Genomic DNA, 140,572 nt, shown 5'->3' with positions numbered 1-140,572 from the left:
TTTCATGGGGACTCCAGGGCATAGATACAGCTTTAGAAGGAGCAGCAGACAATCCTGTCCCACGCCGCTCACATACCAGTAGTCCTACAATAAATTTTAACCACTTCACGCTTTAATGTTCAAACTTACCATGTTAGCCTAGATTCAAACTACAGTATTACCAAAACACTGCATCATCTTACAACAGGCTTCAGCTAACTCAGCGGGGAGGGAAGTGGCCAATAAGAGAAAAATTTCACTTCAGGGGCACAAATGACAGGGAGATTCCAGGCCCATAAAAAGGAGGAGGATGTCCCCAGGACTCCTATGGGTGTGGGTGGGGTTGGTATTTCCTGCAAGCAGTGATGGTCCATTCTGATGGTCAGGGGCCACCTCCAGCACCAAGACACCCACATTGCATGGACTGTGGCTGGCTCAGGACCCCACCTCTTTTCCTTTTTTCAAGTACACACTTTTGTGTGATCAGAGAGGTGGAACTTGCACACCAAGAGTCAGATGATCTAAAAAACAAGGGGCACCTGGGTGGCTCAGTAGGTTAAGCATCCAACTCTTGATTTTGGCTCAGGTGATGATCCCAGGATTGTGGGATCAAGCCTCGAATTGGGCTCCACACTGGGCATAGAGCCTGCTTAGGATTCTCTCTCTCTCTCTCTCTCTCTCTCTCTCTCTCTCTCTCTCTCCCCCTGCTTCTCTGCCATGCACACTCTCTCTCCCCTGTTCTCAAACACACACACACACACACACACACACACACACACAAAGAAGAAGAAAATGAAATCACTCACAGTCCTCAAATTTGTAATCAACATCAACAATTGCTGTGTTTCCTTCCAGACTGTCATTCCCTCTCAAGCGCATCTGTATTTTTGGTTGCAAATATGCAGTATATGCTATCTTGCTTTCTTCTTCTGCTTCATGTAGCTTATCAATCCCTTTATCCCATAAGTTTGTTGTCAATTTTTTAATGTTTATTTATTTTTGAGAAAGAGAGAGTGAGTGGAGGAGGGGCAGAGAGAGAGAGGGAGACAGAATCCTAAGCAGGCTCCAGGCTCCAAACTGTAACCACGAGCCCGACGCGGGGCTCAGACTCGTGGACCTTGAGATCATGACCTGAGCTGAAGTCGGACACTCGATTGACTGAGTCACCCAGGCGCCCCTCAGTTGTCTTGAATGTTATTCAAAAGTATGTACCGAACAACTACCATGTACTAGGCTCCATATTGGGCACTTGGGATACATCACTCAACACAATGATTCCTGCCTTCTTGTAGGTGAGTCAGGATGACACAATAAACAATGAAAATAAACTGTATAGTGTCTTAGGGGGTAATAAGTGCTATGGAGAAAAAAAGTCAAGCAAGGTAGAGGGGATTGGTAGCAGGGGTAGAGGCTCCATTTTAATTTCCATTGCATAATGGGCGTTTTTGTTTTGTTTCCTGCCCCACCCCTTCCTGTTAAGGGATTGCAGATTGGGTGTGGAAGCCTGTGGTGGCCAAAGCCCACACTCTAGTGATTAGGCCAGACAGCACCTCCCAGGGAGATCTAGATGGAGAGGAAGGGAGATTCCATCTGCCCAGATATACATTTCCACCCTGAAAGGACTCCACTTTCTCCCTCTCTCTCACTACAAATGAATTAGGAATTTTGTAATTTGCCCCCATCCCCAGGCTAAGATCATCTCAGCACCTGCCTTACCAGCGTGACCACCAGAAGTGCCTGCCCAACAGGGCAGCAACTGGGATGTAGGCTAAGAATTTTCCAAAGGATTTGTTAGTCTGGGTAGAGAGATGGTAGGTGCATCCTAATTTATTTATTTTTAATGTTTACTTACTTATTTTGAGAGAGAGAGAGAGAGAAAGAGGTAGAGTGAGAGAGAGTGCGCAAGCAGGGAAGCAACAGAGAGAGGGAGAGAGAGAATCCCAAGTAAGCTCCACACTCAACACAGAGCCCAACTTGGAACTCAATCCCATGAACCATGAGATCATGACCTGAGCCAAAATCAAGAGTCAGACCCTTAACCAGCTGAGCCACCCAGTCATCCCCAGTCCTAATTTAAAACAAACAATGAAACCTACCCTCTGCTTTTTTATTTATTTTTTTAAACATTTATTCATTTCTGACAGTGAGACAGAGCACAAGTGGGGGAGGGGCAGAGAGAGAGAGGGAGACACAGAATCAGAAGCAGGCTCCAGGCTCTGAGCTGTCAGCACAAAGCCTGACTCGGGGCTTGAACTCATGTGAGATTATGACATGAGATGAAGTTGGATGCTTAACCGACTGAGCCAAACAGCACCCCCCACCCTCTGCTCTTTAAGGAAATTATAAACTTTGACATTTCACTGTAAAATACAAAAGAAAATTAATTATGAGCAAACATCTGTAACACTGAAGAAATGAAAAAAATATCACTCCTTTTCCTACACCTTTTCTCTAGAAATAATAACAGTTAATGTCTGAGTTTACTTTGACTTCATTTGTGGTCTCATGGTATATGTGTGGTCACTTACATTGATCTGGAATAGCATCTATTTTGTTTAGTATAAAAGTGACATATACTCATTGAAGATTTAGAAAATGCAAAAAAAATGTAAAATGTAAATAAAATAGTTTAAATCATCTGAATTTTTAACTCCAAGAGAAACAGCCATAAGCTCTAGATGGAGGTCATGGCGGCAAACAGTATTTACCATTGGGTTCATCAGTTTTTTCCTTACTAAGAATAAAAAGAAATGGAATCCGCTTGATGGCTGATTTACTGAAATAATCTTTTTAAAAAAATGTTTATTTATTTTGAGAGAGAGATAGTGAACAGGGGAGGGCCAGAGAGAGAGAGGGAGGGAGAGAAAGAATCCCAAGCAGGCTCCACGCTGTCAGCATGGAGACTGACGCTGGGCTTAATCTCACAATTGTGACATCATGACTGGAGCTGAAATCAAGAGTTAGATGCTTAACTGAGTGAGCCACCCAGGCGCCCCTACGTAAATAATCTTGATGGCTATTTCCTTGATGTACTCATTGTAAAGAAAAGAGCATGGAATAAAAGGTGGACTTCCCTTCCCTCTCTCCCCTCTCATAGCCTTTCCAGAGCAGCCCTGTCTAGGACAATACTGCTTGGGGGTGGGGGAAAGGTGCTATTCTCGGCAAGGATTTTAAAGATGCAGAAAATCATCATTAACTCAATAAAATGGCTGTTGTTTTGCCATATGGAACTTTGCTTTTCTGCCAGGCGAATGAAAGCCTTTGGGTTTGCTAATGCACCCAAAATAACATTCTAACCTTGTAAACAGATGAATCCTTGTTAAGAAACACGGGAGAGAAACCTACCAGGTGCTTTTCTAAGCGGACATAAATTGTGGTAGGAGATTCCACCTGGCTGTGGAAGGCATTCTAGAAGTAAGGACAAGAATGAGTTGGGAAAACTCAGGGACCAGTGTGCCCCATGGTTGTTTGAAATATGTAGCCAAATAGGGTTTGAGGTTAAAAATAATTTAGGAAAATGCTCCTGTCTTTTTATATTGCCACAGTCTTCCCTTAGGTGTCCAGAGTATACCTTCAGGTAATATGTTTTTTTTAACAATGTGGTGTTAAAGATTCTACCCAGATCCCTTCAGGATTGAGGTGCTCACTCCCTAGCTTCTGATGGTCACAGTTTGAAGCCCCTCTCACAACTGCTCTAAGTGAAAGGAGGCTGCCTGGACCAGGGCCACTTTTCTGCTGGGGGCAGCCTCTCATCTCTGTAGGTGGAGGAGGCCCCCCCCTTGGCTCAATTCGAGATAATTCTAAAGGGCTTCCTCAGCTCCAGAGCTCCATATGGAATTGGCCAAAATGTATTGCAGCTCAGCTCTTCTGGCTGCCCTGGTCTGCTTACCTCACCCCTCCCCCTGCCCACCACTTCGGCAGGTGTGCTTCTGGAACACACTTCCCAGTCAACCTCCTGCAGGCCAGGTATGCAGTTCCCATCCCAGGGGACCTGACCAAAGACATGGAGCATTTGCTTTTGTTGGAAGGGTGATTTGGCTGGATTTACCTTTCTTGGGTCACCATCCTTTCTTGCAAAACATTATGGCTGTGGCAATTAATTCATGGTCTTCCAGGGTTTCAGAGGGAAAACCTCTGGCATAAGCCTGATCGATATTCCTTTGTACCTTTCTTTTTTTCTCCTGCCTTCGTGCATATAGGGCTTTAAAATGTATTCTTGGAATTCAAAAATTTCACCGGAATGTGCCTTGATGCGGGTTTCATTATTTAACAGGCCTGAAATGTTGTGGCCACATTCAGTCTGCATATCACTTCTTTCTCGGCTCTGGAAGGTACTCTTCTAGTACAGGAACAGAGTCTAGTGTAGCCATTCCAACTGTTTTGATTACTTTAAGGAAACACTGAAGGTTTGGATCACCTTTCCAGTGTTTTATCTTCATGGCCACCATCTTTTTCTCAGCATGTTTCTTCTAGTCCTGATCCTCCATATTTCAGAAGCATGCCCTTCCTGGAGTACCATGTTATTTTTTGCCTCCTCCCCTCAGAAGCAACCCACCTATAATCTCAAACATATTATTCTAGCAGTTTCCAAGCTCTCACTTGTATGATCCTTCATGGATAATCTGGGAGAGGTGAAGATGTCTCCTCATCCCCCCATACCCTACTCTTCTGAATTTCCTGTTCTACTGATGGCCAGACCTTTACCTGCTGCATGTATTTTCCAAGATATGCTCCTTGCTAGTAAATGAAGAGGTTGGACTGGACAAGCACTAACATCCATTCACATCCATGTGTTGACATGTACAGTTCTACAGGATCACCATGGTACGGCAAACATGAAGAGCATAGTCAGTCTTATCTTCCGTGTTACCATTCTACTCGCCTTTCACAACCCAAGCCCTGGCCATCTGTGTCTTGGATAACCTAACCCAATTCAGCCCAGGGAAGAGTTTCTTGGAATTTCTACTCTTGTCCCAACCCACAGTAGTATCCGTTCTGCTCAGCCACAGCAGAGGGCGCCAGAGAGCAGAACCCACCCTTGAAGGCTTAGCCGCAAGTTCTGGAAGACAGAGCAGATGTTTCTTCAGAATGCAGCCCTATTTACACATCTGGCTAACCTCTTGCTCCCCTTCCCTGTTCTGTACAGCAGGAAATGGCAGTGCCCCAAGAACCAGACCCCTTCCAAACCAGGCTAGAAGACAGATGCCTCACCAGGACTCACAGGCAGTTGAACCCACTTATTCTTCTGCACTTCCCATGGCACATGCAGCTTTATCTGCAGAAAGGAAGTGCAAGGTGAAAGCCAGATGGGAATTCAAAAAGACAGCTCTACATATGAGTTCAGGAACCTTCATGCTTTATTGCCCCACCTTTGTCTCACTTCCTGTCTGTCTAACAGAGTAAGGAGCTGAGGACTGAGGCTTCCAAGCCAAGATGTCTTCCTCAATTAGGGGAATGAAGCCATAGGCCCTAAGGGAAGGAGGCAGACTTTTGACAAGGGTCCCACATAATAACCTGCTCCTAGTTTTCTCCCAGCATGATGGACTCTGGTTGGCCTGCATCTAATTCTTCAGAGAGCATGTGTCAACTTCTATCAAGAACCACATCTGCTTGGTCTGAGTGAAGCTGCTAGTTGAGAAACAGATGAGGCCCCTAAAATAGGCCTCTTCCACCCTTTTCTATGGGCCTCATTCCTACTACACTCAGAAACTTTTCTCAGTGTCTGCCTTAACCCTTTAAATTTTCTCAACTGCCTCACCTCTGACTTCACTGTACTCCACCTGTCTCTTTTGATCACTCAGTATCTTTTCACAGAGCAAGGTTTTCCTTCTTTATCTGTCTTCTCAATGGTTCCACCTCCTTCCAGAAAGCTCCCTGAAGCTCCTCTCTGCGTCGATGTGTAGCATATGTAGAGCACTTTTCAATATCGTTATGTTAAAAGTAGTGTGATTAACATTGGGCAGATCCTGGTTTTGTGGGCCCAGAAGCTTCTACAATTTTAGGGATCCTCTTCAAGAAAACATACTCAAAATTATAAAATAAAATCAGGTACAAAAGTGAATATTTAACATGAAAAGAAAAGTTCCAAAATACAAATTTTAGTCTAAACCAGAAACATGACAAAATCTATGACAAATGGTTTTATTTTGTATTAATGAACTGACTTGCTTGCCTTTATATTACAGTACTGCTCCCTCAACATCTTTAGTCATGTGCTTTTTGATTGCTTTTCATAACAAGGTTTTCAATTAGGAAAGAGAAAGTTAATTCACTCTTTCCCCTAGCAAAGTCAATCAACATTTGCTTTTGCTTTTTTTTTTTTTAGACAGATCCTGCCACACACAGGTGTATTTGTACCAATGGGACAGGAGGACACCAACCCCTGCAGATAGAAGCCAAGGGGTCATGCCAGTCCCTCTGTCCTCACGCTGGCAGACAGAAGCCTCTATGCTGGAGCCTTTGGTGGCGGAGGGGCAGCGGAGGTGGGGGTGGTCCTGTGCACCTTTGGGAGCCTGAGCCACAGCAGGAGCTGGAGCCAGAGCTGTCTTGGTTTGAGCCTTGGCCTTAGACTTTGGGCCACAGAGCCTGAGACCCTTGGCAATGCAGGCATGACCACGTTTCCCCAGCATGGGATGAGCGATATAGGCAAACTTGTGGTTCCTCCCTTTGGGATCTTGGGCTTGACCTCTTTGGTCTTGTTGCGGGCCTTGATAGCCTCGACACATGCACTCTTGGCCTTGGCATTGTTGTCCTGAACCTTCTTCAGGCCCTTCTTGTGCTTCTTGGCAAAGTGCACATTCCTCAAGAACTCAGGGCTTACCCGTCAAGAGATTAATATCTTTCTAAGTGGGGTTTCTTAATGCCATTCCTGTGCCATTTTTGTGACTGGTTGTGAGTGGTGTGGTTCTTGGACTTGGCATATCTGCATGGAAGCCTATGGCCCTTAAAGTGCCTCGGACCATGCTTTTTATTTCTGATAGAAAATAAGAACCTAGAAAGTTGTTTTCAGTTCCACAGCTTATTGGTGATTTCATCTGAATGTTAAGACTATTGCCAAATTTGGGAACGCTTCTCTCAAGTTTCTTTCATATATAAGCTCTAAGATATGAAACACTTTTCCATACATTTCAGAAGTCTTTCCATAGATCCTGGGCTCCCTTGGAAGGAATCTCACTCTAAAGTTGCCTCTTATCACTGGCCTCTGAAACTGAAGCTATGGGGGCTTTAATCCTGGGGTTCAAACTCCAGCCTGTGTTTCTTCGGCATCATGACACCTCCCTCAGAAGTCCATTGGCCCCGGGTGCTCTGCCTGAGGCCCGTGGAGTCACATAATCATAGTGACAGTACTCATAGTGACAGTAATGATAATCACCACCCAAGGAGCATTCACTAGGAGCCAGTCGTGATAAGAACTGTACACTCATCACCTTGCTTAATCTTTACAACCTCCTTCAAAGTGTTTTTATTCCCCATCTTACACTTAACCAGGTGAGTCACACTGCCACACTCAGTTGCATGTCTCTGTTTTCCCCATTAATCACTTGAGTGCCCACATAATTTTTAATAAAGCTAGAATGAGAGACCATCGATATCTCCTTCCTGAGGCCACTTACCTTTGATTCCTCCAAGTTCCCAGAGCATACTCCACCCCAAGGGGGCTTTCAGGGACCCCTTAAAGGGATGACAGAGGTGTATTCTCTCCTCTTTGGCTAACGTGCACAAAGGGCGCCATTGGAGAATTTGCCCCTCAACATGGGCACCCTTGCTGAACAGATTTCTGATCATAACAAAGTCATGGCCTACACTTGCTACAAGGTATGGCCTCACTGTGCCACAGGGGGCTGGATCCCCAAGGGCTTTCAGCCTCATCACATATGTACCAGGCTCGGCCCTTCCCCAGGAATGGCTGGATCTTGGCATTAAGTCAAGTTCACCACCGAGAACACCACTTCCACACAGGGACATCCCGTCTAAGGCCCTGGGGTCTTTCTTGCCACACTGATCCACTCTGATAAATGCCAATTTGGGATTTTCAGTTGGGGGTCTTGGAGGGTTGAAAAATCTTGCCTCTAGCCCAAGCTGAATCTAAGGGTTTGCCTCTCTAAGGCTACAGAAGCTTCTAGTTTCCTTCCACTCTGTGGAATCCCTTGTCACACAGAAGGAAATCTTTGTGTCAGCCTTCACTGAATCTAGAGCCTCTAATCTTACCTGGCAGAGATGGTATGTGGGGTCACGGCAGGGGATTCTGGCACTCTGTCACACACAGATGCAGAATTCAAGGCTCAAAGAAGTGTTGCCTCTGCTAGAGAGTACAAAAGTGAGGAAGTGGCCAAGCTGGAATGAATTGCAGTCTGCCACCCCTCCAAACCACTCATTGGTGAGAAGCAAGAAGGCACATTTCTCAGTTGTCTGTGTTTGGGTAAAGCCTTTTGGGGGACAGAGACTCATATGATGCTGAGACAATGTACTCTAATGGAAAATGCACTCTGTTTTGGAGCCAGACTTGGTTCTAGAGCCCACTCTCTTAGTGGGGCGAACTCCAACTTCTCTGAGCTCTTTCTCCATCTGGAGCATAGAAATGATACCTGCCCTGCATCCTTCTCAGGACTGCAGATCATGAGATTTATATCAAGGAGTGATATTGTAACAAACACCTACATTTCTAAGAAGAAAAACATCATCATCAATGGCTAAGACAAATATATGCCCAGTATAAAACCCATTGGTAAAGACTATTGTGGCCAACAATAAACCTAATGTCCAGGTTCCAAGAGGGTGGCACAGATGCCAGGAAATGGAGTATTTGCGTGCTGGGATGATCTCTGCAGAGTACCCGGCACTGGCTGGTTAGCATTCTTGACATCAGCACGTTTGCTAAACTCCATTCCAGGCTGGGTTTCCAGATGAGTAAACTATTGAGGGAGACCTCAAATGCAATGTCACTAGCCAGGATGCACTAAAGAATTATTGTCTTTATTCCCCACTCCTGTTAATGTGCCTTGGCTTTTAAAACAAATGCCTTGCTTTGACGTCGAATAAGTATGTCGTGGTTTTCTGAAAACATTGCACCAACTCCATTAGAAACATATCAAGTGATACCCAAGTATAAGCTTCAGTCGCTAGGCCATGATTTTCAGAAAATGCATTAATCTAAACTAATTTTTCATGGTTTTTGTGGTTTCCTTGAGTGGTTCCTTATAAACGTCTACCAAAGAAAAGAGAGTTTATTGTGGGAGCAGGGTAGACTTCTGGATTGAAATGCTTCATCATCAAGACTGAAATCCCCTCAGAAGAAAACTGGCTTTTCTACTGATCTTTGGATGATTACTTCATAGCATCACGGCACATCTAGAATCCAACATGGTGACTCTCGTTACACTATCTCCTGTTCAGGATGCCACATGGAGGCAATTATTTTCCAGGATCACGAAATCAGAAAATCCCAAAGGACCTTCAGAGAACTGGCAACCAAGAATGGGCTTTCTGAAAAGTGTCTACCGTCTATCAGTGCAAGTCTGCATTCTTGAATCTATTTTCAGTAAGGTCAGAAATGAAGAATCAGATGCACATTGAAGAGTGCTCACTCACATCAGAGTTTATATTGGAAAGATATTATGTAGCCATTTCTCTGCCCCTTATAGGCGAGGCATGTGGGCAGTGGCATGCCATTTGGAAAGCAAGGGATCAGATAAAAGCATGTCTCACTGGTAAAGAGATTTTTAAAAAGAGAAGATATGTCTATTTCTTTATAGATTACCCACTCTGAAGAGAGATTTGAAGCTGTTATTATATACAAAAGGGGATTAAAGTAGGGAGGGTGAGAGGGGTGAGAAAGTACATGCAGGGGGTGTCAGGTAATGGACAACACGAGGATTATCAATTCATTCAACTACTACAACAACAGAGGCTGCAAAGCTTCACTGAGTATCTAACTGGACTCCTCAAGTTACGTGATCCGTACTGTTTGAGCAGGAACAATGGTCAGACAGGCTGTGGCTCCCAGCTGCCTGACCCTCCACATGCCCCATGATTCTATGGGGTGCCCAGACAGGGCCTGACCTTTCTCTTCACCTATGCCATTCTCACCAGGCTGAGCTCTCTGCCCTTCCCTCAGTTCTCATGCCCAGGGATCCTCCTGCAAGCTTACATCAACCTCATCCCTCGTCCCTGGGCATGCCCTTCCATGACACTTCTTAGGACAGGTCAGGAGACTCCTGGCCCACCATGGTCGTGGCCACCTGGCCCAGGCTTACCATTCCACCACCTCCCTCCACAAACACTTTACAATTACCTCCTTTACTCTGCAAGGGGGATTACGTACACATGGTGGGTCTGGGATCCAAAGGGGTTTAGGGAAAGTGAGGGGGATGGATATGCACATATGGAACAACCACTCATTAAGACTATTTTGGACCGGGCACATTGGAGTCATTATTTGTAATCCTCACAAAGACCCATAACAATGATCCCATTAATGGATAAAAAACCTGGTGCCCTAAGACACTCTCTAATTAACTTAAGGACACCTAGCTAATACATTCATGAGCCACAAGTAAACCCAGGTCTTTTTTTTTTTAATGTTTGTTTATTTTTGAAAGAGAGATAGCATGAACAAGGGAGGGGAAGAGAGAGAAAGGGACAGAAGATCCAAAGCGGGCTCCATGCTGACAGCAGCGAGCCCAATGTGGGTTGAACTCACTAACTGTGAGTTCATGACCTGAGCAGAACTCAACTGGCTAAGCCACCCAGGTGCCAACCAGGTGTCTCTTAAAGACTATGCTATTTCTTCTGCCATGCTGCCATTAGGTTTTTTCTCCAGCCTTCCCCCCACCCCCCACCCATTATTTAATTATATAAACTTTCTACTTTTGCCAAACCAATCTGTTGTGGTCTCTTATATATTCCCATGTTCTTTTCCTAGGCTTTTGCTACATCTGGAATGCTCATTTCTGGTGTGCTGCCAGAAAACCCATGGTTTTACACCTGACCTTTGGTTCCCATTCAAGGGTGCACACACCAAAGGGTCAGCTTTTTCTCTACACTGTTTTTCAGACAGACCTCTCTCCAGTCCCCAACTCCTCACTCTTCTGTCACAAAACCACTACAAATGTGCTTGTGCAGCAGTGGGCCTGGTGTTAGGATAGGTACAACTCACCCGTGGGCTTGACTTCCCTGAAGGAAAAAGGGCACATGTTAATATCTCTAGGATCCAAAGCCTTGCACAGTCTCTGGACACATAGTCTGCACTCAGTGAAGGTTGGTTGCTGTAAGGAAGGAGGGTGGCAGGTAAGAAGCAATGTGGGACTGGAGTAGGTATTTAGAAGGTGGTCAGCAAGGAGGATTTCATTGGAAAGCAACAATAACCCACCACTTCCCTTCCCTTTCCATGTCTCATTGCTGCACTCTCCACAGCCACATTGCAGAGGAGCAGAGCCCATACTTCACTGACACACAAGCAAGTCCAGACTGAGGACTAAAATATTCATATAATTTTCTACGAGATTATAAATAGCCTCTGCCTGCTCCTGACCCAAAGTCCCCCAAGGGTACCTCCAGGCCACCTCAGCTACTCCCTGGAGGCCTCCTGGTCCTCCCTATGATCCTGGAAGTAAATAAAGGAGCGATGCTTGTCACGCCAAGGGACTTCAGCACTCTGTAGTTGTCCAGACTGTTCCAAGTATAAAATGTTTGAATATCTCTGCAAAGAAGTACCAATTCCTGGGTGTCTAGTCCTGGAAGTCTCCTCACTTTCCATTTGCCCTCCACCCCACCCCACCCCACCCCACCCCACCCAGAAACTTCCTTCCAGAAGCTTAAGATCACTGGAATTTGCTCAGATACTCTGAGTGGAGGTTGCCCTCTCTTGCCTCTAGGCTCTTAAGTCCCTGCAGACAGCCAACATAAACAAACCCTGAGGAATTTGCCTGAGTTCATTCCAAAGGAAACAAGCGGGTAGCTGCCTACCTTTGCCTTCGCTCCAGAACGTAAGTGAAATCCAAGACGGGAAAACCTTTGGCGTCTATCAAGTTGGCTTCTCTGTGGAAATCTTATCAAGAAACATTGGACCTTCCAGATTTCCTGAAGAGACTGTAGTGAAGTCAAGGTTTTTTATGTCTCCAATTCTTCGTGTCCCTCCTGTGCCTCCCCAAATCCTAGTCTCTTCCTAAAGGAAGAGTTAATTATCATTTCTAATCCAATCTCAGGACGTGTATTAATCACAGCTGGCCCTGCATCACATCCCCAAAGCCCTGAAGAGTCTCTGCCTTTATTATATCCTGGTGAATGTACTCTGAGTCAGTTGGCATCCTTTCCAAGGGCGACTTGAGTGGCTAAGATGCATTTGCATTGAAAGCAACTTGTGTTTTCTCAACACCAGATAATAGATTTAAACACAAAGAAACCTAGTTTAATGAACACCTGCTATCTTCTCCGTGCAATAAATCTTTTGCAGGAGAGGACAGTGCTCACACAATTCTCCCTGCCTACACTTAATTCATTTCCTTCCCTTCTCTCCCTCCTGCTGAGAAAGAACTCTCAAATGCTAAAATGGGCCAAACTCTGGCCTAGTTGGTGGTGACATGACTCAGACACACACTGATAATTCCTGTGGCTTGTGGATTCCTCTGGAGGTCACCTCCTTCATCCCCCTGCCTCCAGGCCAGGAACCATATCAAACTCATCCCAGACGGGTATGTCAAAGACCAAATGGGCAAAAGAGCCCAGGGCCTGGAAGAAATTAGTCCAAGAAAAGGAAACCATGTTCCAAGAATGAGAATGGCAACTGGAACAGATAATACAGACCAGCCTTCTGGTGCCATATTGCCCATGGCCAGAGGTGGCCAACCACAAGCTGGTGTCATTACAGCCTTGGTAAATGTGAGAATGGTGTACAGAACATTTGAAAGGGGGCAAAAGACTAATTTATGTAGAACTTAAATTCAGAATTTACCTGACTCAAATTGTTTTTAGGAGATGGAATTACACAGCTGCCATGAGGTACACCCTGGTGGCACAGACTGGCTTTCATGGGTTCTGAGGTGAACGTTGTGGTGCCACTTTCCAGAGAGTCAGGTCCCACAGCTTCATGAAACACATGAGTCTTTTCTCACCTAAAGCCTCTGTACTTGAGGTTCCTGTGCCTGAGGTTCTCACATTCCTTGTCCCCTTACTTTATTCAAGTCACTGTTCAATCATTACTTCCTCAGAGAGGCCTTCTTGACCACCATACATCCAGACACTTAGGGGTGCCAACACTGGTGACATATTCCATGCTTGGGAGGACAGACCCACAGAAGAGGACACATTGTCCTGGGAGTGGGCTTGGGATGATTTAGTCTGAAAATTCTGGGGTCTTGAATATTAGCAAAGTGGTCCAGAAGAGGACATTCCTTGTTGCAAGGGGAGGGGCATGGCTGGCAGATGGCCAGAACAAACACAAGGCTTCCTTTGCAGGATCCAGAGGACTCATGCAGGCTTCTCTCCTCAAGGTCATCTCAGAGCTGCAATGGCCTCTGTTCCAGCCATCACTGTATCCTAAGTAAAAAAGGATTAAAAGGGCTTACTTTTCTTAGGAGCTTTCTGGAAGCCCCACTCTATAACTTAGGTTTACAGCTTGTTGTCCAGGGCTTAGTCAGTTTCCAGCAATTGATCTGAGTGTTTAGGAATGAAACATAGGTCATCTAGAAAATGAGAAGGTAGTTCTAGAAGAAGGTGGCTAGCCCAACTTTACAAGTTCCTTCCAGTGTTTGTAATCTGTGGCTCCAGGATGCTGAGGTCTTGGGAGAGTTGATTATAATACTCTGGGATATTTGTTTGGAATATACTTATTGGTTATACCTAGTGTAAAGCCCTTTGTTGGCAAGTTTGATCACTGGATCATGGAAGCTGCCTTTCCATGCCTCTGTGGATCTGATGGTGGCAGAAAGTTATCATGTCCATTTCACAGATGAAGTGTAAGGGCCTACCTCATTACAGTAAGTAGAGAGCTGGCCTCCTTGACCACCATATCCACTGTTTCCTCTCCCAAAGCACATTGCCTCATGGTTTTAGCCAGGAAACTATATGACCCAACCCTGCCTAGATAAGAAGACCCCTGGGGAGAGGATCTGATGTGTGCTCTTTGCCTTCTCCCCAACCTCAGAGACAACTGATCCTGGGGCCAGCTGATTCCCTCTGACACTCAGCAGACTGGGTGTGGAAGGCACTTTCCCTAGGATTCTGCCTTTTTCCCTACCACAACATTTACACACACTTAAGCTCATGCCACAGGGATCATATATTCCTTTCTTCCAAATTTTCTCTCTGCTCAGATGTTTTTTTGTGAGTTTCACTTGTGATGACAAGGAGGAGATAAGGGGAGTGAGGTAGAGGTGAAGCTGCATTCTAATATTGCTGCCTGCACTGCCTGACTGTGTAAAAGAGTTCAGCTTTTATTGAGTTATGTGCTGATACAGGCAGGTACAAGGCAGTTGGTCCAGGGGATATTTTGGGGGAGTGTGAGAATCTCATCTTGTTGACCCACTAGTTGGCAAGCTTACACTGAGAATTTTCTCCTTGCCTGTTTCAGAACAAAGTGTTAAGAGGGATTCAGAGGCATGGAAATACTAGAATTTAGAAGGGCAATTTGTTAGATGCACTTGAGAGCACAACATTCTCAAGAAGCAGTGTCAAGTGCTAAATTTGTGAACAAAAAACTTTTGGTAGACGGGGAAGGATTAGCTGTTGAGGCACCATTTGAACTGAGTCAAGGAGAATGATTGTTTTTCTACAGATAGAAAAAGGGGTGGGGAGGTTATGGTTGTTCAGGAAGTAGGAGGTGTAAGTAGACAACAAACAAAATAAGAATTAGGGCTTGGTCCTTTGTAAAACTCTAGAAGGGGCTAAAAGCAACCAATCATTCATCAGTTACAGAGTTCCTCCAGTATGCTCAGGGGGCTGGTGGCTCAGAAAAGTATCAGACATGATCTGGGCCCTGATACTAAAACATAGAATAGAGAAAAGGACATTTGACATAATGAAGTGGATCTGCATAAATCAGACAAAAGCTATGAGTTTGTCCCAGAGATGGCCACGATAGACCAGATGTCCATGTTTCCTATTGCATTCTGGTGTGGCTAGATAACCAATTCTCACTAGTGGATGAATGTGAATGACCTGAAAGTCTTTTACAAGAAAGAGTGTGCCTTCTCCACTGCTATCTCCATCCACATGTTGGATGCAGAGCCACAAACAGAAGGAGTCTGAGTCCCTGAGCTGGAATCTTTCTAATCAGGACACTTACACTGGACTGTTATGGGAGGCAGAAGTATACCTTATTGTGTCAAGCTACTGACATGTTGGGATTTACTTATTACAGCAGCTGGTGCTTTCTTAGCTCTTCTATCCTGTAAGGAAATCAGTCAGATAATCCCTGAATAGCATTTTCTGGGACTCCATTCTAGAGCCAAGGACATACAACGGGATTTACACGGAGATCTACAGAGTTGGAGCTTAAGTTGAAATGATTGAATTTGTTCCTTAAGGTATTCTGACTCTCTCTGTTTCCTTCATGTGCCAATCTCCTGCTCCTTCCCACTCTCTTTTCCCTTCGGACTCACAATAACCTAGAGAGATCATGTGCTCACCCGACTTGCTCTCCTACAGACCTACTCATGGGAGATCCTGGCCTGTCACTGAAGGAGATTCTATAATCTTTGATTTTTTGCCAGATCCTTGATTACAAAAAATTTAATACAGCTTCATAATTTAAGACACTATTTGCATTATGCAGCTTTCCAAAAAACATTTGAGCCATCCCCGCCCCCCCCCCGCCCCTCCAAAAGGCATAACATTGGTAATGAATCAGAGTGGATCATAAGGAGAAGGGATATAAAGCACACGAGTGGGTGAGAGGGTAATGGGGGTGCGGTGAGTGTGCTAGGGCTCCATGTCCTTGGATGCTGCAGGCCCTCCAGACCCAGAAGAGGGTCTGCTTGCTTCTGTACAGGGCCAGCCTTGGCCGATCATGACAGCTTCACTCTAATGCCCTCTCACTTCCCCATCCCAACCACAGCTGATCCTGAGCTTCTCCCCACTGTCACCCAGAACCATCAATATTCTATTCCTGGTCCCAGGTAAGCATGTATACGATGTTCACTTCCCAGACTTAAATCGTTTCTCTTCTTAAGAAGAAACAAAAGGAAGGGCACCTGGGTGGCTCAGTCAGTTAAGTGTCCAACTTTGGCTCTGGTCATGATCTCACGGTTCATCAGTTCAAGCCCCACGTCAGACTCTGTGCTGACAGCTTGGAGCCTGGAGCCTGCTTCTGATTCTGTGTCTCCCTTTTTCTCTGCCCCTCCCCTGTTCGTGCTCTGCCTCTCTCTCTCTCTCATAAATAAATAAACATTAAAAAAAAGAAATAAAAGGGATCTAAGAAGGAGCTTCTAAAGACTGGAAAAATATCTAAGGCTCAAGAGAAGGAATTACTGTAGCTGTATAACCCAAATTGGTGTAACTACTTTGGGAAATTGTGTGCTGTTTGAAAGCTAACACACACATTCCCAAGGACCCACCAGGGTCCACACCTACAAATATAACTGGCAGATATGCATATACTTGTGAAAATAAAAAGACTATAAAAGAATGCTCATAACATTATTTGTAATAGCCCCAAACTGGAAACAAATTTCATGCCCATCAATAGTACATGGACTATAAATAGACTGTGATAAATTCACATACAATGGATACAATGCAGCAGAGAAAAAATACAAACTCTACTATAAGCAACAACACGAATCTTGCAGACATAATATTGAGCAAAAAAAGCCATATGTAAAAAATATTCAAAGTATGAATCCATTTATACAGGGTTCGAAAACAGGCAAAAAAAATTTATAAAAAACAAGAGTATGGGTTATTTTGGAAGTCACTGACTGGGAGAGCAAGAGATAAGCTTCTGAGGCCAGGAAGGAGTCTTCTCAGTGCCTGGAATGTTCTATGCCTTTGACTTGAGTGGTGGTTTCATGTGCTTCAGATTTATGTACCTTCTTGAAGGTGTGCTTTATTATAATCATAAAATGTTCAGATAAAAAGGAAGCTTTAAATCAGGGTTGCAGACACTGGCAATTGGTGGCTGTGGTACTTTAGGACAGGGGGTCATCAACCATCAGCAGCAGCAGTGAGTGCTGCTCTACATTGTGCCCTCAGCCTGTGGAGGTGCTAGAGGCACGGCCTGTCCTTGTCTTCAAGGAGCTCTGGACACCACCTGGGAAGCTCTCTGCTTCACCCTCCGTTCTTTCTGTATGAGACTCAAATGGTCTCCTCAAAGAAACTGGAAACGGAATGGTTCAGTCCTCCCAAGCCTATGGAGGGTGGCAATGCTGCTTGCTGCTTGGTGACATCTTCTCCCAGGCCATTCACTCTCCCGCTTTGCTGGGTAACTATTTCATTGTCTCTTTTCTCCCTGCAGATCGTCAGTGGATCCCTCCTCACCCTCTCTCTCTCACTGAGAAGGTAGGAGCCATTAGAGGCGGACCTCTGCCCTCCAGCCTGCTGGCCTTGAGCTTGCACATCTGCCCTCCAGCACTCTCCTGTCCGGGCCCCTCCTGCACCTATTTCTCTGGGATCATTCCCATCAGCACAAACAAGCTATAATATCTCCCATATTAAGACAAAAACAGAAAAACGTCTCCCTCCAATTACTGTTCCATTTACCTGCTCTCCTTTAGAGCAAAATTCCTCAAAAGACTTTTAAATCTCAGTGGTCTCCACTGGGAGGAATGTTCTCCTATTCCCCCTTGAGCCCTCACCATCTGGCTTTTGTTGCCACTTCCAAACACCTCCATGCTGCGCCATCCAGAGATATTCTCAGTCTTTATCTTGTTGAGAACCCACAGCACCTGCTACAGATGGTTACATTCTCCTTGATGCTGTTCCTCACGGGGCTACAGGGCACCCCTCCCTCTGGATCTTCCCCCTGCTTCACTGTTTCTTTCCTTGGTTTTGTTTTGTTTGTTTTACATCTGTCCCAGAGTTTACTCCTTGGATCTTTCTTTTCCCTTTCCCTACCCTTACATCATTATTTCTTATGTAGTGTTGGGTTTTAAATGCAAATTGCAAACATCGATCTCTAACTGCATATTGGATTATATGAATATCTAATATTATCTCACACTTACTATCTCCCAAACCAGATTCCTCTTGCAGGATTTCCATCCCAGTATATAGAGATTCTGCTTTCCAATTGCTCAGGTTAAAAACCTTTCGTGGTCTCAACCCCCTGGTGTCTTAGTCCAAAGAGTCAGTCTTTCATCCGAGTGCCACCCACAGTCTCGCTCATCTCTGGTGATGGAAACTCCATTCTTCCAGCTGCTCAGATCAAAACCTTTGGCATCATCCTTACCCCCTCTCCCTCTTTCATGACCCACATTTGTCAGATCTTTAAAACTATGTCTGGAATCAGACCACTTCTTGCCAGCTGCACCACACCAAACCATTGCCACCTCTGCAGGATTGTGACCATAGTCTCCTGGGCTCCCTGCCTCAGGCCTTGCTTTCTTAACAATCTGTTTTCAGCATTCTCCACCTTGCAGTCAGGTCAGGTATTTAAACCTGTCAACTGCCCATGCCTTTCCTCTGCTCAGAACTACAAAGGGGGCTCCCTTCCCATCCAAAGTAAATAAAGTCTTAACTACCTGATCTGGACCCTGCTCTTTCTTCAACTTTGTGTCACAGGGTGATATTCAGACTATTAAATGGCACAAAAGGGTGCCCATGTGGGCACTGACCAGTCTGAGCTGGTGCCCACCACAGGACTGGAGGAAGGGCCTGATGATTCCCTGCTCTGCCAGGCATTATCCCCTAGTTGCTGGATTCGAGGAGTTCCAAGAGGGAGGGCAGGTCTATGGGGCTAGAGTAACGCTGAGGTGGTACTTGAGAGTTTGGAAGTGAGGTTGTTTACCAACCAGGTTAGAAGGTTTTCAGTATCTTCATCATCAGTACTGCCATATCGGTATATGTTAGCTGAACATCAGCAACGCTCCTGCCACATTTTCTTCCTGTTCACTCCACTCCTGCCATGCTAAGCTCTACTGATGTGTGCCAGGCATTCCAGTGTGGATGCTCCCCTGCATGTGAGTCGTCACCTTACTCTTGGGACTAACCTTGGCTGGAATTTCCTTTCCTCCGAGGAGCCCATCGTGATCACCTGTATCTCCCGTGTCATTCTCCAGAGTTCTCTCAATAATCTGATATACCTGATATTTACTTATTTTGATAGCTTTTCTCTTTACTGGAATGTGAATTTCAAGAGGGAAAGGATTTGTTTTTCTTTCTGCTGCATCTCTAGTGCCTACAACTGGTAGGAACTCAATGACATTGTTAAATGAATGAATAAATGAACAGTCTGTCATTAAATAAAATTAATAATTAGTACCAACCAACCCTCAGACTAAAGCTCAGTATAAGGAAAAACTATGTGGGATCAGAGTTACCCATGGGAGAAATGAACTATTTCAAAGAGATGGTGTGATCTCAATCTGGGGACTCTGTGCATTATGTTGGGAAATGAGGCTTCCACCAATCTGGGCCTCAAATGATGCAACTCAACCTCTCAGGGTCTCTGTGTTCTCATCTGCAAGATGGGGTAATATCACCCATGTCACAGGGCTGTGTTGACAGGGTATGTATGCAAAGTGCTTGCCATACTGCCCCACACACATTAGGCTTACTGACTTGGTTCCCTCCCCCTTTTTTTTCTCATGTCACTTCAGGGGTGTGGTGGTCTTCAGATGGACATGCAGCTTCAAGGATGCATGAGTAGGTGGGGCACATAGATTCGGGCATGGGCTGGAGAAAGGGGTGAGGGCAGGAATTGGTGCCATTGCTCTTGCTGAGATGGCTCCAGGCTGCTGAGTTGGAGGGCACAGAGCAGGCCCCATCTGTGCCACTAGGCCTTCTGTGATGATCTGGGAGAAGTGACAAGCACTACCCCAGATTATGCATATTCAAAGCCCAGTCTGGTTCCCTGGCACAATGGGGCAGAACAACAAAGCAGGTACACAGCTTGCTTCTTTGAGTCAAACACCGAGTAACTGGGTCATTTAGATCTGAATCGACAGGGCAGGATGGGATCCCAAGAAGATGCTACATCTCTTTCTTTTAAGTCAGTGGCCTATCTCTGAAAGAAGGGTTCTTATCCAAGATTCAGTGACTTCCAAGATATGTTTGGATAGAATTCACCCAAGAGCTTGGATGGGAAAAAAATATATGTTTATTTTACTAACCTCTAACTGAATTGTAGCACATCCATCTATTTTGAGTATAGGTGCCAAATCACATTACTAATAGTGGTTCTAGTGACTTTGTCACCAACAGAATGCATAGTTTCATATCATGTCCTAGTTGTTACAGATGTCATGAAATAACATCGTACTCATTACTGCTTTGGAATAATGGTAGTTTTTGGAATTACTGCAGTATGTTGTTATTTATTGCATTACTAAAGGCATTTCATCATGTTTTTGTCATATTTTGATATCTGTGTTTCAATACCATTGGTTTAATTTGTAATAGTATGTGTTTTATGGTATTCTAAGTTTTTAAAAAACATTATTCTGAGAAGTGGCTATGGGCTTAACAGACTGCCAGAGTGATCCATGGCTCCAGACCCTTCTCTATACCACCTCACTCAAAACTCTTCTCTAAACCATTTGGAAGAGACAGATATATGTTGTGTTGGGTCTTGCGTGTGTGTGTGTATATATACACAAGCACGCATAAATGTGTTTATGTTCCTGACCCAGCAGTAAACTATCAATATTAATTTCAGGAACACTTTCTTCCATGTCAAACTCTGATCCTTTGTTCCTGCCATAAAACTGGGTTACCTGGTGTCAGTAGGAAGGGAGACTAGCTACCTATCATCTGAAACTAGTCTTCCCCACACCACAGTGAAGTCACCTGGAGCTGTCTCCTCTCACAGGTGATTGGTTGGGTCAATGGGCTCCTTATTCCTACACCTAATCTCCCAGCCCTGGCATCCTCCCTCCACCTGGGACCACACTGGCACGGATTACCTTCCTGAACTTTCTCATCTTTCCCCATCTGTTATTCACAGAAGATTTGAGCTTCTTTTTTATCTCCAAAAACTTCACTCTACTAAGAAAAACAAAATAAAGTACCATCAGCTGAAAATTAGTAAATTGTCAGGTCCCCACATAAAGAGATAGGAGCTTCAGAGTAGCCCATAAAACTTTGTTAATTCTCTAGCCACATTGGCAAGACTCCTTGGTCTAAAAACACCTGGAGAGCCACTTTGCTGTTCTTTCATTTTAATGAGATAGGTTAGGTCAGAGGACATAAAACAGATGGCAGAGTGGAGTGTTAAGAATTGATCAAGATTCTTATACACTAACAATGAAGCAACAGAAAGACAAATGAAGAAACTGATCCCATTCACAATTGCACCAAGAAGCATAAAATACCTAGGAATAAATCTAACCAAAGATGTAAAAGATCTGTATGCTGAAAACTATAGAAAGCTTATGCAGGTAATTGAAGAAGATATAAAGAAATGGAAAGACATTCCCTGCTCATGGATTGGAAGAATAAATATTGTCAAAATGTCAATACTACCCAAAGCTATCTACACATTCAATGCAATCCCAATCAAAATTGCACCAGCATTCTTCTCGAAACTAGAACAAGCAATCCTAAAATTCATATGGAACCACAAAAGGCCCCGAATAGCCAAAGTAATTTTGAAGAAGAAGACCAAAGCAGGAGGCATCACAATCCCAGACTTTAGCCTCTACTACAAAGCTGTCATCATCAAGACAGCATGGTATTGGCATAAAAACAGACACATAGACCAATGGAATAGAATAGAAACCCCAGAACTAGACCCACAAACGTATGGCCAACTCATCTTTGACAAAGCAGGAAAGAACATCCAATGGAAAAAAGACAGTCTCTTTAACAAATGGTGCTGGGAGAACTGGACAGCAACATGCAGAAGGTTGAAACTAGACCACTTTCTCACACCATTCACAAAAATAAACTCAAAATGGATAAAGGACCTGAATGTGAGACAGGAAACCATCAAAACCTTAGAGGAGAAAGCAGGAAAAGACCTCTCTGACCTCAGCCGTAGCAATCTCTTACTCGGCACATCCCCAAAGGCAAGGGAATTAAAAGCAAAAGTGAATTACTGGGACCTTATGAAGATAAAAAGCTTCTGCACAGCAAAGGAAACAACCAACAAAACTAAAAGGCAACCAACGGAATGGGAAAAGATATTTGCAAATGACACATCGGACAAAGGGCTAGTATCCAAAATCTATAAAGAGCTCATCAAACTCCACACCCGAAAAACAAATAACCCAGTGAAGAAATGGGCAGAAAACATGAATAGACACTTCTCTAAAGAAGACATCCGGATGGCCAACAGGCACATGAAAAGATGTTCAACGTCGCTCCTTATCAGGGAAATACAAATCAAAACCACACTCAGATACCACCTCACGCCAGTGAGAGTGGCCAAAATGAACATATCAGGAGACTATAGATGCTGGAGAGGATGTGGAGAAACAGGAACCCTCTTGCACTGTTGGTGGGAATGCAAATTGGTGCAGCCGCTCTGGAAAGCAGTGTGGAGGTTCCTCAGAAAATTAAAAATAGACCTACCCTATGACCCAGCAATAGCACTGCTAGGAATTTATCCAAGGGATACAGGAGTACTGATGCATAGGGGCACTTGTACCCCAATGTTTATAGCAGCACTCTCAACAATAGCCAAATTATGGAAAGAGCCTAAATGTCCATCAACTGATGAATGGATAAAGAAATTGTGGTTTATATACACAATGGAATACTACGTGGCAATGAGAAAAAATGAAATATGGCCTTTTGTAGCAACATGGATGGAACTGGAGAGTGTGATGCTAAGTGAAATAAGCCATACAGAGAAAGACAGATACCATATGGTTTCACTCTTATGTGGATCCTGAGAAACGTAACAGAAACCCATGGGGGAGGGGAAGGAAAAAAAAAAAAGAGGTTAGAGTGGGAGAGAGCCAAAGCATAAGAGACTGTTAAAAACTGAGAACAAACTGAGGGTTGATGGGGGGTGGGAGGGAGGGGAGGGTGGGTGATGGGTATTGAGGAGGGCACCTTTTGAGATGAGCACTGGGTGTTGTATGGAAACCAATTTGACAGTAAATTTCATATATTAAAAAATTTTAAAAAATAAAAATAAAAAAAAATAAAATAAACTAGGAAAAAAAAAAAGAATTGATCAAGAATATCCCTAATTTGGATACAGGAGTACTGATGCATAGGGGCACTTGTACCTCAATGTTTATAGCAGCACTCTCAACAATAGCCAAATTATGGAAAGAGCCTACATGTCCATCAACTGATGAATGGATAAAGAAATTGTGGTTTATATACACAATGGAATACTACGTGGCAATGGGAAAGAATGAAATATGGCCTTTTGTAGCAACGTGGATGGAACTGGAGAGTGTGATGCTAAGTGAAATAAGCCATACAGAGAAAGACAGATACCATATGGTTTCACTCTTATGTGGATCTTGAGAAACTTAACAGAAACCCATGGGGGAGGGGAAGGGGGGGAAAAAAAAGAGGTTAGAGTGGGAGAGAGCCAAAGCATAAGAGACTGTTAAAAACTGAGAACAAACTGAGGGTTGATGGGGGGTGGGAGGGAGGGGAGGGTGGGTGATGGGTATTGAGGAGGGCACTTTTGGGATGAGCACTGGGTGCTGTATGGAAACCAATTTGACAATAAATTTCATATATTAAAAAAAAAAAAGAATATCCCTAATTTGGAGCTTCTGAGGCCTGAAAGTTCCCTCCCCTGTCTCCAACTTGAATGGCTTGTCTATAAAGGCAAGGACCAAGTAATAAAAGCATAGATACATAATGAGAAAATACTATCCTTGGCCCTGAAGGTACAATGATGGATAAGATGATGTCTCTCCTCACACTTTGGAGTGTGGAGGTTTGCCTCTCTCTCTCTCTCTCTATATATATATATATAGGAATATTATTCAGCCATAAAAAGAATGAAATCTTGCCATTTATAATAACATAGAGCTAGAAAGTATAATGGTAAGTGAAATAAGTCAGTCAGAGAAAGACAGATACCATATTAAGTCACTCACATGTGAAACTTAAGAAACAAAGCAAACGAGGGGCGCCTGGGTGGCGCAGTCGGTTAAGCGTCCGACTTCAGCCAGGTCACGATCTCGCGGTCCGTGAGTTCGAGCCCCGCGTCAGGCTCTGGGCTGATGGCTCGGAGCCTGGAGCCTGTTTCCGATTCTGTGTCTCCCTCTCTCTGCCCCTCCCCCGTTCATGCTCTGTCTCTCTCTGTCCCAAAAATAAATAAAAAATGTTGAAAAAAAAATTTAAAAAGAAACAAAGCAAACGAGAAAAGGAAAAAAAAAGGAGAGAGAGAGAGGCAAACCAAGAAATAGACTCTTCAGTGTAGAGAAAAAACTGATGATTAGCAGAGGGGAGGTGTGTGTGTGGGGGGGGATGGGAGATATAGAGAATGGGGATTAAAGAGCACATTTATGATAAATACAGCAAATAAAATGATTTAAAAAAAGAAAATGCGCAGAAGACTTGAACAGACAGCAAAGAGGAGATACAGGTGGAATATAAGCACATGAAAAGATGTTCCATACCTTTAGCCATTAGAAAAATGCAAATAAAAACCATAATTAGATACCACTGCATACATATTAGAATAGCTAAAATAAAAATACTGACAATGATAAGTGCTGATGGAGATGTGGGACAACTGGTAAGATGTATGAACAGCTCTCATACGTTTGCTGGCTGGAATGCAAATAGTATAGGTACTCTGGAAAATACTTTGGTAGTTTCTTATAACATTAAACATGTCCTTATCATAGGGTCCAGCAATCCCACTCTTGTACATGAATGCTTATAGCAGCTCTATTCATAATCATCAAAAATTGGAAGGAGTCAAACATCCTTCAATTCAAATGTTTGCTCAGCTGGATAAACAGATAACTGGTGTATCCACACAATGAAATACTACTCAGCAATAAAAAGGAATGCACTATTTATACATGCAACAACTTGGATCAATGTCAAAAGCATTATGCTGAGTGAAAGAGACAGTATCAAAACATTACTTACTGTGTGATTGCCTTAATATGATATTCTTGAAAAGAAAAAACGATAGTGATGAAGAACAGGTCAGTAGTTTCTGAGGTTTGAGTTGGAGAGACTGTGACCATGGAAGAAGTTTACGGGGGTTGAGGAAGTTATGGGATTGTTTTGTAACCTGATTGTGATGTGGTTACACAAATTTTTTCAAGGGCTAAAAGTCATAGAACTGGAAGCCAAAAATGTAACTTTTACTGTATAAGATAAAATAAATACTGTATAAAAACTAGTTCAAGGAAAAATAATTTATTAGCTTATTAATTGATTTAACTAATGTATTAATCAGTTTTACCTAGATTTTGCTGCAGTAACAACTACTTTCCAAATCTCAGTGTCTTAAATTTACAAAAGTTTATTTGTTACTCAAGTTATACATCCTTCATAGGGTAAGAAAGACACAGACTTCATTACTGGGTCACATTGAGAATGTGCCATCTTTCTTGGTCTTGTGAAGGAGTAAAAAAGCAGTAATAAAACTGTCCATTAGTTCTTTAAGCTTCTGCTCCGTGGTAGTATATATCACTTCAGCCTGCATTAGTCAAATACCAATAATGGTTTCTATTGGCCAAAATAGGTCAAGTATGGTATCAGCGGTGGTGGGAAATACATTCCTATAGGGATAAACCTCATAAAGGGACCCACAGGGAAGGATCTGGTACTGAAGGGAGCAAATATTTTAGAGAATACTACTGTCTACCACAATGAACATTTATTGAACATCTATTTTGTGCCAGGCTCTGTTCTGGGCACTGAAAATACAGCAAAGAACAATACAAACAAGGTCCTTGCTTTCATGGAATTACCAAATTCTTGATGATGGTGGGGGGTGTGAGAGAATGTAAAAGGAGACCAAACAATAAATTAAAAAAAAAAAACTAGATAATGGAAAAAACCATGAAGAAAATAGAGCAGCATGAGGAGATCCACTACTTGGTTAGATTCCTTTATCTTGGAGTGTCAGCAAAGTGGCATTTCATTTCAGGTCTAAAAGACAGTCATGTAAAGAATCTCAGGTGTCTCCTAAAATCCTGAGGGGAGGGAAAAGGGTTTGGCCCGTGTCCCTCCTAGAACATGCAACAGTTCAACAATGCTTGAAAAGTATTCTGACTGGCCAGACTTGGGGTCACATGTTCATCCCCAAACATACTGGTCAGAGTAAGAACAAAGTCTTGTTGGCTAGCATAGGCCACATGTTTCTCCCTCTGATGGTGCCTCTGGATTGACAATCCCATCAGAATCACATGGAATAGGGTAAATTCCAATAAAAATGGGATTTGGAACAGGAATAAATAGGTGTCTACTTCTTGGGAACTGTGGCAAATGCTAGTTGGCCAGTCAGTCATTGATAAAATGGCTGTGATTCAGGACAAAGAGGCCTGAATTTCCAGTCACTGCCCTTACAGGAGTTAGCATGGACCCAGGTCTCAGCCTTCTTCCATGAGAGGTTTGGGGGGCATTAGACACCCTCCTAGCTCTTTTCTATTCTGTGACTATAGTTTTGAAATGCTCTCTCTTACCTTGGATTCATTTAGGATGTTTTGGTTACAAATTATGGATGACCTTGATTCAAGTTTTAAGCAATCATATCTTAAATGAGATATCTCATTCATATCTCATATGAGAAGACACAAGCAGAGCCAGCTTAATAGGTCAGGGCTCTGGTTCCTCACTCCTGTGGTTCTCTTCCTCTGTCCTCTTCCACAGGGTGGCTTCATCTTCAGGCTGATTCCCCTCAAGGTCACAAGTTGGCTATGGCAGTCCCAGGCATCTCATCCACACATGATAATGCCCAATGGAAGAACAATGGCCAGCTCTTTCTTGCTTCTCTCCTTAAGAATGAAGAAACCAACACAGCCTCCCCTGAAGTCTCTGTCTTCTGGAAGTGGATACCTGAGAAATGTCAGGGTTTCTTCGGGAGGGATAAAGGAGAAGTAACTGTTGGGTAGTTAATAAGGTTTGCTTATGATTCTCATTTAGGATGGGCTCCCCTCTACAAAATCCTCTTCTCTCCCAGCTCTGATTCTGTCTGCTGCCTGTCTGCCTTCGCAAGCGGAGGTTAAGAATGTAATATTTCTCTATGTGGCTCTAAGGATACTGGTAGGATGCATTCAGCATGAAGGTGACAAACTTCTTCCACATGTGGCTACAAATAGAAAAGGATATTAATCCCACACTGTATTAATATCATTTCTTCCTGGGTTATCCATCAGAAGATGAGAACGCCATGGCCCAGTGGCATGAGATAAATGACCTGCCCATTTTGTGCTTTTCAAGGTACATATCATGGAGGGGGAGTAGATAGAAAGAGAGAGGGACAGGAAATTCTGACTTGGGGACTTGGGTCTCTATTCAAGCTTGGCTGCTGGGATTAGCCCTTCCACCTCCATAGCTAGAACCCCATTCCAGAAGTGTGTGTATTCCTCTGTTGTAATTTCACAGAGCAAACTGATATCCTCTCCCTTTATTAATCTGTAGACCCAGAAAAAAGAGCACACCCGTTAATGCTTTGGATATTGGCATAATCAGATATAGAAATAAAATAAATACCTTTGCTACACTTTAGGAGATAAAATCGAGGCTTGATTTTTGTAGCTGGTGATTTTAACACATTCCATCATGAAACTAATCAACGAAACTGACAAAAAAAGAAAAGAAAAGATATGCTAGATATGAATTATACAACTATGCAATGAATAAGCCTGAACTAATACATATATATTTCACACCTAATAAATATAAACTGCACACGCTTTTCAAGAACACATGGAATATTCACAAAAGTCAGCATTAAACTTGAGTGACAAAAGGAGCCTCAATAAATTCCCAAGAACAAGCATTGCACAAACCATACTCTGACTATAATGCTATATAGTGAAGACTTCATAACAAAAGGATAGTTTTTAAAAATCCGTATGCCTGGAAACTAAAGAGCATGCTATTGAATAACGCTTTGGTTAAAGAGGAAATCAGAGGGGAAAGTATGAAGTACTTAACTGAACAGAATAAAAGTGCCATGTGTCAAAATATGTAGGGCACAACTAAATCACTTCTTTGAGAGAATTTTACAGCTTTAAATACATTGATCACAAAGCAAGAAAGAACAAAAACAAATGAGCTAAGTTTCCAACTCAAGAAGGTAGAAAAAGAGAAATTGAGTAAACCCAAAGAATTAAAGGAAATAGAAAATAAAAATGAAGCAGAAATAAATGAAGAAATGTATCTTATTAATGAATGGTCAATCTAACATTGTAAATATTTCAATTCTCTCCAGAGAATCTACAAAGTCATTTTAATTCCAATTTAAATATCATAAGGATTTTTTTGGAGACATAAACTTGTTCCAAATGTGTATCAAAGAATATAGATTCACAAATTGCTAATTAAACTTCGTAAAGAGAAACTAAGGATAGTCATCTTACTCATAAAATATGAAAATACTATGAACCTATCATGATGTAATGATAAAAGCAAGGTGATTTTGGTGCAGGGATACCAAGGAGATCAATGCAATAGAAATCGGTGCTAAAAACACTCATTATATTCATATATATTCCTTTCCTGAATATATATGTATGAATAACTACAAAATCATGAAGAAAAGAATTATATTGGAGGAAAATAAATTCTATACCTACCTTACCAAGCATAAATGTGATTTTTTGAAAGACTAATGATCTACATATGAAAAGTAAAATTATAACACAATAAAAGAAAGAAATAATATATTTTCAATTTTCCTGTAGGAAAGTATTTATTAAATGAAACTCCAAAAGCACAAACCACAAAAAAATTTAAAAAATGATACATCTGACTTTTAACAGAATTTTTGTTCAACAAAAGACATCACTGTCAAGGATAATAAGTCAGTAACAAATTGGGAGGTGTTTACAAAAATAAAAAATCTAGGATGTTCAGCAAACTCAAATAAGCAGGAAATACATAGGTTCCCAATGGAATAATGGGGGGAAAATGTATGAATAGGCAATCCACAATAGGGGGAAACGCAAGTGGCCAAGAAGTATATAAAGAGATGATAAATCTCACTAGAAGTTCTAATACTAATAGCAGCAAGTAGTGTACTAGTAATGTAGTAATTACTAAACACTTAAATATGCACCACACTTTTACTAGCTCATTTACTCCTCATATTAATGCCATGAAGTAATGGTATCACTATCCCCATCTTACAGAAGCAAAAACAGAGGCATAGAGGAGTGTCTTACCCAAGGTCATATAACTAGTAAGTGATGGAATGAAGATCTGAACCCAGACTCTTAACTACCACAAAACCCTGAACTTGCTTTCATCAGAGTGTCAACAATGATGGTAAGGACAAGGGTGAGGACCAGTCTGGCTTCCTGCCTGTGCTGCTGGTGCCGAGGTTCTGGAGACAAACCTGGAATGTTTAAGAGAGTCTGCCTTTACGTAGTGACTGAAGCCCGGTCACGACAGGACATGAGCACAGTCAGGTGTAGGCTAGGACTCATCCCCAGGGGTCCGGCTAAGTGAAAAGGGGTGGGGGTGCTCCATGGAACACTAAGACTTAGCAGCATGGGCAGATCTTAAAAACGTACTTTTAAGTTAAAAAAGAGAGGAAACGGCGGAAAGTCCACAGCATGATGTCATTTGTGTAGATTAAACACACAAACACAATGTATTTAAAATGTGTTTTAGAGTCCATTTCTATTAAGGATTTGTATCAAACGCATCGAGGGGGTGGCGAGAGGATTGCGGATCGAGGACGTAGAGGAATAAATGAAAACAGCAGTGGTGGGAGCTGTGCACAGTCACAGGCTACCACCATCCGAGGAAGGTGATTGGCTCTCTCTTCTCTACTTAGTGCTGCACACTCACGGCCCGGCAAGTCCACCTGTCCAGAGACCTCCTGCCCCTAAACAGCCTGAACTGGGGGTTCTGCCTGATCGCTGTGGCAGAACTCGGACTTGCCTCTATGAGACCCCAGCTTTCACTCTCTGTGTAGGTCCTAGAACATGGAATTTCGGTCATGTCCAGACCTTATGCCTGTGGCTGGGCTTCCGACTCTCAGTGGCACTTACACGGAACTCTGTCCCGGTGAGGTGGCACTTCAGGAGAGCCCTTGTTCCCCTGACAAGGCTCCTCCTGGACAAGGCTCAGCCTACTTACTCCCTCCCACCCACCTACTGCTATGTTCACAGGTCCTCCTACCAGAATCCCTGTCCTGGGTACTGCCAGCCTCTGCCAGGCTCATGGGACCACAGTGTTCCTGACCCAGAATCTCCTTTTTTCCATGTCACCCCAGTAACACAAGGGAAGATGCCCTTCCTGCCTTTTGCCCCAAGCCACACTTCTCCCAGATGGCCCCATCCTCTTCCCACTCCTTGGCATGCACGGGGGTCTGGCACTGGGCCTCGAAGCTCTTAGTACCAGGCTGCAGGGGAGTGCCAGGTACACCTCAGGCCAGCCTTGTCCCTGGGTTCCAGCTACGTGGGCTTTCAGCATTTTTGCATCTGTCTGGGCTGTGTCACTTGGCACTTTTAGATGTGTTGCCTTCTTTTAAGGTCATTTCCCATGTACGCATTTAGTGTCCCCTGCCAGACTGAGGGCTTTCAAGAACCCAAGCTTGTCCCATCCCCCAGGTCCTTGAAAATGTGTATGTGTGTGCCCTATGGTAATGTTTGCTCTGCTATTTTTCAGGGGTGGGATGGACTGGCCCTGGGTCAGGCGTACTGTGGCATCACAGCCTTCCCTCCTCCAATTGGGCCTTCTTGACCAGGGTGCAGTAGGACCCGATTAAGAAAACCAGTAGAGCTAAGGGGTTAGAATTAACAATCTCTGGGAGTCGGGACCTCTAGCAGCTCACAAAAGCCCTTTCACAGACACTTCCCCATTTAACTGTTACAACCTCCAGGAGGCCCAGCACCTCACCCAAAGCCGTGGGTCTCCAGGCTGCCAGAGCAGACTGGATTCCCAATCATCTGCACCCACCTCCCGGATTTTCAGATGAGCTGCTGCCTTTTTCTCTAGTGGAATGCACAGTGGCTCTGCATTGGAGTTTGGGCCCAGCCTTCTGGCCTGTCTTGCTCTGCAGAAGCAAGACTCTTTCATGACCACCTTGGCCTGCAGGGAGGGAATGCTACCCAGCTCTAACACTTCTTTCCCCAAATGGCTCTCCTCCTAATCAATCCCAGGAGCTCCCCCTTGGGCTGCAGGGAGACGGCGAGTGAGACTCCAAATGCTCAGTGCCACACAGTAGCAATTTCAACTGTAAATATCCCAAATTGTGTTTAGACAGCATTAAAGCCTGGTTAGCAGCAGGAGGCTGGTCTGGGGCCCTGCCTCCATCCTGCTCTGGCTGGTTTTCTGCTCACACGCAGGACAGAGTGAACACGCTTGCTGGCCTGCCTGCCCAAGTAGTGTGTCTCTGTCCCTATTCCTTGGCACACAGCAGGACTGGGGAGAGCTCCTGATGAAAACTGGGTCCCCCGCCTCCCCGGCCCCCATCATCCCTCCTCTGTCCTTGCAGCCGACGATAGGCAAAAGTACGGTCCCAGGGGTGGAGCCTGGTCACTTTAGTTCACTCGTTTCTGGTGGCTGCTGTAACAAATCACAACTCAGGGGCTTAAGACAACAGAAATGTGTGGTCTCCCAGTTCTGGGCCCAGAGGTCCGGAATCAGTTTCGCCAGGCCCAAATCAATGTGTCTGCAAGGCCGCCTCCTTCTGGAGGCTGTGGGGGAGAATCTGTTCTGGGGTCTTCCAGGGTCTGGTGATTTGCAGGTACATCCCTCTCCTCTTCAGGGTCAGCATCTTCTCTCTCTCTCTGCTCATCTTCACATCGCCTTCTCCCTGACATGGGCTCTATCAAGTCTCCCTCTGCCTCTCTCTTATCAGGATATATGTAATTGCATTTAGGGTCTATCCAGGGAATCCAGTATAATCTCTCCATCTCAAAATCTTTGTTTTGATCACTTCTGCAAAGACTCCCCTGGCTCATTATCAGGCAACATTCACAGGTTCCATATCTTAGGACGTGCATATCTTCTGGGAGGAGGGGTAGCATTTTTCAGCCTTTGACAACCTCTAATTTCTCATGTTGTTGGAGAAGTCTACTTCCTTTCTCTGGGCCTCAGTTTCCCCATTTGTGAAGTGTGAGGCCTGGGTCAGATGGCCTCTGAAGCCCTTCCAGTGCTCTGACTTCATTAACCTCCCTTTATAACCCCATCCAGTGGCTTTTGTGGGTGAGGGCTCACATTCTCCTCTCCACCAGAGCCATTTCCTGGGGAGTTTCAATTGCCTGAGGTGTTGGGGCAGTGACTGAAAGGTGACCTGAGCAACCTGTGCTCTTAAGGGGTGCCTGTCAGACCTGTACCAACACCTGCCACCAAGCTCCGGGCCCAGGACAGTGTAAAGGAAACAAGGGTAGGGGTGGGGAGGGCAGGGATGCAGGACCCTTCCCTCCCACCCCTCCACCAATGCATGCTTTGCGTAAGGGCCTCTGATCCAGTTTCTCTCAACAGAAACACAGGAGCAGCCGGCTCCTGCCTTGCTGCCCCCTCCCTTCCCTCCTCTCCACCCCAGCTGCACGCTCCCTATAGTAAACACATGACCTCACGTCTGGCTGCCTGGCATTCTGGAAGCTGTCCAAGGAGCCTAGGCAGGTGGGTATCTCAAGCCCCTCAGCACAGAGCAGCCACAACCCCAGGCAGCACCATCAACCATGTGCTCTTGGGTTTTAAAACCAAGTTCTGCAAACCTGGCCACCAGCCCTGTGCTCTGCTCCCTCTGTGTTCTGTGGGGAAGCCCCCAGGCCCCTCGTCTGTGATATCAGTTATGGTCAGCTGAGTCTTGAGGTGACCTCACGTCAACTCCCCCCTCAGCATCATCGTGCCTCCTCTCTCCTCCCATTTTAGCTACCAGGAATTTTGGTACCATCAGCAATTACCCAGGTGTAACTCCGTTCCTGGTGCCCCAGCACAGGCTGAGCACTCTGCTGAATGCTTTACACACGTGATCTTATTCCTCAAAACCACAATCTCTAGAGGTTTGTGTTATTCCTGCCATCATTATGGGAGGCAAGTGGAGACCCGGATAACTCATGGATTGGCCCATGGCCACCCCACTGGTCAAGTGGCAGCCTGGGATTTGAACCACTCTGCCCGAATTCAGCACAGGTGTTGCACCAGCTCCGAGCCATCCCACACACCATTCTTGCCCCAATCCGAAATGTCTTCCCTCTGTCTATTTGCCAGGCATGTCCTTCTCCAACTTGGAGGCCTTGATCACCTCTCAACAACATTGTCATGATTGCTCTTTTCCAGAAACCTCCTTGTATCTAGGTTCATTGCAGACCACACTTGTCTTTACTATAAAATTCCCTGCAGACACTGGGTTGTTGACGGATGCCAGGTGGAGTCTTGGGCAGCTCTTGGGCCTCAGTTTTCTTGCAGACTGGTTGGGCTGGATGAATCTATTGTCCTATGCCCTCACCCTGGCTCTGACCTCCGTTCCCTTGGTGACCTACCCACCAAGGTTGCTGGAGAGAGAATAGAGAGCCAGTGCCAACCCGGCCCCTCACCCAACCTCCCAGCCTTCGGTGTAACCAACCTTGCCCAGGGTCTGGAAGGCTGTGGGGATCCAGTGAGCACCTGCGTGGTCCTCACCCCTCACACCGACTCTTTCTGGGGCACATTCCATGGACTGGTTTCAACCGGCCTCCTCTTCCCGGCTTCTGATTGGCCTCCTGGCAAAGAGCACAGGCTTGGTAGTCACACAGAACCGGGTTAAATACCAACTCTGCCACCCATCAGCCATGTCCTTGACACTCTATAAGTCTCAGTTCCCCCCCCTGTAAAATGGGGATCAGATGACTTCCGAGTGTCATAAGGTCTAAAGGAATGTGGCATAGTAGCTGGCATAAGGTAAGACTGGTGATGGGTAGCCCCTCTTACTAGTCCCCCCCCATCCTCCCCTACATTCCTGCCCAGCCTTGGAACCTAGTGTCCAGCCATTGCCCAGGGCTCTGGGTGGAGCACCTGGGACTGTGGACCACCTAGCACTGCCTGCTGCTTGGAGGTTCTGTCCCTACCTTCTCTCTGGGATACAGCCCAGCTCATGTGTGCCTCAGGCTTCATGTTTAAGCCATCTTAGTGCCTCTGGGGGCTCTGTGGCATCCAGCCCCTACCCCAGCTTCAGGCCCGTGGCCTGCCCTGCCTGGTAGGGCCATTCCATTGCCATACCCCCAACACCCAGACCCACTATCTGGGTCTCTGCTTGCCTCTGTGGCACTAGTCACTTGGCCCAGTCTCCTGTTGGCTCCTCTACTGCCAGCTCTTACTGTGTGGCCGGCTGACCACTCCTCGTGAAAAGATGCGGCCCCTGGAGGCGCCTGCTTATCTACCAAACAGCCAGTCTGAGGAGGAATCTAGAACCGGGCACAGTGCCTTGCAAGTTATTTTCAGGATGCAGAGGAATCGCCAGCAAAGATCAAGAAGGTAAATGTAGTGTTTGGGGTTTGCTATTATTATAACCTTTTTAGATCAATTAAGGTTGGATTTTATGGGGGTGATATGGGAAATTGTGGTATCTGAGGCAAGGAAATAGTCAGGAAAGTGTGCTGATTTCACATGGTGATAACAGTAAAACCCACCCAGGACTCAACGTAGGCTAAAAGAGGTCCGGGCCTTTGCACCTACTGTAGTCATCCCTGCCCCATCCCCAGCCAGGGAAGCTCTCTCCCTCCATGCTTTCCATGACATTATGCTCCAAACCTACTGTCTCTATAGCTTCTACCCACACACTAAAAGGGCTGGTGGGATCCAGGGGACCATGGGGACTCATGGTTCCCAAGTTTGGCTTCTTCTCAAAGCCACTGTAGGTATCTGAAAAATTATAGACTCTGGGATTGTGCTACAAGTCTACTGACTCAGAATCTCTAGGGGCAAAAGTCCAAGAGAATGTATTTTTAAAAACTCCCAGGTATTCTTCCAAACACCCAGACTATAGTAACCCTGGCCCACCCCTATTCCCTCATCACACAACTGAGGAATGAGGCTGAGGGGTGAGGTGGCTGGCTCAGGGTCAGAGCCAAGCACGGCAGGACTGGACAGACCCCTGAGGGGTCCTCTGGCTATCACACGATCCCATCCCTATTGCCCCCCCCCCTCAGCTTGCTGGGTATTCCTATGTATAGGTGTGCCTGTGGCCATGGTGCTGGGCCCTGAGGTCACATCGCAGCTGTGCATCCCATCTTTCATCTGTAAACAGGGGGTGGGGGCAGGCATGTACTTTCTACTCTCCTCTGATCCTGTCCAGGGAGACTGGGATTGGGCTCCGCCTCGGGGGTCCAATTATGTGATCTTTCCAACTCATTTTGCCTCCAGGAGAATAGGCCATCGAAAATAATCTTCTGTGCCATTCCAATTTTGGAACATTTTAGATGTGCCCACTTCCTCATTATTTTTGAACTCTACCATAGAATACATATTCCTCTTAGAACAGGCCACTCAGGCTGACAAAGCCTTGAATTGTCAAGGTGACTCACTCACTTCTCTTCTCCAAAGCATAAAACACTTACTTGAGCACCAAAGCTCCTCCTTGGCATGCAGGGAGGTTGAGGAACAACGAGGGGGCACGGATTCAAAACATCTCAGTAACACAGGAGAAAGTTGGTACTGGAATCTTTTAATTCCTTACTTCTGGATGCTAGTATTCTGTCAAACATGGACAATTCACATGGCATCCTAAAGTAAGGGAAATATTTTCTGCATCTGATTTCACAGTAAAGAAGACAATATGTCCACATGGCTTTTATGTGGTTTTTTGTTTTGAGGATGAAAAAAGCATCAGCCCTTCTACCCTAACTGAAAAATCAGCAGGTTTCAGAGTTTACAAAATGCTTTCACATGCATTATCTATCAAAATCCTGTAAGATAGGTATGTTCTATCACCATCAGACTCTGTGGAGGAAACAGAGGCCATCCAATCACTGTGTTTCTCCAAAGGCAGGGCTGATCCTCTGGGGCCAGTCCTGCTATGTAGTCCCGTGTGGCCTCAGGACCCTACCACTACCCCTCTGTGATCTGGAAGTTCCTTGCTCTGCTGCCAGCAGTGGTTACTTCCACTACAGCTCTAATATTGGCTCAAGGATTGGGGCTGCCAAAACTTGGGCAATTTATACACATTCTTATTTTTCCCATATGAAAACCTTGTATTTTGGAGCAAATACACTGAGAAGGAAAGAATGTCCTATAGACTTTCCACGTGCCCCTTCCAACCTCTTCTCCATCCTATGCTACAGGGCTGACCCACAGGGGCACACAAGGACCACACCAATGGGCTCCCTTGCCCACCAGCACGTAGTTGGGTCCAGTCCATGCAGAACACCGGCAGGAGATGTCAGAGGAGAAGGAGGTTGGGATGCTTTCCTCGCTTTTCCTTGTTGAGGTCCCAGCTCCTGTCAATTAGTCCTGTCCACTCTATCTGCAGCTTCCAGGAAGCCCCTCCTAACTTTCCCCTCCAGGCCAGGGGATGGGCATGGTCGTGTCCTGCACAGCCACATTGGAGCCTGAGGTCTCAGGAGAACTAAGGGCCCTTATATACATACTTTTATATTGTTTTTAATGGTTATTTTTTCTAGAACATTAGCTGAAAAATACTGAAAAATTGAGAAGTGGATGTATCAAAACTCATGTTATTTTCATATATTTTAAATATTTTATTTATACACCACACTGAATGTATTCTAATTTTATTTCCCAAGTTTGAATGGAAGAAGCTCATCATTAATATTTCGAAAATCTATTTCTTGGCTTATCTTATTTTTAATTGAGAGTTGTGAGTTACAACAAATAAGAGGAAATGACTTGGGATATATGTTTGACGAATATAAGACTTTATCAGCACATATAAACATGCTTTCTGAATTTAGGAAGAAAGGAAATAAGAACTAAGGAAATTGGAAATGTATGCATCACAGATCAGACTATCAGTTAGGATGAGGTCAGTGCATATTAAATAGAACTTAAAATTTTAGATGTCTTACTTCTACATTTGAAATGGAGATATGAAAGTTATCTACAATGAATCTTTGGATTTCAAATTTTTAACTATAAAAAGTAATTTTCCATAACAGGATCTGATTTACAAAAGGAAGTCATTGGTTTAGTTCTTAAACATACTGATGATATGAGCATTATAGAAATTTCATCTGGGATAGTTTTAACTAACATAATATATCAATCATTGACAATATGAAATTTGTATTGGCATTGTATTTGGATCTTCTAAAACTGATTCACACATTTTGCATAGTGCAGTCTTTTCCAAATTTGGAACAGTGGCCTTGAACTTTTTTTTTAATATTTATTTATTTATTTTGAGAGAGAGAGAGAGTGAGCACGCATGCGAGCAAATGGGGGAGGGGCAGAGAGAGAGAGAGAGAGAGAGAGAGAATCTCAAGCAATCTCCACACTGTCAGTGCAGAGCCCAATGTGGGGCTCAAATTCACACAAACCATGAGATCATGACCTGAGCCAAAATCAAGAGTTGGATGTTTAACCAACTGAGCCACCCAGGTTCCCCCTGAGAATTTTATTTTAAGCCATCCCAGTTAGTGTTGCCCTGCAAGAGACATTTTGGTGAGCTGAAATTAACTGAAAGTTATTTAAAATAGTCACTTGGTTAGCAGATACTGTCAAACACAGTAATTCTCTGAATTGAAAATGACATAAATCAACAAGTAGGCTCTGAAAACATTACTGATGAAGTTGCTTTCATTTTAAGCCAGGGAAGTAAAAATATGATGCAATCTGGTTTGATGTGAATAAAATATTTAAGTTTCAAAGAATGCTGAGTTATATCTACTTACTTTTAATTTTCAGTATTTTAAAAACAATATGCTCTGGGAAAACTTAACCATTATAAATACACAGAGACATGTATCTATAGGTGTGCACATTTCCTTCTGCCTTGGTCTTTCATCATGGCTCAGCATGGCATCGCTGGAGCTTGGTTTTATTTAGGGATTTTGATATTTTGTTCACTATGGGTTTTTTAAAAATGCTCATTTACTTATTTTTGAGAGAGACAGAGAGAGAGCATGTGCACGTACAACTGGGGGAGGGGCAGAGAGAGAGGAAGAGAGAGAATCCCAAGCTGGCTCTGCACTGTCAGCACAGAGCCCAACATGGGGCTCCAACTCACAAACCATGAGATCATGACCTGAGCCCAAATCAAGAGTCAGATGCTTAACTGATTGAACCACCCAGGCACCCCTTACCATGGATTTTCTATGTTGACCTTAATTTGAAAAGCTATTGCTTTAAGATATTGTCTGATTTCTGAGTTGTTCGGTGTCCCTTCACATGCTCACACTCGTCCGGTCCGCCCTGGACGGTGCCCCACTGTTCCCAGCCCAGGCATGCTGCACCATCTCTCATCCCTTAATACAATTCTCTTCAAATTATCCAATTTGACTGTTCCTCTGCTTCCTGCTGGAGTCCTGGCTAATACAGCAAGGTCAAGGAATTTGCCCAAGGTTGCACAGCTAGCAGGTAGCAAAACCAGGGTTCAAATTCGATTCTGTATGACTCCAGAGTTCTTGCCCACTGCCCTGTGCTGTGTGGAGTCTGTCGTTGGAAGGAGGACTTGGAAAACGGGAGGCTGTCCAGGAGACAGCTAGCCTATGGAGGCACCTGTGCTTTCTTTTCCTGTCTGGAAGCGCAGCCCGTGCCAGGGCAGGATTGCAGAAGCTGTGTCCCCCGCTTCCTTCGTGGGCCACACTGCTGGCTTGGGCTGTTCGTCCTCCACCTGGGAGTCCCCAGGCCTCAGGCAGGCAGACTTCAGGAGGAGATTCCACACTAGACTTTTTGTTCTTTTCTAACTCATCCTCTAATTGAAAATGACCCCATGCAGCTATCAGCCTGAAGGCCTTGGGTGTCTGCACCCCAGCCTGTGCCAATTGCAGAGATCCTTGTGACGACATCAAGCGCATACGCCCAGGAAGACATTAACAACTGGTTATTTGCCCCTGACAGGAAGGCGCTGGAGAGCATAGCCTTGGGGCTCCTGGAGACTGGCAGTGCTCCTAGAAACCAGAGACCCACATGCCTGGTGCTTGTTCCCAGACACAAGCAAGTCTCAGCCCGCCCTATGAGGGGCGGGGATAGCTGGACAGAGGCAGCTCCTGGGCAAGGGGCCCTTCCCGTGTTGCAGGTGTTGAGGACACAAAGTGGTGCCTTAGAAGGGAGTCTCAGAGTGACTTTCTCTGGCCACAATTTTGGGACAGAATTTGTCTTCTAGAGGCTCGCCCTATTGAGGAAGCAAAGACTAAGGCTGACTTACCTCCTTGGTAAAATGGAAGTAATGACAGTGTCTCTTAGGAAGGGAGGGAGGAAGGCATGATTTGAAGAAAGAAAAACAAACAGAGAGGCAATGGGATTTAATTCACACCTTCTGAATTCCAAGAGTAATGTTTGAGTTATGCTGGAGACTTGCCCATTCAGTTAATGATTATTTTACAAATCAAAACATCTAGAAAGATTAAAAGAATGAATGTGAACCCATGGGCATCCATTCCATAAATGCCTATCGTGCAGTTAGGAAGGACAAGGTACTATTCATGGTGCTGGGATATGGAGAGACGCAAGGCAGTTGGGACCGCTGTGCCAGGTGGCCCACATTCAGCATCCAATCAGGAAGTAAACAAGTACAAATACAACATTAATATGGTGGTAAACACTGTTCAAAGGGATAGCAAATGAAGGGCATTGCAGAAGAGGAATGGGTAGTGGGGATGGTGGGTTTTAGCGCTGGTGATCAAGGGAGTTCTTTCTGAAGAGGTAGAAATTGAGTAGAGATGGAAATGTCATAAAAAACAGTCCATGAAGAAAGCTGGGTCAGCAGGGTCCCAGGCAGAGGGAACAGGTAGTGCAAAGGCCCTGAGGTAGGAATATTTGGCAGACGTAAGGAAAAGCAGTACTGCCCAAGTGACTAGAGCAGGGCTGGCTCTAGGGGGAGAGTGATGGGGGGATGTGGTAAGAGAGGTAGTCAGGGCCAGGTCATCTGGGAACTGGTAGGCTCTGATGAGAAGTTTGGATTTTATTGTAAGTGTGGTTGGAAGTCACTGGGGCGTTTTGAATTGAGAGCTAACATAGTTGGACTTTTGTTTGAATGGGATCTTTTGGCCCTCTGGTTACAAGAGTAAGTAAGGATGGAGGTAAGAGTAAGAGAAGATGGAAGTAGGAAGACCAGTTAGATTTGTGCGGAAGTCCAGGGGACAGGTGTTGATGGCTTGTACCAGGGTGGTAGTGGTGGAGATAGTGGGGAGTGGCTGGCTTTGGTGTACATTGTGAGGGTAGAGTTATAGCATTTATTCATTTTTATTTTTTTACATTTATTTATTTCCTCTGAGAGAGCAGGAGAGGGACAGAGAGAGAAAGAGAGAGAATCCCAATCAGGCTCCACGCTCAGTGCAGAGCCTGACTCCAGGTTCGATCTCACCACCATGAGATCACAACCTGAGCAGGTATCAAGAGTCAGATGCCTCACTGACTGAGCCACCAAGGAGCCAAGAATTATGGCACTTACAGTGGATAAGATACAGTGCAAAAGGAAGAATAATAGATTTTATACACAAATATATATGGTTTTGCTTTATTTATACATGATGCCCCTCTATTTTTGGCCTGAGCAAGTAGATGAACAGAGGAATCACTTACAGAGGTGGGTAAAGATGTGGGAGATGGGTTTTGGGAGAGGGCTGGAAATCAAGAGTTTGCCTCTGAGTATTAATAGCATATGCATAGAGAAATGCAGTTTGAGTATAATTTAAAGAACTCTAAACTCAAAAGTAATACAAATGTCCTACTAATTGATCTTTCTAATTGCTGATCATTGATTTGGCTTTATCGCCAGACTTTTAGAAGGAAGAACTAAATCTGAACCTAGTGATATATTGGCATATACTCCTAGGGCTTTTCTGATTATGAACTAGCAAGCTCCTTAAGGCCAAGGACTCTGCTTTATTTATTTTTGTCATCTCCTGGGCTTAGCCCAGTATCTACCTGCTTTAGGTTAGACTTCTAACAAATGGTAATTAAACTCAGAAGGGAAATGGAATGCTTGTACCAAAACAGGGTCAATCCACAGCAAAGCTATGAGCACTCCTGCTTTTTCGGCCTGCTTAGTTCCAGTGACCCTATGGAGGCCTTTACTGGGACACCCAGCCAAATCTACAGCCCTGACAGGAGCCCTTCCCAACCACAGAAGTAGTAATTCCTGCATCTCATTCCCTCCTCACCTGCGAGCTCCTGCCACTGAGACCGAGGTGGGCTGTGTGTTCATCTACATGATGTGAAAAATCTCTATGGTAATTCAAGAGACGGATTCCTCAGACCATAGCTTCAGATACCATGGCTGGTCCAAGTGGCTGATACTCTATGCCACTCAGTTTTTCCGAGACCTTGAAAAATAAAATTACATCATGTAGACAGTTGTCTGTATGCCTTTATACATAAAGCTGAACTCTGGGGTGGGAAATTGTATTTTTAAGAAATAAAGCAGTCATTGCAGAGGCAGAAAGGGAAGCTCATGTACAAGGATGGCCACGGGTGCAACACTAGGGAGAGTTGGGATGCTGTGGGGGATGAGTCTCGGTGTATCATCTATCAGCCACCGTGCAAGGACCATTTATCATCACTCACAAGTCTGTGGGTCAGGTGCATGATTCTGCTGATCAGAATCAGGCTTGGCTAATCTTGGCTGATGTTTGCCGGGCTTGGCTAGTCAGTTCTTCTGATGGTGGCATGGGGTCATTCATGTGTCCCACCCTCCAATAGGCTAGCCTAGCATGGCAGCTCCAGGAGTCCAGGAAGGAGAAAGGAATTGTGCAAAGCCTCTTGAAAATGCTCCAGATTTACTGATCGATACTTCTAGGGCATTGTTTTGGCCAAAGCGGCCACAAAGCCAGTCCAGATTTAAGGAACACAGGCACCACGTCTAGATGAGAAAAATATGAACTCGCATTGCAAAGGAGTTGGATACAGGGTAGGGTGTGGAGAACTGGGGCCATTTTTGCAGGGAGGCAACTCTGCTTCTTGTTTCTTGTCAAATATATTGGGTCCTCATGATGCGTTGTGTGTCCAAGGAAAGACAGATGCAGGGGGTAGTAGGCAGGGGGTCCGGGCACCAGGAAGGATGTCCTCTGCTTCCTATAATTCCCAGAGATGCTGAGATGCTAGGAAGTGAGGCTTTCATTGAAGAAGCAGCCCTCTTTGTGGATGTTATCTGGGCATGGGCATCAGAAACTCACTACTTTCTAACTTCCCCTTCCTTAAGAGAAAACTGAGGCCCAGAGAGGGAAGTGATTTGATCAAGGTCACACAACTACTGCTGGCTCCAGGAGAATCCAGGTGTGTTTGGAGGGACTGGAAGTGGGGTTTTTGTTTGTTTCCTTTTTTTCTTTTTTTAGCTTTTGTAATGTGAAATGACAACCCATTCCAAAGTGAGGGAGGAAGTTAAAGTCATTAGGTTTCAGGAAAGCATTTTAGAAATGAGAAAGGGATTTCAGGACCCTATAGGATAGGGGTGTGATTGACAAAGGGAGACAAAACTGGGGTCTTGATGTCACCATCAAGTGAAGATGACATCAGGACACCATCCGGTGCCTCTGAGCAGCCTGGCAGGAATCAAAAGGGCATCTGATCTCAAGGAGCAGGTGACCTTTGAAGAAAAAAAAAATCAGTATTATTTTTCGTTCCTGATTCAAGTCCCTCTCCTTATCTTCTCCTCTGCTCTACCGTGTTATATTCTCTCCATCTCTTCATCGAAACAAAATGCTTATTTCACATAACAAAGTATATTTCTTGAATGTCTGCCATGTGCTGGGTATTCTTACAGGTGCTAATAATGTCGCAGCAGAAAGAAGAGACAGACCCTGTTCTCAAGGTGCTTGTATTCTTGTGGGCACAAGAATACCAGGCGGAGACAGGTGCCAGGAGGGGGTACGGCAGGACAGAGACGGAGCGCAGGGAAGGTATCCTTGGAAAGGTGACCTTTAAAGTTGCCATCTGAAAGACAAGAAGGCGATGGCAAGTGGAAATCCAAGGAAAGAGCATTCCAGGCAGACAGACCAGCTAGTGCAAGACCTTCCGTGAGCCAACCGGCAAGGGAAGGTCCTGTCTGCAGCATAGCCTGAACTGTCACCTCTAACAGGGACCAAGTTTTGGTCTCTAAACAAAGAGTTTTTTTTTTTTTTTCTTAAAACCCTTTTCCTATTTGAAAACAGGCTGTCAGAATTGGCTCAGAAACCATTTGCTCGCCTGATGGGGAATAAACACACGGCCCTTGTGCCTTGATCGCCTTTAGTGGAGCCAGCGCCCTGGTGTGTGGGGCAAGAAAGATTTGAGCCCTGGAACCGCATCCAATTTCCCCCAACCCCAGTAACAAGATCTCATGTATTTGACAAGTGAGCCCTCTCCCCACTTCCCGCACCATCCCTGCCCCCTGGAATTCCTGGGAGGAACAGCTGCACTGGGGGCTCAGTTTTCAATGAAACAATAAAATACTCCTGCGTGTCCCTAAGAGGATGGCATTTATGACTGGGGTGGGCCAGATTCCCTGCACAGACACCCCCTCCCCGATTCCCAGGCTCACCAGCCCAGACGTCCACATGTCCCACAGCCTGTCCTTAAGCCTCTGGGAACTGCGGCCTGGGTGCCCCAGAAGGTCTTGGCCCTGAGCATGCTGGTGGAGAAGAAAGCCATGCCTATCCAGTAAACACAAGGACCTCTGCCAAGAAGTACAAAGTGCACTTTTGCATCGCGGGCCATCCAGCAGGGCACCCTCCTTGGCACCACACCCCCTCCCAGAACCCCAGCACCCCGCCCCCCACACACACAGCTGCCTCAGGGGGACTGTCTGCTCTCTGGTTCAAGGACAGGAAAGTCCTCCCTGACTCTGAGAGGAGCGTGGGTGTGGCCCACATTCCACCAGCATCGAGCACCCCTCCCCCACACCCTGTTTCTGCCCTGCCGTTCTTTAATGCAGCAAGAAGTCCTTGACTTTCATAAATTTCTCTTGTACTCAGCATGCACGTTTGGTCACCGTGCACTGATAACCCACGGACTTCCTTCCGAGTGCCAGACTGGAGCTTCCACGCCTAGGGGCCAAACCTCGCAAGCTTCCACGTGGGGGCGCAGCGTGCCAGCCCGCAGTTCAGGGTCCGCCGCACCCTCTGCTTCAGAGTTTGTGCAGTAATTTTACATATTTAATTCAATTTTGAACTTACTGCTTTGTAAAAATAGAGCCGCGGAGATTAGGGGAAGGACACGTGAGTCTCCCAAACATAACAGATGAGACAGAGAGGCATCGTGGGGCATGTTCAAGGAAGAGCAAAGAAACGACCCTTAGGAGCTCACCCCGATTAAGACGACGCACTGTGTTCCAGTGGAAGCCAGATGTGTTCCCATTGTAGGCCTTCTACCCAGAATGCTCCTCCCCTGACCTTCCGCAGGGAGCTCACCCTCACCAACCTTGCAAGTCTTTGCTCAGAGCTCGGCATATCAATGAGGCTTCTGGACCCTCCTGCCCACCCTCCCCTGCCTTCTGGGACCTCTTTTTACTCTGTTCTGCTTTCTCTCTCCCACTCCCCATGACACTTAGCACCATCTAACACACTGACTTATTTATTATGTGCCCTTTTTATTATCTGTCTCCACCCATGAAAGATATATCCCAAATACCTAGACTGGTGTCTGGTCCCTAAGACACCATTTTTTTTTTTTTTTTCATATTGACATTTCATTGTGCATGTAGCATTGTAAAGGAAACAAATTAGCAAATATGTTCAAAATATGGGTAGCATATTGCAAAATATTGCAAAAAAAGGTGAGGTGTAATCAAGATGTTACATTCTTTTTTAGATCCTTAGGAAAATGCTCACCTAGGCCATGTAAGTCTATGATCATGCTTGCGAATATTTGATTTTAATGCACAGTTTCAGAAACACTATACATGACAGTAAGGGACAACTCTTGAATAAACTGGGTCCAGGGTTAGAGCAGATACAGGCTATGACCAGAATTCAACGAAAGAGAGTAAAAGCCAGAAAGACTTCTTGGAAGAAGCAGCGGGCCTGCCTTTCTAGTGGTTGATGGGTCAGGTTTTGCAGTGAGCTCTCGTCAAGCAGGGATGGGCTGGGGATTACAGCCTGTCTGGAATACTCAGTGTTTGTCATCTGGCCTTTTTGGGGCATATAACCTCACACACTGGGCCTGATAGAGACTGGGAGACAAGAGGTGTGGCTGTTCCCCAGGGCAGAAGAGCAGAGGGTGCAGTTTTCAATGGGGCCTAAGGAAGGGGAATGGGTAGATCCCCTGGAGCAGGGACAGGGTCTGTCCGCACTATGAGTTTTCCCTGATTCTCCCTATCACACCCTTATTTTTAAAGTTTATTCTGAGAGAGAGAGAGGGGAGGGGCAGAGAGAGAGAGAGAGAGAGAGAGAGAGAGATACAGGGAGAATCCCAAGTAGGCTCTGCACTGTAGTGCAGAGCCCAATGCAGAGCTTGAACTCACGAACTGTGAGATCATGACCTGAGCCGAAACCAAGAGTCAGATGCTTAACCAACTGAGCCAGGTGTTCCCCATCACTCTCTTAATAAAAACATTAGCTATCCTGTAGTGGGCACTTGTGAAGTGCCCGGCCCTGTGCTAAGTGCTTTACCTGCAACAGTAACTCACTAACTTCTCACTGTAACAACTATCCTGTGTTATTGGGTACCTTTCCCTCCATTTTACAGGTGAGGAAAGGAGGGATCAGAAGAGTTAGTTTGCCCCTGTTGCACAGCTAGTACAGGATGGAGTTCATGTCAGAGTTGCAGCTGCCTGGCTCCAGAGACCACACTGTTAATTACCTTGAGGACCACGAAGGACAGGGACAGGCTGGGCAACCAATGGGACCCCTCTCACCCACCTCTGACAAGTCCCTCCTCCGGAGGGAATGCAGCGGTTCCATGTGGAATGGATAACAAAACCAAACCCTTTCATCCTGCTGAAAAGGACAAACAGCACACCCTTACGTGGGAAACCAGAGAAAATCTTATTTTGGTTGACCAGATGAATAGAGTAGACAATGCCCTCAGAGTCACCTTCATTTTGGATTCAGGAAATTGTTTCCCTTTGTCTACACACAAACACAGAAAACGTGCATCAATTCATCCTAATCTCACAGAAATTCACTGCAGCCTAAGACTGTGGGACTGAACACCGTTGTTGCTGGCTGGGACAAGTGATAGTGACCGGCTTAGGGAGTGGGGTGTGCCAGAGATGTGTGTTGGTTCAGTTCTTCTGAGCCCCAGCCTTCGACCTTGACCAGAGCTGATTTACCAGGAAGCTAATGAAGCTTCAGTTTCCCTCACTTGCTCCAGCCCCTTCCAAAGACTGGGAGGCGCCCTTGAAATGCCTTCATATGTGACATAGTTCTTAAAATCTGATGGAAGTGAGTATGGTTATTCTGATATCAAGAAACAAATTGTAAACCCCTCCCCCCACCAAAATCCCTCAGATCACATTAAAGTATTAATTCATGAAGAGAAAGACAAATTTCCAATAGAAATGATAGATTTCTGTTAGGAGTAATGAGCGGGTCTTGGGTTATTACATAATCCAGTTAAAGGAAAGGAATGAATTATATGCTCACATGGGAGAGAGATTTCTTTTCTTATGCTGATTCAACAAAAACTAGCATCATTAACAAAGATAACATAACACCACAATGGGATGATAGACTGGTTAATGAATGTTGGCAATTCGGAGAGCAGGTAAGATCAATCACTGTATTTTAAAAAATGGACATTTTTCAGCTGATATGTGAAAGAAACCTAATAGGGGTTTTCCAAAATTTGATGATACTTCTTAAAAGGTACATGACATTACCAAGGAGAAATTGTGAGCCTGGAGGAGACTTTCCTGAATATCGCTATTAAAAAGCAAAATGTGATCACCCGTGCTACCAGCGAGGCCAAGTTCTCTTACTAGTCTCTCTCTAGAAAATGACACGATGAAACTCTGACCAGATGTGAAGAATACTCAGACCAAAAATATGGGAAAGAAAGTATCATAGAAGCTTGATAGGCAATTAATGAGTTTATTTGTATTAGGCTTCTCATATTTTCTGATTGTTTAATGGTACCTATCAACCTTTAACATTCATAATATGTTGTGATTTATTTTTCTTCTTTAACAACCTGTGCTGGTTTGTTCGGGCTGCCATAGCAAAGACATGCAGCCTGGGGCTTACACCATGGGACATACTGCCTCCCAGGTCTGGGGGCTAGAAGTCCAAGACCAAGGGTGGGCAGGGCTGGTTTCTTCTGAGGGCCTTGGGGGAAGGGCTGTTCCAGGTCTCTCCCCTTGGCTTGTAGATGGCGGTCTTCTCTCTGTGTCTTCACACGGTGTGTCTTCCTTCCATGTGTGTCTGTGTCCTCACCTCCTCTTCGTATAAGGACACCAGTCATATTGGATTCAAGCCCACCCTAATGACTCTCTTTTAACTTCATTACCTCTTTAAAGACCCTACCTCCAAATGCAATCACATTCTGAGGTACTAGGGGTAGGATTTTAACACTTTGGATTTTGGGGGCTGAGGGAGGTGTGTGCATAATTACGTCTGTTATGGTACTCAATCTTTTTTTTTTCAGTTTATTTATTTTTGAGAGCGAGAGAGACAGAGCGTGAACAGGGGAGGGGCAGAGAGAGAGAGGAAGACACAGGATCAGAAGCAGACTCCAGGCTCTGAGCTGTCAGCGTAGAGCCCAATGTGCGGCACAAACTCATGAGCCATGAGATCATGACCTGAGCCAAAGTCGGATGCTTAACTGACTGAGCCACCCAGGTGTCCCTTTACTCAGGCTTTTGTTGTTTTTAAAGAGGGTTTCAGGGATACCTGGGTGACACGGTTGAGCGTGCGACTTTAGCTCAGGTCATGATCTCACGGTTTGTGAGTTGGTGCCCCGACAGTTCGGAGCCTGGATTCTGTGTCTCCCTCTCTCTCTGCTCCTCCCCCACTTGCTCTCTGTCTCTCTCACTCTCAAAAATAAATGAACTTTAAAAAAAAAAAAGAAAGAGGTTCATATATTTTCTCTAGTTTCAAGAACCAGGAGATCTGGACATATGGGTATCACTTTTGTTTTTAGAATCACCTGTTGTGAAGTTTATAACCCCTTGCACACAAGAAGTCTTTTCAATTCAGTAATGTTTATTGAGGACCTACTATCTGTGGGCACTGCTCACACTGGGGCTCCAGCAAGGACAGCCACAGGCCCTGCTTGCCCAGCCCCCAGTGGTGGTGAGTGCTGGGAGAGAAGAACCCAGTGCTCTGGAGTCCAGACCAGGAGCCTGCAGGCTTCACAAGGTTCCACGCAGGCAGTCACGCAGGGCCCTGTCTATAGAAGGGCTCTGTGCTTAGGGTTAAGATTTGTTTCTCATTTATGAATAAGAGACTCCATGTTTGCCTTTTGCATCGGGCCCTGCACATTCTGTCCCCAGTCCCGAGGAGGGAAATGGCAGCAGCTTCTGGCAATGGCCAAGTTGTCCTGATACTGGCTAGTGTTTTCCCTTCAGAAAAAGTGCGTCCCCCACATCCAGAAGGGGTCCGGTGCGTGCAAGACACGTGGGAGCACTGTGTATGCAATCCAAAACTCTCTCCCTCCTCATGAGTTGGAGGACATGAGTTTTGTATGGGGAGCATTCTGAGGCTTGTGCTCTGGAGTTGGAGGGTGCAGGACTAAGTGCCAGCACTCTCCTGCACGTACTGTGACTGCGGGCGAGGTACTGACCCTCCCTGGGGTGCAGCATCCTCGTCTGTCTCAGGCAGAAAGTCATACATTCAAGAGTCCGTACTTCACACCTGTGTCACGTCTCCTTTTCCAGGCATCACGTTCAAGTCAGAGCAGCAGGGCGGGTGGGGAGGGGGAACCATTGTATGTCAGGGAAAGATCCGCGTTGGGCATGTGCACCGCAGGTCTGAGAAACAGGGAGACAATCAGCGGGGCTGATCCCAGTGCCTGTGAGAGAAAGAAAGAGCCAGAAAAGAGGTTGGGCTGCACTGTCAGTGACCCCAAGTGCCCAGCCAGGAAGCTTGGATTCTAGCAATGGGGAGCTCCTGGAAGCATTTGGGTGAGACCTGATGCAAGTGACAATTGATGAAAATTCATGTCTGGGAATACTCTCGTTCAGCTCCTTTGAAAGCTGAGAGGAAAGCCGGCCCTGCCGCGGGGCTCCTGCTGGACACGGTAAGACCTTACCTCTTTTGATCAGCAGCACAGGATACACAATGCAAAGAAGTCCATGGGGCAGCCAGGAGCCTTGTGCTCTGAGGGCCACCAGAACTGTGCTGTCTGTCTTCCTACCCTTCTAAAGAATCATAGCCTTGCCACCCGCAGGCTGAGAAGGGAAGTGTGGCTTGCCTGCCTGGAACATGCCTGTGGGTTGCAGAGGCAGAGGAGGCTGGCTCCACTGGGCTGACTGTCAGGTTGACACGAAGCAGGGTTCATGTCAAAAGTTCAGGAGGAAGCATGACAGGATAAGAGGGAGAGGAAGCAATGTGGACAGTGTAATCATCCCGGGACTGAGACCCAGCATCTGGACTTCCAGCTGCAGGAGACCACAAAGGGCAGTAACCAGAGCTGGTCCTCCCACCAGGACAAGGGGACTAGAGAATGCACGCGGGATGCCGAGTGATGGTGCAGAGCCAGATGATGGCATGAGTGATGCGGTGGCCCTGCCATATGCGGAGTCTTGCGTCCCCTTTCTCCAAACCTGGCTTTCAACCCACCAGGATGCCTCTGGGGCTTTCCCTTCAACCTGACTTTGAACATGTCTTTCCTCCAGAGAGGATGTAATAGCCCATTCTGTAATGTACACTGGGGCTACCACCTGGCTGGCCACATGTGCTCCTCCCACTCCAGGCAGGCCTGAGTGTGCACGGATACAGTGAAACAGCTGGTTCAGGTGGTCCAGAGCACCAGAGGGTAGAGAGACGAAGCTCAGGGCCCTTCTCGAACAATGAGACCCTTGGACCCCTCTTAACCTGTCTACTGAAGGCCATTCTTCTGCTTCGCTCCCACAGACACAGACTCCCCCTCTTCTGTAGGACTAGGTTCAAGTTCCTTACATGGCACAATTGGCCTCCATGATGGGACCCTTGCTGTCCTCACTATGTTCCAACAACACAAAGCTATTGGTTGGCTTGAGGCAAAGAGCCTCTTATCTTTGCCTAATCACAGTCTGCCATGGACTACCAAAACATTGATCACATTGCTATCTGTGCCTCTCTCTCCAGAGGAGTGCTGCAGTCTCAGGTGGGTTCCTGACACAGAGCCGGTCCTGAGAGAAAAGAGCATGGATGTGGCCAAGAGACCCTTGCCTCATCTGAGTTCCTGTGGTGGGACCAGTGTAGGAGGGTTCACATCTGTAGCTCCTGATGGGCGCATGAGCTCTCACCTGTGTGTGTTTCTCCCGCCTCTTGCTAAGCAGAAAGGACCAGGACAGGGTGATGTCTCACCAGAAGCAGGGTCAGACCTGAGCCCTGGTGGAGCTACTGTCTGCTAGACCACAAGGAGGAGAAAAGGTAGATGTTGCAAAAGAAATTAGGAGAAATGGGGAATCCTCTGCTTTATGACCTCCTCATCCAGTTGGTACTGGGCTTTTGGAGCCATACACACACACACACACACACACACACACACACACACACACACACATATATATATGGTTTTGTGTTTTTTACAAGGACTTCAGAAAGCTTTCAGATATGGTCTGGACTAAAAAAATCACAAGCACTGGAATTGGCTTGAGCTGCAGCCTGAAGGATTTGGGCAAGAAAAAGAGATGCCTCCTCAGAAGTGAGTGCCATCCTCAGAAGGATGCGTCCTCCTCACACGTGCCTCTGTGCGGTGCGGCCAGCTGGATCCCCAATCTGTGGAACTGCAGGTGCAGGTCCTGGGTCTCAGGGGGAGAAAGCCTGTGTTCCTGAGAGCATCCTGGACACCAAGCGTGCTGTCATGTGCCTCCCATGTTTGCCTTCCATCCTGACAACTTCCCAGTGGGGGAGGCAGAGTGGATGTGAGGCTGGAAGGTGTCGATACAGCAGGGCAGGTGTTAAAATACCAAATGACTTCTGCACCAGTTAGAAATAACTGCTGCCCCAGGTTCCCCCGAGGGAGCTCCCACCACCTTTCCTCTGGGGTCCTCAGGAATTCCTTTTACTCCAACACTCGGAGAAGATCCAGGAAGGCCCCCAGCCTCCCTGCTCCAGTCTACCGCCATCCGCTGGTCCACACTGCCTGCTCCAGCCACAGACATCTTTACTCTCTTCCAAGAGGCAGGTCCTACACTGTTTCCATTTTATAGGAAACTTGAGACTGAATGAGATCAGGGAACTTGCCCAAGATCACATGGTTATGAGTGGAGAGATCAGGGGTCAAGCGTAGGTTGGCTGGACTTGGGTCCCCACATCTCACCACAGATCTGAGGGGCAGTCTCTGGAGGGTCTGATAGCCATGGATGGAAGATTCCATGTGGAAGAATCTGGTCTCTGAGAAGTTCCTGGAAACAGCAGAAACATCTGCTGGCAGGGCAGATGCTGGGATGACATCTTGCAAATGCTTTTCTGCTGGCCCAGTAGAAGCTTTTAGGCTGCTCCTATCCATCACTCCTGCAGCTTGGTCAAGAAGAAGCCTATTGAGGCAGTGTGGAGGGTTTTCTGGACAAGATGACAGAAGATCTAGTTCTCATTTTAGCTCTGCCCTGCATATTGGCTGTGTGACCTTAGCCGGGTTGTCTAACCTCTCTGGAGCCCAGCTGACATAGTAGGGTGGGGAGGGAAGTAGTGCTAATGGCCTTTCTGGAGCTTCCCAGAGGCCTCCCCACTTGCCTCTCCTTCTTGCAAACTCAAATCCTTACCCCAGCCACTCATTTTTAAGGTAGGCTGGCATAGCATCCACGATATTTTATAATTGAATGAGGAATGTTTTTATACCCACTTTTCAGGAAAGGAAAACTGAGGGTTGCAGAATACAAAGGACTCAACTACAGTCTCAAGAAAAGTCACTGTGATGGGGATGATGTCTTGAAATATGACTTAAACGAAAAGAAAGCCCCCTTGGGGTACCAGAGCCAGAAACCTATCCTTGGGTGGGGCAAACCTCTCCCCCCACCCTGGTTGGGGACCTGCTAGCAGGAGCCAGAGGCACAGAAGTTCAGAGGGAGTGGCCTTGCCCACCCCCTGCGTTCCCCACCCCAGGACTTTCAGCATCTGGAAGGGGACCAGAGGGCCCTCCCTGGCGGCAGGAGGGAGTGACTGACTCTTGTTTCTCTGGAATGGAACAGGTTTGACAGGGTAAAAAGTCCCTCAGAGTGAGGGGAGGCTGAAGAAGACCCTCTGGCGAAAAGCAACACTATGCAAACAGGAGAATGGGGTGCCTAAGGTCTCTGATAAAAAGCTTTGCCCAGAGATGATTCATTCATTGGGCCCTGTTTGCACTTCTATTGCCAAAGCCTGACTTTTGACTTTTGGTTACAGATTCTCTGCTTCAATTAGGGCCACTAATTGCTTGGATCTAGGAAATGTGCTTGGCTTCCCTGAGGTATACCAATGTTTGAGGCTTGAAGTTCAAGCAGCAAGCCTTTTTTAATCATGACAATGCATGGCGTGTGAGACCACCATCCCCCTGCCCCACCTGCTCCCTGTTCATTCCTATCCTTTGCCTGTTTTGTGTTTCTTCTTAGCAGTTACCACTGCCTGGAACAATTTTATATACGTATTTGCTTATTTCTTTGTCTTTTTTCTCTGTCACACCCTCCAGACAAGGAAGCTCCACTAAGGTATGGGCGTCATCTGCTTGTTTGTCATTATACTAATCAATGCCCAGGAGGAGAGCTGGCATGTTGGTAGGTTTTTATGAAAACCTGTTGACTGGATGTGTGCTTGAATGGTTGAATGACTGCTCAACCGGTACCTGATTGTGCTTTATTTAAAAAGTGTTGGGGCGCCTGGGTGGCTCATTCAGTTGAACTTCCTTCTAACTCTTGATTTTGGCTTAGGTCATGATCCTGGGGTCATGGGATCGAGCCCTACATTGGGTTCCTCGCTGAGCGTGGAGCCTGCTTGAAATTTTCTCTCTCTCCTTCCCTCTATCCCGCTCCCCTGCTTATGCTCTCTCTCCCTCTCTAAAATAAAACTAAAAAAAATTTAAGAAGTGTAAACATAGCCCTGGTTCATGCCCTTGTGTTTTGCTTCCCTTAATTTATATTTAAAAGTTTTCTTCCAACTCGGGTTCTCATCCCAACATTTCCACCAATGGAATAATGGAGTCTCAAAGCTTAGGACTGAAAAAGACACTATGATTGCAGAATATTGGATATTAATAAATTTAGAACTTTTGCCTCCCAAACATATTTTCCTAACTCATCATCAACATCTAAATGACTAAAGAGCAATACCATCATCCATACTAATCCACTCTCCCTTAGGTTTGACTGAAATCCTTCTTCCTGTTGTGATCCCAGTTTATGAAGGGGACTCCTTCATTTGTTTGTACTATAAATATTGATTGAATGCCTACTGAGAGCATAGTGCCCAGCGTTTGGGATAGGCTGTAAAACCAGTTTGGTATCTACCTACAGAGATTACAGCCAAATGGGCAACATATCCGACAAGTGATCACATAAATAACTATGTAGCTCATTTTGGTTGTGCAATGTGGTAGGGGATAAAATTCCGGGTGCTATGGGAACATAAAACGGTGGGGAGGGCTGGGTGATGAACTCAGGAGAGGATTTCAGGAAAGGTCCCACAGGGAAAAGGAATTTACAAACTGAGATCTGAAGACTGAGCAAGAGTGAATCAGACCGAGGGAGGGGAGAACAAAAGAAGAGCATTCAAGGCAGAAGGAATGACATGTCTGCACCTCCAGAGCAGAGGGTGTTTGGCTCCTTCCAGGATTTTCCTAATACTGAGAGAAATCTTTTATTTTCCTGATTGACCAAGAGGCTTTCAAGGAGGCATGTTAACAATTGGTAGAGGTCCTGGCCCAGAAAATAAAACCACAATAAGTCCTCTTTTGACAGAACCTTTAGATTTCAGCTTCCCAAGATCGGACTTCTCCCTTTAAAACGTACCCTGAATTGTCTGTGATGGTAGTATCCTCAAGCTGATTGCCAAGACACATCTCCAGGGAGTGACACAGCCCTGGGCCTCAGCATGTTCATTTGCTTCTCCGCAGTCATCTCCAATATGTCTGTCCAGCTTTCAAATTGATAAAGGAGGCAGGTGGAATAGAACATATGCAATGGAGCCCTGACTATAGATCCCCAGAAGAATCCAGATTCCACACCCTGATTTGCTGATGCGCTTCAACCCATCCACAGAGCTTTGACTAGACCCATTTACAAATGGCTCATCTATGCTGGATTATTCCTCAATAAGTAAGAATTGTTCTTTTATAACCCCAAGCATAAGGCTATCTTGAAAATCAACTCTCTGTTGGCTTTCTCGACCTTGATGTCCCATGGCCCCCTCAAACTCACTATCATTCCTGCCATCAAACCCACACATCTTGCTGTCCTCTTGAATTTAGAACCACAATGCCTTGAGAACATTGTGGTCATCTTCCTTAACACCTTCCTCTCTCATCTTCCACATCCATAGGTTACCAAATCTTACTGATGGCATTTCAAAAATGCTTCTCCAACCTGATGTTTCTCCCCAGTCCTACTGCCTTCTCCTTAGCCTGGGTTATTTATTTGCTGATCTTCCAGCTAGCACTCTATCAACCTATCTCCAGTCTGTCAGTTATATTGCCACCAAATCATCTTCTTGAAAAAAAAAAAAGCTGAAAAAGCCCTTATTGACTCCTCATTGCTTAGCAAACCAGTGATTCTCAAAGTGTGCAGCACCATCACCTGGAAACTTGTTAGAAATGCAAATTCTCAGGCTCCACCCCAGAGCTAAGGAATCAGAAAGTCAGGTGACAGGACCTAGCAGTCAGTTCTAAGAAGACCTCTTGGTGATTATTCTGGGGCTAAAGTTGGGGGTACCCAAGTAATCAAATACAAATTTCATAGCCTTTCACACATGGCTTTGAGTTATTTGGTCCCAGCTTCTCCTTCCAACTTCCTATAGTCCTGAAAATTCTTGTTACCCCAAGTTATTTACTTTTCTCTATGTAGGTCAGACCCCTTCACCATCACATACTTTTATAGGCTATTCTTCTGTCTGGAATATCCTCTCATTATTCCTGGTCAAACTCCTACTCATTCCTAAGAGCCAGCTCAGAGGTCACCTCCTCAGTGAAGCCTTCCTCAACGGTCCCAAGCTACACTTAGTTGCCGATTTTCTGGGCTCTTGTAGCCTTTTTGTTGACAATTTAGTTAGAGATGTATCTGTGGATGTGGCTTTCAACATAGGGAATGGATTTCTATCAGATAATTAGAGGAGGTGCTTATGGAAAAGATGTGGAAATGATAAAGGCCAGTCAACGCTGCTATGCCTTAAGGTCCCATCCTTTCCACTCACTGCTCTTCTGGGAAGGATGACATCTCTTGTGCTGAGTCCATATGGTTGGACAGGGTGCACGACATCTCATAGAAATTCCACAAATTAAAAAGAAAAAGACTGAATGAACAAAAGACTTTTGCCTTGGAAGGGAGGATGAGAGTTTCTAACTAAATTTGAAATTCCTGTCCCCAGAGAAATAATACAGCAATGCTGATCTTTATACTTCACGGGGAAGCCGCAACCACCTTCTCCCTAGCACAGTTGATTGTTAAGCGGCTGGATGGGGGAGGGAAAGTGTGGGGTAGGAGGGCCACTCATGTTCCCCAATCTACTGAAATTCTCTGCTGCTGAGAGCTGCTGCAGGAGTCTGGCAGCTCCTTCAGGTGGAGCGATTGTTGGGGATCTCCGCTGTACTTTAGCCCTTCAATCTCCCCTGTGTGCCAAGCACATGCCATCTTCCTCACGCCCCCCACCCCATTGCGATTGAGCCATCAGGGTTCCCTGAAGCACTCAGCATCTTCTCCATTACTGTGTTACTCAGTTAAAAGCCTTGTGCCTCCAAACTACACAGACCTCCGGGGTGCCTATCTGGGTACTTTCCCTTACTAGCTGTTCAGCCTTGGGCAAGTGATAACTTTTTTTAACCAGTGTTCTCAACTGCACAAAAGAGTTAAAACTCCCAGGTGCACACGGTGCCTTACACAGAAAGATCAGCCAGTAAATGATCACCATTACTATTATTTATTCTTTGGTCCTTATCTTCCACCCACTAAGCCCAGTACCAGCTTCCAATGTTTTCCTACCAAATCAGAAAGCCCACGATTCCAGATCCTTCTGTTTTGGCTGGTGGAGGATGCCTGATGCCTTTTCTGTCTGTAAATCCTCAACCCTGATCAGCCTGTTTTCTAGCCCCAAGAATGTTCATTTTCCATATGCTCCCCAGCTGGCTACCAGCTCAGTCTCCTAAAGGTTAAACTTGTGTTCCAGGGCATTCTTTTCCAGCATTACCTTCCCTTAAAAAAATGCAATACATCAGTGGTTAGGATATCAAAGCAGCTACACATACACACACACACACACACACACACACACACACACACAAATGCATGCATGCACACACGCCCATCCACCTCCATGCATCTCCTTGTGAAAAACCATCTAACTCTTCAGGCTGTATTTCACAATTTCCCAGTAAACTTTTATGCTTTCTTGCCACAGAGACCTCTATTATTGACAGGCAATGTCATTCACTGAACTCTGTAACAACTCTGCCAAACTCCTCAGTGATAGCCAGCTTCTAGAAAAGGCTTCTGTTATCTCTTTGCCTTCTACTTCCTTGCTTGTCTGCACCCCTGGCTCCCACCACAGGCACGTCTGTGCTTGTTTCATTGGCCTTCTGTATACTGTAGCCAAATATAGGCCAGGACTGAAGGAAACAAATCCACTGCCCCTCAGAGTGCTTTTGACCTGCTCGGTGGTTCTGCTCTTCTCAGCTGGGCCAGCCTCCATCTGGAACCAAAGACCCAGAGGTTCCAGTCAACACTGAGGTGCCTGCATTGCAGCTTGTTGTGAACATGTGTGCCTTTTGAGACATCCACTCACCCGGTGTAACTTGAGAAGGTATGTGTAAGGAGTCTGGGTCTCCTTAGATTTGGGGGTTAGTCTGAAGAAGGTCCCAGTTGAGGGACCTTTCTGATTCTAGCCTGCAGTGGCTGTGGCTTGTCCTGGGTTTGTGGAACCCCGAGCACATTCAAGGACCTTGGGCCAGGGTTGAAGACAGTGTCGGGGGGCGGAGGCACGGGTGGGGTTAGAGTGGAAGGAGGGACTGCTGTAGGCTATTGGCTATTCTCCAGGCTTCAGAGCACCCTCCCTGGGGTTGAGCAGAGCTGGAGTTCTGGGAGGCAAAGCCAAGCTTAATCGAGGACCTGGCATTGGATTTGCACACCCAGGGCCGTCAGAGCTTGAAGTCTGGGGGATGCGTCTTCCTGGTGAAGCCAAACAAATCTCTAGGTAGCCATAAACTGACTACACAGATTTCATTTCTGAACACATGTTCAAAGGTGATAAAATAAATGCAGATGGTTCCTCCAAGCTGCAGTGGAGCGTTTTTACATTGACTAAATAAACTAAAAAGCACACATGAACACATATAGGGGAAAGGGAACAACAAAGAAATCCTCAAAAATGCCAACCCTCATTGGGTACAAGTGTAAAGGAGATGTAGCAAGAACAAGGCTATCTCAAGAATTTGCGAGAAGGAACAAAATACGCACTCGTGCACATCGGAAAAGCACATAGTTGCTAGTAGTTCCACTGAGGAGGGTTAGGAATACCTTTCTTGGTTTGTCAACTGAGGATTCAAGTCCAGTTAGGAAGAGTGGGCCAGGGGAACTAGGTAAATGTTACCCTGAAGACTGCCTCCTGGGAGTTGGTGATTAACATACTTTAATCAGGGTCAATCCTCCACTGTGAAGTTTAGAAATTCCTACCATAATTCCAGAATGAGGACTCCTGCAAATCCCCCAATAGCTAATCATCATCATTGTCATCATCAGTAACACTCAGAGGGACTTACAAGCCAAGAACTGGATGATTTGATTACATTGTGAAACAATCTTATGAAGTAGGCTCTATCCTCATTTTATAGACCAAGAAACAACGGTTCAGAGAGGTTAAGCAACATGCTCAAGTTCACACAGCCTGTAGATGGAGGCAGCCTGTAGACTTATGAGAGGGCAGAGAGAAGCCCCCACCAATGGCCAACAGAGCTTCTCACTGTTGCCATCATTAAGAAAGTGAGGAGTGTCCAGTCTGGTCACAGCTCTCTGTGCAGGAGAATCTCATGATGCTGAAAGGCCCCATCAGGACAGGTGAGCTATCCATGGACATGTAGATGCTGGCAACAAAGCTCAGCCAGAGCCTGTTTCCTCCTATTCAGTGAAGCTTGTCACACTGAATCACACCTCCTTGTGTCATGAAGCTCCAATAGGAAACCAGGCAATAAGGGAAGATGAAGGTGAGTGTAGAGTTTTCCTGGAGCCAGACACCAGCCCGCCAAGTCTCCTCAATCACAGCGATGAGTTTAACTTTGGAGCTATCTCAATGGCAAGTATCGACGCTGGATAGAGACGTGCCTCCTGGGAACCCTGAGGAAGGCTCCACCCTGGGCCCACAAGCCCAACATGTTGACTTTGGCAGCACTTGAATGCCCTCTTGTGCCAAAAAAAGTTACTGGAACCAGGTAATGCTTCATTACTCTGCCACCCAGCACAGGGGAAGCAGAGCCGTTCCAATGGGCTGAAGGCTGGAGTCCTTTCTGGAAGGTTTTCATCTTATCTTCAGGCTCACTCTCGCCAGAGCTGCCCTTAGCCCAGAAGCACACTGCTTCAGACTTGCTCTCAACGTGCAGGCAAACTTCTTCCGCTAGGGATCTATTGTTTAGGGATGGTGCCTTCCCAGACTGGGGTCTCTGTCACCCAAGCCCGTCTCCCCAGGTGGCCAGGCCCTCTAGACAGGCTCTACACCGACTTGGAATAGCAGTTCTAGAAAAGGAGCATTAGTTCCAGCCTGAGAACTGGGCTTGGCTCAATCATAAGACAGCCACTACTCTCAGCTGGTCGGTTGTGTTCTTCTTCATGAAGCAGGAGCTACAAAAGGTTTCCACGCAGGCAACTAAGCTCTCCTTTTCCCTAGGGCTGTTAATGTTCATTCTGAAATGCAAAGTGTTGCACAGAAGGCGGGGGCCAAGGAGGCTTAGAGAAGAGGAAACAAGACTGTGTCCTCATTCAAGCTTGGATTTACCTCTTCACTCTGCCACCTGCCTGCTCAATGACTGTGGGCAAGTTAAACCCTCAAGTCTCAGTGTCCTCATGTGTAAACTTGAGGTTGTAATGCCTACCTCAAAGGGCTTGTGACAATGAAGGGTGGCAGTGTTTGCAAGTGCTTAGCAGAAGGTGGGCACAAGGCAAATTCCTCATGTCCTGCCTTCATATTTTAGGCATCCAGAATCAAGTGTAGTATAATGATGCTCTTAACCAAAGCCACTGCAATTTGTTGAATCTGTTTCAAGAGGCTCATGCCACATAAAGAACATATATTTTATTAGGCATGTGTTAGAGAAATCTTGGGGCCTGGGCTGCTCTAGACAGAGTACACACAGGCCCTGAAGGCAGGGGAATGCAGGAAAGGCACAGGACTGGGCTCCAGAGTGGGAGAGTGGGTATTTGTGCCTCAGACAAGATGGGAGATGAGAGTCCTTGGGCTCTAGCACCAGGGGGAAGGTCTGCTTCCCAGTGGGGAAGGGCTTGGGAGAACCACCTGGGGGAACTCCTTAGGCTTGCCTTTGCAAACTGGTGTGGCTATCACCATGGCAATCTCTTTGGGACTCAGTAGCACCTTCCTTCCATCTCAGAATGATGAATCCACCAAAAAATGTTACAGAGGGATACAAGAGCTAAGAAAGAAGAGGAAGGGAAGAAAGATGGAACTATGTTGAATGCCTACCCTATGCTAGGAAATCTAGTCTATAGTGGTTATTTAGCTGACTCTTCATGATAGCCCCATGAGTTGGCAAGAATCCCTATGTGGGGACCTTCTGACCCTAGGAAACAGAGGCTCCAAGAGGCTTCAAAGCCTTGCTCCCAGTCACAAGGAAGTGAGGACCTAGGATTTGAACCCAGGTCTGACTCCAAAGTGCAACCATCTTCTAATTCCTCATGCAGCTCTGGGAGGGGCCCCGATAGGAGTGGGGAGGCCATGTGCTCAGAGGATCTCTGATGAGGAAGGAAGTTTGCTGCCGTGTGTAGATTATCCATGATCCACTTCAGCTTGCTTTTGGGTAACCGTACAATTGTTCTGTTACAAACAGTTAAAACAATTTTTCCTATATGCCTAAAAGGATGAAAACCACTTACAGAAAGCAAAACAAAAGGCAAAGCCAAAAACCAAAAAAGAATCCAACCCTTAACCCCAAACCCCAAAACAACAAATGTGCTGAAAAGAAACTTCCAAAACTAAAATTGCCAGGTTTGTTATTATTGTTCCGTGGCCGTAATTTTGGAGCAGATCATGATTTTAATTGGCAAAAGTGACAGCAGAGAAAGGAGAGAGCAAGTCCTTGATGGTGAACTTGCTGGCCAGAATTAAGTGTGGAGCTCAAAGCTACTGGGTATCATTTCAACGGACGTGGTAACAGTGCATTTAATGAACTAATCAAACATGAAGTATACCAGAAGGGGGGACATCACTGTGTCTACACACAACTCTGACAGCATCTGATTTTAACAAGTTTACTAAAACGACAGTCATGGCCTTGACAATACTGAATGCAGAATACTGGTGTACACAGATTTTACAGAGCGGCAGAACGGCTCCTGAGAGCCGGGTCACAAAAAAAGGTTTAACAGATGGCAGAGGCCTGAGGGAAGGCAAGCACACTGATTTTATTGAGAAAAAAGCTTATATACTGTAGGGTTGCTGAAGTTTAATAAATAAAGGTCAACTTATAATATATAAAAACAATATAAACATTTATATGCTACATGCATATCATATAATTTAAAGTAATAATTTATATATGGGGAGAGATGCCAATTTATGTTCTTCCAATTTTTCTCGACAAGGCACACACACAGGAGGTGTCTATCCGTATCCATCGCCAGCCTACAAGTTTATTGTTTTCTGACGTCAGTGCGCGGACGTAGGTTTGGGACGTTTTGCACTGAGAGTTCCAGTGTTTATCGTCAATCCCCCTGCAACCGTTTTTGACAGGCCTGGCTTCTTTACATCTCGTCTCATAAAAATATTGTTTGACGGGAGAGTTGCCGGTTTTGATCTCCCCCAGCACCGTGACCTGGTGTCCCCGAATGTCGATGGCCGAGGACTTGTCGGTTACCCACAGGCTCTCGCTGTCGCATACCGAGTACTCACCTCGGTGACTCTTGTGCTCCGCGTACCTCTTCCTCCGCGACGTTCTGTTGGCCGCCACGGGGTTGCCCACGTAATCCTCCATGAGATACAAGGGAGGGGGCTCCAAGGGGGTGCTGTCACTCAGCAGGACCCGGGGCGAGCTGTAGCGTCTCTGTTGCCGCAGGAGTTCTGTGTCCATTGCAGTCACTGGCTGGAACTCCGACTTGGTGGGCTCTCCCTGCTCCGGCTTTCGGGGGGCTTCTGCTTTAGGCAGGGTGCTCTGGTAGTTTTCCTTAACGTCCACCATCTGCTTGGAGAGCTTGTTTTTCAAAATATCTGCCTGGATCAGCTTAATAATCAGGGAATTTAGCGAGTCTTCAGGCAAACTCCTTTGATCCATGTTGTTACCTTGGATGCCACGGAGATACGCGAGAAATATCACATAAAACAAGATGGACATCACCTTGTTCACCTGTAAGATCTGAAAAGGAAACGCAGGTGTTAGTAGCAGGCTGTGGCAGCTGAATCCATGTCATTCTGGGTTGAGTAACCCTGTGAGAGAGCAAGCAAGAGCAGGGTGTCACCTTCCAGAGTCCTCTCTGATGTCAGGGACCAGGGCTGTCAATTTCTCTCCTTGGGAAATACCGTCTCAATAGGAGTCCTCTGAATCTTTAAAGTACCTTTTTCTCTTAGACCTCTCAAATCTTCCCTCCAGCATTGTGGCTGTGTGATAGGGAAAGAAGTGTGTGTGTGTGTGTGTGTGTGTGTGTGTGTCTTGTGCAGGTGAGAGACAGAGAGGGCAAAATAACTTTTTTTAAACCAAATACATGAGTGGCGAGATCTACAGTACACAAGAGTCAGGGCTCTCCCCAGGACCCATGTTCCTAGGAGCCTCAAAGGCAGAGGGACGATGAGGTGAGCACTTTGGACTTCTGTCTCTGCTCTCAGAAATCCCCCACGGCATCTGCGTTTGATGTGTGCTCTATCTGCAGCCGTCTCTTCTGTGTGGACGATGTCCTGCTACTTCTTTAAACATCACTTGAGGGGTGCCTGGGTGGCTCAGTTGGTTGAGTGTCTGACTTCAGCTCAGGTCATAATCTCACCATTCGTGGGTTCGAGCCCCGCATCGGGCTCTGTGCTGACAGCTCGGAGCCTGAAGCCTACTTTGGATTCTATGTCTCTCTCTCTCTCTGCCTCTCCCCCATTCACGTTCTGTCTCTCTCTCTCTCTCAAAATAATAAATAAACATTAAAAAATTTTTTTAAGTATCACTTGAGCCTGAAAAGACCAGAGTCCAATGTACCTTGGCAAATTATGAAGAAACTGAATCTAAAAATTATAAAGGTGTGTTTACATTCTTTTAGCAACAGGAGCAGACTTGCAATTGTCTCAAGGAACAGAGCTCTACCACCCTCCCCCACACCTGATGAAGCTTCTGGGTCTCTCAAAGAAATACCTGAGGATGGGGTCAGGTCGGCTGCCTGCATGATGTAGCCTCAGAGATGGGCTCCTCCCTCGCCAGGCCATGTCTGGTGGACCTGTTCTCTTGACCTTGTAATGAACTTGTGGGCTGCTCCCCACTCTGTGAGAAGGCCTAGCCAAGCTCTCCAGTGGACATGCTTCACCAGGGTGCCCAACTGCTTCACAGAGAACCCCCCTCCCTGCAAACCCTTCACAAAGGGGAGGCCCTGCCAGAGCGCTGCTTGTAGGAGATGGAGACAGAGCAACAACCAGCTCAAGTTAATGGGGTGGACTTGCCCTGAACAGCAAGATTCCCTGTGGATTCACTTTTGTTTGTTTGGCCTTTTAAGTTTCTAGTACAAAATGTTTCCTTTGGTGGCTGTGTCTTAATTTTGCTATCTCCTTGTTGAAGTGGCATTTTAACCCATCCACACTTGCCTTCCGTTGCCACAGCAGAACCTCTAGACGTGGTTTCTGTCAGGTCCTTACAGAATTATAGGGCTGGCCTCAAGATACCTTTCTGGCTGGTTCTCTCTCACTAGAGCAAAGCCCAGCTTTTCCGAAGGTCGGTGCTGCAAGGAGGCGCTTCAGGTGGGGAGGGCTGGCTACAGGAGTGATCTCCACCTGTACTCTGTGATCCACACCACTGCCTTGAGGTTTCCATCCCTTAGTTACCATCACTACCAACTCACTGGCCTCCAGGGCTTCTCAGTTTCCCCTTTAAGGCTCTAAGCATGGAAAATAAAAAGCCTTCCCTCAGTTCACCTTTGGTATTTGCAAAAAGACTTTACTAAATCCAGGGGGAAAATAGAAGGGAAATAAACAAGAGCGGCACAAGAAACAGAAGCAGCCCTGCTTACCAAGTACCCATGCCCGAGCTTGCCCACGCTAACTAGCTCCCGGGACTTCCAGACGCAGCCTCTTTCCCGTCTTGTCTGAAGCACTGCTCTCTCGTTCCCAAAGGCCAACAACGCTGCAAGCACTTCGCTCCAACTTCCTCCTCCTGGCCCTTGGCCCACCTCTTTGATAAGGGGACCATCTTCTTTCCATGGGAACCACTCTTGTGGGACAAATGACTCCTTCAAGGTCAAAGCCAAAAGAAGGATTCTAGCTTTGCTGCCCACCCCTAGAGACTGTCCCAGGAATTGTATTATCCTAGGAAAGTGGTTCCCACAGGATAACTGCTCTCCCTCCCACTCTGCGTATCACTGACATTTCCTTCAATACTGCAGGCTTGACAAACTGAAACTTGAGCCCAAAATGAATGGCATACGTGTAGCTAGAATTGCACGTTCATTCCCCGCCCCAAAAATGGAATACAGCTGCAATAAAATAATTGGGGACTAAGAGTCTATCAAAAAACAATTTATGAAATCCTCTCAAGGCCCAGCCACTGTAAGCTAAGAATACATAGGATACCTGCTCGTGGGGAAATAGATCAAGTAGGGTCAGTGAGAGAGATCCTAGGGACATGGAGAGTAGATGTGTAGATTAGCAAGGTAATTTACAAGGGGGAACGGACAGGAAGCAAAGTGGATGGTGCCAGTGGATGGCCTTGAGATACAAAAGGAAGAATCTTTATGGTGCTTGAACACGGAAACAAAAGCTTGTAGGAGTAGAAGAGAGATATAAAGCAAGCATTTAATCCAAGTCCTGCATTTTATAGATGAGGAAAACTTAATTGCAGTTGAAAGAGGAAGAGAAATGCACAGGGTAGAGGGATCCCCTGCACTTCTGGCCAGGTGGCCCTTTTGGTCAGATTACAGCTAAGCTCACACTCCCAGGACCCAGCCTTGTTTGCTCTTCCAAAAGCTGCCAGGACAAGCTTTAGGAGCCGTGTGCACGTGTCGTTCCTCTCCCCTGGCACACATTCATCACCTTTCCTGTTGAAGTTATTCTCATTCTTCAGTGCCCAGTTGGAAAGCTAACTTCTCCACAACCCTCCCTCCCCCACCCCAAAGTAGTAACCACCACTTTCTTTGCAATCTCTCAGTGTGTTTTCCAATTGCCTGTGGTACAAGGTATCACAGGCCTCAGGGCACTCCATGCTTTCCTCACAAGATCCCCTCTTTTCCAAGGCCAGGAGCCCTTTCCTGTCTGTGCCTCTCCCCTGCAACCTCTCCATGGTGAATACGAGGTGGAGGTCTGGGTGCAGTGAGCCAGGAACGGAAGTGAGGGTGGCTGAAGTCAGGACAGCTACCTAAGTTGCAAAGCCTTGTGTGAAAATAATGGTGGCAGGAGGTGTGACTGTATGTGAGCAAACCCTCCCAGCCCTCAGGTGTGTGCTCCATGGTCCCACCAGACTTCACATATAAAACACAGATTTGAAGATAAAATTCTTAAGAACTTCAAAATGGTAACCATAGAGCATTAAAGCGTGAGTGTGGGATCCCCTTCTTGAGTGCAGGACCTTGTGCTATGGCACTTGCTGCACACCCAAGAAGCCAGCCCTGGCTGCAGAGATTGTTTGAAGGTAAGAGTAGCCATCCATTTTTGGTCAGGAGGGACGGGCAGAGCCCAGTCCACCAAGGACTGCATGGGAGGGTGTCCTGTTCAGAGCTGTGGACGAGGGCTATAACGTCAGCTGCAATCTGGCTGGGAGAGCCTGGGGTTGTGCAGAGTGAAAAGGCCCTCATGACTACCTGTTTTCCTTCCCTGGGCAGTGACAACCAAGGAAAGTGGGAATTAAATGGGGGCAATGGGAGAAGTCAGGATCACCAGGAAGGAATATTTTATCACTGATATGGCTAAAAATCACCAAAGCATGCTGACCATAAAAAGCAGACCGACTTTTAGTTGATCTTATTACTATTTTTAGGTTCTCTCCTGACAATATTCACTGCTGTACCTGGGTGGACCTGCTCCTACCACCCCTACCTTGTTTGGCATTGCCTCTGGGAGCCCAGGGCATGGGGGGAGGGGGTTAGAACACAGGTCTCCTGACTCTTTTAGACAACTCTGGCTCTCTCTCAAGTCCCAAGCACAGAAACTCAGCACAGAAAAATCAGGCCATCATGGGTGGGGGTGGGGGTGAGACCAAAAAAAAAAAAAGTGCTAATATAACAAAGCTTCCAAATGCCTCTTAGCATCAGTCCTACCTCTTTCTGGAGCTCCACTGTTTCTTACCATCAAATCCAAAACCTTATGATGATACCTGGGAATATGCAGTGGGCGGAAATCATCTGCAGGCTGGTCAGTGTTTCTAAGGCATTTGCAAGGCTGCATTAAAAACCCAGCAGGGTGGGGCACCTGGTGGCTCAGTCAGTCAAGCATCCGACTTCGGCTCAGGTCATGATCTCATGGTCCATGAGTTCAAGCCCCATGTCAAGCTCTGTGCTGTCAGCCTGTGCTCCAGCCTGTGTCTGGAGCCTGCTTCAGATTCTGTGTCTCCCTCTCTCTCTGTCCCTCCCCTGCTCATGCTCTGTCTCTCTCTCCCTCTCAAAAAATAAACATTAAAAAAAGATTTAAAAAACCCAGCAGGGTGCCTGTGGCCTCCACCTTGATAATCTGCTTGTAGATTTTCTGTAGAGGGCAAGTCTAAGAATGGTGCTAATAGAACTCTCTAAAACACAGATGTTTGAAGGAAACTGAGGCGTGGCGTGGGGTGGAGGGCGTCTTCTAAGGTTCGACGCCTCAGTTAACAGTAAAGAGTGACAGAGGACACCTGGTTCCTAAGCTCAATAAAGATCATGTGGCTCATGCATAATCAACATTATTGTGAGAGGTACATAATGAAATCTGTATGAAAGCACTGAGCACAGTATCTGGCATGTTGCGGTACACTGGAAATGTTATTGGGACATGAACTTGCATTATCTGTGGCAGCAGAGTCGCTGAATGCCTGTCCTCGAGGCACACATACAAGGTACCGAGCAGCTGGAGTCAGGAATTCCTTTTCCACAGACAACCCACAGCAATTTGCACCAACACAGAGCTCTCTCCCAAATGCCACCACTAGCAAGTGCTTGGATCTCAGACCAGCCACACTCGTTGTGGGAGAAGAAAAGATTATTGTGAGCTGGAAGCACAGAGAATAGGAAAATCACAAAAGCAAACAGGTATGGGAGGCTGGGAAGTGGTGTTTCTGAATAAGCCAGGGGCAAGAAGGGCCTGAATCTGAGCTCTGGCTCCTTCTGGTCACCAGAGCCTGCATTTTCCACCCCATCTTCTGGGGTGGGCTTTCCCCAGAAGACGAGTTCTCTGGAGTGGGGAGTAAGAAAAGGAAGGCAGCGCCAGCTTGACCCAGGCATGGCACGTCAGTGAATTTTTCAATTTAGAAGGATCTCTATGCTCCTTCTCTTTCGGTCAAGTATCCAAGTATCCTAGTGTGTTATCATCATCTGTATGTTCCTCTTGGTGAAGGGCCCATGTCCCCTTCATGTACACATGCCTGCTGCCTAGCACAGGGCTGGACCACTGCAGAGTCCCCATGTCTCCTTAGTGAATGAATGCCTACCATGATCAAGACCTGCCCAACACACTGCTCAGTGGCCTGAGATCCTGTATGGGCTTCTGCCAAGCCTGGTCTGGAAGCCACTCAACTCGGCCTTCTTTTCCCAAAGAAAATACAAGGCCTGGCTCTGAAGTAGGCCATGGTCCCCAGGCTCTTCTTGGCTATAATTGGAAAAAGACCTGTTAAAGACCTCAGTAAAACCCCCTTCCTACACTCTCCCCAGTGCCCATTTCCCCTGCTCAGAGTTTTCCAAGATCCTGACCAACTAGCAGATGCTATTTTCCTCACTTAGAAATGCTTTCCCACATATGGTGTTTTCTCAGTCCCCGGAGCAACATTCCTACAAGGTTTCACCATCCCTCAAAATACTCAAAAGAGAGCAATTTCTGATTCCTCCTTTCTGGCTCAGTTTACAACACACACAGAGGGTTTTTGGGCAAAGCAGCACAAATGGAAAAGAGAGCTGGGTAGAGAGCCAGGGTGGGACAGGACCTGAGCCCACAGCCACTCATGTCTGTCACACACAAACACCTGGGGGCGCTCTCTTTTGATCTCCAATTTCCCACTCCAGGACTAGCTTCCCAGCACCTGTGCCTCCCCCTGAGCCAGCACCTAGAGACCTTGCTTGCTGCACACGTGTGGAGTACATTGTTAGCCTGGATGGAATGGGAGCATCAGGAACAAAAATGCTACGTGCCAGGGGCCGACATACATTAAATCTTTAATCTCAGTAACAGCTCCTCTGAGGTATGGACGAACGTTCCCCATTTCAAATGGGGGAGATTGAGGCACAAGACGGTGAGTAACCAGCTAATAAGCGGCAGAGCCAGGATTTGATCACAGTCTGGCTCTGGAATCGATGCTCTCAAAGATTATGCCATGTGGTCCGTCCGTCCCTGGCCTCAAACATTCCAGAGAGTTTATTTCCAGAGGAAGTTCAAGGTCCACGGCTGGGCAGAGTTTCCAGGTGTTTGAGGACACTGTTCCTATTTCTTCCTCCCCATATTCGCTATGAAAGTGTTCACCATGAAAGTAAGCAAACTCTGTCCTGCTGGGGCCTGATGTCCTCCAAGGTCAGTCCCTCTGAGGGGCACCCGTCTCTGCAGAGGCCGTGTGCTGTAGTGGACAGGGCACCAAACATACCATCTCAAGTCCTGGCTTTGGTGCCAGCACTGGAAACCAGGATGACTTACAAACAAGGCATAGAGGCTATGTTCTAGCTGTTCTCAAGGAGGAGGCATGAGATCAAATGTGGAGGCACTTTTTAATTTGCCAAGTTTTTAATATGCAAATTCAAGAGATTTCATTATTTCTGGTACAGCCACATCCTCTGGAGGCAAATGCATTTCTCTGGCTGGGTTAACAAGGACACTGTCCAGCTGTATCCAAAAGGGTTTAATTCTTTGGAGAATTTCTGAAGCTATGACATGGTCTCTGACTAAAACTAAGGGCTCAAAAGACTCCATCCTGCCAGATAACCCTAATATCTTGTTCAGGGACTGGAAAGGGGGAGAGGTGGGAAAGCGATAGATTTAAAGTAGAATGACAAAAGGGAAAGGAATGTGGTGGAAATATTAAACTAAGGCCATATAAAAGACTGGCAAAGCTTGCTCCCCATATCTTAATTAAAAAATTAATTCAAATTGGCTTTGTTCTGAACCCAGGTCCTGGGGCCTGAAAATTAGTCAGTGGGGCCACATGAAGATGTTCTGACCCATGACAAGGCTTGTTGCTGGAAGAGAGAGCAAGAAAGAGAGAGAGAGAGGGAGAGAGGGAGAAAGGAAGAGGGAGAGGGAGAGAGGGAGAGAGAGAGAGAGAGAGAGAGATCCTGGTGGAGCCTCTGCTGGGGATTGGTCTGGTTTTGGTTAATCTCTTTATTAATGATCCGGAAGCAGGAGAGAGGAAAAAGTGGCAGATTAATTAAAATGCACAGATGACGCTCAAAGGGAAGGTGCTGCAAACAGCGGTGAGGACAGACCAATTATTCCCCAGCACTCATGGGGGTTGGCAACCTGGAAATAGCATGATGAGATTCAAACTGGAAACACGTAGGTTAACTCACTGGGGGCAAGATGAATCCAAAACCAACAAGGGAGGGAAATGTTTGTAAAGGGATGAAGGGAAGGAGTGACTTGGAATGGCTACAAGGAGCAAATGAGAAATGAACTCACATGACCAGGGCTGTGTGGGTTTCCACAGCACCGTCTTCTCCTATAGCCCTATGTTCTTTTCTAAATCTCGCCTCATACATTCTGAGCTCGCCTCTGCAGTGGCAGCAACTCTTCCGTTCCCTGTCTCATGAAGCATAAAGAATACATAAATTGAGCCTTAGAGAGGGCAAGAAATGGAGCCAAGATCAGAGAGCAAGTGGATGGCTGTTCACAAAAGGTGCTGATGAGCATGCTCTGGCTTCCCCCAAACCAGAAGTGATCAGGGACCCAAGGAAGGAAGACGCACCTCTCCTTGCTTCGAGAGGCCCAGTCCCTAGGCAGACCCACACCTACACAGTCAGAACAGGTGAGAGCAGGGGGAGGGATTTGGATTGCTCTCTTGTTCCTCTTGTTAGAACTTACTTAAACTCAGGGTTCTGAACTTGCCTGACTTGGACAACACTTGCCCCGAGATCTGGGACAGGACAAGGTCCTCAACTTTCAGGAGATGCTGGCTCCCCAGGGGCAACAAGGCACACAGTCATCAGGGAAGGCACATCCCAGGATGAAACAAAACAAATAGAGAACTTCAAAAGTCTACTCACCTCCCTCGGAAAGGAATCTCTGACACTGGTCCCTCTTGGAGGCCAGTAAATGAGGAAGAGAGACTCTTGAACTGACAAGGAGCCCATATTCAAAACCCAAGCTCAATGCCCTGAGATGGAAGTTGAAAGCTGTGAGTTTGCTTTTGCACAGCTGTTGGAAGAGGAATTTTACGTTATTCAAAGCATACCCTCTCCTGTGGCCCCAAGGCAGTGAAAGACGGAAGGTATGGCACATGTCAAAACAATGTGCATCAGCAGCTCCAAGAGCAAGGTAGTACAGTTATTCCCCAGGCCAAGGAACCCTCTGGCATGGCCCCCATCTTGGCAAAGAGATCTGAAAGAAGCCTGGTATGCCAACACAAGCCCCAGGAAATCCAGATTTTCTTTATCCTTTGCATACGACAGACTCTCATTTCATGGCCAAAGGGTGGACAAGGAAGGATCTGCAGAGAAAATCTGAGTCAATCCAGCTACTAGTTATAATGGCATGTGTTTACAAATTTAGTTTTCTTTGTTCTGGACACTAACAATCCCCCACCAGTGTACATAAAAGTGTGCATATATGGGCTCATGTGTGTGGGGGGCATGCTGCAGCCCCCTCAAGATGAGGATGGGGTACAGCCAGGCTATTTCTAAATGACTGTATCATTTAATATTCTAAGACATTTTGGTTTTGCTTTCTGCATCTGGGGAAACTCCATTTTCCAAGTGTAAAAACATGCAAGAGAAGGTTGCTTCAGTTATACAGACAGTTGGGGGTACAGCTGGCATTAAACTCTCAGCATCAGAGAATAATGGTCCAAGTCAACTTTTTGTTTTAGATTTATGCCTTGTGTTTGAATTGGGTTGATGTGTCAAGCATCTGCATTACCTGCAAAGTGCTATACAGCTGAAAGGTAATATTATTACAAGGTAGGGACTGCTGAGTGATCTTTAATAATGAAAATAGATGATGACAATGATGATGATAAATTACTTATCTTGTCCACCTGGCCAAGAATGAGTCTCAAAATGGCAGAAAAAGAAGTTGGCTTCATCTTGAGTGCTGGAAGCTAAGGGAAATCCCAAAGCACAACTTCCATTCACACTCCGGATGCCTCTTCCAAACCAAGACCGCAGCTGACTTGGCAATACCCAAACCTTTGTGCATCAACCAGGGCAGCGGCAACAAGACCGGGATCAACCCAAACCATAATGGTTTGGCCCCATGAGGACTTGGCTGCAGTGTGGTCAGATGGCAGCCTTTCTCCTCCAGGCTTGGCAATAGGGCTCGTGTCAAATATAGCCTATGTCTCCCCCTCAGCCTCTCTGCTGGCCCCACGGCCAACCTCCTTTCATGAGAATAAGGGATTGGCAAATAGTCCGTGGCCATCTTTGGTCTGGATCCCCTCTCCAGGAAACTCATGGCTGAAGACTGAGTGCCACGGCTTCTGCCTACTTTCTGGGCACCTCTTCCCTCTGCTCACCCTGGCTGCCATCATTCACCTGAACACCCTGGCAGACCAGGAAACCGAGGCAGGAGAGACGTCTATGTGATTTCCTGGACCTCTGCTTGCCCCCTCGTGAAAGGCTATGGGATGTGCACACAGTAAGAAAATCAATCTTCCACCAAAGCTGGAGTGTGCGGTAGGCACTTTGTAAACATTACAACTCCAATCCCAAACAGTCTACTGACTCTCTTTCTGGGCAGCTGGGCAAGACTGAAAACCAACCCAGAGCTTGTCCTCTGAAAGCAATTTTGGCACCAACACTCTGCACCCGAAGCTGTCTTTGATCACAGACACAGTCGTAATAATCGCTTGTAATAACAGCTAGCATTACTGAGCCGCGCCATATGCTAGGGACTTTGTGGGACACTTTACATGGATTATCTCAATTAATCCTCACAGAGACGATTATTATCCCCACTTTTCAGTTGAGGAAACTGAGGCTCAGAAGGATTAAGTCATTTTGTCTGGGATCACATATCAACTGAGAGGCTGAGCCAGGATGCAAACCCCTGTCGGTGTGACCCCATGGGCCTTACTTGTAGCCAGTACCGCATAATGCCTCCCAATTCATTCCAGAGAGTCTAAGGCACCTGCCACTTGCTTGCAGTGAACCAGGCAGTGAGTGCCACACTGATATATTAATATTCCTTTCCTTTTTAGAGAAAGGGACATCCAGGACAGGGCCTCCGGAATGTAAAGAGTACATTTCACAGTCTAAGCCTGGTGTCACCAATTCACAGTGGCTGAAAAATATATCTATGGCATGTGTGGCTAACGGGCTCATTTATACACTCCCTGGCTTCCCAATATGTAAAACACTTCTTCCCTCCTTCCTTATTTGATGGTAAAGAAGACCAAGAACCCAGGGATTTCTTTGGAAAATTGCTGGATTTTCGAAGGTGAGACAGATTCCGATTCTATGGTTTTCTTTGTAGTATATTTGTGGTTGGCAAGCAAAAATAAAATAATGTGGACTCCTGGCACATTTCCTGCTCTGATTCATGAATAAAACCCACTCTGCCACTCATGAGCTTTGTGGCAACAGGAGAATCATTGCTCATCTTTGGGTCTGAATTCCTGATGATATTTCTCCACAGGGTGCTGCTGGTATTTGGGCAGGATAGTTATTCATTATTCAGTCTTGTCCCCCACACATGAAGCTCTGGTCCCCATCTACTAAATACCAATCATGTCCCCCAGTCATGGTGACAACTGAAAAAATGTACTCACACTTTCTGAATACCATCTGGGGAGGCTGTATCCCTCCCGGTTAAGAATCACATAACATAATGCTGGTAGACTGAAGCAGTGGTTCTTAACCATTTTTGGATCATTGACCCTTTTTAGAATGTGCTAAAAGCTAAAGCATCTTTCCCCTGAAAAACATGTTCACATAAAAGAACAACTTTTCAGAAAACTTTCAAGGCATTTCAGACTCCCTGAAGTCTAACCCAGAGGTCCACAGACCCTAGGTGAAGAATTATCAAACTAAAGGGTTTTAAAGCTTCTTTTGAGCTAGAGTCCTCCATTCTTCTATTATCCTCTGCCAGCCCTGAGCCTCATTACTGGTCTCATTTTCTGGTCCTCCCCATTCTATGGAGCCAGCACCAGCATCCTAATCCACTAGGATTCTCATAGCATGGGAAGATTATGGCAGGAAAGTGATCTGTCCCAAACGGAACAACAAAATTAGTGGAAGAGCCAGAAATAGAACCCAGCTCTCCATGGGGCACCTGGGTGGCTCAGTCAGTTAAGCATCTGACTCTTGGTTTCAGCTAGGGTCATGATCTCACGGTTCGTGGGTTTGAGTTCTACGCTGACAGTGCACAGCCTGCTTGGAATCCTCTGTCTCCCCATCTCTGTCTGCCCCTCCCCCATTCCCTCTCTCTTTCTCTCAAAATCAATTTTAAAAAAAACTTAAAAAAATAAAGTTTAAAAAGGAAAAAAAAGAACCCAGCTCTCCAGAGGACCAGCCATGTGTTGCTCATCAGGAACCAGCACAGGACAATATATTTAAGAACACAAGGAGGGGTCCTGTCCACAAGGCTCACTGATAGCAGGGCATCCTTGAGGGGGCAGAGGGGTCCCGTGTGAGCCTGACCAGCATGGCACCTTTAACAATACAATGTGGGTCCTCTGAGGTGCTCATAGCCTGACCTAGCCAATGAGGTAGCCCATGGAAGCAGAATCTTTCCCTTCTTCTTCCTTTTACAAATATCTGGGTAGCATCAACACCATCCTCCATGTGATATCCACATTCCTCAAGGGCTTTAGGATTTTGTGCATTTTCCTTCCCATGTGTGATCCTGTCATTACTCTGCATGACCTCACCTCCATGCTGATGGCTTTTCCATCCCTTTGGTGTCCCTGTTCCTCAATGTCCTTAAGACCAATGCTCTCCATTATGTTTGAAAACTTCATTGTTTCTGGAGAGCCTCTCTGGAGTCTGTCATTATGCTTCTCAGGATGCTACTGAGTGTGGCTGCACATTCTCAGAGGAAAAGCTGGAGGTCAGAGGACTGCAGGCCAGTCACAGAACCCTGGACGATGGAGACAGTGGAGCCACCCTGGAAGCTTGAGAGGGGATGTTTAAGCACAAATAGAGGCTCTCTTGATACATCAGGTATCAAAAATGGTTCAATCTACAAAGAGGGTCTAGCTGGAAAATACACTGGGGCCAGATAACATAGACAAGTATGTTGCTAGTTTAAAACACAGCTGCCCATTTTTGACACTCCTATCTAGAGGTGGTATCTGTGTGCCCTCGTATGTGGGTGGCCTGTGGCTGCTTGACCAATATAGTAAAGCGTAAGTAATGTTATATGACTTCCAAGGCTGTAAGAGGCCATGCAGCGTCCACCTGTCCCTGGAGCCCTGAGCTACTGCATGAGTCATCTGGCAGGTCGCAAGGCCACCATGCTGGAGAGGCTCCCCTCGATGGTCTTCTGTCTGGCCCTGCCAGGGCACTAGCCTTGCAAGTAAAACTGACCTAAATAATCCAGACCAACCCATCACCCAAATGAATACCACCAAGCGACCTCTGTTAAGGCCACATGGCACAGAAATATCACCCAGCCCAGCAGTCCCCAAATTCCTGACCCACAAAGTCACGAGAAATGAAAAAATGGCTGCATTTTATGCCACTAAGTTTGGGGTGGTTTGCTACATAGCGAAAATAAGCAAACACCCAGAGCTAGAAAAACTATACAGGATTAAATGTGTCATTTGTTAGTTTCAATGATGACATTTCATGAAATTTGCCCAGAAGCATCTGAGTAAACTCCTGGAGGACGGATCTAAAATGAATCTCTAGGACCACTGTTGGCATATTGCTGATGACTTGAGGTGGAATTGTGAACAGGAGCCTTGGAGCCACCGATCACCTGAAGGCATGCTCAAGCCCAGGTGCTGAAATCCCGAAGGGTCTGACTGCAAAGTGCCAAAGCAGGGGAGCAAAGCCACCCTCTACTCTTTGAGGCTTCAGGGTGTATGTGTGTGTATGTGTGTGTGCGTGCGTGCACAAGCACATGTGCGTACATGTGTGCCTCTGTGTGTGTGTGTGTGTGTGTGTGTGTGAGAAAGACAGAGAAAGAGAAGGAGGGAGGAATGGAGAGAGAGAAGGAGGGAGGGACACAGAGACAGAGAGGTAGACAAGGCTTTCCTGAATGGGAGTTTTCGACTGAGTCAAAGGCCGCTAGATGGGTGGCCTTTTTCCTGGCCAGGGAAAAACAGAAGTGGGAATGAACGTCCTCTCCAAAGCCACCACCACTGTAACCCCAGAGGGTGTGTGCACTTAGATCCATGTTAGAAACTGCTCTACCCTGCCACTGTCCCCCAGATATCCTGCACCAGCTTACACTTTCTTCCCACCCACCAGGGAAATGGCGGGCAGGTAGCCATGGACCAGGTACTACAGGAAAGCACGAAGGCAGGAGAGCTCAGCTTCAAAAGGAGCTTCTGGCGATGGTGTGGAGGCCCACAAAATAGGCCATAATCATTCAGGCCACTTGTACTTTGTTCCAAGAGTAGGTGGGGGCAATGCCAGCAGCCCTTGGTCTTTAGAGGTGGGGAAGAAGAGGAATTCCAATCAAAGCATGTGCTGTTGGGAAACAGGCCAGGCAGCGTGCAAGCGCACATGCGTGTGTGTGTGTGTGTGTGTGTGTGTGTGCGTGTGTGTGTGTGTGCGTGTGAATGTGTCCGCATGCCTGTGTGAACATCTGTGTTATGTCTGTGTGTGTATGCCTGGGTGTATGTATCTGTGAGTGTGTGTGTGTGTGTCCGTGTGTGAGTGTGTGCATCTGCTCTGAGTGTATAGTGTGTATGTGTGAATATCTGTGTGTGGGTGTTTAGTGTGCCTACATGTGCATGCCTATGTGAAAACTTGTGTGTTTGTGTGAGTGTGTGGTGTGTACATCTGTGTGTGAGTTAAGTGTATGTGCACACTGTGTGTGTGTCTATGTGTCTGTGAATATCTGTGTGGTGTGTATGTCTGTGTCTGCATGTGAGTGTGTGGTATGTATGCATGTGTGTGACTGAATATTTGTGTGAGTGTGTGCTTGTGGTGTGAGTGTGTACGTGTGCTGTGTGTTTGGGTGCTTGTGGGAATGTCTGTGTGTGTGTGGTGCGCACATCTGCGTGGACATCTGTGTGTGAATGTGTATGAGTGTGTGTGTGTGTGTGGGGGGGTTACGTGTCTATGTGAAAATCTGTGTGTGGTACGTATGTCCATGTGTCTGCATGTGAGTGTGTGGTATGTATGTGTGTATCTGACTATGTGACTACTTGTTTAAGTGTGTGCATTGGTGTGTGTCTCTGTGTTTGTGGGAATGTGTGTGAGTGTGTAGTGTGCGTGTCTGTGTGGGTATCTATGAGTGTGTCTGCATGTGAGTGTGTGGTGTGTGTGAGTGTGTGTGAATGTGGTGTGTGTGCGTGCGTGTGTGTGTGTGCACGCGTGCACAGTACGTTGGGAGAGCGAAGCCAAGAAGGGGAGAAAACCGAAGGGTTAAGAGGACTCCAAAGACGCCCCTGCTCCAGCTTCCCACGTAGTCACTGTGGGACCTTGGACAAGCCTTTTTTCCCCACCTTCCAGGCACTGGTCTGCTCTTCCACAGAGTGAAGTGATCAGAACAAATCATCCTAAGATCATTCCGCTATCAGGGTGCCCCCTGACAGGGGTCTAAGGCAAGGCTCTGGGCTGACACTCTCTTTCTGGCCCCCGTGGACACAGAGAATCAAGGGGTGGCCCCGGGGGTCTTCCATAACTCTGCGCCCCACTACACACCCACCAGCTCTGCTCATTTAAGGAGTAAGGCACATGGCTCCGGTGGCCTTCTCTGGTCCCTGTGAATTGGAAACATGTAAGGACAGGCAGGGGAGAAGCCCAAGAGATAGAGAAACTCTGGGTCAAGTTTGCATTTCTCATTATTTCTCCAACCCTTCTCAAATTCCTTTTGTTTAGAAACCTCCTTGAGTTTCTGAGGGCTTCCCCCTCCCCCATCCCACCCCTGAAAAACTCTAGGAGCTCCTCCAGCCTGTAACCCTTCCCGATAACACGTTCCATATGTCGGTCACTCTCTGCATGAAACGTCTGCACTCCCTTTTCTGGTCACATCATCCGTGGGCTCCCCGCACTGCCTCTCCCGAGAACAGCCCATCAAGCCCCTCTCAGGCTGGCTATTCAAGAAGCATGGGTTTGGGTCAGGCTGGCGCGCTCTGTGCTTTTCATCCCGGGGCCGGTTCCCGTTTAGGATTCTTGCAGGTTTGCCTCCAGAGCTCTTCTGCCCCAGCCCGCCACGCCCGCCGCCACCGCCAGCTGCAGGGAGACCCTCCTTTAAGCACTGGGGCTAATTGAGCAGTGCTCTGACTGAGCTTGCCACATTATTTGCTTAGAGCGTGCTTTTATAGCAAGGCAACACAGCATTCTATTGTCTTCCTTCCCCAGCCCGGCTCCCCCCTCCTCCCGTGGCTAGCCACCATGGTAAATAAAGGCTGAAGAGATTTTTCCAACATAACTTCCAATGCTCCTCATGGGGATACAGGCAGCCCTTCCATCCGTCCTCACCCACCCTTACCCCATGCACCCCAACCCCTCACACCAGCCCCCTTGTGACTTTCTGATGCATCTTCTGATGATTGGGCTTGACTTAAAAAATGGCTTCACGCTAGTTTTTGTGGGTTTCCGAAGAGACAGAAAGTAGGTTTCCATAGCTCTGGAGGGGTTGAGTTGGAAGGTCTGAAGACCTCAAACTGGTCAAGGGAGACTTGGAACTGTGTATAGCTCCTCTTCCTCAAAAGCGTATTTGTACTTAATGGCTTCATCCCTACAGGTGCTCTGGGGATGTAGAGCATCCCCCTCAAGTAGAGGCCACCTCGAGACAGGCAGTGAGGCAACCCCTTGACCTAAGAGGTGCATGCAGGGGCAAGTGGGGGAAACATGAGACCCCAGGGGCTAGAAAGAAGGTTCGGGGCTTTCCAGAACAGACACATGGATCCAAGGCAGACAAACACATCTGGGGACATGGCAGAACCATCAACTCTCTTACAGGAAGGAAGGATGATACACTGAGCACCTGTTATAAGCCAAGGGCTGAATTTAAAACTTCTATCCTACTGTCTTTGGGCTTTTTTGGTCTAGATGGAGTTAGGAAAATTAAAAGAGAGGGTATTTCTATTTTAAAGCTGAGACATTTAGGGAATAGAGGTGGTGAGTGATGGGCTCAAAGTTGTCATGGCTGGAAGTAAAACTATAATCAGAATTCCGGCTCCCTGACTCCTGGTCCTGCACTCCTCCTAAAAGACAACCTTTTCTATTACCAAAGTCTTCCAGAGTCCATAGGGCATACCACATGCCTGTGATCCCCCAGGGAGCAGAGATCCTTCATCTGTCTGTGAACCCTGGGAGACCCCTCTAATACGAAATGCAGACCTCACTTTTCTCTAGGCTCACTGGATCCTGGATGCACCAGCTTATACGAAGTGGGTCATTTCTGAAGCTGGGCCCCCTCTGGCTGCAAGCCATGAGAGCATCCTCCTGTCTAAGCAGATGGATGGGACCTGCCATTGGCCCAAGTTTTGTGCCCACTTTTTTATAAGCCACCCTTACCCCCACCCTCCCCAACCTGCCTCTCTTCAGTGGGAAGATGGACTGAATTCTGCAGATCAAACAATAGTTTAAGCAGAAATGTGTGTTAAAAGCAATCTTTCTCCACAATACCTGTATTAAGAAAATGACAACAATGAAGGAAAACATGTCTGACGATGGGTTTGGATGATGCTTGGTGGCTAATGAGACAGCTGAACTAATATAATTGGGGGACCGACTTCAGAAGCTCCAATTACGCTTGATGGGTTTGGCAAGGGACCCTGTAATTTGGTGCTAATGAATGGATTAATACGGAGGGTAAGCTGGAACCCAAGAATGTGCAGGAATGTGTCCTGACACTGTGCTGGGCATGCCGTGGTGGGGCCAACAGGGACCCGATGAACTGAGGCGGAAAAGGTCATAGGCCTCATTATAGGCAGTCATTTCTGGCCAACCGACTAGGTCTTCCGCCACTGGACCAGCTCACAAAACACTAGAGCCATCTATTTCAGGGAGATCTATTTCAGTTTACTAGAAAGCATGCTGTAGTGAGTTTCCAGGCATGCAGTCTAAATGCCCAGATTAACTGGATTTAATAGAGCCGATGGCAAAAAAGTTTTCCTTCCAGACCTGAGGCTCTGTGATTCTATGTTGATGTTGTGAAGGCACAACACTTCACCACAGGGAGGCTGATGGGGCCACACAGATGTGTGGGAGCAGTGAGTGACTTCCACCCCAGTGTGGGTGAGTCATGGTTGGAGGGAGGGGGTCACTGCAGACTGCGGTCAAACAGAAGGGTCTGGAAATAAACTGGCATTGACTCAGGATGTGGAACTTTTGATCCTATAACATGATACATTTTAATTCCCCTTGGTGATGTTAATAATGTAGTTGGCTAATGCCACACTAACAGAATTTATGAAGCGCCACTCATCCAGGAAAAGGAAGAAGTAATGACCTCAGTTTGCATCCTACTTATGCTTCTGAAAAGGTTGAGTGCAAATCAAAGTTTTGTGAACCGAATTATATTTTAAAGAACACTAGAAGGGCTTACAACAAAAAAAGCTTATTGTGGATTCCCATGGAAAACAGTAAAACATCATTCTTCAATTAAAAAGAATGTATATATTAGACTAGTTTCAGCTTTAAGCAAAGTAAATCTTTTAATGTAGAACAACTGTGCTGTAAATATGTTAGAATTTCACAATGAACACATATGCTTTGAGATTCAATTCTTTACCAAGGCAATACGGCCTATTTATTTGATGAGCTCTTCAACTATCTGGGTGCCCTGTTAACATGCCCTATTTCCTATGGCTTCTTCTCCAGGAAACTAGAAATCTGGAAGAAGGAAAGAGGCATGAGAACTTCTTGCTGGAAGTTCCCATTTTTTTCCACTCTTGGGTGTTAAACAATGTCAGCTTAAGTTCCCATAATAAACCACACTTCAGTCTCCTCAAAGGTCCCAATAAGGAAGGGAACAGAAGAAAAAGAGGGCAAGCAAAAATCATGCACTCTACTTAGTGAAGGTTCCAGAATAATTAGAATGTCAATAATGATCATAGTCAACCTCACGGAGGTTGACTCTGTGCCAGGAATAGGGCTACACGCTCTATAGTCATAATTGATTTAATTCTGCAATGACACTCCAAGGAAGGCCCTCCGGTTCACAGTCTCTTCTCTGAAACCCTGTATTTTACTGTATATCATCTAATACTCTCAATGGACCTGGGACAGTACCCCATGATTAAACAAACTAAGATTTTCACTGCAAAATTATAAATGCTCATTGAAGGGAGTGTCCATTCAGGTCGTATTTTGTAGCCAAGTGCATCTGCTGTAATCTCAAGAAATGACACTGGGGGGAGGTTCCGGAAGATGGCGGCGTAGGAGGACGCGGGGCTCACAGCGCGTCCTGCCAATCACTTAGATTCCACCTACACCTGCCTAAAGAACCCAGAAAACCGCCAGAGGATTAGCAGAAGGGAGTCTCCGGAGTCAAGCGCAGACGAGAGGCCCACGGAAGAGGGTAGGAAGGGCGGCGAGGCGGTGCGCGCTCCACGGACTGGCGGGAGGGAGCCGGGGCGGAGGGGCGGCTCGCCGGCCAAGCAGAGCCCCCGAGTCTGGCTGGCAAAAGCGGAGGGGCCGGACAGACTGTGTTCCGACAGCAAGCGCGACTTAGCGTCTGGGAGGTCATAAGTTAACAGCTCTGCTCGGAAAGCGGGAAGGCTGGAGGACAAAGGGAGGGAGAGCTGCTGAGCCCCCTGACGGCAGAGCTCAGCTTGGCGGGGAACAAAGGCGCCAGCGCCATCTCCCCCGCCCATCCCCCAGCCAAAATCCCAAAGGGAACCAGTTCCTGCCAGGGAACTTGCTCGCTCCGCGCAAACACCCAACTCTGTGCTTCTGCGGAGCCAAACCTCCGGCAGCGGATCTGACTCCCTCCTGCTGCCACAGGGCTCCTCCTGAAGTGGATCACCTAAGGAGAAGCGAGCTAAGCCTGCCCCTCCAGCCCCCGTGCACCTTGCCTACCCACCCCAGCTAATACCCCAGATCCCCAGCAACACAAGCCTGGCAGTGTGCAAGTAGCCCAGACGGGACACGCCACCCCACAGTGAATCCCGCCCCTAGGAGAGGGGAAGAGAAGGCACACACCAGTCTGACTGTGGCCCCAGCAGTGGGCTGGGGGCAGACATCGGGTCGGACTGCGGTCCCGCCCACTAACTCCAGTTATACACCACAGCACAGGGGAAGTGCACTGCAGGTCCTCACCACGCCAGGGACTCTCCAAAATGACCAAACGGAAGAATTCCCCTCAGAAGAATCTCCAGGAAATAACAACAGCTAATGAACTGATCAAAAAGGATTTAAATAATATAACAGAAAGTGAATTTAGAATAATAGTCATAAAATTAATCGCTGGGCTTGAAAACAGTATACAGGACAGCAGAGAATCTCTTGCCACAAAGATCGAGGGACTAAGGAACAGTCACGAGGAGTTGAAAAACGCTTTAAACGAAATGCAAAACAAAATGGAAACCACGATGGCTCGGCTTGAAGAGGCAGAGGAGAGAATAGGTGAACTAGAAGATAAAGTTATGGAGAAAGAGGAAGCTGAAAGAAAGAGAGATAAAAAAAATCCAGGAGTATGAGGGGAAAATTAGAGAACTAAGTGATACACTAAAAAAAAATAATATACGCATAATTGGTATCCCAGAGGAGGAAGAGAGAGGGAAAGGTGCTGAAGGGGTACTTGAACAAATTATAGCTGAGAACTTCCCTGAACTGGGGAAGGAAAAAGGCATTGAAATCCAAGAGGCACAGAGAACTCCCTTCAGACGTAACTTGAATCGATCTTCTGCACGACATATCATAGTGAAACTGGCAAAATACAAGGATAAAGAGAAAATTCTGAAAGCAGCAAGGGATAAACGTGCCCTCACTTATAAAGGGAGACCTATAAGACTCGTGACTGATCTCTCCTTTGAAACTTGGCAGGCCAGAAAGGCTTGGCACGATATCTACAGTGTGCTAAACAGAAAAAATATGCAGCCGAGAATCCTTTATCCAGCAAGTCTGTCATTTAGAATAGAAGGAGAGATAAAGGTCTTCCCAAACAAACAAAAACTGAAGGAATTTGTCACCACGAAACCAGCCCTACAAGAGATCCTAAGGGGGATCCTGTGAGACAAAGTACCAGAGACATCACTACAAGCATAAAACATACAGACATCACAATGACTCTAAACCCATATCTTTCTATAATAACACTGAATGTAAATGGATTAAATGTGCCAACCAAAAGACATAGGGTATCAGAATGGATAAAAAAACAAGACCCATCTATTTGCTGTCTACAAGAGACTCATTTTAGATCGGAGGACACCTTTAGATTGAGAGTGAGGGGATGGAGAACTATTTATCATGCTCCTGGAAGCCAAAAGAAAGCTGGAGTAGCCATACTTATATCAGACAAACTAGACTTTAAATTAAAGGCTGTAACAAGAGATGAAGAAGGGCATTATATAATAATCACAGGGTCTATCCACCAGGAAGAGCTAACTATTATAAATGTCTATGCGCCAAATACCCGAGCCCCCAGATATATAAAACAATTACTCATAAACATAAGCAACCTTATTGATAAGAATGTGGTCATTGCAGGGGACTTTAACACCCCACTTACAGAAATGGATAGATCATCTAGACACACAGTCAATAAAGAAACAAGGGCCCTGAATGATACATTGGATCAGATGGACTTGACAGATATATTTAGAACTCTGCATCCCAAAGCAACAGAATATACTTTCTTCTCGAGTGCACATGGAACATTCTCCAAGATAGATCATATACTGGGTCACAAAACAGCCCTTCATAAGTTTACAAGAATTGAAATTATACCATGCATACTTTCAGACCACAATGCTATGAAGCTTGAAATCAACCACAGGAAAAAGTCTGGAAAACCTCCAAAAGCATGGAGGTTAAAGAACACCCTACTAACGAATGAGTGGGTCAACCAGGCAATTAGAGAAGAAATTAAAATATACATGGAAACAAACGAAAATGAAAATACAACAATCCAAACGCTTTGGGATGCAGCGAAGGCAGTCCTGAGAGGAAAATACATTGCAATCCAGGCCTATCTCAAGAAACAAGAAAAATCCCAAATACAAAATCTAACAGCACACCTAAAGGAAATAGAAGCAGAACAGCAAAGGCAGCCTAAACCCAGCAGAAGAAGAGAAATAATAAAGATCAGAGCAGAAATAAACAATATAGAATCTAAAAAAACTGTAGAGCAGATCAACGAAACCAAGAGTTGGTTTTTTGAAAAAATAAACAAAATTGACAAACCTCTAGCCAGGCTTCTCAAAAAGAAAAGGGAGATGACCCAAATAGATAAAATCATGAATGAAAATGGAATGATTACAACCAATCCCTCAGAGATACAAACAATTATCAGGGAATACTATGAAAAATTACATGCCAACAAATTGGACAACCTGGAAGAAATGGACAAATTCCTAAACACCCACACTCTTCCAAAACTCAATCAGGAGGAAATAGAAAGCTTGAACAGACCCATAACCAGCGAAGAAATTGAATCGGTTATCAAAAATCTCCCAACAAATAAGAGTCCAGGACCAGATGGCTTCCCAGGGGAGTTCTACCAGACATTTAAAGCAGAGATAATACCTATCCTTCTCAAGCTATTCCAAGAAATAGAAAGGGAAGGAAAACTTCCAGACTCATTCTATGAAGCTAGTATTACTTTGATTCCTAAACCAGACAGAGACCCAGTAAAAAAAGAGAACTACAGGCCAATATCCCTGATGAATATGGATGCAAAAATTCTTAATAAGATACTAGCAAATCGAATTCAACAGCATATAAAAAGAATTATTCACCATGATCAACTGGGATTCATTCCTGGGATGCAGGGCTGGTTCAACATTCGCAAATCGATCAACGTGATACATCACATTAACAAAAAAAAAAGAGAAGAACCATATGATCCTGTCAATCGATGCAGAAAAGGCCTTTGACAAAATCCAGCACCCTTTCTTAATAAAAACCCTTGAGAAAGTCGGGATAGAAGGAACATACTTAAAGATCATAAAGGCCATTTATGAAAAGCCCACAGCTAACATCATCCTCAACGGGGAAAAACTGAGAGCTTTTTCCCTGAGATCAGGAACACGACAGGGATGCCCACTGTCACCGCTGTTGTTTAATATAGTGCTGGAAGTTCTAGCATCAGCAATCAGACAACAAAAGGAAATCAAAGGCATCAAAATTGGCAAAGATGAAGTCAAGCTTTCGCTTTTTGCAGATGACATGATATTATACATGGAAAATCCGATAGACTCCACCAAAAGTCTGCTAGAACTGATACATGAATTCAGCAAAGTTGCAGGATACAAAATCAATGTGCAGAAATCAGTTGCATTCTTATACACTAACAATGAAGCAACAGAAAGACAAATGAAGAAACTGATCCCATTCACAATTGCACCAAGAAGCATAAAATACCTAGGAATAAATCTAACCAAAGATGTAAAAGATCTGTATGCTGAAAACTATAGAAAGCTTATGCAGGTAATTGAAGAAGATATAAAGAAATGGAAAGACATTCCCTGCTCATGGATTGGAAGAATAAATATTGTCAAAATGTCAATACTACCCAAAGCTATCTACACATTCAATGCAATCCCAATCAAAATTGCACCAGCATTCTTCTCGAAACTAGAACAAGCAATCCTAAAATTCATATGGAACCACAAAAGGCCCCGAATAGCCAAAGTAATTTTGAAGAAGAAGACCAAAGCAGGAGGCATCACAATCCCAGACTTTAGCCTCTACTACAAAGCTGTCATCATCAAGACAGCATGGTATTGGCATAAAAACAGACACATAGACCAATGGAATAGAATAGAAACCCCAGAACTAGACCCACAAACGTATGGCCAACTCATCTTTGACAAAGCAGGAAAGAACATCCAATGGAAAAAAGACAGTCTCTTTAACAAATGGTGCTGGGAGAACTGGACAGCAACATGCAGAAGGTTGAAACTAGACCACTTTCTCACACCATTCACAAAAATAAACTCAAAATGGATAAAGGACCTGAATGTGAGACAGGAAACCATCAAAACCTTAGAGGAGAAAGCAGGAAAAGACCTCTCTGACCTCAGCCGTAGCAATCTCTTACTCGGCACATCCCCAAAGGCAAGGGAATTAAAAGCAAAAGTGAATTACTGGGACCTTATGAAGATAAAAAGCTTCTGCACAGCAAAGGAAACAACCAACAAAACTAAAAGGCAACCAACGGAATGGGAAAAGATATTTGCAAATGACACATCGGACAAAGGGCTAGTATCCAAAATCTATAAAGAGCTCATCAAACTCCACACCCGAAAAACAAATAACCCAGTGAAGAAATGGGCAGAAAACATGAATAGACACTTCTCTAAAGAAGACATCCGGATGGCCAACAGGCACATGAAAAGATGTTCAACGTCGCTCCTCATCAGGGAAATACAAATCAAAACCACACTCAGATACCACCTCACGCCAGTCAGAGTGGCCAAAATGAAGAAATCAGGAGACTATAGATGCTGGAGAGGATGTGGAGAAACAGGAACCCTCTTGCACTGTTGGTGGGAATGCAAATTGGTGCAGCCGCTCTGGAAAGCAGTGTGGAGGTTCCTCAGAAAATTAAAAATAGACCTACCCTATGACCCAGCAATAGCACTGCTAGGAATTTATCCAAGGGATACAGGAGTACTGATGCATAGGGGCACCTGTACCCCAATGTTTATAGCGGCACTCTCAACAATAGCCAAATTATGGAAAGAGCCTAAATGTCCATCAACTGATGAATGGATAAAGAAATTGTGGTTTATATACACAATGGAATACTACGTGGCAATGAGAAAAAATGAAATATGGCCTTTTGTAGCAACATGGATGGAACTGGAGAGTGTGATGCTAAGTGAAATAAGCCATACAGAGAAAGACAGATACCATATGGTTTCACTCTTATGTGGATCCTGAGAAACATAACAGAAACCCATGGGGGAGGGGAAGGAAAAAAAAAAAAAAAGAGGTTAGAGTGGGAGAGAGCCAAAGCATAAGAGACTGTTAAAAACTGAGAACAAACTGAGGGTTGATGGGGGGTGGGAGGGAGGGGAGGGTGGGTGATGGGTATTGAGGAGGGCACCTTTTGGGATGAGCACTGGGTGTTGTATGGAAACCAATTTGACAGTAAATTTCATATATTAAAAAATAAAAAAAAAAAAAAAGAAATGACACTGGGTTTTGGAGCTTTTTGGGGTTTGGATTTATAAAGAAGAGACTGGGGGGCATTTGCTGGGCTCCCTCTTTCATAAGTAAGAAACCACTCCCAAGAGAAAGTAGCTTGCCTGAGATCACACCATGGCCATACCACATAGTTAAGTAGGCTCTGAAGATGAGTAGCAGACCTGCAGTTCGAACCCAGGCATGTCTGACACCAAAACCGTGTTCTTAAACACGAGGCCATGCTGGTGGTGCTTCTTGGTTAGGTCCTGAGAGAATGGAGACTCCCTACAATGCTTTTTTGAGAAGACAAAATTAAACTATGATTGCATACACCCTTTCTTATGTTTAAAGAATTTTTTCCTTAAATACATTTCTGTAGAGAGAATCTTTTTCTTTATAAAATAAGAGCATATTGAAGAATATTCTAAAAATGCAAAAGTATATAAAGACATCTATCAGCTCCCACAAGTATCATTATGGAATATTTGTGTCCACCCTTTTTTAAACACATGCAAAGTGTTCCTCTGCAGTACATGGTGGGGAATGTTTAATATACATCATCCTGTGACTTTCTGACTTAATCTTATAATTGAAGCATTTTCCCATCATATTAAAATTCCACACAAACAAAATTTTGATGGCTACATAATATTCCATCATCGGAATGTGTTGTAATTTACTGGATTACACCCCTTTGTGGGAAATTTATTGTTTCCAATTCTCCGCCCTCATAAATAAAGCTGCAGTAAACGTCTCCATGCGCAGAGCTGACTGCTGGCGTGAGTTAGTGCCTCTCACGTGGCCTCAGCCGTTCCCTCACCCTCAGGCACATCTGTCTTACATAGCAGGGCTCCGGGCTCAGGTGGACTGGAGCCTCCCTCCTCCCTGCCAGCGGCCAGGCTGCTGGGAAGCAGGAACCCCACGTGTGCGCTGCCTGCTGCCCAGCAAATTCACCTTCCCAGGTTTAACTCGGCCCTTGCTGTGGATCCACAACACACCGCTGTTGTTTCCAGGTCCTCGGGACGGCTTTTTCAAAACTACACTGGTCCCCTGAGGTCCCCTAGAACACTGAAAACCTTGCCTCCTACTGCACCAAAAAAAGAGTCCCTCAGACAGGAATTCCTTGACTCCCTACCCGCCAGACTCTGCTCCAATGCACATGGTTTAAGGGACTGGTCCTGTGCCCCCCAAACCCACTGCACTCCCGAAAGTGATAGGGGGTGCTATTGACCACATGGGTGGGGTAGGGCCTGCCCTGTGTCAGCCATCATTTCCTCGGAGTGGCCAGTCATCCCTGTCACAGCCCCCTCTAACAGGACCTATGGTGACATGCTGGTCCTACTCCCTCCCATTTTCTCGGGAGCCTCATTCCATCTGGGCCTCCACCTGGGCTCTATCCTCAACCTGTCCTTTCCCCACCATGGGTTTCCTCCCCTCAGTACACAGTGTCTACCTGTTGCCAACCTTAAAAAAAAGGAAAGAAAATAGTTGTCCTCCTCCCAGCCCAGCTTCGCAGAAGAGCACCTGCCATTTCGTCCAGCTCCATTTCCTCAGCCCCCTCGCAACAGACAGGATCCCCACCTTCCATCACCATCATCGGGGCGCCAGTCCTACCAGGACACCCCTGAGCACCTTACTGAAATCGGACAGAGCCTGCAGTCCTTCCTGAATCTGTCCATCTCCCTCCTTCCTCTACTGTGACAGCACTCTCACAGTTTTGTCCAACTGCCACCAGTACGTACCTTCTTACGCATTCAGTGCTGTCTCCCCAAATCCTCCGTGTTCTCATCTGTGCTTGCGATGGTGCAATTGTGCACACCTGTCCACGTGTGGGTAACCCCCATAATCCCCACCTCCGGCACAGACCTCAGTCCTAGACTCCACGCCTGAAGATGCAACTGCCCACTGGACATCTCCACTTGACTGTTTCCGAGGCATCTCCAGGGAGATATGTCCCCAAACGACTTCACCACCTTCCTCGAAACGCTGCTTCTCGGGCCTTCTGTGCTAGCTCTCCGGCAAGGGCACCAGCATTCACCACATTATCATGCTTGAGTCTTCACTCTTCCCTGCCCCCCACATCACTGATCTTTAATTCCAGGTGATTCTGCCTCCTCTGTTTCTCCAAGTACATACCCCTTTCCTGCTAGCCCACTCCTCTATGGACTGGGCTACTTCTCTTGCCTAGGTGACGTCAATAGAATCTTAGGTGGTCTCTGAGCCCCTACTTTTGTCTTCTCCCAGACTCCCTGGCATTTCTTGTCCACACTGGAAGGGAATGAGCTTTCTCGAGTTAAGCCTTACCGGGTCACTCCCCAGCTGCAAAAATTTGTTCTTTACTAAAACCTTCAGGATAAAGCCCAAATCCCTTGCCCAGGCACGGGGCCCTTCCCAGTGGTTCCTGGCTGACTCCTTTCTTGGCCTCATCTCTCACTGTTCTCCCCTTACTCTATGCACACTACCCACAGGGAGGGGCTTCAGTTCTGTAAACACACCCTATGCCTTCTCACCTCTGCATGGACTCTCTTGTCTCTCCTCATTTCCTATTTGTCTGTCTGCCCCTGTTCTTATTGACCCCCCCGATGACTTCCCCTCTGCACTTCCCACAGTCCTGTATAACCATGCTTTCACTGTCTGTCTTTCCCAGCAGACCAAAAGCTCTCTTTCCATGTCTGATGTCCCTAGCACCTACAGTGGTACCTAGTTCGTGGTAAGTACTGTATAAAGGGTTCTAGAAACAAGAAGTCCCTGGAGCCAAAGGATGAACCTCTTAGGAAGCATGACCATTTATGCTTTTTCCCTGGTGTAGTTATTATTAGGTTCTTTCTTTCATGCTCACTCTTCTCCAAAAGCCCTTGATATGGGCTACTTGCATCACTGATTGATTGAGTGAGTGAGTGTGTGCTTGTGCACACTAGTGACGAAGGGGCAGAGAGAGAGAGGGAGCGAGAATCCTAAGCAGGCTCCATGCTCAGTGCAGAGCCCAACGTGGGGCTTGATCTCACAACCGTGAGATCATGATCTGAGCCAAAATCAAGAGTTGGATGTTCAATTGACTGAGCCACCAAGCCACGCCTAACAGCACCCTTTAAAGACACTTGTTCAGAGGCAAGACCAGGAAGGTGGATGGGTCAATCAGTTGAGGATGCTCATGTGATGGCTGGGAGGAGTTTCTGGATGTACTGGGAGATGGTGCATGATGGGGGTGATCTCTCATACAAAACTGTGTGTCAGCGACTGCCAAAAAAGGATTCAGATGCCAAAAAAGAAAAATAAAAACTTCAATTCTAGTAGCCCCAGCTTACTGCCCAGGAGCAGCATGATCGCCTCTCATTAGGAGAAGCAAAGTGGAAGGCAGCTGTCTGGGGTGTGGAGAAGGACACTTGCATTAAGCGGGAAGGAACTTGCCCCAAAGTCCAAAGCCCCTCTGGACCTGAGGCTCCTTTTCCTCCCTCTCTACCTGCTAGTAGACCGTGATGCTTGCAGCAGGGCTTCCTGGTCCTGTAGCCCTGGCATAGCCAACGGATCAGATTGGGGATTCCTAGGGATGGGAGGGAATGCACAGGACCGGAGAACCTGCAAATAAAAGCAAGTCCAATAGGACTTGCAAATGTGAGATTACAGCTGGGCCAAAATGCCCCGTTAGCCACTGCTGCGATGGTCTAGTCCAGGCTGGGGCAAGGCCCCAAGAAGACCACTTACCAGGTCAAGGGGCCCGTGCGGCTCTAGGTGACTACTGGGCGTCAGTGGTCCTGAGGGCAGTGCCCACATTTCAAGCATCTCGGCAGCCTCAGCGCCTAGCACCATGCCTCATGCAACATGAACAACACAATTCTGTGTATGGATCATACAGGATTTACTCTCAGGAGAGGCACAAGGATCTGGGAAGAGCCGATCAGGGAAAAGGTAAAGAAAAAGAAGGCCGAAATCCCTCATGGTGGCAAAAGAAGGCTCGGGCTCGTGTCTTTAGCAAGACCACTTAGGGGAGAGAAGGCTGGTTTTGAAATGAGTAAATGTTGGAACCCTACAAGTAAACCTCAGAGAGGGCCCAAAGGAAAGTAAAGCTCGAGGGTTTTTTTCCCCTTAAGAAGTTCAATGAATAATAGCTCTTGGAGTAAACTGATACAGGTATCAACAGAGAAATCTGAGGTCAATGATACTCTAGAGCAGAAAGCAAAAGGTTAGCTCTCAGACTAGCTCCTGGCAGTGGTGGTCTCTGACCTTGCCATTTCCCTTAGCAATACCCTCCCAGGAACCTTGGACCCAGGGGGGAACAGGTGCACACAAGAAGAGATCAGGGAAGGTGGTGATGCCAGCCTTGAAAAATTGCCCAATCGCCTGGCATCATGGGAGATCAGTGCTTCCTCACCCCCACTCCCAGGCTGGTTCAAATCATAGCAACAAAAAACTGACCAGAACAAGGGACAGAGTAAGTAACTACTGAGGGGGGTGGCAGTGGTGGATCCCAAATGTCATCATAGTGCCTAAGTTATACACTGTTCTGTGTGTTTTCAAACTGATTGGTACAGTAGTTCAGTGAGATAGGAGGACCAATACTCTTTTCATTTTAAACCTAAGCAAACTGAATTGCAGGAAGGTTAAATGAATCGTCCAACGGCCAACAGCCAGGAAGCAACACAGCTAGGATCAGATCCCCCAACCCCAGACTCGTGTTTTTCCCTAAATACTCACGTACGCTACATGCCTAATCACGCTTTCCCTTCCCACTGCACAGCGCCCAACCTGCTTTTCACCAGTGCAGTCCTAGAATTCTTACCCATTCCATGAAGATTTTTCAAATTATTCCCATGAATAAAAAAAAAAATAATAAAAACTCGAAACTTCTGAGAGCCTTATTATGTATAGATGGCAACCTCACTGTTAGCTGAATAACATACCCCTCGCCAGGTGATGCTTCCTCGATAAGACCTCAGATATCACATTTGTCAAAATGAAACCAGGTGAAAATTGACAGTAGGCAAACAAAGGTCTCAGGGCCTCCAGGTTGGTTTTCTGTCTTGTACATAATACATTCCTGCATCAGACTTATAGGGGTTGTGCCGTGCACTGGGGAGCTCATTCCCTGTCTCCTTGCGCTCCAACCACCCCTCAAGACAAAACCTCCAGGATGCTGAACCCTACTTTCTAACTGCCACTGGGAAGCAGAGACTTCCCTGCCAAGACATCTATCTGTCCCTGAATTCTGTAGAGGTCCAGAAATCTCTCCCCAGTGAACAAATTCAGATCTGTGCAGAGAGCCTACTCACTCTCCAATGCCTTTTCAAGTAGATTTCTTACCATTCTTCACCACCATCCCTGTCCCCGCCCCCGACTCCTTTGTGTGTCACCAAGAAGAGCTCCCTAAGAGAATGGCCACAGCGAGAGATGTGCACAGTAAGGGTCATGCTCGAGCTGACCCTTCTGAAAGGCCTCTAGGAAGGGCCATGGCTTCCCCTCGGCTGTCCGTGTCCCTGCGGTCTACCCAGAAGCTTCTTACCACAAAGTTAGTCCCTTCTCTTTCCGCACGCGCTGGGTGGAAATGGAGCATCAAGATCCTGCTTCGATATTTCAGCATTAATTTAAAATTTCAAGATACTATTGCATTCGAGTTTTCCTAACCCACATAGTGCTTCTGTGTGACAGACGAGGAAACTAAGGCCTGATGAGGAAAGTGACATATTTAAAGTTACTCCCTGGTTGATGACATAAGGGGAAGTAGGAATCCAGGTGCGCTGGCCCCCTTGTGAATTGCTGTTTCCAAAGGCAGTCTGTTCCGCATTAATAGCCCATGAAACAGTCTATAAAAGCCAGAGGAATTTTTAGTGCTACAAAAGACCTTCAAGTCAGTAAGTCCACCTTCCTCAACACAAAGTATACTGTGGAAGAATAAACTATTGAAGCTTCAATTGCAAGACCCAGTAACAGAACAGGAGAGAGGAGACTAGTCATGGAGGAAATGAATTGCAACTTGTGTTGCCAAATAGAAGGGTGGGGAAGGGAAGCAGCTCAAAGCAGGTGTTGACAACATGCCCAGCTTTTGTGAAAATCAGCACTTGGAAGACACACATTTTGTATTTCAAAATAACAGCCCTTATCAGATGTCACCTGGGCTGCACACTGCTTTTCCAGTCAGTGTGTGTTTTACTGAAAAGCCGCCCCGGGGCGGGGTGGCATGTCCTGAGGATGCATTTGGATTCTGTAAGTGTCTTCGGGTCTTTGGGTCTCTGCTGGCTCTGCTGGCTGGTATGGATGGGTGGGCAAAGGCAGGGGAACCCATTATGTCACCCCCAAGTCCCCTTTCTCTAGTCCCCACTGCACCAGGACCCAGGAGAAGGCAGGGGCATGCCTGTCCGGGATAGGAGGAGGAGGGCACAGCCCCTGCCCTGTAGCTGAGGGAGGATGGGTAGTGGAGGAGATTTACCGACGGGAACTGCACACACCGACCGTCCACTCTGGTTACAGAGGGTCTCTAGGCACAATGCCACCAGAACACGGATGTCCCCGCTTCCACTTGGGCATCCAGACCATGACACAGGATTTAAGAATAGACTTCAGGGCAAGGGGGTGTTTCCTGCTGCAAAACCTAGATGTGCTGGACATTCCCTCCTGAAGCCTGTGGTAGTTAATCCAGCTTCCTGCTCTGGGTGGAAGATAAGAAAGGGCTCTTGTCTCCGTATCAGAGAAGGGGAAGAATCCCAACTGTAGATTTCCTCCCCACACAAACCTGTCCACCAGAAGCCCCTCTTAAAATGAACTCATGAACAACTAATAGTGCAAAAGGGAAATGGGGTTCCTCTCATTCTTTTTTTTTTTTTTTAATGCAGGGAATCTCACTAAATCAAAGACATGCGTAATTAAAAAAGAACAATGGAGGCCATGAGTCAAAATTTATCTCACAAAAATTAAATGTTAAAAAATGCATGGTTCAAAATTATTTTTCTATTATGTTGGAACGTTTTGCTTTGGACAGAGACACACTTTCACCAAGATTTGTGACCTTCTGGTAAGGCTTGGCCACTGTTCCCACATTTTGCCTTACTGGTCAGGGTCAATTCTGGATTAGTGATAAAATCCCATCCAATTCTATGTTCATCCACAGCCTATAGTTAAGCAAAGATGAGGAAGCTTCCCCATTGTGCTGCACACTGCAAGATGGTGAAGCCTGGGCAATGTCCAGTGCCCTCTGTTGTGGTGCCTCCCAGTATAGTTCTCTGCCTGTCTCTAGGACTCTACTTACCCTAGCTCCCCCATCCCCCCCAGCTATGCTCCAAAGAGCAGGTGTAAGCTTTGTTCAGCCCCCCCCTCCCCAGAAGTCTCCTCTCTTCCCCTGCTGTTTGGGAAAGTGGCTCTGTAGTCACCATCCTCGGACTCTTCCAGCTGTGGCTCTGAATATTGTAAAGTTAATTTTCAGAATTCACAAAACACTTTCCTCTCTTCAGTGCCTGGCTCTGGAAATTAGAGCCATGACTTGCCAGAATCGATTCTGCAATTTAATTGACTTCCCTGTTCTAGATGGTGTCCACCCTCCCCAATGAGGTGATGAGTGTTAATGACCCCACAGGTTGCCGGGGTGGGGGTGGGGTCTTCACTATCACTGGGAACATTGTCCTGCTTTGCTATATCTGCATAACCAGGCAGCATAATTACTGGGCTAGTAGAATTCAGTATGTGATGCATGTACCAAGATTTTACCACTAAGCTTCCATTTCTGACTTCATATCCATGCTGTAACAGACACTTCTAGGGCCTCCTTGTGCCAGAGCTTCCCCAGCGCCTCATATCCTTTCTTCCAGACAAAAGAAGGGACCTGTAACAGGTGGTGAATGAAAGCTGTGAAAACACTCCTAGTAGTGGGGATGCATGGAGACGCAAACCACCCACCTCACTCTTCACTACCCTGGTACGTGGATGAGATTTGGGGCTGGGGATGAAAGAAGTCAGCCTTCAGTTGATTGCTCATTTTTGGCCCAGATTTAGATACCTCTTCTTAAAAAAAAAGTTAATGTTTATTTATTTTTGAGTGAGAGAGAGACAGAGCATGAGCAGCAGAGGGGCAGAAACACAGAGGGAGGGAGACACAGAATCTGAAGCAGGCTCATGTCAGAACAGAGCCCAATGCGGGGCTCAAAGTCACCAACCTTGAGATCATGACCTGAGCCAAAGTCGGACGCTCAACCCTTGAGCCACCCAGGCGCCTGGATAGCTCTTCTTAAAAAGTAAAAAGAGCCCATGGGATTCTCAAAAGGAACCCAGTTTAGGTGATATGCATTAAGACACTGACTTAGAGAAAGATGAAAAGAAATTAAAGGCATGATGGAAAATGTATCGCTCCTTCAATCTATAATACACATACATTACATGTAATATATACACATATATATGCATTTAAGTGTGTATATATAAAACAGCCCGAGAGGTGGAGGACACAGCGTGAATTACACGGACAAATCAAGGCAGAGTTGATATCACGGAACAGACTGTGATTATGTTGATTGAAACCAGGTTTAAAGGGCCAGGGGAATTTGTTTGGGAACAGAGAACAGGACCAAAATATTCCCTGGGAGAGGAAATCTCATCAGAGGAGAACCACGGGGGGTGGGGGCAGTGGGGGAGGCGGGGGTTGAAGCGGGTACAGTGGAGAGATGGCCGTGTCTGGGGAAGTGGGAGGAAAAAAGATTCCTCTGTCCACTTGCAAGGGGTGTGCGAGGTCTACAGCATGAAAAATCCAGGGGAGAGGATGGTGGGACAAAGGGGAATCTGGGCAGGGAGGGCGGAGAACAGGAAAGGCAGCCAATAAGCACCGGCCCCTCTATCCCTCTGCGGCTGCGGCTGTGTGCTGGGAAATAAATCCACTGCGATGTGGTAACTTAACAGTGAAACATACCTCATTTCTAATTGTCGGAATTCAGGGATGGACGTTCATCATGGTTAGGTTTGAAAGAAGCAAGATTAATGGACAGGTCTAGCAGGACGAATCAAAAGAATCTTTTTAGGTGCAACCATTTGAGGAGGGGGAGAGGTGGGAAGTAGAAGAATCTGGCATTTGGCCAATCCCTTGGAGAAGAAAATGGCAAATTCAGAATTCTTACCTTCTAGGCTGGTCAAAGCCACTCACAGCTGCAGGTGGCCGGAGCCTGACTAGATGACAACCTCTCAGATACATGACAACAGGAGGTCATGCCCCCCCTGGGTGGGGGGAGGGGGGGTGTCTTCCTAAACACATGCTTTGAAATGATGGCGGCATTTAAAAAACAGTCATCACAGAAGACGAGGATTTTAGCACTTAGAGGAGCAGAGAGGTCATTATCTAACTCCTCAGCCTTTATTTTACAGCTGAAGAAACCAAGGCCCAAGGAACCAAGGTGAGCTGGCCCAAAGTCACAGCCACTTAACAGTCCAGCTGGCACTGGGTTCTGTGTAACCAATTAAATGTAAGTTTGTACCAATTCTTTTTTAGTTTTTTTCCCTTTCTTTTTTTAAAAATTTTTTAATGTTTATTAATTTTTGAGAGACACAGAGAGACTGCAAGCAGGGGTGGGACAGAGAGAGAGGGAGACACAGAATCCAAAGCAGGCTCCAGGCTCTGAGCTGTCAGCACAGAGCCTGATGTGGGGCTTGAACTCACAAACTGTGAGATCATGACCTGAGCGGAAGTCAGATGCTTAACCAACTGAGCCACCCAGGAGCACCCCCCCACTTTTTTCCCTTTCAAGTTGTGTCCTGCTTTTATGACAAAATTATAACCTTCATCAGATCAATTAAATCATAGGACACTCAAGGGAATCTGGCTTAATAATAGGTTAAGTTAAATACAGAACAGAAATAAGCACCACACTAAATCCTTCTCCTTCCCAGGCACTGGGATGTGTACATTTGGGAGGACAAAATTCTGCTCTTTGAATGCAGTCACTGATAACAGGAAGGACAGAGGAGAAGTTCTGGTGAAGATCACATAACCCAAATCCCAGAACCAGCTCTTCCTAATTTCCTTCCAATGCTCCCAGACAGCCCGGTAAGTCCTTACTCTTCAAGGTCATGGAAGAAAATTGTAGAGGTGGTATGTTCCTGCTGCTCCCGTTCTCTGCCTCACTTCCCTAAACAAAACTAACAAGTACAGAGAGTTCAGGTTCCCCAAGTCAGTCCCAGGGCAGACGGCTGCCAGTCCTCCTGGGAAATCCCAACCTACAGCATTTCTCGCCTTGTTCTTTCTAAAGTGGAGGAATTTTTATTTTCAAGTTCGAACAGGAGACTCTACCCAGGGGGAAAGAAAAGGCAAATAACATTTCAGTGAGTAGGCAGTACTTTCTGGATATATTTCTCTACCACATTTGAGCAGATTCAGAGTTTTCATTTCCCCTCTTATCCTTTTCCCTGGACTCCCCTGCAGCATGTATGTGTGCACACGCATGTCACTTCTGGAATGATTTGATGCTTAGGAATGTCTGGATCAAAAGGAGAATTTGTCAGAAGAATTATGAGGGAACAAGAAGTTGTCATAAAAGACACCCTTGGGGCTGGCAGAATATTCTTCTGGCCTTATTCTTGCAGGCTGGTTTTAGAACTCAGCCGCACAAGAAGGGACAGCCCCATTCTGCTGTCCCAGACTGGGAGCTGCCCTCACCATGGTGCATCCCACCACTGGCCACAGGGGAACAGGGCTGGCCCTTCAGGAGGGACACTGAGAGGTGCCGGAGCTGGCTTCCCAGACATGAAAAGCTCCAGTACCGACCTGTGCCCGTGGCAGGATAGAGGCACCTGCAGACTGGAGGATGGGCCTAACCATTCCCTCAGGCCCTGCTTCTGGCTTCCTTGGCCTGGTGGAACTTACAACTCCCAGCGATCTTCAGAGAGGCTGAGCAACAAATGGTATGAGGATGGCTGAGTCAGAGGACCTGCCTTTCAGTCTGGGCTCTCCCACACATCGAAATTGGGTGGTCCTGACTGACTCCTGTCACCTCTCTGAGCCTCAACAAGTTTTTCTGTGGCAATGCTTCATAAGTGGCCACAGGTGCTGGTATGAGATGAATACCAACCTTTCCCGGAGATGCTACTGCTGTGGTGCCCTTGTTGGAGCAGCTTAGTAGGTTCCCTGGACTGGGGCTCCGGAGATGCAGTGCCACCACATGAACCACACAGTAGGTGGCTCTGATACAAGTGGGCTGGCTGGAAAGTCAGATAGACCCACACTGGAAGGCCTGCCCTGCCATCTCTTAGCCATCTGTGCCTGTATCACACAACGTCTGTAAGCCTCAGTTGTCCCAGCTGTAAAACCAGGCTAGCGCTGCCTACCTTGCAGAGCAGTGAAGAGGAATAAATGAGGCATTTCATGGCACACTGCATTCAATAGATACTAGTTCCATTCACTTAGGAAAAGTACCAACTTTGACCTTAATCCTCCCACTGGTAAGCTTCTGGGTAATAAACTCTGCCTTCTTTCTGCCTCAGGTGAATTCTGTGCAGAGGAAACACCATAGCACATGTCATGGTGCCACCACCTTAGGAAGCAGATCTAAAGAGCTGTCATTCTCAGCAGCAAGGGGTCATTCTAGATCCAAGCTGTGGCAGCTGCCCTGCTCTGGGCGACAGGCTGCAGCCAGTCCTCTGCTACCTTGAGTCTGGCTCTCCATGCAGCTGCCCCCAATGACCCCAGTCCACACTGGCCTCTCCCAGTTCCAGAATGCACCTCTGAAGGGAGAAGGAGATGCTTCTCACTTAGCATGGAGTGCGGAGCAGCACCGAACTGAGGGCAGGAGTTATGCTCTGAGTGACAGACCTCACACTTGCTACTTCTGTGGGTTGTGTGCACTGATTCACCTTTCTGAGTCACATCTGGAAAAAAGAGATGATGGCACCTGACCTGTCTACTATAGGGGCCTCTTTCCAGTGTCAGTACATATAACATGACTCTCAAATGAAAGCTCAAGAGAACGGTTGGTGCAGATGCCAATGACAACATTTCCCAGGTGAGTGGCTTGCCTTCTGGAGGTTGTAAGCTATGCAGGCCCTCGGAGGTGGAAGTCTTCCCATGTTCTAGCTTACACCCTCCATCTGCAGCCCCCACCTCAGAACACAGATGCCTATGTCAAGCACACAAGAGAAAGAAACGGATATTGAATTCAAATAAATGCACAGGGTACAACATGGTCATTCTGAGTAGTGATAATTGAGAATCGTCCTTAGATTGGAGCTCTCTAAACTTGGCCCACCGTCACAATCATCTGGGAGAGGTTGACGTTACAGATTCTCAGGCCCCAGTCTGGGCTTACTTTATCAACATACCAAGGAATGGGGCCCAGGAACCCACATTTCAAATAAATCCTCTGCAGTGGCTCTAATAAGCATCAGGTCTGGGGACCACTACTCCTTCCATGCCTGCCTGTCTGCCTCAACATTGGCGGGAATCTCTACCCTACACGACCCCAGCACCACACCCCACACAGGAACTGGTCAAAGAGCACTTACTGGACGGCGATGAAATTCCAAGTAGTGGCCCTGCAAATACAGAGCCCACTGGAACCTCCCAGATGAGAAGACGGGCGAACTGTCTACCAGTGCCAGGGCAGGAAACAAAGCATGGCTTAGGCCAAGCCTAGATCTCGGCCCCTGCCTTCTACTTTCATGTGGAGACAGATACCACGTGGCAAATAAATAAACAAATTCCTATCACCTCTCATCATCATGACAAAATTAAAAGGGGCCAGACCTAGAATAACCCAATTCAGCTTCCTGATTCTACACGTATGGCAACTGACGTCCAGAGAGTGAAGCAGCAGCTTGGCCAAGTTCTCACAGCGAGTGGGCACCCCAGTGGTACAGTGTAATGGGAAGAGAACTGAGCCAGCCGTCCAGTTATCCAACCTTTCCGCAGACCCGCCAAGATCCCACACTGGATCTGTTCGAGTACCTGTACGTATCAGACTTCTGCCTCTAAAATCCAACCTCCGCAAAAGAGAGCATGTTGTCTCCTAGGCCATGTCCCTTGTCTAAATCCATCCTCATAGCAACCTGTACCCATCAGGGCTTTTTATTTGTGCAGCCTCACTCTGGGGGCTCCTTCTGCCTTTCAGTCCTACTACCTCACCCCAACCATCCCTGCCCACCCATCCAGTGCCCTAAGGCAAGACTGATCCCAAAGACTACAATCGCTGACCTCCTCCACAAAGCCTTTTGGCATCTGCCTCCCAAGGCTTTTCGATGATGTCTTTAGACTTTCTATTTTGCCCTGACCTTTGTATATTTCTTTATCCCCCACCCCCCATGACAGTTTTTAAGCTGTGTAAGGGCAGGGACAACATTTTTATGGCATTCAATAACCCCTACATTGTCTAGTACACACTTAGGTGATCAATATGTATTTTTTTCACTTGAACTGAATCTTGACCTGATGAAACGATCTAGGTCCTGTCTCTTTCATTCCAGAAGAAAGGGCAGAAAACCCTTGACTGACCTTTGGTATGGAGCACCCATATTTGAATGGAAAGATATGGGCATCTGGGTGGCACAGTCAGTTAAGCATCGGGCTCTTGACTTCAGCTCAGGTCATGATCTCACAGTTCGTGAGTTCAAGCCCCACATCAGGCTCTGTGCTGACAGCACGGAGCCTGCTTGGGATTCTCTCTCTCCCTTTCTCTCTGCCCCTCCACTGCTCGTGTGCTCTGTTTCTCTCTCTCAAAATAAACAAACTTAAAAACATTTTGAGTGGAGGGGCGCCTGGGTGACTCAGTCAGTTAAGCATCTGACTTCAGCTCAGGTCATGATCTCGCAGTTTATGAGTTTGAACCCCGCATCGGGCTGTGTGCTGACAGCTCAGAGCCTGGAGCCTGCTTTAGAATCTGTGACTCCCTCTCTCTCTGCCCCTTCCCTGCTCACATTCTGTCTCTGTCTCTCAAAAATAAATAAATGTTAAAAAAAAAATTTTGAATGGAAAGATGAGTCAAAATCCAAAGAGAATTTGAAGCCACGTGGAAAAGGTTTACTCAGCTTGCCTTTTTCAGTGCAGTAGGATAAGAAGTAAAATGCATGCATTACATATGACATATATATGTATGTAAACTTGAGAGGGCATTTTAAAGACGTCAATATCTCAGGATGCATAAATTTATGATAGCAAGGGCCCAATTTGCTCAAAGAATGGTCCCTGAGGTTGCTGCTCTGCAAATACTTCCTTCCCAGTCTGGAGGCAAATCTGGATTTCAGTCTGATATCATCTTACTCCTGGGGATGCCCTGCATACCACTCTGCAGTCATCTGACCTTGGAATGAGGTTAGCACAGCGACACCTCCTCCAACAAACCCTCTCCTGCCACCTTCATCCATGTCAACCAGTTGTATAAAGATCTCTACTGAGATCTCTGCTGGTGCTTTCTTCAGTCACGGGAAGATGCCTGGAGAGCCCAGTACTAACACAGGTCTGGTGACGGCATGTGGCCACACACTCGGCGTGTCAGGTCCTGACACGTGGGTGTTAAGTGTGCCCTCCCAGGGCAACAAGGGAGCGTTATATTGGCTCCTGAAAGAGAGATTTCCTGAGCCCTGTGCGTATGAAGTTAGAGTGCGGCAGATTTAGAGGGCCCAGCTGTCCTCCATGTGCCCTCCCTGAGGACACAAAAGCAGCAGCAAGGGGGAAAGAAGTACTGTTCTCTGTTCCACACATTGGGAGGTGCACGTGGTGCCTGTGCCACTTCAAATCATGTTTGCTTATCATGTGCTGAGTGCTTACACTGTGCCAGGCGCTGTTCTAGGCCCCGCCACATACGCCATCTTATACTTTATACGTTCTCCTACTTAATCCTGACCTCAGACCTCAGTGGTGAGCATGTTTTGCTTATTATAGAAGTTAGACAAACATTATGAGCAATTAATTATTGGTAAGTTATTGGTCAGGGACTAGAATTCAGATATTTTGATTCTGAGCCTAATGTTCTATTAAATGAGAGGTTTCAGTGGGTTTCAATCTAAGTTCCAAATCCAGTTGATGGATACATATGGCTACCTAAAGGCCTGTGTAGAGGACTGAAAGACTTGGTGAAACTCAGTGGGAACAAGTGCTATGATTGATTAGCAATGTCTGCTATGGGCAAGAGAATGATAGTAAGGAGTGCTGTGATTGATTAGTGAGGTCTGATATGAGCAAAAGTAGAGAGTGTCAGCGTGTGTGATGAATTTGTCACCCTTGCACTGAAGCATACTTCAGTGAATGACCTAGTTACCCTGATACAAAGTTTTAACACAAATCTAATTCTCCACCACAACTTTTGAACAATTAACCATACACATACCCCTCAAACATTTTCAACATTCTTTTGATTTTCTTTTCCCAAGTCTTCCAAGTTCTCCATATTTTTAAGTTGCTAGCCCAGAAAACAAGTCTCAGATCAGCATGGCTTATGGACACAGATTTCCCTTCTAAGGGCTTCTTCCTGTAGGCTGCCCCTGTTTGACCTTCCTCATTATCTAGAAAGGCCCTTTGGGGATGGAAAACATTCTCAAAACACTAAGGGTGGCATGTTTTACATGACCCTTGACAATTGTTCCCTGGAATGACCATTACTGACTGAGGGCTACAGCTGATGGAACATGAGGAATGGAGTCCAGGAGAGTCGGGTGTGTGAGGACATGGAAGGAGGATGGCAAGAAGGCAGGACTACACATGGGGGCCAAAAGGCAGAGCACAGGCAGCTGACCAGGCACTTTCCAAGGGCAGGCAAAATAGCATTGCCTGTTTTGAGCAGGGAGCTGAGGAGTACAAACAGCAAGGCTAATGATCAATAGCCATCCAGTCTAAAAGTGATTCACTGCCTTGTGCAGCCAACCATTGAAAAAATAAAAATAAAAAGGGAGAAGGGAGGGGGAAAATGTCTCTTCTTCATTTTAGCTCCACTGTCTTAATCACTGAAGTCATTTGGACGTTGTGCTTCAGGCAGAACTGACCACAGCTGAGAGCCTGGAGAAACCGGATCCTACCCTGGGCCCCCTTTAAAGCGATTAAACTCGTATCAGACCAGGCTGGACCCCCTGATAGCAAAGACGTCATGCTTGGAGCAGCAACCCTGGGAAATGCTCATTGGGCAAATCAAGACCTTAAAAAATAATTACAGTTCACACATCCTGAAGCAATAATGACTTCAAAACTCCCTTCACATGTGATTTATATATAAGCACATTTCCCCCTTGAACCTTCTCCCCCATTCCCATTCTGCTCACTCCACCCAAATCCAAGTGGTTAGAAAGTCAATATTCTTAGGTCCTGCTAAAAAGTCCAGATGGAGAAACCCTGGTCTGTATCAGGAGGGAAAGAACTGCTAACACCACCTGCCATTAAAATTCTTATACACCCAATTGTGCATGAATGTGAGTATGTGCATGTATTCCAAGAAGTTCAAAGGAAAAAAGAGAAAAATTAATTAAGCCTACACCTCTCTGCCAAGGAATCAAATGCTCTCTGGGGCCTGGTTTTGAGACAAAGAAATGTACTCCTGCAGGGCTGCTGGTTCTGATCCAGTTTATTGTAGAAAGAAGAGAGAATGAGGTTCAATCTGGGGTGGGGGCACTGGAGTTGACCTTGCCCTCTTTTGTTTCCCTAAGAAGGTGTCCCGGGTTGTGAGAGGGAATGACCACTAAATGTTCAACTATTATATGCCAAGTCTGCCATGGGTAGAGGTAGAAAGGAACATATAAAGATGGAGAAATCCCTTGGGTGGTTGGCCTTGTGGTGACCAATCCCGCTTCCATGAGATCCCAAGGGGGGACTGATAAGTGGGATCAGGAAAGGGGAAATGCAAGAGGATAAGCTGGCCCCTTAGGACAAACTGCAAGTTGGAATGAGCATCTGGGATGACTAATGTCAGTTGTAAAGACGTGAACTAAGTGCTCAGACTGAGCTCCCATGCGTGTGAAGAAGACAGAACGAGAAGCCAGACACCCTGAAGAGAATGCAGATGAAGAAAGGTGTCCCCTCAAAGGCCCTACTGATGGGATCTTCTCTAGGATTGCGGCCCCTTCTGGAAAACAACCCAAAGCACCTTGATAACCTGGGTCTGGGACATCAGCTGAGCTCTGGTCTTTTCTTTCTCATATTGCAACTGCAGGTGTAAAGAAATGGAAATGAGATTTCACAGCTAGGCAAAGATCCAATCCGTATGTTCCTCCCTGAAGATAACTGAAACAGAAAACAGTCCCAATGAGGATGGAATCACTTATAAGACTTCTGGGAAATGGCCTCTTGCTGAGGTGTGAAGGGCAGGAGCCAGTGCCGGGTGTCACTCTGTGGGGGGGAAAACAGCAACATCTTTGAGAACTAAGGGCAGACAAGTCCTTAATTGAGCAGCCTGGGGGCAGGCACTGAGCCTTGAGCTTCTCAAAGCCTCCTCCTCCCCCACCAGCAAGGACTGGCTGCTTCCTGGGAGCTTCCAAGAAACTTGATGGGTGTGGTCAGTCTCCATCCTCTGACTTCATCCCATCTGAGAATCCGGAAAAGGAAGAGATGATGAACTCTAAGCACAGAAAGGAGAAAAACAGTTTGGGGGGGCGCCAAATCAGGTGTTTGCTTTGGGAGCAAGTAGAGTGCTCAGTAATGAGAAATGGGGACAGGAAGGAAATCAGCAAAGACTGAGCTACAAACTTGACTGTTAGAGTCAAACCTGGTTCCCCAGATTGAAGGTTGATGGGATTTCCCATGGCATGCCAAGAGACCACAATGAAAAGTGAGTTACCATTTTGTAAAACAGAAGAAGGGTTTGGGCATGTCCATGTGTGAGCATGATGTGTGTGTACGTGTGCGTGTGTGTGTGTGTGTGTGTGTGCATGTGTGCGCATGCATGCTCCCTTTTCCTACATCATTGGTCACAGAGAAAGATGGACCAGTTTGTCTACCTGCCAAAATCATTTCAGAGCTTGCTTCAAAGAAGGAATAAGCTCCTTGTGAGAAGGGATTAAATCTCATTCAACTTTTTACCTGGCTGTGTGGCACAGAGTAAATGTTTGCCAGAGTGAATGAGGGTTAGTCACAATTCTGGGAATTCCTAAATCCTAGGCCCGACCTCAGATCCCATTCCAGGTTTCTGCAGGATAAATACCTTCCATTCACTCATCTATTCATTTGACAACTACATAAGTCAGGTACTGCATTAGGTGTGTTTGGAAATGATGCTATGAACAAATGGGGATAGTTCCTGCCCCCAGGAAGTCTTGAGTCTAGTAAAAAGGTGTTGAACAAGTGGTTAGAATACGAAATGCTGTTGTTAGGAAAAATATGAGAGGATGTAGCAGGGGACCCTAGCATAAGACAAGGGACTGGGGACAGACTCCCAAAGGAAGTGATGCTCAGGCTGACACCTGAAGAGTGATAAGAATCAGGCAAGAGGCACTGAGGGTAGGGAGAGATTGTTCTAGGTAATGGGAGCAATTACCTAAATACTGAGGCTCAGAGGCAAAAAGGCACACTTGTCTTCCGAGGAACAACAAAATCCAGTATGGCTGAGGAAGAGGCAGAGGGATAGAGGAGAAGAGAGAAAAGGAGGAGAAAGAGAGGGGAAGAGAGGGAGAGGGAGAAAGGACGTATAAAGAGAAGGGAGGTTATGAACAGTCTTGAGAGTTGTGATAAGGACTCAGAAGCAATGGAGAACCAGTATAAAATTTCAAGTGGAAAAATGGCCCAATTAGCTTTGCAAAGTGTGAATAGCGAGAGTTATGAAAGTGGCTTTGACTAGGGCAGTGGCAGTGGAAATTAGGAGATTGGGACAAACTTGATAATTCAGAGCTTAGAATTAGGATGACGTGGAGGGTGCCTGGTCATGGGGAATGAGAGTAGGGCAAGCTGGGAATGACCCCCAGACTTCTGACTTGACCAAATGCTGTAAGAGGTAGATCCATTTACTAAGCTGGAAAACAATGGAGAACATTCACTAGAGGTAGAGCAGGGTTGTAGCACATGGGAGCCCATGTTGAATTTAAGACGCACTGAGTGTTAAGTACCCTTAAGCCATTTGGGTGGCGTATCTGCTGGACAGCTGGATACATGGGTCTGGAGCCTCAGAGAAAGTCCCCGTGTGTTTGGGAGTCAGTGTTGAGCAGACAGGAGAAGCCACTCGAATGCCTGACATTGGCTGCGGAGAGTGTGGCGGGAGAGGAAAGCCCAGGTCAGGCAGAAGAGAAAAAGTCAGCTAAGGAAAGTATCACGGGAGAACAGGATTTCAAGAAAGAAGACAGCATGGAAAAGGGCCACGCAAGACGAGGCTGGCTCTCTTCACTGGGTTTAGTGACACAACGGCCACGGGCCAGAGAAGGCTCTGTGGCATGTCAGTGGTGACAGCCAGACTGCAGTGAGGTTGAGCACTGAACAGAAACCGCAGAAATGGAGACCCTACTGAAGAGCTGAGGTTGTCAAGAGGAGGAGAGAATCAAGGCAGGAACTGGACTGGAGAAATCCCGCAGTGGGGAGAAAGACACTGGTGGCCTGAGGGACCCTGGGGGCCTAGCCTCTAGTTCAGAGACCCCAGGAACTTCCTGGCAATGGCACTCAATGACTAGATTAGATTGATTTCTAACTTCTGATCGTGCAGACCTCAAATCCTAATATGCCATCAATTTATACAGTTCCTGGAATTCAAAACACTTCATAAATATTTTCTCTTTGTTCTCACTCTGTACATGTAGCGACAGTAGCGAGATGATTATTTTCTTCTTTTCGCAGGTGAGCAAACCCGGGCAGACACTGCCTTGGCCCCGGGACTGTGTGTGTGGGTGGCAATGGGAAGGCCGCTCAGCAGACCCCTTCTTCCTCCCGCAACCATTTCTCCTGGACCAGTGGCTCCAGGATGCTTGGCACACTCGTGCTACTAACACAGCAGTTATTCAAGGACTCTGATAAACTTGGACCCGAATCACTTGACCTAAGGAAGCTTGCTCTGCTTCCCTGTCTATTTCAGGAAGCCTGGTGAAACTCTTGGCAAATATCAGAGCGCAGAAATGGAATCTGGTCCTCGTCATCCCATCTGGGCTGAGCTGTGGAGGGAATCTTACACAAACCTCTCCTCCAACAGTCAGACACTTAGCTGACTAATGCCAGAGCTCTGACCCCAAAGTCACAGCTCCAAGGGGGAGGGGTAGAGGTGGATTCCCCAGGCTCACAGCCGGGGCGGGGAGGAGGGGCACAAACGAAACAACCTAGACCACCTCTGCACAGAGAGCTTTCTGAAAAGCGAGCGGCAGCCCTGCCTGCGGCAGTTGGGTCCAGTCAGCCCCAGCAGCAGGAGGATGGATTAAACAACGCTGGCAAGGTTCCACCTAGGGCTGAAGGTTCCAAAGCTCCCAGTGTTCAGTACGTTTCTACAGTGAGAAAAGGAAGCTGAAGTGTGTTGCAAAATCACAAAAGTTGGAGATCATTCATTCGTTTTGCACTCATTTAATCAATGTTGATCAACGTAATTCTCTGAAAGGGCTGATACAGCCCCTCCTAAAGGGCATTTGGGACTGTGTGGAGGTGGTCCTGGTTGTCATGGTGACTGGAAGAGGGAAGATGCTAGTGGCACTTAATCACCAGGCACTGTCCTGTGCAAACTGCCCACGGCATCCCTGCTAAGAAAGCTCAATGCCCATTGCAGACCTACAGCCCACCCATTGACTGTGGACTTCCCAGGACACTGGAAGGAAGAAGCCATCAACAAGAAAACAGCTGGCCTGTCCTGCAGTGGGACCACACCCCTCCTTTTTCTCTACTCCCAGTACTGACATGTATCCTGTCTGGGGTGGGAAATTATGATCCGTGTGTGCCAGAGTTGGTTCTGTTTTCCTAGACTCTGCAGACCGTCTAATTCTTCCCACTGACCTTCATTCCTGACCCTTCTCCCTGCTCATCCCTGCCAACCACGAAAGGGGCTTCAACAGAAGGATGCACAGGGTCAGCTTCCTGCATCAGCATCTGGGGGCCAGCAGCTTATTCTGCTGGGTGCCCCTAAGCGAGACACTCACTTCTCGGAGCCATCCCTAACTTCCCCTTCCCCATCTTCCATAGAAACATACACAGGATGCAGCAGGCTAAATCGGACGGCATGGGCAGGGCTAGGGTCCTGTGAATAGAGGGCAGTGTGTGTGTATGTGTGTGTGCGTGCACGTAAAGGAGAGCTAAACAGGTGATCATGGCCCTAAGATTCACTTAACCTATGAGGGCAGGACATCTGCAGTGGGACCTGGAGCCAGGCCCGGCACTGCTGCCCCATCCCAGCTTTCAGGCACCTTCTTCCACTCAGCTCCCAGTGAAAGCATGGGATAGAGCCCCGGCAGTCGCAGGCTGTGTTCAAGAAGCTTGGCATAGCCTCCCAGAGCTGACAACGATCGAAGACAGATGTGTGCAGTCAGAGAGTAATGCGAATCATGAAAAGGAGTAGCAAGCTTACATGTGGAAAGAGACAGCAGTTGTGGGGGAGGGGGGCAGAGGAGAGAAGTGGGAGCTGTTTAAAAAAGCACTGGGTGACCCTGTGGGTGGGGCAGCTCTGCTGTGAAGATACTTCCACAGGAAGAGGGGCTGGACTCTCTGCAGGGGGCCAAGAGCTCCCATTTGCTCCACCTATTAGGCTCTAATTGAGAGTTCTGTTCTGGCCAGGAAGGGGCCCTAGGGAGCAGCCATCCACCTCCCAATCTCACCCATGGAGAAACCAAGGTCCAGAGAAGTTGAATGCCTAGTCTAAAGGCACACAGCCTAGTGGCAGGACTGGGACAAGAATTCAGGCAATCTTTTGCCACCTCCTCACCAATCTGGTGCTTCACTCCCTGAACTTTCCTCTTCTCTCAACCCTTTCCACACTTACCTCCACCTTCTGCTTTCCCAGACCCCCATCACGTCCTGCTGTTCCCTACCAGCTGGCCTCCCGCTGTGCGTTCTCTCTGTGGACCCTAGAAACTCCCAAATTGGTGGAAGAAGGAGACAGGAGTCATGTTGAAAATAAAAATGGTTGGATTGAGACAAGGAAGGCAAGACACCTTCCTCCTTAGCTCTCAACTATTGGTGAGACAGCCAGAGACTCTGCTCAAAGGTCTTACCCCGCTTCATCGTAATCCTGAAAAGCACTGGCTGAATATTTGCATAGAGCCTACTCTTCACAGCATGAAAGTGTGGAGGAGTGTGAATCCTTAACATCCTTCCTTCCTCTTATGGGTTGAATTGTGTCCCCCCCCAAAGATACATTAAAGTCCTAAATCCCCAACACCTCAGAAATACAACTGTATTTCGAAATAGGGTCTTTACAGAGGTAATCAATTTAAAATGGGGTCACTGGAGCGGGTCTTCATATAACTGGTACCCTTATAAAATTGGGAAATCTGGACACGGAGAGATCTGCACAGAGGGAAGACAAGGTGAAAACACACATGCGGAATACCCTGCAAAGATTAAGGATCTGAGTGATGCATTTACAAGCCAAGGGACACATCAAGCTACCAGAAGCTGAGGGAAAGGCATGGGACACTTCCTTCCCTAGCACCTCTAAATGGACCACGGCCCTGCCAGCACCTTGATTTTGGACTTCTGGCCTCTTGAACAGTAAGGCAATAAGTTCTTGGTTGTTTTAAGCCACCCAGGTTGTGATGTGTTGTTATGGCAACCCAAGAAAACCCATACAGTACTTCCCAGGTAGTCGTCTTCTCAGCTGCCTGCCCTACCCTAGGGCCTCACTCTGTTGTCCACAACAGATAATTTAGGTTGAGTTTTTGTCAAGGTGCCACAGAGCACAAGCTGAATCATGTATATGTCGTGGATCCATACAGCTCCCAGAACATGTCTAGGAAACTCAAACTGATGTCCCCAACCTTCCTCCCTCTACGCAGGCACTCCAGGAAGTCCTCGGTCAACAAGCCACTGCAGGTGGGCAGGCGAGAGGAGAGCTTCAGGACAGATGTCCCTGGTCTGTGGTCAGCTGGCAAAAACCCCCAAACTAGTGGGGGAGCCGGAAGAGGCATGAGGCTAGGCGAACGGGATAAGAAAATCTAACTACCCACACATCTGCTGGGAGAACAAATCCAGCTCGACACAGATCCAAGAGGTTTCTAAGTAATAGGGAGAGTGATTGTGCCATGCAGTGCACAGAGTCAACTGGAAAAGCTGCCGGCCAGGTTCTGAAGTGGAACAAACTGATAAGGAGGGCGAGCCCAAGAGGGATGGGAAGGAGAAGCATGCACACGCAGCTGGATCGGGACGTGGGGAGAAGTCCACACTCTTTAAAATAGTAGGTGACCAGGGGGAGGGGAGAGAGAAGGAAAGAAAAACACTCAAAGGGAGGAGGGAGCTGGTAACAGGGACTGGAGAGGAAGTCACCAGCAAGTCACACACAGCCGTGCGAACACGCTCCTGACAGACTTTATGAATTAAGTCAAAACCATATGGACACAAATGTTGAGAATGACAGTCTGTTTATCCACCTTAAAACTTATTTAATAAATCGCCATTTATTAAGAGCTTCCTGTGTGCCAGGAATTGTCTGCAGCACTTTACAGGATTCAGCTGTTTCATCCTCACACAATCTGATGAGGTAGTTCGATTATTAGCCCCATTTTACAGGAGAGGAAATTGGGGATGGCAGGCGGGCAAGGTATCTTGCTCAGGTCACCCCACTAGTAAGTGATGGAGCTAGCCTGGCTCCTGCACCCCGCTTCTTTGGTGGTAGGTGGGGTGGGGACAGAAGACAAGAGGAGCAATCCAAAATTAGATTAAGACCACACATATGCCCGAAAGATCCAGCTAACGGAGCAAAGGGTAGGTGGTGACAGTCTTTCCCATAATTCAAACTGTTCTTCACTAGTGCTGCTCCTGGGGGCAGGAGCCAGTGATGTAGGGACATGGGGCTTGGGTGAGGATCCCCTCTGCTGCTCAGATCCCTCTAGGGGCTGATAAACCTTTTAAAAATCACCACTATTTAGGGGCATCTGGGTCGCTCAGTTAAGCATCTGACTAAGCGTCTGACTTCGGGCTCAGGTCGTGATCTCACAGTTTGTGAGTTTGAGCCCCACATTGGGCTCTGCATGGAAAACTCAGAGCTGGGAGCCTGCTTCAGATTCTGTGTCTCCCTCTCTCTCTGTCCCTCCCCTGCTTGCAATCTCTCTCTCTCTCTCTCTCTCTCTCTCTCTCTCTCTCTCTCAAAAAAAATAAACATTAAAAAAAATTTTTTTTAATCACCACCATTTAAAAAAGTTATCATCTTGGGGCACCTGGGAGGCTTAGTTGGTTGAGTGTCCACTTTGGCTCAAGTCATGATCTTATGGTTTGTGGGTTCGAGCCCCATATCAGGCTCTCTGCTGTCAGCACAGAGTCTATGTCAGATCTTCTGTCCCCCTCTCTCTCTCTGCCCCTCCTCTGCTCATGCACTCTTTTTCTCTCAAAAATAAACAATAAAAAAATAATTTACAAAATTTAAAAATGTTAACATCTTTAAGCTGAGAAAGATAACTTCCAGAAATCTATTCTAAGAAAATAAACAGATATGTGTATAAAAATCTACATAAAAACATAAAAATATGGTTAACTGTGGCATAAAAACAGTGGCTAAAATGAAAATACACCACAGCAATGAAATGGTTCAGGTACAGTGCATGATGGACTATTATACAGGGAAAATCATCTTACAAAGGATACTTCAAGACATGGGGAAATACATACAATACGTAGAGGTGGAAAAATGCCACTTAAAAATAGTTTATAAGGTGTGAAGAGCTCCCTTACTAAGAAGAAGAAACATACACACAGAGATACATTAACATACACACACACACACACACACACACACACACACACACACAGAGAAAGAACTGCAAGGGATATATACTAAAAATTGTCTTCCTCATTTATCCTAACATTTTCCTAATTCTCTGTAGTTCACATGCATTGGAACAGGTACTTATTTCACAATCAGAAGACAATGTTGTATGTTATAACTACTTCTGGGAGGGTCCCAAAGCTTTAGCTGTCATTTTTAGCTGTCTGTCTGATGAGACTTTCCACCGACCAGGTGCACCAAGGAATTCCAAGCAGCCTCAATCAACTCCATGGTACTTTTTTGGCCCTGATCTTAATTTAGAGAAAAAACAGAAATTCTGAATTAAGGAGACAATTGTTTTGTGTTTCTAATTAGATAAAAGAACTATAAATATGTTAACGATACCTGATGATTTAATAGGGACTCAATGAAGGATCATGTTCAGGAGGTCAAGTGGGATGAGGGTGTCTATGTGGCGGGAGACTGTTGCTTACTGCATCTAGTAAATGATAGATGTGCTGTTTATTCAGCTACAATGAAAGGTGCTAGAGGGGGGGAGAACAGAAGGGAAATTATCTATAAATAAACAAGAAGGCAATGTGATGTAGTGGCTAGGAACACAGACTCTAGAATCAGAAGAGTGATTCTAAGCTTGGTGCCACTGCTTCTGAGCCATTTAACCTTAGGTGAGTTATGTGGTAATTTCAGAAATAGTTACTGAACAACTATCATCTGCCATGTCATATTCCAGGTCTTGGAGATAGAGCAGTGAAGCAAGGATACAAAAATGCCCTGTTCCACATGGAATTTACTTATAATTGGGGAAAAAAGATAATACATTAGGGAAAGCAAGGAAAATACATAGTTTCTCAGATGATCTTAAGAGCAATGAAGAGAAACCTGTCTAAGCCTCAGCAGCCTTGTCTACAAAATGGTGTGGGGATATTCAAATAGTTATTCCATTGAGTACTTGTGAGAATTCGTAAGATCACACATATGGCACTGAACACGATTCCCACTTTAATAAATATTAACAATTACCACTATTTTGAGATTAAAGGAGCCAAATTTACTCCTCTTGTCTGAGTAATGACACAGGGAATGATAAGAAATGGTTGCAACCATTCAGAAACTGCAGAAGCAAAGGGGATTCATCCCGAGCGATGGAGGAAACATTAAACCATCATCATGTAATAAGGTCTTGAGTTTCTTAGTGACGGAAATAAAGAGCAAAATTTTTCTCACTTGGGGTTTATCCAACCCCATAAGAAGTCAGAGGAATCCCTGATCACTTCTATCATCATTTAATACAGATAATATCTGCCCTTTGGTTTCTCCCACTTCAGGATTTAACAGAAGGCACACAACCCAGGGAACTTCACCTGCTCCCATGCTGGTCTGCCATCATTTCTTCCCCATGTCTATGGATGGCAGAGGCCAAGAGGAAAGGAGGTCTGTTGCTCCTTTAAGTCCACATGGCCATTTGGGAGTCATGAGATTGGTCGAACACTTCAGTGGAGTTCGCCCAAAGCCAGGTGGAGCCAGATTACAGACCACAGTACAGATTTCCATCCAGACTTTGGGAATGAGCTCCCAGAATACAGGGGTGCTTCTGATCCATGCCCCAACCACTCGGCCAATGGCCAGTGAAGAAGGAAAGAAATGGTGCCCTGGCTAGGCAGGAGGAAAAGCTTTCCAGAAGTCTATTTTATAAGCTTTGGATTCTAGCCTCCTGGAGAGGAGAAAAGTCATCAGAAGTTAGAAGGGGGCACAAAGAGATGTGTGTGTTTGTATGTACATGTCCCAGCATATGCATGTGCAAGAATGTTTTAAGTAACTAAACGCACAGCTTAAACCAGATGGATTATCCTGCAGTTTCACAGACCAGTAGCTTATTTTGGGTGGACCTCAGAGGAGCTAAGTGATTTGTTTGCACTTGACATCAGAGAGGATACTTGTTGCTAGTGCTTTTCCTCTTCTCTGTGAAGTCAGGTTTGGCAGAGCTCTGGCTCTAACTCAGGACTCAGAAGTACTAGGATTTTCCCCGAGGCCCCACTGCTATACTTATGTCCTTCTTTTCCCGGGACTGGGGTGACAACATGCACCTAGTGTGGAACACAGAGAAACACTTCGGGAACACTGAACCTCAAGCACTACAACCTATAAAACAGAACCCTGTGAGCTGGTGCATTGTGTTAAACTAGGAACAGATGAAGACCCCAAGAGGAGTTTCCAGAAAGTTCAAAGAACGCTCTAAGGGGGGAAATAATGCAAACCAAAAACAGAAAAAGGGAAGGGAAGCCATAAGGGGATGCAATAGGCCCTTTCCCCCAAACCGCACTGCCCAAGAGAGGAGGAAGCTACCCTGAGACACAGCTTTTATTACTGCTTTGCATAAGCTCTCTCTTTCAGGCACATTGGTCAAACCCTAAACACTCCATGCTTTTCCCCGCCTCTGTGCCTCTGACTGTGCCATCCACATCTACTGCCCAGAAAATTCTCTTGCCTGATCCACGGGTCTCCTCAATCGCCTACCAAAAGTCTTTAGAGCTCTAACTGCCCTCCGTGTGCAAAATGCCCATTGCCTTAAGCCTTTCTCTTGAGTTTTATTTAGTCGAAGATGTCTTATTTCCCTAGATGTACTATATGTTCTTAGAGGTGGGGAACCACACATTTTTGTACTGCCCACAGCACAGGACACAATACCTTACCATATCAGGCACTCAGTAGCTCACTGCCGAATGAGTGGTTTTTTTAGAATCAGAATTTATGCCCATTAGGTCACTGAGTAGAGTTCATTTTTCAGAGGAGAGAAATGAAGCATACTGAACATTCTGACTTCTTTTCTTTCTCTTGTGCTCCTGATAGTGGCACACACGGCAATCGGGCATGGAAAGCAAGCTCTTTCCTGGGGGGACTTCCAGAACCCCACAAGAACAATGGCGTTGGGGTTCCGACTGTCCCTTCTTCCATCACAGCTTTCCTCCCCTCACCCTCCACTGCTCGTCCATCAGCAAATCCTGCCAGTCCTGCTCCCAAAACAGATCCCCAATCTTCTGGCTCCCTCACATCTCACTCATGACCACCCATGTCCAGGCCACCATTCTCTTTGACCCACGGTGCTGTCATCTGATGGTCTCATGGCCTCCCCAGCCTGCCCTCCAACAAGTAGGAGAGGAACCTTTTAAAAAGGTTAGCCAGATGACATTATTCCCTGCTCCAAACTCTCCCCCAGTGGCTTTCCACCATACTTGAAGGGGAAAAAACTCTGGCTTCCCGACACATTTGCTGGGGGCATGGGGACATCCTGGCTTCTCATTACACGCTTCAACTCATCACACAAATAAACTCTGTAAATGGCCCATGAGGTCCTACACAATCTAGCCGGCCTCTCTTGCTCTCTGTCCCAGCCACACAAACCCTTCCTGCTGTGTCTTGAACACAGCAATCCAAAATCCCCTCTCCCACTGTGTAACATCACTTTGTTTTATTGTCCATCCTGGCCCTGATCCCCATAGGAAAATGTCATTTTTTGAAGTATTTCTATGCTTGTTTGTCTCAGCATTTATGGATTGTCTCCATTGGAATGTAAGCTCTGTGAAGGCAGAGAGTTAATCTTTTCCATTCACTGATCTATCTACCACATCTGGAACAGTGCCTAGCATGTAGCAGGTGCTCACTAAATATTTTTGGATGGAAAAATCTTTCAGGATACTGATGTAAGAATTATTGCCAACAGAGCTCTTCCAAATGTCAATATTAATGCCAAGAGAAATTCCTAGAGATCAGAAATTGAAAGCCATGATTTTATAGCCCTGGCCAATCAGCCTGCTTTTTAAAGTTATCTAGTTGAAATTTCACATGGAAAAAAATAGAAGGCTTTTAAAAATGACCACAAACCTTCCCACAAAGATGTGTTCAGCAAAGATAGATCCTGCAGCGCTGAAAAGAGTCTTGCCAAATTCTGTTACCCATTGTCCTGCTGTAGGTTTGCCTTGGGTTCAGTTCAGTGTAACCAACATTTCTGGAACACTGGAATTAGTCCTGGTGAATATAAAGATGATTAGAATAAGGCTGTTACCAGCAAAACGCATACAGATACACAGGAGAGACAGACACATGAGCAACATATTTTCATGGGACATGTAGTAAGGCTGTAAATGGTAAGCCAGAGATCTGTTTTGGGCTTCAGGGAAGGTTTCCTGCATGAGCAGCTGTAACAGTCTGCCAGGCAAACAAAGGTGAAAGAAATCCTAAGCTCTGGGAAAAACATAAACAAAAGTATGGCTGTGAAAACCCTGTGGAGGCAGACAGAGTATGTCATGGAGGGACAAGCAGTCGTATTCCAGGAGCTTGGACTGTATTTGGTGTGTGATGGAGAAAGCCTTCTATTGCACCTTATTTATTTAAACATACAAGTGTTAGGTGGTTTGGGGTGTGTTGACACTTTTCTTCCATAATCACCAAAATTGTCCATCAACAAAAGTCCCGGCTAATGTGGGAAACAAAGAAAAGAGAGGCAAGACAATGGCTGAGACTTCTGAAGTTCACTCAAAAGTTAATCTAACAATTAGATCAAAGGCTACAGTAAAAGAATTTCACTAATGAAATTATATATTTCTTACAAAAAGGTATGTAGCTTTATTGAAAGGATGGACAAATGGAAGCCAGATAGACAACAACTGTAGTTCTGAACAGAGAGGATGCAGTGTAGGTGGGCAGCCCATGAGGTTGGGTGTCAGAGATATCTTGCTTCTTTCTGATCAAGGCTCCACTGGACAAGCCACTTTATTTCTCTTGAGTCTCAGTTTCTCCATCTGTAAAATGGGGGAAATTACGGCTGTCTTATCGAGTTGCTATGGGGACTGGGATTGTACCTAGCACAGTGGATACCTGGTGTCATATCCCCATATGCAAATAAATCCTGAACAAAATTATCACACTAAAAACCTTCCTCAGGGATCAGAAAATGGTTATCTAATTGTCTAGGGTTTAAGGATTTGAATCTTTGCCATTTTGGAGAATCCTAAGCCCTTCATTGTTTAACCTTGTGTTCAACTTAGAAAATGCAGGGAATTAAAAGTAAAAGGCTCACATAATTGGGAACCTCATTATACAGGGAAGGTCTGCACATTTTGACTCTATGAGGAGAGTCCAGAGGATCTTCAGAGAGAAAAGCTAAGATCTGTGCTTGGGAAGGGAAACTGAGCAGCAGACTAGCAGCCTTTCATCTGGAAGGCAAGTCCCAAGCTCCTGGTGCTGCACAGCACGTGTGAGGCACAGGGGAGGACCCAGCTATGAAACCACCCCCAGCCTTCCTAAACTACAAGCAGAATTCATTTCATGCTTGTCAACTCATGTAAAGGACCTGGTTGAATTGCTACCCAAAGATAAAGACATGGTCTTTGGCATAACCAGAGGCTCAGCAAGAGTCTTGTAGGAACATGCCAACCAGTCCTTTTCTGAACAGGATGCTCCATTGTGGTCTGCTTCTTTGTCACCTGTATCAGTCTGCATTTTGTGAACTGCTTCTCTCCTCCCTGGTGCAGAGTCTCCTAAGGAGGGGCTCTGCCCTGTAATTCAGCACAGGCACTGTGTGTATAGCCCAAAAGAGACTGGCTTCTTCAGACTGTCCCTGTCTCCACTCACTTAAGAATCCTCATGTGCCTCACTGCTGTTTTCAGTTTGGACGTGATTTATTGATCATTTTAATGGATAATATGGGGAGTAAACGCTCAGTCCACAGGCCTGCACTCTGAGAACAGTTGCACCTCTGTTGAAAGGCTGGGCTCCCGAAGTTATTTATGCATATATATTATGCATTCAGAGAACTTTGAGGGGAATCCCTTTCAAGATGGCAGACTGAGTACCCACTGCAATTCTCCTCTTATATCAAATCCACGTATAGAACAGAAAATACATTAAAATAAATTTCTACCTGCCTGGGCTTGAAAACAAGCAGGGAGACTTGGCAAGAAACTGTAAGGAATCCCTTTCAAAGAAGGTAAACATTCAGGAAGCCACAGACAACTTGAGAAGTTGACACCAAGCACAGAAGCCACATGCAAGGAATATCGTAGAATCTGCCACAGAAGATAAAGTGGCAATAAGAATAAATGACCCCCTTTCTGAGGAAAGCCAGCACCATGAAAAGAAAACAGCAAACTAGTACTGGGAAAACTCAAACCCAAGGAAGGAGTTAAAAGACGAATCAAAAAACTGAGCAAGAGGCATAATTCTTTGCAATACCATTTTTCTATTTTATGTATATAAAATAAATCAACAAAAAGAATTACGGGCAAAACAAAATGCAATCAGAAAGGGACTGTGGATATTTCATAATCTCGAAACTATAAGGTGCTGCATCCACAAAATGAGACTAGGATGTTTCAAGGAGATTTTCACAATGAGAAGATAACTGAAAGGGCAGGGCCACTGCAGGAGGGAAGGTCATCCATGAGCTCTGCAACCAGACCCACACTGGTGCTGTTAAGAAACTTGTATTTTGCAGATACAGATGTGTCCTTGTGGAGGGAGTAGAACACTAGCAAGCAGCTGTACACAAATTGGGTGACTGGCCTCACAGAAGGAGTGGGCAACCTGTACTGAAATAAACTCAAAATTCCTAGATGACATTCTGACTGCCTGGCGCATGTCCATTCTCAACTTTGTTTGTCCAGCAGCCCTTTCACAAATGGCGGTACCCTGAGCTTAGACCCTCAGATGACATCATCAGAAAGAGGTAAAGGAGGATTCTTTCAAGCCACAGCTGGAACATTTCTTCCATTTCTTATGGTGCCATCTAAAGGCTACCTCCCAAAGTCCCAAGGCTGCACAAACACCCCGGTGCTGCAGGTTCTTGCTCAGGAACATTGCCTGACTTGGAGGACAGCCATCTTTCAGACAGAACAATGTCCTATTAGCATAAGAATATACCTGTTTAAATCATAACAAATATTTGTAAAGTAATTTACAGCTTGCAAAACACTTTCCTGGGCATTATCTCATCTGAAATTCCGCATTAATTACGTTAAGTGGGGAGGGTGTATTATCCCCAGTTTACAAAAGAGGAGACTAAGACTCCAAGAGGTGGTGACTATTAGTGATTGACAGAAGTGGAAATAGAACTGGGTCCTGTTGCTTAAATGTTAGTTCTCAATATAGTTCGCAGTAATGAGGTTTACATTCCTTCACCATTCGCTCTAAGGCAGAAATAGCCTGAGGAGCATTTTCTCCTGAAACTCCTGTGCATAATCCTATGGGGAGGGGGAGATTGGAGGACCACTCTTTGTTCTTACTGTCAAATGTACTTAATATTCCTCAATACTAGTGTCAACTTTCTACTTAGTTCATGGTCCATTATGAACACAATCTAGATTGGATTTGGGAAAACAATATAAATTGCCCAGAGTCCAGAAATAAATGCCTCAGCTCATCAATCTCCTCTCTCCTTTGAAACATTACTGTCCCTTGATTAAAAAAACAAAACAAAACACTGTTGAAGGTGATTGCTGTGCATATTTGGGGTGGGGGGATGGTGGCAGCTGCACCTTGCCAAGAATGACTTCAGTTCCACACACAAGATACACAGAGAGAGAGGGCCCTGGGCTCTCTGCCTCCACTGCTCTTTGCAGGGCCTGTGTCTGGCTGTGACAGTGCAGTCCTTTAGCAGTGCCCTGTGCAGGCTGAGGCCTGTCCCCACCTCACTGCCCACTGCCGCAGATCAGGGTCACACCATTGTCTGACCTCCTTCCTTGAACCACCTTCCCAGTCTTCACATCTGGATAGCGTGGCTTACTCCACCTCATTATAGTTCCTAAACCACCCTCAGGCTACTCTGCTGTCGGGGAATCCCAAGTCCAAAATGCTTCCAGAAGCACACACTTAGCAATGGATGTTAGATGTCCAGCCCCAGCATGTCTGACAGCATACACGGTAATATCTTTTTGTAAATGAGAAACCCAGAGATTGCAATGATTCCAGATGGTCCACTTTACAATTCAGGAATATGTGGTTGGAAACGTAACTTTTTCGGACCTTATTAATTTTTTCAAACCTTGATTTTTAGCTTCCTTCTCTGACCCTCTGCAACCTGGCCCTCCTGCAAGCCCTGGCTTCCTAACAAGAAAATGTCAAGGGAGAGAACAACTATGTTCTTGGACACAGAAGCCATTGGTTAAAGCAGGGCCTCAGGCTGAGCCTCTTGGAAGCCTCATCCCAAGACTGGCACTTGGGCTGGATCCCACAGAGTGAGAGGGAAGAGAAGTGCTTACTTTCCCAATGAGCCATCGAGCAGAAATCAGCAGCCCCGATCCACAGCTAAGCCTAGAGGAGGGCCTCTGAGTGGCATGCATATTCCCAGGGAGAATCAGTGCAGGAAATCGGATCATTCAGAGACCACAAACCATTTTGCATCCTAAACGCACTGTGGAAAACTGGTATAATACCTGCTCCTGAGGGCTGCTGGGGGAAACTAATGAGATGACATATACCAAAGTGCCTGTACAGCATTACTGTCCTGGGAATGTTGGCCTTTCTTTCTCCTGCTCTGCACCATTCACCCTCAAAAACCCCTCCAGTGGATGGGGCATGGTGGTGCACTTCAGAATGTGCTGATTACCTGCGATCTGTCTCCTGATTGCCAGTTTCTGGGGCAAATGTTGGATAGGTAGGGAGTAGGAGAGCTCAGCCCAAACTCATTAAACATCCTGAACTAGGTGAGAAGTCCACACAAGCACACTAAGGGTGAGGATGGGCACAGATGGGGCAGAGTGGGCTGGTTCTGTGAGCCAGGAGTTCTCAATCTTGGCTGCATGTTGGAATCCCCTGGCAAGCATTAAAAAATACAGATGCCTCTGTCTCAACTCTAGACATTCAACTTCAACTGGCCTGAATGTCATCCAGAACAACAACCGAGCCAAAGGGAAAGGATGTGCAAAGTGAGATGAGCACAGCAATAATGTGGGCCTGTCTCTGTTGAACAAAGCCCTTTGAGATGACACCTGAGGTTCACTTGGGCTCCCTTTGGCTTGACCAAGGGGAGTTCTTGAATTCCCACACCCCAAGCTGCTGGACAGTATGCCCAGTGTCTGTCTGGGTCACTGTCACACACACTCTCCTAATAATAAGCTGAACAATGTGACCTTGCAAGTGACTCTCTGTACAGATCCAGTGCTGAGGAAAGTTGCAAAAACCTCTTGAAAGAGGTTCTGTGGAATTTGGTATTTTTAGGAGACTTTGAAACACACACACACACACACACACACACACACACACACCCATAATAATCATGTATAGGTGGATCTGATGTTCAGGACCCAGGAACCTTGGCATCTGTTCACACTCTACCTTACACCTGTAAAAAGGTCTGCAACACAAGCAGCCCCCTCTGGAGCAAGTCACTGTCACAGTTTCAGATTTTCTGGGGGTGCAACTCCAAAAGCCACCTTCTTTTTTGATTTAAATGGAATCCAATTAAGATGGAAATGCATAGAGAAAGAAATGCTGCCAAGCACCCTCAACTCTGAACATTATGATCTCTTGCTTTAGTTCCTATTTCCCCACAGTCAGAGCCATGCCCATCAGTGCACTGCCCCCCATCTTCCCAGGCTGGGATCATCTCCTCCAGCCAGCATAGTCAGAGTCGCCAGGGACCAAATCAGGCTATGGCTCCTCCTCTGCATTCCATTCATTTGTTCGCTCACTCATTCATCCTTCCATCAATCCAACCAACAGTCAGGCTTTCATTGAACAGCTATATCGTAAGAGCCATCCTCCACATTGCAGCCAAGAGTGATCCTTTTTTGAAGCAAAAGCCTGACTGTGCCCTCTCCAGGGCTGACTCCAAGTCTTCAGTAGTGCCCCATCACTCTTGGGGTAAAGAGTGAGCCCCTGTGGGCTCCTGCCTATTCCACACCTCTTCTACACATCATCCCACGCTGGTCTGTGCACCACCTACCCTAGCTTCTCTCCAGCCTTTTCCCACCTGCTTCCTCACCTGGAACTCTCTTACCCCTCATCTCCTCCTGCTTTCACAGATGCTTACAAATCACATCACAAGCCATCAGAGAGTCCCCCCACTAGTTGTCTGGCTCAAACTGATGATCTCCCTCCATACTGGCTGCTCTTGGAGGAATTTTCCTTTCTATCTCTATTGTAGCCCCTGCTCACTATTTGTCTTTGGACAAGAGTCTCAGACATCCTTGTGCCTCCAGGAAAACACATGGAAAACAACCAGTATCTTTCTCCAAACCCCGAACATTTTTTTCCCTTTTTAGTAAAAAATTGGACCTTCTCGAATGGCCCTATCCTTGACTGTGCCTCTGACAAGTGGTCCCCCAAAAGACTCAGGACTTGCAGCAGACAGACGGTAACTTTATACAGCAGCCCCAAAAGGAGATGTAAATACCGAAGGGTGTGCTGGGAAGACATGTTCCCTATTCATACAAGAGCCAAAAAGTAAAAGGGAAATATCAGAGGATTAGAGTGACAAGCTGAGGTCTCTCTGCCAGTAACCCAACCACATTCAGCTTGATTTCCTAGACTTGCTAATAGACCACAATCTAAAATATCTTTCTCCTATTCCCCTTACACACACACACACACACACACACACACCACAACACAAGAACATGAAATGAACTGAAGGTTTCCTTGGTGATTGTTTACATGCTAAGAAAAGAGGGAAGAAGAGTATGAGGGTGAGTGATGAAAACAACTTTTTCCCACTTTAATCCACAACCATCAAAAAGTCACAGATACTTAAAACAAAAAACAAACACATGGCTCCTTTATAAAAGCAAAGGTAGGCTGAATTCTAGTGTGAGGGAATCCCACACTCGAGCTATGACCAGTGCTAGGGTACCCACACAGTTTCCTTTGGGGGAGAGATCTTTGACTCAAGAAGATAGATTTTCAGAAGGAAGGTCCAGGACAGAGATGGAGGGGAGGAATGTGGCAGACGCCTCATGAAGCCATTCACCTCTTCACATTTGTGTTTGTGTAGGACCCAAGATTCTTCCGGGAACTTCTCTCTCTCCCACTGTGTGTGGGGCTATCAGGACAGGCAGGGACACATCTGGAGGTGCCCCTCCCTGCATGGGATCCAAGTGGGACTGTGGCATTGCTGCTTCCTGACAGGCTGGACAGCAGGGGCCACCTCTCAAAGTCATGCAAGCATGGCATGTAATGTAGAGTCAGGGACGGGGTGGCCCTCAGACAGCAAGACTGGCAGCCCCAGGTCACAGCCCCTAGATCCCAGAACTCCCAGTTCAGAGCCAGGACACTAGGCACCTCCCTCAGGAGACTCTCATTGAACCCTGGAGTTGCTAACAGCAGAGCTGGTCATGCTGGTCCACATGTCTTTCCAATCACCCAGCCTACAAGGACTCCTCCTTCCTCCAAACTCTCAAAGTCTCCGTGGCCCCTGCCACTAATGTGCCACTTCTCACACACACCCTGCACCCCTGCCCCCACCCATCTATTTCTCTGCAGTCTGTCCCAGACTCCCAAACAGACTGCAAGGCTCCTGAAGACGGGGCCCTGCCTTTCACCTCGTGGTGTTCCATCTGGTTCTTGCCTAGCATGGTGGCTAAGAAGAACCAGGTAAGGCAGGAGGCCCCCCAGAAAACAACACTTTTGTTAAGCAGGTAAGAAAAACATGGAACAGATGTGTTATGTTTTTTCTTAAAGGTCCCTCATAAATTCCCAAGAAATTACTAAATAAGGATTCACTGTCTATTCTCTTTCTCCTGGTATCTGGACCAATTAAAAACAGGATAGGAAAAAAAATGCTGAGGAGCTCCCTGAGCAGGAGGGACTTGGAGGACAGAAGTGGACAGTAGATGGCAGTCTGTCCCTGTGGTCACAGAGACAATAACTAAGCACTGAGGCTATAGGGAGAAACAGAGAGCTAGGTTCAAGCAGATGCACCTCCCCTCTCCCCTGTCTGTGCAGACTGAAGCCAGGAGCTGGGAAATTTCTGGAAAGCACACCTGTGAGCACACACACTTAAACATCTACCAAGCCCCAACACCTGTAGAACATGCACCTGCCCCAAACTCTCCCCACAAAGAACCCCGGGCACGCATCCGAATGGGCTCTGAGCACCCACTGCCAGAGCCATGGCCTGGCATTGGGAACTCGGGGACAAGAAAACCACTGACCTACAGGAGGGAAGGCTGTGCCTGACCAAGAAGATTCCCGATCATCATTCAGGCTAAAAAACAGCACTCCAGTCAGGAGCCCTGCACTTGATCGCCCATCTTCACACTGCTCCTCCCTGGAGCACAAGGATGTAAGCCCTCCGTCTCCCTCACCAGCTCTGTATCCTCAAGGTCAGAGGTGTGGCATTCACCGCATCTTCTCCAACATCTGGCACAGGGCCTGCTCCTCAGCAGCCATCAACACGATGTTTATTGAATAACCTTTCTACATGTACTTTCCAAGTGTCGAGAGATGGACTGTCCTAATTCGTGGGCAATGACAGCCGACTCGTCTGTGACCAAGAGCACAAATTTGCAGAAGAGCTTGGCAGACTAAGACATGAGGGGAGTCTCTAAGGAGAGCAGAAACAGCCTTTCTCAGTGAGCAGGCAGGGAGCACCATGACCCCAGTCTTGGGACAGGCCAAAAGGAGACACAGAGAACACAGCTCGGGACCCTCGGCGAGGTACATCCCCTCTCTAAGCTGGCCCCTTAGCGCTGCAGCCTGGACTCACGGATGACCTCTCTTGCATTCATTCACCAACACATTTCTGTAGCAGACAGGGCTCAGGTGTTGGGGGACACAAAGATGAAAAGACCAGACCCTTTCTTCCCAGAGCTCACATTCTAGTGAAAGGTAAGAATGCATATAAAACGCAGCCTGCTAAGTGCTATAACACAGGGAGGCTGGGGAGGGAGCCACGGGGTCTCAGGAGAATACAAGGAGGCTTCCCAGAGAAGGCAAAGATGTGAGGGATGACTTCCATAGCCCTGGTGAAGAAGGAGGGGAGGGCATTCTAAAGACAGAATATATCCTCCAGGGCCGTCTCAAATTCAAGTAGAGAGTATACGTCTGCCACTTGTGACATTTAAGCCACATCCCCTTAGGCATCCATCCATCCAGGTTCTTCTACTAATCCCCATTCCCACCACAGAGGATGAGGTAGGAAAGGCTTCAGGGATCACTAAAGCTAGTAGTCCTCAACTCTCTCACTTAACACATGAGGAAAGTGAAACCTGGTGTGACTCGGGACCCCCTAAAATTGCACAGTTTCTGCTGGAGTAAAAGGGTGGAGTCTGGCCTTCTTGCACATAGCTCAGGATCCTTCTGATTTAGCTTACTGAATTCTGCTACCCACAAACTACTTTATCCCATATAAACCTTTCCCTATGCTCCCAACTTCCAATCCAAGATCTGCCACAAATCTGGCAAGCTTGCTTCTTCAGCACTTTATAAACATACACTCATCCATATGTTCAATAACTTATCTGGCATCACATAACTTAATTTCCTCCTCCACCCCCTCCACGTTTCTGCACATAAGTCCTCCAGGCCAGCAGGGATACCTGGAAATCCCAGGCATGGGCCACAGTGAGGCTTAGGGAGCAGCAGAATCACAATATGTGAACTGTCACAACTGGCAGGGTCCTTTGACCTTCTACGGAATCCAATTCACTCTCTTTCCAGAAAAGAAAACAGAGGCCCAAGGAAGGAGAGTGATTTTGCTCAAGGTCACGAAGCTACTTTGTGTTCTTCTCCAGGAGATATGGGGCAAGCTGTTTCAGGCAGAAGCTAGGTGTCAGGAGAGCCAGCCTCCTTCCCAATTGTGGGGCACACTTGTTGGCAATCAGGTGATTCCCAGAGCTGCATTTTCCCGTGGAACCCAGTGGAAGCAAGGGACATGCCCTATGAACAGTCAAGAACAGGTCTGCTAGATACAGTGTGGAAAGAATCCCAGACTACACATTTGAAATACATTCCCTCAGGTGTAATTTAGAGCCAGAGGGGGAGGATGTTTTTTTAATTCTAGGGTCTGAGACCTAGAAAGAGAGGGAGAGGAGGCAGTAAATTGCAAGGACCTGGCTGTCATAAATAAATAAAAATAAAAGGGCTATGTCCTCTTACATAGAAGAAAAGCATCACCCTACATATGAAAAGCTGTTTAAAATAAAGTAGACACATATTTTTGAGCAACTACAATCTCACAGGCATCAAATTAGTGTTCTACACTTATTTGCATATTGCAAATACCTTCAGCAATAGAACAAAGTCATTCGCATTAATTGCCTTGAATGTACTGATAGTGGTGGTGGGGAAATCAGCAAAGGGAGAGGAAGAATAAGAGCCTGCAGTCACATCCTTCAGAGATAGCAACATGCACCCCAAGCACCCCTCTGGTTTACCTACTTCTGGTACTTCCCAGAGAAGGGCATGTGGCAGGCAAGTGCCAGGGCTGGGGATCTACAACTGCATTGCTGTGCATCAAATACAGTCTGGGGATCCCAGTCCTTAGCAGCAACCTCTGCCCCCAACCTTTCAGCAAGAAATTGACATCCACTTTGGCCCTGGTTTAAGTGGAGGGAGTTCTCGAGCCTATCAGGGAAAGCCATTTTCCAAATTCTGAAGAGCCCTCATGTTCTCCATTCTCCCTCTTTTACTTTGATTGCGTGCAACCCTCATCGCAGGACTCAAGAATGCTGGGACCTACCACCTCTCGTGGGCGTGTGGATCAAAACCAGATGTCCAGATCCAATCTTACAGAGTTTACAAGGAGGCAATTGTGGCTTAAATCAATACCTCCATTCTGGAAGGGCAGATACCCTTGTCAACAGAAAGGGGAAGTAAAGAGGGAGGGCCGATGGGAGCTAAGACAGATCTAACACATGCTTGCCAGCAGGTGGCTAAAAAGCCTCAACACATGAAAATGTGTTGTCTTGCATATGAAAATGAACCTTCCAGTGGAGCAGGTCACCCTGCGTGCGGGGTGAGAAATCAAACAATCTCTAATCTGGATGACATCACAGAACTCAGAAAACAGAATCTGACTGGCGGGTGATGGACTTGAGATGGCCTCAGGCTTCAGGATGGAAAGCCAGCACATCAGCATCTACTTGTGTAACCATGTAAGCATATCCCTTAACCTCATGCAACCTCAGTCTCTCCATCTGTACATGAGATCGCCCTGGGCATTGAGATACTGCCATGCAATTGTAATAATGCCTAGAACCTAGTAAGTACTCAAATATCAACCACCACCATCATCATCATCAATCATCATCAGTCATCTTTTTCTTTAAAGATTTTTTTTAAGTTTATTTATCCTGAGAGAGACAGAGATAGCATGAGTGGGGGAGGGGCAGGGAAAGAGGAAGAGAAAGAGAATCCCAAGCAGGCTGTGTTGTCATAGCAGAGCCTGAGGCCGTGGGGTTCGAACTCACAAAACTGTGAGATCATGACCTGGGCCAAAAGCAAGGGTCAAATGTTTAATTGACCGAGCCATCCAGGGGTCCCAATCATCAATCATCTTAAAGGTGGGTACTTGTCTTAGTCACAAACACTGACACCAAAAGGCACTCATGTAGAAACTGGATGATTTGCATCAGGCCTACCTGAAACCAAACCCAACCCCTCTTAGCTCTGCACATGCTGTGCAGGGTAAGCCAACTTCATGAGCATTCTTGCCAAAACAGAACACTATGGTAAATTCTTTGCATGCCTTTCCTACTTTGACTAAGCCATTCCCTAAAGATACAAAACAGGAGTTCATTTAGGGTGTGCCAAGATGCACTCCAGGCAAGCCACTGATTGTGTTGGAGGATGGGGCCACTGTAGAAACCTAGGATGGTGGAATTGGAATGGGACTTCGAGATCTTCTAAATTAAGCCATTCATTTACAGATGGGTGAATCAAGGCCTGGAGAAAATGCCCAGGGTCACACAACAGCTGATTAGTGACAGAGCTTAGTCTCAAGCCAGATCCCCCACCTCCAAGTCAGCAGGCTTTCTGCTGCCCTGGGGCTGCTTGACATCACCTTGTTGGCCTGAGATCTTTTGAGATCAGTAAGCTACCATTTACTCCTACAGCTCTGGCCTTAAATGAACAAGACCCTTAAGATTTTCAAGAACCTTGACTGAGCAAATCCATAAAAGATTTGGGTCTTTTCTAAAAATGCTGTTAAAAAGTGAGCAATCACAACAGACCACACCAAATTTTACTTCAAAATCTGCTCTTCTCCAGCTAATCACCACTTGTACTCAGAGGTTTATCCTGTGAGGATGCTGAGAGCCAGAGAGAGCCTCTGGTGGTTCCCAATTAAGGCTGCTTGAGAAGGACTGTGGCATCAATGAGGACATGAAACAGCCAATGCATTCTGATTATCCAGGGGTGCATGCACTCTCTAGCCCCTTGGTATTTTTCAGTAGAATGAAAGGCTGAGTTACAGAAAACTATCAACAACAGCAAAAAATACTTTAAAGATCTCAGGCATCTGTATGTGCTTTCATGTGTTCTAAAGTGAGTTCTCTGTACGGTTTACTTTTGTCCAGCCTTGATTTTAATAGAAATCTGTCCAGCCAAGAGTGAGGTACCATCTATACTGGCCTCATACTTCTTAAAAGTTCACACATCTTCCATCCCTGTATACAAATGATCTGAAAGAGGCAGCTACCAACTTTTCCCATCAGCTGGCCCTTCTGCAAGAAGCAATATGATGATCATGTAATCTGAGCCAGGCAGCCATGTACCTACCACCCATGACATAAGCTCTGCAAACGCCTCCTGCCTACCCAGGCCCCTCCTGAGATCACGTGTCCCCCAGCACACGCACATATATCCTGTGCTCTCCTCTGGCTCTGCACATGTCTGTCCATGCACAAAGTACATCCACAGACCTTATCAGCAGCACCACACGGGGCTTACACTGGTCTCCAGTAGATTTGGTCCCTCTCCAACAGACTCAATTTTAAATAAAAATAAATCTAAAACCCTGGCAACGGTCATTAGTTCAACATCTCCACTGCCAGAAACTGCCTGCCTCATTAAAGAGTAAAACAGCAGCTGGTGAGGTCTTGAGGCAGGGTGGTGGGTTTTAAAGATTTTCTGTGTCGGCCTGACTCCCCTCTCTCACTTCAGCCAACATGGGAATATGCGGATTTACATTCCCTCCAACAGGGCCAGAGCACTGTAACTGCTCAGAAGAAGGTCTGAAGGAGCCTGGAGCAGAAGCCTCCACTCAGTTAGTTGTCTTGAAAGGAGGGAAGGGGAGAGGCCTGAACATCTGATCCATCTGGGAGAGGAATTGCAGGGATGGGAAACGTTATGTAATTAAACTCTGCTGGCCTGTCCCGCCTGGGGAATGTGAGACCCATCAGCAGTGACCTCTTCCAATCAACTTAATTGGCCCAATCTCGCCAAGAAAAGCAACAGAATTGGTTTAGTGCCTCATGGAAATAGCTTAGCTCCTGACTATTTATGGCCACTGAACTCGAGGATGGGAGCCTGAGTCTGAGCCAGAAGTTGACAATGTGTGCTGACTTCTGGGAGGACCAGGAGGCTACAGTGGGTTTCCCTGCCTCTCTCTGCCCCCCACCTCTGTCTCAGGGGAAAGACGTTTTAGCAACTTGCTGCATTGGGCTCACCGCACTTTACAAGCCCAAAGCCTCTTACGAGGCAGGGTCTTGCCTCCAAGGACCCGCAGTCTAGAGCAAAACAGACCTTCATTGCAACCCAGGATGGCTGGACTTTGCTCCTCTTTTATTCAAATATGCCAAGGACAATTACTATTTTCTCTGTGTTCAAAGTCACATTTATTTTCAGGTCGTGGTCTACATAGCTCATGTTAAAGAACAGGAAAATGTCTCTGATAATTAATAACATCGATTTTGGGGCCACCTTTCTTCAGAATAGTTCAAGGACCTTTCATGAATACTGATTTCCAACTACTGCAATGTCGGTTAGGTTGCCTCCATTTCTTGGATGAGTAATCTGAGGTAGTTATAGAAAGTTCTCTTTGCAAAGTACATGAGCAGTAGACATGCAGTGGGCATTAAGACTATGTTGCCAACTTGGGAAGGGGTATAGATCTCATTTTTACCATGGTCACAGACATGCTAGTGCCTGTATTCAATGAGACTTCACCTCTGAGTAAAGCTTTGTACTCCTCCCCATACCAAGCTTTGACTGGGGGGAAAGCAGAGTGAACTTTTCTTCTCATTGAGTCATTCCTGGGATTAGAACATTTTCCCCAAAATCACACCGCTCCAAAGGGGCACAACTGAAGTAGAATCAAGGCATTCCCACCATCCTCTGAAATGTCTGCCACCAGGTCTTCTGACCAATGGTCACACCCTATTTATCAACTCTCTCTTACGCAGATGAATTTCACCTAAAAATAAGGTAGAACTTCAAAATGACACAGCTCTGATGTCATGAATTTTAAAATGTCAGGAGTCAAATAAAGTCTCCCCAATTATATGCCCTCACATGATTAGAACCTAATAAATGAGGTTCCCTATCATCTGGTCTGGGCAAGCATGTATGTGCAATCAAAAGCACCCCCCTCCTGCTCTGTTCCAGGGACCTCACTAGCTGTCTCAGAATACGAACGCAGTCAATGTCACATTTCCCTCACTCCTCAAATGCTCCCGGAAGCCTACAGCTCTTCTTTTATCTATACCTTTTGTACTTAAAATACACATCTGAGCATCCAAGACAATTTTCATCTTTCCTCAGGCACACAGAATTACTGCAAAAAAATATGCCCTACCCCCTCGTAAGGGCCAGAACATATATTCCTTCTATCCTCTGACTCGCCTTCTCTTAGTTACTTAACTTCAGCCTTACTGTGTGTGTGTGTGTGTGTGTGTGTGTGTGTACATGCACACACACATACATGCACCCTGGGTTAGCTACACACTCACAGCACAGAAAACATCAAAGATTAATAAGACACTCCCAATCCGATATGTCAAGTCTCATTCCTCATTCCTGCTAGTGAGGAAGTACTGCACATTTCCAGAAACTCAGTCCTCAAATGTATCAGGACCTGCTTTCTGCCCTGGATCACAGCACCCACCCCCCCCATGCCCAGCCCACACCTACTATGAGGAACAGGAACACCCTTCAGCTGTATCCCTAACACACAAAACCAGACCTCATCCCTATCCTTGTGCCCCCTTTTTACAAAATCACAGATATATTTCAGGTCAGGTTCCCTTTGGCCCCTAAGATCCATAAACATCTCTAGACTGAATTATGGTTCTTGAAGAGGCCTCAACTGGCATCCAGCTCTTTTCAGTCCTCTTGGCAAAACTGCAGCAGTCAGCTGAGTCCGAGAAGGAATGTTTCCAGGGCACGGTGCCATGCCCCAGTACCCAGTAATGGGCTCAGCATCCAGTAGGCATTCCACAAATATTAACTAATAATCAATATTAATTGGTAACAATGAATTCCTCTATTAAATAAGAAACCCATCAAATAACATAATAGAACACGCACCTCTGCCACCAGTAATGCAAAATATATTCCTCCCCTCACTCCAATTTTATGTGGACGTCCTCCCTGATTGTCACCTAGTGCTGACACACAGGGCTTTTCTCCTTAAATGTATACCCCTCATTCTAAGCCTTGTCCAATTCCTTCCTCTCTGAGGAGGTAGGGAGGGGGAGAAGGCAAAACCCTACCCAGCATCCTTCTCTGTAAATGCCTTGTTTCTCCATAAAGAGTGCCTGAGCCCTCACTTTCCTATCCTCTGCACACCCCAGTGCCATCCCAGCCACATTTCCCCATGCACACTCAAAAAGTTCACACTCGGCTCTCTGCAGATAATCTCTCCCCCCCCCCCCCCCCCCCCCCACTCCTTCGGTAATCCTCAGGAGCCCAACCTTCCACACACACGTCCACCTTTCGCTGCTACACACAGCCACCCTCCCACGCCACACCCACTCCATGTGTCTGTGCAGGCATGCACAAGCCATCTGTCTTCGACACACTGTACCTCTCCTCCTGCTCTGACACCCTTCACAGGCACAGATTTCTCATTAGCTACACCTATGGTCCCACATGCTCTCATCTCCTGCCAGTCACACATATGCGCATCCAACAGACTCCTCAGAAACGCACACCTCCACTGCGCACAGAGCAGGGTGGAGCTCCAGCCCTCCGGCCACCCGCAATGCACACCCTGGTGCAGAGACTTTCCAGAAACCTCCTTCCCTGACCACACAGAGCACCCAAGGGTCCCACTCTCCCTCCCTAGCAAAGCAGATCCATTCACACAGAACCCAGCCCTCCAATTCCAGCTACAGTCCCGTCCTTACCAACTGCAAAATCTTATAGGCTCCTTGCTGCAGGCCCGCAGACTTGCTATTTTCCTCCAACACTGTTCACAGAGCCTGCTTTCTTCTCCTCTCCCCCTCCCCACTCCCAACACCATACCCAGGTCTAAGGGTCTGAGCCCAAGGCAGAGGCGGTTGGATTTTGTCCCCTAAATTCTACCTCTCAACTTTCTTTGTGCAACATGTCAGGAAGGAATTGGGGGCGGGAGGGAGCCAGGCTGAGTATGCTGGAGAATTTCTGGGTGTAGGGAAAACGGAACCAACTGCAAAGTTCCCTCTGTGTTACAACTTTCTCCCCTCCCGACATTTAGGGCAGAGGGCTTAGGTGTTGTTCTTGCTCTCAGGTCTGTCGGCTGGGAGAGGACATCTCTTTATGAAAAAGCAGGTTGTCTAGCACCTTCTCTAATAGGCTCCAGGAGTGACACCCACCTCCTTTCATGCCAAACCTCCCAGCTCCCGCCCCCTGCTCTGCGCACACATAAACAGCCCCCCCAGCCCCCCTCACCCCCCCGCGCAAGGCGCCCCAGCTCTCCTGCTCTGAGCCCAGCGCTCCGGCTGGGTCCAAGAGGCTGTCTCCACTCCGACTCTGAACCTGCCGCCCGCCGCCAGAGGTCTAAAGGAGGCGGTCCAGTTCAATGTTTCCTCCACCTGGAATGCTCCCAGACGTGGGAGGAGCCCTTACCGGTTAGCAGCCCCCACCCGGTTCGGCGCGAGGGTCTCAGTTCCGTGCATTTAAAGCGCAGCTGAGGAATGCAGCAGCTAAACTCCCCCCAAAGAAGCAGCGCCTGCTCGCCGCGCACCCACTGGCGCCCGAAAGCACCAGAGTCCCCTCCCCCACCCCTCCTTTCCCGAACCTTCAACTTCCAAGCGCCCCAGATTCATTTGGAGTAGGAGTAGCGCTTTGGGGCAATGGGGTAATTTGGCCCACCGGGGGTCCTTTTGACTCCGACCTAGTTCCGCTGGTCCCCGGTCTCCCAGCCTTCCCACACCGCCGCCTCAAATTCCGAGAGCTGGCTCTGAGAAACGGCGAGGAATTCCCCAGGGACTGCCCGGCCAGCTTGCCCGCCGCTCCCCGCGCGGTCCCAGATGCACGGAGAACGCGCGGAGCTCCTACATCTGCGCAGAGACCCGGGGTGGGGTAGCCGCGGGGTGGGCGCTGGCCACAAGGAGTCCGGGGTGCGTGGCCGTTGCCGAGAAAAGCTTTCGGAAGAGGCAAGAGTATTCCAGCACAGGTACGCCGCGCCGGGCGAGGAGTTGCAACTCCCAAACTCGGAAGCCGGCGTCCCAGTCCGGAGCTCCGAGTCCCCTCCCCCAGCCCACGCCCGGGACCAGGGAGGGGGAGGCATGCAAGGAGCCCCGCGATGTTGGGAGCCGGGCGCCGGGCGCGTGCCGGGGAGCCGTGGTGACACGCTCGACTCTTCCCTGCGCGGGATCTGTCTGCCACCCCCTTTTGTTACAGGATGCACGGGGAGCCCTCTCTGCAGGAGCAGACGGGTGTGTTGATTGGGGGTTGGAGGGCGGTTCTGCTGAATCTCTTCGCTGCCCTTCCGTCGTCCCTATTTCCCCTCGCCTCCGCCCCCATTTCCAATCCAGGTCCCTTAAACCTGATCACTTTCCCAGATATTGGGCGGTTTCTCGGGCAGCCCAGGGACGGGAGAAGAGGTGGGGAGGAGTGTCCGTGTGTGCGTGTGTGTGTGTGTGTGTGTGTGTGTGTGTGTTTGAGTGTGTGGTGGGGAGGGGGTGGTTGCGGTTGCGCCTCGGCCTGGGCAGATCCCAGCGCAAACTTCGGGGAAGGCGCAAGCCCGGGAAAGTGAGCCAGAGCCGAACGATGGAGGTGGGGGCGGGGTGCAGAGTTGGGGACCCCCGCGCTAGTCCACTGGAAAATCCCCCTACTCAGCTTCCCACCCCTGAACGTGCCCACCCAACGTACCCGCCTCCCCTTACCGTGGCAGAAGTAACCATGGCATCCGTGTGACTGTTTCCAGGGACGTCGACATGAAGAGAAAGGTGGACGCAAACTCGGTCATTCAAAGTCTCTCCCACCCCGCCGCCTCCACTACCCAGCAGGGGGAAAAAAAGAGAAGAAGAAAGAAAGAAAGAAACAGGAAGAAAGTAGTTGCGCCGGGCTCTCTCGCGGGGCCGCGCGCGGAGCTGCTCGGTAGGGAGAGGAGCCTTCAACTCTGAGTCCCGCGAACATAATCTGCGCGGTTATAACCAGCCAACCCGGCCAGATGGCTCCGCGCTCAGCGCCTTAACCCCTTCAGCGCCGCGCCACCCGCCCCCGCGCCCGGCCGCCGCGCGCCTTGCCAGCCCAAGCCCCTGTGCCCCTCCGACTTGGGGCTGGCGTGGGGTGGGCAGTGGGGCGACGAGGTCATCTTTCCTAGCCTCTCTAAAAGAAAAACACCTAAAACTTCCAAGTTAATAGTAGGCTTCACTATCCCCTTTAGAGATCCAGGAAAAAACGAAATATTCAACTTTTCACTGTATTTTACATGTTAATGTCTTCAGCCTGTCTTATTTGTTTTTTTTTTTTCTTGAGAAACTTCCTTTTGATCTTTTTTTTTTCTTTCTTTTTATTTAAGATTTTCCTCTCTAGGCAGAAGGGCCTTTCTTGCCCCTTCCCCCTGGCGGCTTGGGTCTAATGTGCAAACTCCTCCTCCAAACCTTAGACCCTTCCAGCTCTAGATCTCTCCCCACCTCCTATCAAGCCCACCCGTCACTCCTTCCCCCACCCCACAACGCGAACACGCCCAAGGACAATCATTCCCCAGCGAACTCGCTGCTCTCAGGGACCAGTACCCAGGACGCTGTGCGGGAGGTCAAGGACAGCGGAGTCAAGAGGTAGGGGGAGGCGGGGTTCAGGGGGACCTAGGAAGGGGCGGCCGCGTGTGTGTGTGTGTGTGTGTGTGTGTGTGTTTGCGAGAACGTGAACGTGGAGGAAGAGGGGGATGGATCGGAGACTCCCATTTCACCCAGCCTCCAACTTCTTCTAAGCACCTTCCTAGAATGGGGCCCTGCAGCTGAGCACCCGCCCAGCACCCACCAGTCTGCACGCGGGGACAGCGCGGGGAAGCAGAAAAGGCAAAAGCCACAAACAAACCTCGTAGTAGCGCTTGGAAAGTTGTGACGCTCACTCCCCCACCCATAGATTATTCGAGGAAAGGATGGGAGGGAGGGGGCAAAATCTCTTATTTCGCGATAATTTTAGCTGCCCATTAGACCCCACTTGTTCTGAGATCGTTCTCTCTAAATTTACCGAGTTAAGTCATCTTGCTTTCGTCCTTTTGCCATCAAGAGAAGTGAGAGTGGGGGGGTGGGGGGGAGAGAATGTCGCTTAGGGGTCAAGGAGAAATTCAGAGCCTTGGAGCGGATTTTTGTGCTCCTGACCGCCTCCGGCTCAGCTCCCCGGGCCAGGGCGTGGCGGACTCCGTCCTTGAGCCCCCTACCACTTCCTCCCTGCAGTCTCTGCCACTCTTTGGCCCCATCTCGTGCCAGGACCTTTTGATTCACGCGCGACTGGGGGAGGGGAGCAAGTAAGTATCCCGTCTCGTCTCGTCATGCCCTGCCATTCCAAGGTGGGTAAGAAGCAACCCACTCTGTTTCAGCCGGCGTCAGGTTAAAAAAATCCAAATTCCTAAGACTTGTTTGAGAATTTGGTCAAACACCGAGAAGCACGGGCACTGCGCCTACCAGATCAGGCCGAACCCGACGCAGAGCAAGGCTGCGGGGTCCGAGCGGAGGTAGGAAGGGATGGGGAGCCTGGGGGGCTGCGTACTAGATAGATTGTACCTGCCTCATCATTATCCTGGCTGCTGGAGGCTGCCACATCGAAAACGGCCAGAAGCGCCCACTGAGGCCCAGGGGCCGCACCTCCCGCAGTCCCTGGAAAGAGTGGGGTCCTCCTTCAGTGCCTCCCTCGTGCCAAAATGTTGAGGTCCTCCTCCGGACCAGATTAAGCTGCCGAGTTGTTCCCTCCACTCGGCACACACAGCACCATGAAGGTTTGGATTGGGCGTGATCTGCTGGGTTCTGGTTTTCTCCCTGCGCTCTGGCCCGCCTCCCTGCCCTCCCCCACTTCCCGCACTTCACCCCCACCTCCGCTGTCAAACGAAGGGTTCAGGCCCAGTTTCAGCTCCACTGGCCAAGTTCTAGGGGCTCCTTTCTGGAGCTCCAGGTCCTCCAGTAACGCGAGGGTTGCAGGGAAAGAGGTGGCTGGCTCCTGCTGCAGCAAGGAAAGGGTTAAAAACATGTGCGGGCTGATCCGCCTGCAGCTCCTCGGTCACTGGCAGTCTGGATGGAGGAGGGGGAGGAAGGGGGCAAACTTAAATTTGAAAAATCAGAAGAAAAAAAAAAGAAGAAAAGGCAGCAGTGAGTTTAAGACCCGATTTGTTCTGCAGATGCTGTGCACGGACTGGCCGCCACACTTTGCCAGGACCTAGGCAAGCACAGGAAGAATTTGTATTGTTTTCCAACTGGGAGTTGGGGGGGGGGGGTGTCCTGCACTGGTGGGTCTGTCTTTGCTTGCAATCAACACGCCTTGTAATATGAGAGGTGACACCTTAATCTTGCCAAATATGTGTGGTGCCTTTGAGAGGGGGGTGGGTAGAGGGAGGGGCTGAGGGAAGGAGAGAGGGAGAGAGAGAACCAGACAGAAACAGAGGGTAAAAGATGCATTTTCCTCACTTTTTTTTTTTCCAAATGGAGAGCTGCTGGTCCTTTCCTTTGTGGAAGACCTTTTTCAGAAAATCTCCCTCTAGCCGGCAAGCTGCCTTTTCCTTCACTGTTTTCCTTTCTGTTTCAGAGTAAAAGATTCTTCTCTCCTCTCTAAAGAAGACTAGGGATTGATGCCTAGGTCTCTCTCTTGGCTTCCAAGAGTAGCAAGGTGATCAAAAAGGAAGGTGACTGGAAAAAGGAGTAGAAGGTGTATATTTTTAAAAAGAGTTAAAGATAATTGTATGTAATGTAGATTCATTTTGGAACTGCAGAACATTGGGACTTCTAAGCAAATCCGTTTCTCTAAATAGAGGAAAATCTTAGTGGTATAGACAGCTAAAGCAAAGAACAGAACTAGGAAGTAAGCTGCTGAGTTCATGCCCCATAGACAGTGCTGGGTGTGGAAGTCCATCTAGGACTAGGTCTTTTCTGATTAGCCAGGTAATCGCTTCTCTTCAAGTTGACTCCTTGGTCATGGCCTTGGCCATCCATCTGTTGACTGTATTTTTAGGTTGCTGAACTTTCTTTTTCTCCCTGAAAGTTGTTTGTGAGGGCAGGAACTAGATCCAGTGATTGAAAGCCCCCTTACAAAATCTCTCCTAAAGCAAATTTCTGGAGCATGCTTTCTGCCCACCCTTATCTTTTGCAATAGCACCACTCTGTGGTTGAAACACTGAACAGAAACCAAATGGAAATGTTGGAATGAATTATGCCCTTACCTTGTGAGAAATAGTATTGATCTACTGGATGTTTCAGTTAAATGGATTGTGTGTTGCAGGGGCTGCTCAGCATATGACAAGGGAGGGGGTCTTGTGCAGTAGGGGCATGCAGTTAATTCGTTATGACACAGTGACCCAGGAAATGAGAGAACTGGGACGAATGGCCTCCAAGGACCCTTCCCTCTGTGACCGCATGTGGCAAGGCAAGCTTGGTTCTTTTCCCCAGCACCATACAGCTAGCCTTGAATATTTGTCCTCTCCCATTGTGTGTGGGTTTTTTTCCTGCCTTAGATTGCTAAACTGTACTCCACACCTTAGCCTATCCTAAAGTATCTGCAAGTTGCCTCTTCTGCTGCTGGAGGGCACTGTGGAGAGGTTTGCAGAATGCTTGCACCTACTTTCTCTTGCTCCACCCTGTCCGTCCATCCCCACCCCCACTCACTCAGACAGCTGCTTGAGCTCCTGGAGCCCGAAAGTCTATGTTTCTGAAACAATTAAAGTGCCTGCAAAAGGTGTTTGCATAGGGATTGCTAATTTAAGGGCCCAGTAAGGCTGTGTGTTACCTTGACTCCTGGCACTCAAAAGATTCCTGGCTGCCCACCCATTACTACACACTTGTAACTATAGCATTATTAGCCAACAATCATGTGAGCCCATGGTGCCAATTAGCGACTCTGCCCAAATGTCCTGAAGAGTGGTGGGAGCCATTGTTCTTTTTTTTTTTTCAAAGTGGGTACAGATGTCTGTAGAAACTGAGTGACTTTATGTTTATTCAGCGAACGCAGGTCTTCCCTAAAATGTCCATCATCTTGAGGAAGTGCAGCTTTGATGCTATCAACCTTGAGCTCTAAACAGAGTAGGGAGACAGATCTAATTCTATCAGCCTCTGTGTCCCCCCACCCCCTACATTTAATAGTTAAGGATGCTAAGGCTCTGGGTTCTCCATAAATTTCCCCAGGGAAACAAACAAACAAACAAGCAAACAAAAAACCAAACATAGTAACAGATCAGGAAGTAGAACTCATTAAAAGAGTGGGTCTTGGAATTGTACAAACCTAGATTCCATGCTCCCTTCTTCACTGGTAGTTGTGTGTCTTTGACAGGTTCCTGAACTTCTCAGAAACTGTCTGTAATTGGCAGAAACAATGCCAACCTCATAGGAGTATTATGGGGACCACATGAATTAATTGATTTAAAATGCTGGGCACAGTCCAGCACAGTGAAGGCACCAACTCCCAATCTGATAGCCCTTCTACCGGAAACACCGCCAACCACATGGGTGGGGGATCTTAGCCTTTAGAAAAAGCTCCGGAATGTCCTCTTTGTTACTTGTAAGCTGTCTTGAAACATTTCATTAATGTAGCTTTATGGTTATATATTTTTCCCTTGGACAAAGACAGAAAGAACATAGCAGAATGAAGTAGTGGACATATTTGGAATTTAGTTTCCTAATGCGGGCCTCAGAGAGCATGAAAGACGTAGTTGAAGGATTTCAGAATCTCATCTTGTTTGTTCTTTGTCTCTAAGGCAGAACTGCCTCATCATGTAAAAGGAAATTCCACCATGTCCTTCAACTTGTAACAGATTGCCTAGTATATTATTGGTTTGTTGTTATTGCTAATTATGTTCTAGGGCTTAGATTGAACAATATGATGAATTGCATTGAATAACAATGGATCAACTCATTTTGTGAAATAGCATACATATTCATAATTATGTTTCAAGAAATTACCCATAATGATAGAGGGAAGGTATGTATTCCTACCACACAGGTGGATCTAGAAATCATAATAAAGTCTCCTATTTCACCAGTCATGACATGAATTCCTAACCACCCTATAAATTAACTTTATGCTGCACCAAACTCCACTCATATAAAAAATGACATTAAGGTTTCCTAGGTAACTAATGCACTTCCAAAGGGAATAGGCCTCAGGAGACAAAGAGGGCAGGGAAAAGGGTGGGGGGTGGGGAAGTGAAGAAAAAGAAAAAAAAGAACATTAGATTAGACTCATGTGACATAAACAAAATATTTCATGGGGAAGGACTCATAAAGTTTTATTGCCTAGGTTTGACATAGATATGGCACAGCTATTAATTCCATCTTTGGATAATAAAATACTCAGTAGGCTAGCCGTCTCTTTAGGGATGCCAGCATTTCATATTGGAAGTTCAGATTAACAAATGGTGAGAGAAATCAGTCTTTTTCTTTTATCTGCTAAGCTGTGTCCACTCACCAGCCAGCTGTTTCTTGAGCCCTCTATGGTTGTATTTAGACATAACCAAATTTTTGATATGAACGTGAAAAATAGGACTGATTTGGATGTTTTGAAATATGCAGATGCTTTTGATCTTATAGACTGGGAGCAGGTTGAAGGGACAGGCTCCAGGTCAGGTTTCCCACCACTCCTACTCCCACCTGCTGGTCTTTTTACTGTGGCTTCCTTCTTCTGGGGAAGGGCCTGGGGGCAGAAGAACATTTGAATGCCTAGGAGGAAATGGAAGATGGTAGGTGGAGCATAGATTTTAATTTATGCTGGAAGAATTTTGAGCAATTCTGAAAGATGGTGAAACCCAGATGATGTCTATGAGCTGGAGCCTGGAAGAATTAGAACATGAACTAGATTTGTTGCTGCTTTGTGAGCTGGGGGACTTCACTAACCTTTCCAGTGTCTTGGTTTTACCATGTGTAAAAGGAACTTAACCTCATTTTCTTGTATAATTGGGAATATAGATAAGAAAACAAAGAAATACATTAATTTGAATAAAGTTGGGGGTTTTGTATTACCTGCTTTCCACCTACAGTAGCCGCAGAGTGATGTCTGTGGGTGGAGACTCCCAACTGGTTACAAGCCACATCCAGGTAATATCTCTGTATAAAGTATGGTTGAGTTTCCCTGGTGGTCCATATAGTGGAAGTGTTCCTGCCCATAACCACTGGGACCGTCAGTGTTGAGTGCAGCCTGCCTTTTGCCTATTCCATGACCTGCTGGAAAATGGACACAAGATGCTGGAAAGTTGAATGTTTGCGTCACACAATACCATTGAGTATTGAAGTCATTTTGGTATTTTCTCTAGTTGGGTACTTGGGGTAGGACTGAGGATTAGAAAAATCTCTGCCCACACCTTCCACTTACTACCCTTAGTAGGAACTAAGGGGGGGGGGGGGGGGGGAGGAAAAGTCTGGGAAGCAAATGTATAAAAATCCAAAGGTGAAGATTTCCCAAGTATTTAAGGCTAATGGGGACCCAGGTCTCCTTACCCTTAAATAGGCGTAGGCCAGTCTAGCTATGTGTATAACAACATATAATAACACATCCTATGAATACTCTCTTCATACCCATCTCTCCTCAGAATTCAAGGCTGGGGGAACCTGGAAAAGGTCACTTCATCCATCCTCCTGACCTTGAGACCAGT

The 140,572-nt window shown here is 46.6% G+C and overlaps 1 protein-coding gene across 2 annotated transcripts; it reads right to left on the bottom strand.

Moving 5' to 3' along the window:
- Positions 1–60,561: 60,561 nt before the first annotated feature.
- Positions 60,562–133,756, bottom strand: NTF3 (neurotrophin 3). 2 transcript variants are annotated; one of them, XM_049624948.1, is made up of 2 exons: positions 133,668–133,750; positions 60,562–62,100 (listed from the first exon to the last, which is right to left on the bottom strand). In XM_049624948.1, the coding sequence occupies exons 1-2, from the start codon at positions 133,683–133,685 to the stop codon at positions 61,306–61,308; spliced, it is 813 nt and encodes a 270-aa protein (XP_049480905.1). In that variant the 5' UTR covers positions 133,686–133,750; the 3' UTR covers positions 60,562–61,305. The 2 variants fall into 2 exon arrangements, 1 of the variants encoding a protein (XP_049480905.1); XR_007456575.1 differs by lacking the exon at positions 60,562–62,100 and adding an exon at positions 115,484–116,222 and having other exon boundaries at positions 133,668–133,756.
- Between the last annotated feature and the right edge of the window lie 6,816 nt (positions 133,757–140,572).

The sequence above is a fragment of the Panthera uncia genome, chromosome B4 (assembly GCF_023721935.1).
Source record: "Panthera uncia isolate 11264 chromosome B4, Puncia_PCG_1.0, whole genome shotgun sequence".
In the NCBI taxonomy this organism is placed as follows: domain Eukaryota; kingdom Metazoa; phylum Chordata; class Mammalia; order Carnivora; family Felidae; genus Panthera; species Panthera uncia.
Note: the sequence above shows the minus strand (reverse complement) of the source record. Positions and strands in the feature narration are given on the sequence as shown.